Source organism: Salvelinus namaycush, chromosome 26, assembly GCF_016432855.1.
Source record: "Salvelinus namaycush isolate Seneca chromosome 26, SaNama_1.0, whole genome shotgun sequence".
Lineage (NCBI taxonomy): Eukaryota > Metazoa > Chordata > Actinopteri > Salmoniformes > Salmonidae > Salvelinus > Salvelinus namaycush.
The window spans coordinates 13,133,270-13,277,448 of record NC_052332.1 but is presented as its reverse complement, the minus strand read 5'-3'; the positions used below and the strand labels follow the sequence as shown (position 1 = coordinate 13,277,448).

The window sequence follows — 144,179 nt, the reverse complement described above, 5'->3', positions numbered from 1 at the left end:
ATGGTACGAAAAGTAACTGATACAGATCGTTCTGCACTGACTGAACACACGAGGTAATTCCTCTCAATTCATTTGGATGAGTTTATGCCAACGTCCCTCCAGAATGAACCTAAATCATGCGTGTCCCTGTGACAGCAGGATGTATCTGTTAGCTATCACAATCGCTGACACCATGTGACCCGCGGTTGTCTTGCTAAAGTTGAGATGGCTTTGTTCCATCAAATTAAAATGTCACTGCAGCATCGGACTGTCTCGCCCCAGGGACTATTTTGTTGCACAATTTTTATATATGAAAACACAACATCCTTCTCATAATCCTATTCCATTCTATTGGCAGATCCTGTTAGGGCTGCCCATCTCTGAGCCGTATATGATGTATCTAATGTCTATCTTTATAAAGTGCTTTGGCCCATGGATCTCGTGCTGAAATATGAATATTCAGAGGAGAATATAAATGATCAGAATCATTAGAACACACACAAATACTTCTCGAAAGGGTCATTGGAGTGCTAAGTTCTAATTTGAGAAGTTCAGCAAGGTGTCTGGCAGCATTTTGGTGTGAGAGACAATGTAATGTGAGCAGATTGAGAGACGTCAAAAGCATAACTTATTCGTGTTTTAGGAGGAGGTTGACTTGGTCTGTTTTGATTCAGTTTGGGAGATTATTGGAATGTGTGATAATGATGATGATTTGTGCTGAATAATTAACATTTTCCCTACTCTCACTATTGTTATTGTACAGCAATGATGTTAGAAGGCAATTCCTCAAGCTATCCTCTACGTTTTGTATTCAAACATCTGTTTCCCAGTGGATTCTGGTTGTTATTCATTACAAGGCAGATTTCCTACCAAGAGCTGGATTTTGCATCAATTCTGTAAAATATTCCAGAGCTTACCGCGAAATATGGCAATTAACGCAATCATTTTTATGCATTCTATCCACAGTACTTCCTTGTTATTCACTAGTTGAATAATCAGTGGTGCGTGGTATTGGCTTTCAATAGGTTATATTCCTTCTCGATTGTTGTCTGGGGACGTCAGACTCAAAAGCTTTTGATTTTGACCAATCCCATCGGATCTTTTTTCATCAGATCTTTTGCAGAGCTGATCTAATTGGTCAAAAGACCAATCAGTGAAAATAATATCAGAATTGGGCTGCCTGTCTAAACGCAGCCTAAGTCGTCATGTTCTTAAAGCCACACTAGAATTTTGGCCCCTACTCTCAAAGTCTGGCCCATCCTCATCACCTTCCACCCCCCCAGTGCCAGCGCAACGACTTATCTCCCTCTATCAACCATGCCATGCTCCCTGCCTTGCAGGTCGGCTGTTATTGCTTTCTCTCTTTTCTCCTCCTTCACGCTTTTCTGTCATGCCCCCCGGGTGTGCGGGTCTCTTTCCCTTTTCGCATGGCACATCTCTTTTGACTATGATTAGGTTTGACAGGAAATCAATACGTTTGTCCTGGCCTGATTGTAAGATTGTCATAATCCTGATGTTGTGGCTTTGTGGACTCGAATTCCCCTTCTTTATTGTAGTCACTGATGTCCTTTGGAGATAGCGTTTCTCTCGTTTCAGCTGCATTGGGTCTGCAGAGGTGATGTCAGTGCTGAGGTTAGACAGATTGGACGGCAGGAGAGTCCAAGGTGTGCTTTGTTTAGTGTTTGTGTACATGCTTTCCATTATACTGGTTCCCACTTCTGACACCAACTGTACTCACTTTTAGCCAGACAGCGAGGAATAATGCCAATGTGAAGGAACACAGTACTAGCGTGTTTTTCATAGTTCCTCTGCAGTAAAAGTAAGCACTATGAACCATGTTCATATTCACGTCGAGTGCAGCTACCTGTGTGTTTTTGAATGCTTGTATACATATATCCTTCCATGTCCTTTTAGTCCTATTCTCAAGATCACCTTCCAAGGTCGTATCAAGCCAATGATCTCACATATCCAGTAATCTTAGATGCATTACTATCATGCGACATGTTACTGTGTGCGCACACATGCACAGAGGCGCGGTGTAAATGAAAAACTGTCAGTCTTGATGAAGTGGCTGGAGTTGAGATCAGATTCCTGTCAAACTGCTGGGTATGACATTTCTCTGTTTAGGGATTCTAATATAATATTAAGCCACAATGTGACATTGTGTCCCTTTGTGAAAGAATATGAAATGAAAAGACGGGCATCACAGTCTGTAGGTGACTCCTGGAGGATTCCCTGGCGGACTCAAACTGACAGTCTGTTTCATATGTGAATGCATTTATCAAAGAACATAACATGGACCTCCTGGTTTCAACTTCTGACACCAACCGATGTACTTTTAGCCAGAAAGCGTAATACAGAACAAGAAGTTGTTGTCTATGATTTATTTCAACCTTGAGGTGCTTTGTGTGAATATGTTTGTGTACCACATTGTTAAAATTAGAAGAAACCTGTTTATTAAGCTGACGCCTTGGCCTTTCAATACTCTAATGAAGGTCAAAAGACTGAAATGCAAAATAAATGCCGGAATTAACCTGGTAAACATCTCACAGCCCTCACAAAACGAATACCCGCCAAATCAGTTCTAATCGTAAAATATAAAAATACAGATGCGTTAATTAGAAACAACAACAGGAATAATGACAATTTGAAAAGCTTAATTAAAAATGTATATAAATCCAAATTAAAACAGCACCACGAAAACAGGAAATAATACTTTTTATACAAATATTATATACATTTCCTAAAGAAAGGGGCACAAGTTTGGAATGTCCTCTCTCCCCCCTCCTATTTGCACTGGCAATTGAACCGCTTGCAGAAATAATTAGTCAGGACCCAAACGTAACGGGTGTCATTGTTTGCAGATCTCCTGATATACCTGACCAATATTGAAAACCCCCAGTGCAAAAAAACAAAAAAAAACAGAAGTATAAAATCTTAGTAAAAAGAAAAATAATAACTCATGATCTACAGCAATCCTTTAAGTGTACTACAAAAAAAGATCATACTTAGGATGCTTAAGTGACAACAAAAAAGGAATATGTAAAGATAACTTTATCCGATTACTCAACAGTATGAAAGCAGACCTAATTAAATGGAACAATATTGCCATAAATGTAACAGGTAGAATTAACCTCTTCAGAATGGCATGGCTGCTAAAGTTGTTATACTTATTCTCTGTAATAACAATTACCCCACAAAGACATTCTTTAAAAAAGTATACTCTGCCCTAAGACTTTATATGGGCAAATAAAACTCAGAAACCCAATGGGTTGGACAATACTTTTCTCGTCAATCGTCTAAAAAAAAAAGTATACTTTAAAAACTGGAAATCAACCAATCCTCTGCCGTTAACACAATGGCAAGGTCAAATGGTTTATTATCTAAATGTTGAAAGTGCATTGGCAATGGACAAAATGGTGCTGTTTGAGGCCATGTGGCAGAGAATCAAATCAAATTGTATTTGTCACATGCGCTGAATACAACAGGTGTATGTATCCCTTACAGTGAAATGATTACTTACAGGTCCTTAACCAACAATGCAGTTAAGAAAATACCCCCCAAAAATTGATAGATAAAAAAAACAAATAATTAAGAGCAGCAGTAAATAACAATAGTGGGGATATATATAAGGGGTACCGGTTCAGAGTCAATGTGTGGGGGCACTAGACTTGAGGTAGTTGAGGTAATTATGTACATGTAGGTAGGGTTATTAAAGTGGCTATGCATAGATGATAAGAGAGTAGCAGCAGTGTAGGGGGTGCAAATAGTCTGGGTAGCCATTTGATTAGCTTTTCAGGAGTCTTATGGCTTGGGGGTAGAAGCTGTTTAGAAGCTTCTTGGACCTAGACTTGGCGCTCCGGTACCGCTTGCCGTGCGGTAGCAGAGGGAACAGGAGCTGATGCAGGAGCTGGAGATGGGGGTGTGAGCATGTGGGTCTGGGCAGGGTTGATGTTTGTGTGATGCTGTCGTTTGTATGTGTATGTTTTGTATTGTTTAAAAAAATATATATATGAAAAAAAGCCCAAAATGCAATCACAATAAACAAACAATACTTTCCAAGCACAGTGTGGGAGTTTTATTTAATCTTAACAATTATTTCTTGAACATCTCAGACGCACCTGCAAAGCAACCTCTACTGTAGATGAATGCAAATGCATTTCACTTTCTTGCGTCTTTCATATTCAAATCAAATCTAATTGTATTTGTTACATGCACCGAATACAACAGGTATAGATAGACCTTACCGTGAAATGCTTACTTACAAGCCCTTAACCCACAATGCAGTTTTAAGAAAAAATAAGAAAAAATAAGAGTTAAGAAAAGTAATTACTATATTAACTAAAGTAAAAAATAAGAGCAACAATAAAATAATGAGGCTGGGTAACAGTACCGAGTCAATGTGCGGGGGCATAGGCTAGTTGAGGTAATATGTACATGTAGGTAGGGATAAAGTGACTATGCATAAATAAACTGTGAGTTGTGTTAAGAAAAAAAAAAAGGGGGGGTCAATGCAAATAGTCCAGGCAACCATTTGATTAGCTGATTTTAGTTCAGCAGTCTTATGGCTTGGGAGTAAAAGCTGTTAAGAAGCCTTTTGGACCTAGACTTGGCGCTCCGGTACCGCTTGCTATGCGGTAGCAGAGAGAACAGTCTATGACTAGGTTGACTGTAATCTTTTAGGGCCTTCCTCTGACACCGCCTTGTATAGAGGGGCCAAGCTTCCTGCCATCCTGGACAAGTGATGGACTGTGCCGTACGCACCACCCTCTGTAGTGCCTTGCGGTCGGAGTCCGAGCAGTTGCCATACCCGGCGGTGATGCAACCAGTCAGGATGCTCTCGATGGTGCAGCTGTAGAACCTTTTGAGGAACAGAGTACCCATGCCAAATCTTTTCAGTCTCCTAAGGGGGAATAGGCTTTGTCATGCCCTCTTCATGACTGTCTTGGTGTGTTTGGACCATGATAGTTTGGTGATGTGGACTCCAAGGAACTTGAAGCTCTCAACCTGCTCCAATACAGCCCCGTCGATGAGAATGGGAGAGTGCTTGGCCCTCCTTTTCCTGTAGTCCACTATCATCTCCTTTGTCTTGATCACGTTGAGGGAGAGGTTGTTGTCCTGGCACCACACTTCCAGGTTTCTGACCTCCTCCCTATAGGCTGTCTCATCGTTGGTGTTGGAGTCATGCTTGGCCGTGCAGTCATGAGTGAACAGGAAATACAGGAGAGGACTAAGCACGCACCCCTGAGGGGTCCCGGTGTTGAGGATCAGCGTGGCAGATGTGGTGTTGCCTATCCTTACCACCTGGGGGCGACCTGTCAGGAAGTCCAGGATCCAGAGGATCCCCCAGGTGTTATTGGAGGGATTGGTGAGGGATTGGTTCCATTGTGAGGGATTGGTTCCATTGTGAGGGATTGGTTCTTTAAGGTCATAAAGTCTGCTTTTCTTTCCCACTGAGGAATTGACCCCAAAGGCCTGGATGTATACACAGATAATGTCCGGCTAAGCTTTCACTGTAAATGATCTGTATTAGGGTCTCCTTCTCCCACTCTCGCTATACTCCTCTCTCCATCTCCACAGGCCATGGCCCTCCTGTCTTAGCTTAGATCGGCAGGCCTCCTCTCGCTGCGATAAATCCAGGCAGGGCAGAGGGGTAACACAGACCTTGGGTCCCTCAATCAGTTCTCACTGCTGGCTCTAAGGGTGTACTCCCACCAAAACCCCTCTCCTCTCCCTTCTCCACTTTTCTACGTTCTCGCCTCCTCGCCGCTCGAGGAAACGGGCTTAGCTGCCCACCTGCCAGGAGGAAATTAGATACAGAAACTCCCAAGGACTTCCTGTTGAGGTAAGCCTGTGGCCAAGGGCCCATTTCTCCCAGAGCCAGTGGCAGTGGCATCCCCACACAATGCCCGCCATGCTCACTTCCCCCCATAGGGCTCTACTCTGGCTGATTTATTATATGGGTCCTCTGAGTGGCCGGGAAGTTAGTTGTTGCTTCCGCTGTAGCCTTTTGCGTTTTTGTCAATTAAGTAATTTCCAGACAATTGCATTTGAATCCATCTTCTGTGGAGGTTTGAACGGTTTAAGAATGAATATAAAAACAGGTCAGATTACTCCAGTGCCGGCTGCCCTTTTCAATTCTCTGTTCCTCATCAGCGACAGCACAAATTACTGGCCATCCAGCTTCAGTGAAACACTGCTCTGTTCAACAGACAGTCAGAGAAAGGGAAAGTTTACATGGCAGTCACCTGTCTGACCTTTCACACTATTTTCTTTCTCTCTCCTCAGCCATAGGTAGCCAACTAGCCATCACTCATCCATGCTCAATAACAGAAATAATTTCAGCTTGGTTGGAGACTGGGAGAGTGTATGGGGTGCTACTTAATATTCACAGAGTAGAGTCACAGCAAATGGAAATGAGGAAGGGGGGGAGAGAGAAGAGAGGTGGAGAAGCAAAAACAAAAAAACACAGGACTGAAACTGTGAAATTGACGGATGGAATTGGCATGATGGCAATCGTAAACCAACCTATTGATCTAAATGCTAATAATTCAGAGCGGGGCGACTGTGGTGTTGCGACGGCGGCGAGGTATAGCATTGGAGAAGAGGCTCGGTCGGTTACTTGCTGAGTACCTAGGAGTTTATATAACTTATAACAGAGACAGCCAGCAAAGAGAAGACGGAAATGCATGAAATCACTGGAAATTGACAGTGGAAATGCACTTACAGTATGTGCTGCTTACAACTGGTTGTAGAGGAGTTGACTGAAGCAGTGGAGTTGTTTTTGATAGCAGCACGGTAATAATCAGTGCTGTTGTTTTGGAGGAAAGCCCCACAATAGCCACCTGCAGTATTATATCACTATGAGGGACGGAGTCCTGGGGCAGCTGTAGCAGCAGTGCCTCACCACTATTATTGTAAATCTCTCTTTTTTTTTTACACTTTCTTGCTCACCCCACCTTCTTGTCCCCTATCTCTCTTCTACACCCCCCCCCCCTCTCGCTCTCTCCCTTTCTCTCTCCCCATCACCCTCTGTCCCCCTCTCTTTCAATCTCCATCTCTCTCCATCTCTCTCTCTTTCTCTCTCCCCATCACCCTCTGTCCCCCTCTCTTTCTTTCAATCTCCATCTCTCTCCATCTCTCTCTCTTTCTCTCTCCCCATCACCCTCTGTCCCCCTCTCTTTCTTTCAATCTCCATCTCTCTCTCTCTCTTTTTCCTTCCATCTCTCTCTATGACCTTCAGATATATTTTGCCCAGGAGAGAAAAACTGGAGGAATAATTACTAATTTAAAAGCCGTTGAACAGTAGAGGCCACTTAGCGTTTAGCCCTGGCTGCTCTCTGCCGATGGACAGGCGGTCAGGACAGGATGCCAACTGTATTGTTTGAATAGAGAGGAGGAGAGCAATTCGGGGCAGGATATCCTCTACTTACGTTTCATGGTGACTTAGGGCGCCACAAAAACGTGGCTGCTCCGCTCGGGTGGAAATGACTGAGGCACAGCTAGGGCACCCAGTCGCCCCTCAGTCCCAATGCTGAATTAGTCCTGCCTCCCTTGCTCCCTCTCTCTCTCTTCCCTTCTCTCCCCCTCCCTCTCTCTCACGTACTGACTCACTCACATTCACACACACACTCCCTCTCCCCCACACACTTATTCATATTCACTCACACTGCTTCTCTCTGTCTCTTTCTCTCTCTCTCTCTCTCTCTCTCTCTCTCACACACACACACACACACACACACACACACACACACACACACTGTCCTGAAGTTAGAGGGGCGAGAAGAGGAACAAGAGAGGGAGGTGTCAGCTGACTGCCCCCCTCCAATCAGATAAGTTCTGATGTTGGTGTTTAGCAGCTGCTAAGATCAGAGTTGGCGTGAGGGAAGGAGGGAGCAGGAGAGAGAGACCGAGAGAGAGACTGCTATAGGCAGCCAGTCAGTCAGTGCAGCATGGCTATGCGCCGGTAGGGAGGCATGACAAGCCGGAGCTCTGTAGCATGGACGAGTCCAGCATTCTGAGGAGACGAGGGCTACAGGTAGGAAAATGGAAACTGGTGTGTGTGTGGAGAAGCGGTGCTGTAGTAGTGTTTGTATGTGGGGCAGTGCTCTGACAGGGAATGTTGCTTCTGTACAGCAGAGCACAGTTAGGAGTTTCCTACATTTTGTGTTAGTGATGCTCCAGAGCTTTTGTATAATTTCGGGCAGTAGTTTTGAAAGTAGTGCTCACTAACTGAAACCTGTCTCTGAAGATTGTGCACAATCCTGTACTACGTTATCCATTTCGCATGATACGTTACGTCCTGCAAATAAAAGAAAGATGTGTGTGTATATATAATTTTGCAGTTTGTGTGATGTGTTAGGAATTCCAATTCGTACAATATGTTACGAATTTGTAAGTGCTTAAGATCCCGGAAGGCACTTGGCAGTACGGGGTATTTGTGTGCGTCTCTCTCTGTGTGGGAGCTGTGTTTATGGTCTTGCGTTGTCTAAAGATGATTCTGTTCTTAGGTAAATGTTCTACAGCGGAACATTGATTTACATCATGATTGACTACGTATTTTTACCACAGCATATCCACTCTTTCAGTTTATGTATTCTCAAACTTCTGTCTTGATTAGTCTATATCTCTGCACACATTGTAAGAACAATGGACAGAAAGAAATGTGATTTCTTCTGAATCATTTTGATTTCTCTATTGCCTTAGATTTGATGTCTGATGCATGACATTAGTGGTATAACCTGCCTGGGCTGCGGAGGCTGTATTTTCCGACCTTTCAACCCATAATAAAAAGAATTATGAAAATCAAATATGAATCTTGTATGGCATAAAATATTATTTTAGTTTGTATATATTTCAGTGATTTATTTGTGTATGTGTTTACTTAAACTTAACTTAAATGCCTGATGACATACACAATTGAATACATGATTGTGGTGAATATCCTAAATGGAAATGCTTTCCTTATAGATCAATAAAAAAAAAAAAAACATGACAATTACTATCAGAAATACACAATATTTGTATATACATTTTCAGGTATGAGTTTCCATGGTTAAGGCTGGGCAGCACCTCCTACTGGATTGATCTACTTCTTATCTTTGGTCTTCCATCCAGGGTTTTAATGTGCTATCATGAGAATGATTGTTGATCTCCACTAACTAAATAGATTTAGTGGAGATTAGTTGTTCCCCCTCCTGCTTTCCTCCTCCTCTTCCTGTCCCTCTTCTCCTCTCCTTCATTCTGCTTTCCCCATTCCTCCTCCTCCTCCTGCTTCTTTCTTCAATAAGTGTGACGTTGCGTGCGTCAATGACTTCCGACGGTGGTATGCAATTGCTTTGAAATATGTATATCCCATGTATGAGACCTTCGAAGGCTTAGCTTACATGTCTCGTATGTCTTTTTAACATGTTTTATACAATACATGCAACAGCTTGCTATTACTATGATCCAAGTACTTTGAAATTTGTATGTCCCATGTATGTGAGACCTTAAAATGTTTAACTTACATGTCTTGTATGCTTTTTATACAATACATGCAACATTTCTGTTATGTCTAAATGTTACCCACCCAAGTCCGATATTACAAGAATCTTCTCTGAACCTTGTAAGTGTATTTGCTGCCAAATACATATTTTCCATATGAGGAGGCTGATTGATCCTGTTGTCTGAAGAGCTGTCAACCAGCCTCTTATTGACTTCTTTATGATAATGGAACAGATATCGAAGCTTGTGCTTTGTGGACGGATGCCTTGACAAAGTATTGGATGTGTGCAGAGTTGCCCTCGTCCAGTGTGTGTACTTTAGGAATGCATGATTGCACTTATCCTTTAACGGAGAGATTTGAATGGACAAATGGTGCCATAATGGGGTACGGTCACCTTACGCAAGCACACATTTTGTTTATTCAAACTGTAGATTTACTTTGTGTTGTACACAACAGCAATACTCCGTTATCACAGAGCAATACTTGGTGAATAGCTCAGTGATTCCAAATGAGAGTTCCAGGGTAAAAGGGGATCCAAAATGACTCTGAACTGTTGACTAGGATGTGAGAACCAGATTTTTTATTTTAAATAAATGCCAAAATCCCAGTGAGTAATTTTATGTGCCATTATTTTTAATTGGTCTGCACTCCACAGATGAATCAAAGCCGTTAAGTAGCTTTTATGCTCCGACATTAATTTCACTATAACAATTTTTATTTGTGCTCGTTAGAGATTACATTTTCCCCCTGTGCTTTTGTTTTAATTCTTTTAAATGATCAATAAAAGCCGTGGACGAAATGTAGATTACCAAATTGTTGTTTGTATGTTTCACAATTTAAAATACGAAGGTGTTTATTCACTTAGGAAAACCTAACAGCAGAAATGCAGACATTTCAACATTTCATTCCAATAGTTATTTTTTATAGTCTTAATGACTTTCTCTGTATTAGCCATGGAAATGTAGTGTAATTGCCACGTGCGTTTTATCAGGCGCTCCCAAAGCTGTAATTATCCTCACAGTTGCCCGCTTATCTTCCTCTTGCTCTTTGTTGCCGCCATTAACTTTAAAGGACACGCTACCTCCGTCCTTGTTCATTGTTTCACACAGGAGACATTACGCCCAACGCTCTTAGAGAACCCTGTTAGACGTCAGCTAAACTAAACAGAAAGACCTCTGTGGTGCAGGGAGGAAGCTCCATAGAGCACCAGTGTTATGGTTCAAATGGCAACAGGGAAGTTAGTTTGTCAGGCAAATGAATGAGACTGGCTCTCTGACTCCGAGCCTTGGAGCAGGAAGGAATACGGGGTGCCGTCATTTCACTGAGACTAGATGACGTTTACATTTTGGTGAATGAGAAATGCGTGGCCTTGTGCTATATAAATGCTGATTTGTGTATATACCGTATACAGTAAGTGGGGCTTTAAAGTAAAAAGCGCTAAGTAAAATTATGACTCATATCTGTGTATACAGTATTGAATATGCCACAATTAAATGTTGTCTTTACTTTATTTTTATTTTATTTTTTACATGTGTCAATTGACTGGTATGGCAAAGAGTGTGGCATGAATAATTAAGGTGGCTCCTGGAAATGACTTGGTTTGATTGTCAACATCTCAACAGAATCTCCTCCCAATGGTTCAATGTTTCTTCATCCTTCTGAGGATAAGAAAAACGCACGCCTGATTAAGTGAACTGCAGGTTGGTGGAACGCACACGTTAGTCCACACTCCCTTCTTCAGATGAGAAATAACAGTCACCAACGTTTAGCCACCAACATTTGACCTCCCTTTTGGGTTGATGTAAATGTTTAAGGACTGCACATGGTATGTAAAGTAGTGTAACTTCCTCCCTGCATTTGTCTATTTCTGTCCTTGGACCTGACCCAACAAACAGACAGACACATCCGCAACAGTGTTCACTTAGTGTAAACCCTACTGTCAGACTTACAAAGTGTGTACTTATGCCCTGCTGTCAGTGAGAAACTACACATTCATCAGTTATTTATGATGTATATCATGATTGTCAAATATTTACACTTCAAGACATGTTTTCTTGTCTACATTATTGATCAGGTGTCTTGGAAGTAGCGCGTGTGTGTGTGTGCATGCGTGTATGCACGGTTATACAGTAAGAAATGCCCTGTGAGGAGCTGAACACTTGAATGACAAGCACACATTCATCCAGCCTATCAATGCCCTGTGTACATAGTAACTGCCTGTTGAGTTTGCTAGTCTAGTGTGAGGCTGTGAGATTGAGGCATTGCCACATAAGTGTCATAATGCTAAACTTGGATGGGTCTGCAACGGCACGTGTTCTGGAGACAATGTGATCAATTTAATCCATTGAAGTCTGAATAACTGCAGTTTTTAAGGTCAAGGCTATTGTCTCGCACAGAGTGCTGGCGATTAAAAGCAATTGGGATGTAATACTCAAAGCCTAAGTCTAGCATTTTTATAGAGCATAGCGAAATAAAAATGGTCAAAGTGCCCTCAATTTCAAAATAGACTCAAATACCTGCGTGCCAAGAATAGTATTAGGCTAGTTTGAATGTATACAGTAAGAAAAGGCTTTAAGAATATATATTTCTGGACTTTTCGGTTATGGGAAATTATGAGGAATGCCACCCTACATTTCAGGAAAAGTTTCCCTCTCACTGAATCCCCTAGTGAATGCCCTACATACATTGTCCACAGAAGGTGGCCATATTTATATAGTACAGAGGGCTAAGACACCAAGGTTTTCCTCTCTCTCTCTCTCGCTCTCGCTCTCTCGCTCTCTCTCTGCCCTAAGAAGCTCTGCAGTCAGACTACAAAGTGAATAATAAAAACAGTAGCACCTTGTTGCATATGTAAACCATTTGTTGGAGAGTTCTTGACTGTAATTGAAATAAATAGGCAGTTGAGTTGTGTATTGGCTTTATAATTACATCCATAGGACCAGGCATGGTGCGTGAGTCTCTAGAGGTTTTTCCTGCATTTGTATCTTTCATTTAGCTCTGTTTTCACATGTATGCTTAATAAGAACGAATGGGGACCGGGCATTTCTGATGAGATGTTCTCTCATGTAATTGCTTTTTAGATTGAAGATCATAATTTTTTTGCTTGCTACAGAATGCATTATGTTGTCTATTAGGATTTCACAGCGAAACTATTTTTATTATAATTTTTTATTTGACATGGTCAAATAACTCAATCATAGATTGGTAAATTTTGAAACACTTCTTCTCATGAACAATAAGTCCAAATAAGACCATTCGGTATGTAGGCCCATGGTACATCTCTTAACCAATTCCTTAGCTTTTCTCAAACTATGTTAATTAAGAGATGGCTGGGTTATTGATAATTCAGAAATTCAAATTTGACTTGTCCAATTTAGATAGGCCACTCCACAATGGCCTATCAACTTGACACTTTTTGGGGTCATCGAAGCCATTACCACGATGAAGCATGTTAAGTTTGGCATTGATATCTTACAAAATAAGGAAACTATCAACTTTTCACTTTTAACGCTAATGCATAAAATTTGCAACAAAATATCTTCTCATGGACTAAAAGTAAGATTCGCTCCAAATTTGGTATATGCACTCATCAGTGGGGGAAAAGTACCCAATTGTCATACTTGAGTAAAAGTAAAGATGCCTTGATAGAAAATGACTCGAGTGAAAGTCACCCAGTAACAAAGCGTTTGTGTAGTGAGTCACCAGATCATAGGCAGTAGGGATGACCAGGGATGTTCTCTTGATAAGTGTGTGAATTGGAAAATGTTTCTGTCCTGCTAAGTATTTGAATTGTAACTAGTACTTTTGGGTGTTAGGGAAAATGTATGGAGTAAAAAGTACATTATTTTCTTTAGGAATGTAGTGAAGTAAAAGTTGTCAAAAATATGAATAGAAAAGTACATATACCCCAAAAAATGATTTAAGTAGTACTTTAAAGTATTTTTACATAAATACTTTACACCACTGGCAGTCGTCATCACAATAGTCCCTAAAGCGTTTGAGAAAATAACATTGCATTCAAAGATGGCCACACTATACCAGTAGATCCATATGCTTCAATATGCTAAAAATACTTCAGAAATCTTCTCATTAACCATAAGACCAAATGACACCACATTTGGAATGGTGGTCCATGGTACATGTCTTAACTTAGACTAATCAAAAATCTGATTTTACGTGTCAATTTAAACCACTCTACAGTGGCCTATAAACTTGAAACTTGTCATCGCTATAATGGATGTCCTTAAGATGACCCACACTGAATTTTGTATTGATATCTCAAAAAAACAAATAACTCATGAACAACTCATTCTTGGCATATGTAATGCTAATGCTCAGAGTCAACTGAATCTGTCAGATTCACTCCATATTTTGTATTTAGACTCATTACATCAGTTTTTAATGGTTTTGAGAGAGAATAGTTTCTGCGTTCAAATATGGCCTCATTATAGCTATAGATGGACATTAGCACATATGCTAATGCAAAAAATACTCTCGTACAGTAAATCAGATTGACTCCACATTTAGTATATAGACTCAATTAATTAGCCTCTAATGATTTTGAAAATTATTTAGTTGCTCCATTGAAATGTGGGATCCGTCCCAGTCGGATCTCGGGTAATCGGGTTCGGGTAGATCCTTGAAGACCTCTACTCTGCTGTCTTCGCTTCAGGAGGAAGTTTTCTCCACCATTGGGGTGCCGGGACAGAGAAGAGCTTTTGCTGGGCTGAGCGGGAGCTGCCATCCCATGGGGGTGGGAGGACCAAGAGTCCAGAGGTAGCAGAACGGAGTACTTGGGTTGGGATGTAGGGTTTGAGCAGAGCCTGAAGGTAAGGAGGGGCAGTTCCTCTTGCTGCTCCATAGGCAAGTACCATGGTCTTGTAATCGCTTCAACTGGAAGCCAGTGGAGTGTGTGGAGAAGTGGGGTGACTTGGGAAGGTTGAACAACAGGTGGGCTGCAGCGTTCTGGATAAGTTGCAAGGGTTTGATGGCAGAAGCAGGGAGCCCAGCCAACAGAGAGTTGCAGTAGTCCAGACGGGAGATGTCAAGTGCCTGGATTAAGACCTGCACTGCTTCTTGTGTGAGGTAGGGTCATACTCTATGGATGTTGTAAAAAATCATACAATGATGGAAAGACCTGTGTGTTGTCCTTGTTAATGCAGACAGAGAAGAGCTCCAACTTCTTAATCATAGCCTCAATTTTGTTCCGCACATTGAATATAGTTGCGGAGAGTCCCTGTAATCCTAGATTCAGATCATTCAGGCGAGAAAAAAATGTCACCCAGATCGTCCAGTCATGTGAGAAACTCGTCATCATGCAAGCGGTCAGACAAGTGAAAATTATGGTCAGTAAAGAAAACTTTAAGCTCGTCTCTCAATTTAAAAAAAACAGGTCAATACTTTTCCTCTTGATAACCAGTGCAATTCTGTATGTTGTAAAAGCGTTACATGGTCGCTGCCCATGTCATTACACGGTGCAGAAAATACATGAGAGTTCAGGGGCCTTGCATTTTCACTGTAGTGTCTAAAACATCTTTCAAGGTGTCAGGCATTCCATCGGCAGCAAGAGCTGTACATATTCCATCGGCAGCAAGAGCTGTACATAGTCAATCGGTATATAGCCCACCCAATTTACCTACCTCACCCCCCATACTGCTTTTATTTATTTACTTTTCTGCTCTTTTGCACACCAGTATCTCTACTTGCACATGATCATCTGATGATTTATTACTCCAGTGTTAATCTGCTAAATTGTAATTATTTGATTTCTTGCCTACCTCATGCCTTTTGCACACATTGTATATAGATTCTCTTTTTTTTCTACCATGTTATTGACTTGTTTATTGTTTACTCCATGTGTAACTCTGTGTTGTTGTCTGTTCACACTGCTATGCTTTATCTTGGCCAGGTCGCAGTTGCAAATGAGAACTTGTTCTCAACTAGCCTACCTGGTTAAATAAAGGTGAAATAAAATTTAAAAAAATCTTGGTGGAAGCTGCAGTCTACCCAAGTGATGTCGAGAGCAACTGCTTGCACGTGCGTTACCACTCCACTATGTCTCCCTGTCATGGCTTTTGCGCTGTTAGGTTCTGTTAGGTTCTCAGAGTAAATAACTCACGGACACTAGAGAAGCTTTAACCAAGTTTAATCTTTCCCAAAGGTTCTGTACAGCTGAAAACAGACAGCTAAAGATTTCAGACTTAACAGTTTATATGCATCCTACTTAAGACACTCCCCTTTCTCTCCAATCCTTACATTTTATGTCTCTACAGGAAGCTAATAGAGGGTAACAGGATTCCAAACATTTACTACTCTCTTAAGAGAATCTGACCTCAACCCCTCTTTCATCTAATACACAGATGTCCGTCTGTCTCCCCTGTATCAACACATTGCTCTCCTCTCCTCCATCAAACACATTCTAAAGCCTTCTTCTTTCTTCTGAGAACCATTAACTTCTAACATAACCCAGTCTCTTTCATTTCCTATCATTCATTTAATATCTCAATGTTCAAAGTTTAGCTGATTCCAACAGCGCCATCAGTACAGATACCAACACATCTTAACCACCGAAGTCCATTTGATGTCACAAAGCTGTCCAGTACTTTAAAAATATCCTCTCCTGCTGTCCTGGTTTCCAGTGGTTTGCAGAAAAGGATGTATTCCTTAATTGAACCCCCGTGAACGTAACGGACATATACCAGGAGCTGTGCCAGGCCAGCCACGTCTATTGACTTATCCAGCTGTAACGCATAGAATTCACTGGCTTGTATGGGAAGCAGTAATTGTTTCAAAACATCTCCTGCCATGTCAGTTATGTGTCGTGAAACAGTGTTGTTTTATGAAGGCATTGTCTGTATAGTTCTTTTGGCCTTTTCCCCCAGCATTGTCCCAGCCATGTCCGCGGCAGCAGGAATAATTAAGTCCTCCACAATACTATGGGGCTTGCCTGTCCTAGCCACTCGGTAGCTCACCATATAAGACGCTTCTAGCACCTTCTTATTAATGGTATCTGTTGCTTTTATACATGTCTTACTACTCGAAAGGCGTCTTAATTTTCGCTCAAAAAACTCCTGTGGCTTATTTTTCAAATTGGCATGTTTTGTTTCTAAATATCTGCACAAGAGTGGTTTCATCGAGTGGTGAGAACTTTTGCACATATACACACTGTGGCTGAGGAAAGGCACTACTCCCAATATAAGTGAACCCCAAATCAATGTAGTTCTCATCATATTCGCGCCTCTTCGATGGTCCAACGTCCCTGTCTGTTCGGTGTTTTTCCCGGGTAAGGGGGCAGTAGCTATTCAGCTGCGTCAGATGCATAATTGTCAATGTCCATGCTACCTGGGCAACAACAAATGTAGAATTACTGATGCTATCACTGGATGTGCTCGTGGAAGCAGAACAACTTGTCGTCAACAGGTTTTACATTCCTAACTCCAAACCTCATGCAACCGCAAAATGTCAGATAAAGCATATACTGTACAGTATTTGTTCATCAACATCTTTATGCTTTCATTAAAAAATAATGATAAAGACTCTTTCAAAATGCAGATATTTATTTCAACTGCTGTACATCTCAGCTACATTTTAGTTGCACTTCCATGACCACGGGTAAAACCTTTTTATTTTATTTGTTGCATCGTCAATTTCTCAAGCCAAAACGTCTTGATGGCCTTCACCAGTTCATCTTTGCTTGTAGGCTTGGCAGAGTTACGGATGAATGTTTTCAGTTGATGCCAAACAAGTTAGATCGGGTTTAAATCAGGAGACATGCATGTAGAGATGATTTTTTATATTTTTTATATACTGTAGGCGTGGTGAGTCTCACTAGTGTTGAGTAATGTGTTGTAGGTCTAGTTACTCTGCTGGCGTCTTGACCCAGTTTATGCCCTCATTCGCAATGCAAACCCGGGCGGCAGTGTGTTTTGGGTTACATTTTGCATTTGGAGAAAAAAAAATGACATTAGCGTAACAGCCAACATTAGGTAAAATAATAGAAATATACATGTAAATAGGCCCAAACATAACAAAATATTGCTATAATCCTACCTTGAAAGAAACGATGTGGTCCCGGAAACACCTCTGACAGGGTCCAGCATATCCCTTGATTTCTTCCACGAACTCTCGAGCCATGATACCTGAATAAGGAGACAAGTTAATTATTGTGGAACACATAGTAGTCCATGAAGTGTAGGCTACAACATTTGATGTACCTTACCATCAAAAATAGGGCTCTTAAATTTCTTCAACTGTCTTCTGACTGGAGCGTTGTTGTGCCGTGATCCCGGCAGATTCCCAATGGCCTTTGCCGATCGCTCATCATCTTCATCCATCAGTGAGTCGTTGGCTTGAATAGTCTCGCTGGAAATGGAATACAATGTAAAAATGTGCAGCAGACCGTAAAGACCAACATTATTTTTAGAATTATTAGGCCTACTGTACAGTATTTTAGCCTACTGTACCTGTTAATTTTCCTGGGATTTTGTGTTCGTTGTAACACAGGCATCTGATGATAGTGTTTGCGAATAGCACTGTCCGTGACTGTAATCCTCAAGTCCAACAGTATTTTTGAAATGTCTCCAGTAGATTTTCCCTTCCTCCTGAAAGCCCTAATCTGCTCACTTAACTGAATAGAGATCCTGGTCATGGTGCTACAGTATGTTGCTACAGCATAATCAAAGTGAGGACAGTGGGAGGTCTGCTGTATACTTAATGGCTATTGTAACCTGGAGTCACACCTTTCAAGTACTCTTCACCCCGCCCCAAACCCCCCACTTAACAGAGCTACCATTTAAAAATTATCTGTTTATCTAAAAAAAAAAAAAAAATCTTTGACCAAAGAGAACAGACAGAATGGACATAGTTTTCACCAAGCCATCTTCTTTCTATGGTGCTACCCATTCCAGGGACTGTAACCACCGGAGGACTTGAACCGGAGGTGAGAGGATCACCAAAAAAATGCATTTTCGTTTTTCTTGGAATAGTAACACCATAATATTAATTAAGCTACATTTCTAAAAATCTATCCCCCCCATATAGTCTGTTCAAACAAAAAAAGGTTTTAAAGTCTCTAGTACAGCCAATATGTTATCCGACATTGCGGTTTATTCATTATTATTTTTTCACCCCCGTTTTTTTCTCCCCAATTTCTTGGTATCCAATTGGTAGTTAGTCTTGTCTCATCGCTGCAACTCCCGTACGGACTCAGGAGAGGCGAAGGTCGAGAGCTGTGCGTCCTCCGAAACCCAACCAAGCCGCACTGCTTCTTGCCACAATGCCAACTTAACCCGGAAGCCAGCCGCACCAATGTGTCGGAGGAAACACTGTACACCTGGCGACCGTGTCAGCGTGCACTTCGGCCATCCCGCCACAGGAGTCACTAGTGCGCGATGGGACAAGGACATCCCTGCCGGCCAAACCCTCCCCTAACCCAGACGACGCTTGGCCAATTGTGCGCCGCCCCATGGGTCTCCCGGTCGCGGCCGGCTGCGAACCTCTAGTGGCACAGCTAGCACTGCGATGCAGTGCCTTAGACCACTGCGCCACTCGGGAAGCCCAGTTTTTATTGATTGTTTAATGACTTGCCTCGTTAAATAAATGAAAAATATTCAAGACTCCCTTTGTTAGCTTGTTTTATAACAAAAATGCTTGACTGTATTTAAAGACAAGGATGACGTTGCCAATAGGTAAGTTATGCAAAAACAGCTGCAGTAAACAGGACTTTCTTAGACCAACAGCTCCATGTCATTTCAATAACTTAGCTTCTCAAAGATGTCCTCTGGTTGTCAAACTAGCAGTAACTAGCATTGATGGCAACAATGGCTGACAGTTAAATAACGTGACATAGAATTATGCGGCACCGCGCAAGCTGCGCTGTAGTACGACGCAACTTTTAAAGGAAGAACCACTGTACTATAGATTTAGTATTGTGCATCAAAGCAACTAAAATGTGTTCCCTTGGGCTTGTCTAGCACTTTACTGTACAGGAGTAGCCAGAATATTCCGACCTGTGTGTATTCATTAGTAAGTACATCTGAAGAAGCCTACAGGTCGGAACGAACTGATGCCATCAGGGAAACACGGAGCCGGTGTGGGATATGGCTTGAAAACATACCTCATTCCAGGGATGCAAGAATTTGCTGTACTTTGAATTACCCCAACTGACAAATCGAGAAAATTTAAATTCAGCTAATTTTTAATTAAACTGCCTTTTTCGTCCTCTTGCTAGGCATGTAAAACATTGTGTTGAGTAACAAAGGAACCTGATTGGATCACTATCCTGTTGTTCATTGCGATGTGCCATCCCAAAATGGCTGCTCTGGCTTTTGCTACCTAGCATGAGGACAAAAAATCTGTATTCCGCGCCGGCTCCACGTTTCCCTGATGAGGGCATCAGTGAGTTCTGACCCATTGGGTTCTTCAGATGTACTTACCGCTGAATACAAACAGGTTGGAATATTCTGGCTAGGACAGGCGTAGCCTACGGCACAAGCAGTCCTATCTCCACTTCATAATGCTTTCTCTGAGTAGCGCTGAGTTGGTCTGATCATGTGACCTGCCAAGAGCTGAAGATATGTTTACCCTGACGCCATCCAAGCCAAGCTTAGGACAGTTCTTCTCCCTATATTCCCTTTCCCCTCCATGTCTCATTACCTCAATTGCGTTTCCGACCGCTCCCTACACACACCGGTGCTATGTGCAGCACACAAGCTCCCGTTAGGCCTACAATAATAAATGGCTATAAAAATGTAACTAAATGTTAGGGATACCAAGCTACATTCCTTGCTAAATGATGACAGTTTTACCAGTAATTCAAAATTGACTGGTTGATTGAAGTAGGAAAAATGTGTTCTAACAACGAGCTGCAGTTTTTTAATAATTGCGCCCCATCTATTTTCCACTTAATCATATTTTAGAAAATTGCTAGTGCCATTTAGAATTGGCTAGGCTATAACCCCCCGAAACATACAGGTTCCACACCAAAAATACGTAAGAACATGAGTTTGATTCAGACAGAGCATATTTTCATCAGAATCATTAAGCATAGGCCTACTCTCCAAACAGATGTCATGGCTGTAACTCATCACCGTGCAGTGTTCAATGCGGAATTGTGAATCGATTTTGGAAAATTCCGAAGAACAGGCAGAATAAACTAAATTGAACGACTGTATATAAAATAAGACATTTTGGTTTGTAACCTGAAAATGTTTTCTTTCAACTCTCCAAATTGATCCCCGTTTCAAATGATCATGACCTGTTGACCTGTTGTAAGGCAGGTCCTCACCAGACATTACCGGCAACAACGTTGTCTATGGGCACAAACCCACCGTCGCTGGACCAGACAGGACTGGCAAAAAGTGCTCTTCACTGACGAGTCGTGGTTTTGTCTCACCAGGGGTGATGGTCGGATTTGCGTTTATCGTCGAAGGAATGAGCGTTACACCGAGGCCTGTACTCTGGAGCGGGAACGATTTGGAGGTGGAAGGTCCGTCATGGGCTGGGGCGGTGTATCACAGCATCATCGGACTGAGCTTGTTGTCATTGCAGGTAATCTCAACACTGTGCGTTACAGGGAAGACCTCCTCCCTCATGTGGTACCCTTCCTGCAGGCTCATCCTGACATGACCCTCCAGCATGACAATGCCACCAGCCATTCTGCTCGTTCTGTGAGTGACTTCCTGCAAGACAGGAATGTCTGTGTTCTGCCATGGCCAGCGAAGAGCCCGGATCTCAATCCCATTGAGCACATCTGGGACCTGTTGGATCGGAGGGTGAGGGCTAGGGCCATTCCCCCCAGAAATGTCCGGGAACTTGCAGGTGCCTTGGTGGAAGAGTAGGGTAACATCTCACAGCAAGAAATGCCAAATCTGGTGCAGCCCATGAGGAGGAGATGCACTGCAGTACTTAGTATCTGGTGTGGCCACCAGCTGCATTGACCGTTACTTTTGATTTTGACCCCTTTGTTCAGGGACACATTACTCCATTTCTGTTAGTCACATGTCTGTGGAACTTGTTCAGTTTATGTCTGTTGTTGAATCTTATGTTCATACAAATATTTACACATGTTAAGTTTGCTGAAAAAAGACGCAGTTGACAGTGAGAGGACGTACATTTTTTTGATGAGTTTACAAGCAAGTGCCAATTCTGAGGTTACTGCCTTTTTTAAGATTGTGTTCCACGATATAATATAACCTGATGACAAATTAGGCATTGTTTCACCCTGTTGCACAGGCCTATAGATAAACCCGATGCAATTTAATTTTTTTCAGTGCGGGCCTTGTGTTCTAAAAATATATTTTTTTTTCCCCCAATGGAGTGTACTCCCCCAAAAATTATGCGGATACTCAAACAGTAAAATAAAAAAAATGATTTGACTGGTCCAATCTTCTGGTAGGATGTTATCTGATAATATCAGTGTATTTGTATTCACAACGTGACATTTGCTCACACAATCTGTTTGGGCTAGATTAAGTGGTAATCTGCTGGTGTGAGACTGAGTTCCTCCCGGCCAGCCAACTTCTTTTTATTTCATCCACACCGTCGGGTAATTTGCCTTTGGAAAGTATTCAGACCCCTTGACTTTTTCCACATTTTGTTAGGTTACAGCCTTATTCTAGAATGAATAATAAAACAGTAAATGTCCTCATCAATCTACACACAATAGCCCATAATGACAAAGCAAAAACAGTTTTTAGACATTTTTGTTAGTTAAAAAACACAACTCACATTTACATAACTATTCAGATCCTTTACTCAGTACTTTGTTGAAGCACCTTTGGCAGCGATTATAGCCTTGAGTCTTCTTGGGTATGATGCTACAAGCTTGGCACTCCTGTATTTGGGGAGTTTCTCCTATTCTTCTCTGCAGATTCTCTCAAGCTCTGTCAGGTTGGATGGTGAGCGTCGCTGCACAGCTATTTTCAGGTCTCTCCAGAGATGTTTGATTGGGTTCACGTCCTGGCTTTGGCTAGGTCACTCAAGGACATTCAGAGACTTGTCCCGAAGCCACTCCTGCGTTGTCTTGGCTGTGTGCTTAGGATAATTGTCCTGTTGGAAGGTGAACCTTCGCCCCAGTCTGAGTTCTTGAGCGCTCTGGAACAGGTTTTCATCAAGGATCACTCTGTACTTTGCTCCGTTCATCTTTGCCTCGATCCTGACTAGTCTCTGAGTCCCTGACGCTGAAAAACATCCCCACTGTATGATGCTGCCACCACCATGCTTCACCATAGGGATGGTGTCAGGTTTACTCCAGACGGGACACTTGACATTCAGGCCAAAGAGTTCAATCTTAGTTTCATCAGACCAGATAATCTTGTTTCTCATGGTCTGAGAGTCTTTAGGTGTCTTTTGGCAAACTGCAAAAGGGCTGTCATGTGCCTTTTACTGAAGAGTGGCTTCCGTCTGGCAACTCTACAGCGAAGTCCTAATTGGTGGAGTGCTGTAGAGATGGTTGTCCTTCTGGAAGGTTCTCCCATCTTTTTTTAGACATCACAGGGTAAGAGCTCAATACCCCTGCTCAGTTGACTCAAGCACCATGCCTGTTCCTACAACTGTAATTCTAAAGCCAATACACAACTCAACTGCTCAACTAAATCTATTTATTTGGATCCCCACTTTTGCAGAAGCAGCAGCTACTATTCCTGGGTCCACAAAAAAACACAACATGACAAGTAACAAAACGCTGATAGACAAGGACAGTCACATTTAAAATACAATGATATACAAACAATATAACAACAACAATTATGTGTGTGTCCCACAGCAGTCCTTGCAAATGGTCACTTTTTCTGGACAATGTATGTAGTGCATTTGCTATGGGATTTGGTTACAGGGAAACAATGACTGAAATATAGGGCGACCTTTTTGCAAAACCTCACAGTCCACATCCTTTCCCATAACCTAAAAGTCCAGAAATATATTCTTACAGCCTTTCCTACTGTATAAATTCAAACGTACCTGCATGCCAAGAATAGTTTTAGGTATTTGAGTCTATTTTTAATCTGAGGTCACATTGAGACTTTCGCCTTTTACTATGCTCTAAAAATGCTCTGAAATTGCTAACAATTGCTGTAGTCTTGGGCTTGAAGGAGTATTCCATCCCAATTGCTCTTAATTGCCTGCACTCTGTGCGAGACAATTGCCTTGTGACAAACTTACAGTATGTGGAAATGCCTGAATGTCACAGCCTCACACTAGACTAGTTAACTCAATAGGCAGTTATATGTATAAAGGACATTGATAGGCTGGATGAATGTGTGCTTGTCTTTCAAGTGTTCTGCTCCTCACAGGGCTTTCTTTTTTTACTGTATACACGTGCATACATGCATGCACACAAGCTATTTCAGGAAACCTGATCAATAATGTAGACAAGTAAACATTCAGTGACGTGTAAATATTTGAACATTTCTGAAATGTTTTATGAGATTAGAGAACCCACCACTGGCGTAATTTGACTTTGCCACTGGTTCCAATCCAAGTGCCAATGCCGTTGAACGAACTACAGGGGTCTACATTTGTTGGATGAGATAAAAATATAGCTTTCTGGCCATGCATACCAGTGGTGGGTTTGTGTCGAAAGAAAGATGCATATGCAGAAAATAACCCCATACCCACTGTAAAATATGGTGATGTTATGGGGCTATTTTGCTTCCACTGGTCCTGGGGCCCTTGTTAAGGTCAACGGCATCATGAAATTTACCCAGTAACAGGACTTTAGCCAAAAAACCTGGTTGCCTCTGCCAGGAGCCTGAAAGCCACCAATGGATCTCCCAGCAAGATAATATCCCCAAGCATACATCAAAATCCACAAATAAATGATTAATTGACTACAAAATCTAGATTTTTGCAATGGCCATCTCAGTCTCCGGATTTGAACCCCATTGAAAACCTGTGGTTTATTACTGTGTTGTCTATGGAGAGACAGAGGGGGGGGCAATCACGATGGCAAATCTCAAAATTATTTTGGGATATTTGACTAATCTGTTTGTTGATATCTCAGCACTTCACCTGATAAGGGGGATGTGGTCTGTCAGTGTGATTAGGTTTCATTTCTCAGCACTTGACCTGATAAGGGGGATGTGGTCTGTCAGTGTGATTAGGTTTCATTTCTCAGGACAGGAATAGAACCACGTCTACCCTTTCACACTATGGAGGTGTGGCTTTAATAATAACATACATTTCACCCGATGTGCTCAAACTAAGGATAGAAACTTGAAAAAGTCCAAAAACACCAGCTCTTTCCTCTGCTCCACTCAAAGGACAACCTAAGTGACAATGATAGACCCAGGCCTTGTCCATTACTGTCTCTAATAGGTTCCTTAGAAATGACTTGAGGAAGTTACTGGATGTCAGAGTCAGGGGAGAGAGTCCAGTTGCTTTCCTTTGAGTGAAGCCGAGGACACTACTAGGGTTTTTGGACTGGGCAGAAGTCTTTACATTAGAACTGGTAAAGCAGACATTTGGACTGCTCATGAATAATAAAAAAAAGATTACTCTACCATCTTTAAAGTCATTCCTCCTCTGTCCTTGACTTTTCCTACGTAAGTATATATAACACACTGTCTTTGTTCGCATCTTAATATCACAAACAGAGCTGGAGTTAGAACCACTTTTAGGAGGGCATGCCATTTTTGTAATGGTTTTCCCCCGTTGCCCCTCCTCCTCCTGACAGTCGTACCCAGTTGATAATCACCCTGATAATTGCCTCGAAACATAACTGAAACTATACCGAAACTTATTTCATACATATAACAACAGATGAAATACATTAAGTAAAGTATGATGGGGGAGGATAGGTGAGTGGATGAACGAGGGGAAGCGAACTACGCATAATTATGTTATCACCAATTGTGAATGAAGAACAGGCTGGGACATTGTATTGATCTATTCTAATTATAATCTCAAAATGGTATGTACCTTATATCAGTCCACCAAATCCAAACTACTCTGGGATACTTGGAGTACACAGTGAGAGCGTGCGTAATTTACAACGGCAACAAGACCAAGACGAATGGATACACATGCTGTGTCAGTGCTTCTACAAGATCTGAATGAAAACGACTGACGGCAGGGAAGAAATAAATCATGACATTCTGATTCTTCTTCTAATTCTGAGCCTCAGCCTGAATAACCTACACCTCCGGGACCTTAGCCCAAAAAAGCCAGAACGGTGCACATTGTGCAGGTGCCCGCACCACCACCAAATGAAACGGTGAGACAGGAGAGTGGAAAGAGGAAGGGATAACCACTGAGAGAGCAGGCTCTACATCTCAAGTAAAAAAACATCAGAAACGCACTCTCCAGCTTTCGTTGTTTGTGACATGGACATGCTCCAACTGATGCCATTGCTGACGACACTGCTTTGGTCAGTCTCTTCGAAGTGGATGAGACGGAGCACGGACCGGCTCTGAATGATTTTACTGCCTGGTGTGAGTCATCCTATCTAAAAAATAAATGCATAAAAAAACAAAGGACATGGTGATTTGCCTTTCGAAGGAACACTACCATGCACACACAACAACTGATGAAATGTGAGCCCATCGAAATAGTGGAGGAGTACAAATACCGTGGGCTATTCATTGACAACAAGCTGTCCTGGGATCAGTGTACTGACGCTATAAAAAACAAAGGCCAACAGACTTGTTTTCCCCTGCGGAAACTGCACTTTTTTAATGTTGATCTAACCATCATGGTTCTCTTTTCTAAATAATTTGTTTAGAGCATTCTGTCCTACTGCTTGACATGCTGGTTTGGGAATATCAAGGTTGCACAGAAAGATAGGTTGCGCACGATAGTCAGGACTTGTGGAAAAATCATGGGGCAGCAAGAACTGTCATCTCTCTACCTGGGCAGAGCCCTCCAGACAGCAAGTAAGATAGCGGTTGACTCTTCCCACCCACTCCTCTGAAATCTAGCTCCTTCCCTCTGGCCGCAGGTTAAAAGAAATGGGACCAAGTACTCTTTTGTTCCGAATGCAATTCTGCAACTTAAAAAAATGCTGCAAAATGAATTGCCTCCCCGAGGACATTAAAGTTTTCTGAATTGTGTGAAGACGCACACCATGTAAGCACGAGATGACAATAATTGACTATTTTTGACTACTGTCATATCAAAATGTACACTACATGACCAAAAGTATGTGGACACCTGCTCGTCGAACATCTCATTCCAAAGTCATTGGCATTACTATGGAGTTGGTCCTCCCTTTGCTGCTATAGCCTCCACTCTTCTGGGAAGGCTTTCCACTAGATATCGGAACATTGCTGCGGGGACTTGTTTCCCATCTGCCACAAGAACGTTAGTGAGGTCGGGCACTGATGTTGGGCAGTTAGGCCTGGCTTGCGGTCAGCGTTCCAATTCAATATGCCTCAGCTAACCCTCTTGTCCCACCTCCCACACATGCAGTGACCTCACCTGGTTTCATTGATGTCTCTAGAGACAATACCTCCTTCATCGTCACTCAATGCCTAGGTTTACCTCAACTGTATTCACATCCTACCATACCTTTGTCTTTACATTATCCATTGAATCTATTCTACCGAGCACAGAAACCTGCTCCTTTACTCTCTGTTCTGAACGTACTAGACAACCAGTTCTTATAGCCCTTAGCCGTACCCTTATCCTACTCCTCCTCTGCTCCTCTGGTGATGTAGAGGTTAATCCAGGCCGTGCAGTGCCTAGCTCCACTCCCATTCCTCAGGCGCTCTCATTTGTTGACTTCTGTAACCGTAAAAGCCTTGGTTTCATGCATGTTAACCTTAGAAGCTTCCTCCCTAAGTTTGTTTTATTCACTGCTTTAGCACACTCTGCCAACCCGGATGTCCTAGCCGTGTCTGAATCCTGGCTTCGGAAGGCCACCAAAAACCCTGAAATTTCCATCACTAACTATAACATTTCCGACAAGATAGAACTGCCAAAGGGGGCGGAGTTGCAATCTACTGCAGAGAGAGCCTGCAGAGTTCTGTCTTACTATCTAGGTCTGTGCCCAAACGATTTGAGCTTCTACTCTTAAAAATCCACCTTTCCAGATACAAGTCTCTCACCGTTGTCACTTGCTATAGACCACCTTCTGCCCTCAGCTGTGCCCTGGACACCATATGTGAATTGATTGCCCCCCATCTATCTTCAGAGTTCGTACTGTTAGGTGACCCAAACTGGGACATGCTTAACTCCCCAGCCATCCTACAATCTAAGTTTGATGCCCTCAATCTCACACAAATTATCAAGGAACCTACCAGGTACAAACCCAAATCTGTAAACACAGGCACCCTCGTAGATATCATCCTAACCAACCTGCCCTCCAAATACACCTCTGCTGTCTTCAACCAGGATCTCAGCAATCACTGCCTCATTGCTTGCGTCCGTAATGGGTCTGCGGTCAAACGACCACCCCTCATCACTGTCAAACGCTTCCTAAAATCACAGAGAGCAGGCCTTTAATCGACCTGGCCCGGGTATTCTGGAAGGATATGGACCTCATTATGTCAGTAGAAGATGCCTGGTTATTCTTTTAAAGTGCTTTCCTCACAATCTTAAATAAGCATGCCCCATTCAAAAAAATTGGAACCAGGAACAGATATAGCCTGTAGTTCACTCCAGACCTGACTGCCCTTGATCAACACAAAAACATCCTGTGGCGTTCTGCATTAGCATCGAATAGTCCCCGCGATATGCAATTTTTCAGGGAAGTTAGGAACCAATATATACAGGCAGTTAGGAAAGCAAAGGCTAGCTTTTTCAAACAGAAATTTGCATCCTGCAGCACAAAGTCCCAAAAGTTCTAGGACCCTGTAAAGTCCATAGAGAATAAGAACACCTCCTCCCAGCTTCCCACTGCACCGAGGCTAGGAAACACTGTCACCACCAATAAATCCACAATAATTGAGAATTTCAATAAGCATATTTCTACGGCTGGCCATGCTTTCCACCTGGCCACCCCTACCCTGGTCTACAGTCCTGCACCCCCCACAGCAACTTGCCCAAGCCACCCCCATTTCTACTTCACCCAAATCCAGATAGCTGATGTTCTGAAAGAGCTGCAAAATCTGGACCCCTACAAATCAGCCGAGCTAGACAATCTGGACCCTCTTTAAAATTATCAGCCGAAATTGTTGCAACCCCTATCACTAGCCTGTTCAACCTCTCTTTCGTATTGTCTGAGATCCCCAAAGATTGGAAAGCTGCCGCGGTCATCCCCCTCTTCAAAGGGGGAGACACTCTAGACCCTAACTGCTACAGACCTATATCTATCCTACCCTGCCTTTCTAAGGTCTTCGAAAGCCAAGTTAACAAACAGATCACCGACCATTTCGAATCCCACCGTACCTTCTCCGCTACGCAATCTGGTTTCCGAGCTGGTCATGGGTGCACCTCAGCCACGGTCAAGGTCCTAAACAATATCATAACCGACATCGATAAGAGACAATACTGTGCAGCTGTAGTCATCGACCTGGCCAAGGCTTTCGACTCTGTCAATCACCACATTCTTATCGGCAGACTCAACAGCCTTGGTTTCTCAAATGACTGCCTCGCGTAGTTCACCAACTACTTCTCAGAGTTCAGTGTGTCAAATCGGAGGGCCTGTTGTCCGGACCTCTGGCAGTCTCTAAATCAAATCAAATCAAATGTTAGCAGATGTTAATGTGAGTGTAGCGAAATGCTTGTGCTTCAAGTTCCGACCATGCAGTACTTTCTAACAAGTAATCTAACAATTTCACAACTACCTTATACACACAAGTGTAAAGGAATGAATATGTACATAAAATATATGGATGAGTGATGGCCGAACGGCATTGGCAAGATGCAGTAGATGGTATAGAGTACAGTATATAATGTAGGGTATGTAAACATTATATAAAGTGTCATTGTTTAAAACTTCTTAAGACTAGGGTGTGATATTTAAGTTTTTGGCTAAAAACACGTACCCATTTGAAACTGCCTATTTCTCAGCTTTCTTTGTCAGATTAGGATAGAAAACACTCTGAAGTTTCCAAAACTGTAAATTTTTTGTCTGTGAGTTAAACAGAACTGATATTGCAGGCTAAAACCTGAGGAAAATCCAATCAGGAAGTGCCCCTGTTCTTGAAACCTCTCTGTTCCTATGCATCCCTATTGCCCATATAAAGGGATATCAACCAGACCTCTTTTTCTATGGCTTCCCTAAGGTGTCAATAGCCTTTAGACATAGTTTCAGGCTTTTATTTTGAAGAATGAGCGTGAACGACCACATTGCGTAAGTGGATAGGTGGGGGCTCTCAGAGTGACTTGTGCGCAAAAGAGAAAGGCAGCCATTGTTACTCCTGGTCTTAGTGAAAAGCTAACTGTCCCGGTTGATATATTATCGAATAGATATTTGAAAAACACCCTGAGGATGGATTATAAAAAAACGTTTGACATGTTTCTGTGGACATTATGGATATAATTTGGAATTTTTGTCGGCGTTGTCGCGACCGCTCTTTCCGGTGTATTCCTGGGCATAACGCATCAAACTAACGGAGGTATTTGGATATAAAAAATATCTTTATGGAACAAAAGGAACATTTGTTGTCTAACTGGGAGTCTCGTGAGTGAAAACATCCGAAGATCATCAAAGGTAAACGATTAATCTGATTGCTTTTCTGATTTTCGTGACCAAGTTACCTGATGCTAGGTGTACTTATTGTTTTGTCGAGCGATCGATAAACTTACACAAACGCTTGTATTGCTTTCGCTGTAAAGCATAATTTCAAAATCTGAGACGACAGATGGATTAACAAAAGGCTAAGCTGTGTTTTGCAATATTTCAATTCTCGGGCCGTTTCTTTTTTCTGTATGCATCAATGATGTCGCTATGCAGACAAGACCATTCTGTATACTTCCGGCCCTTCTTTGGTGTAAAACTAAATGCATGCTCTTCAACCGATCGCTGCCCGCACCTGCCCGCCCGTCCATCACTACTCTGGACGGTTCTGACTTAGAATATGTGGACAACGACAAATACCTAGGTGTCTGGTTCGACTGTAAACTCTCCTTCCAGACTCACATTAAGGTGCTCAAATCCAAAATTAAATCTAGAATAGGCTTCCTATTTCACAACAACGCATCCTTCACTCATGCTGCCAAACATACCCTCGTAAAACTGACTATCCTGCCGATCCTTGACTTCGGCGATGTCATTTACAAAATTGCCTCCAACACTCTACTCAGCAAATTGGATGCAGTCTATCACAGTGCCATCCGTTTTGTCACCATATACCACCCACCACTGCGACCTGTATGCTCTCGTTGGCTGGCCCTCGCTTTATATTCGTCGCCAAATCCACTCGCTTTATATTCAAATCCAAATCCATACTTTCCAAATGCATTTGGAAAGTATTCAAACCCCTTGACTTTTTCCACATTTTGTTATGTTACAGCTTTATTCTAAAATGGATTTAGTACAAATGTTTACTCGTCAATCACCACACAATACCACATAATGACAAAGTGAAAAGTTTTTTTTGAAATGTGTGAATTTATACAAAAATAAACAGGTACCTTATTTACATAAGTATTCAGACCCTTTGCTATGAGACTAGAAATTGAGCTCCGTTGCTTCCTGTTTCACTTGACCATCCTTGAGATGTTTCTACAACTTCATTGAAGTCCACCTGTGGTAAATTCCATTTGATTTTAGATATGATTTGGAAATGCACACACTTGTCTATATAAGGTCCCACAGTTGACAGTGCATGTCAGAGCAAAATCCAAGCCATGGAGTTGTCTGTAGTGCTCCGAGACAGGATTGTGTCGAGGCACAGATCTGGGGAAGGGTATCAAAAAATGTCTGCAGCATTAAAGGTCCCCAAGAACACAGTGGCCTCCATCATTCTTAAATAGAAGAAGTTTGGAACCACCAAGACTCTTCCTAGAGCTGGTCGCCTGACCAAACTAAGCAATAGGAGAAGGTTCTTGGTAAGGGAGGTGACCAAGAACCCAATGGTCACTCTGACAGAGCTCCAGAGTTCTTCTGTGGAGATGGGAGAACCTTCCAGAAGGACAATCATCTCTGCAGCACTCCACCAATCAGGCCTTTATGGTTGAGTGGCTATTCGGAAGCTACTCCTCAGTAAAAGGCACATGACAGGCCGCTTAGTTTGCCAAAAGGCACCTAAAGGACTCTCAGACCATGATAAACAAGATTATCTGGTCTGAAACCAACATTAAACTCGTCTGGGGCAAACCAGGCACCGCTTGTCACCTGGCCAATACCATCCCTACTGTGAAGCATGGTGGTGGCAGCATCATGCTGTGGGGATGTTTTTCAGTGGCAGGGACTGGGAGACTAGTCCGTATCGAGGGAAAGATGAACGCAGCAAAGTACAGCGAGATCTTTGATGAAAACCTGCTCCAGACTCTCAGGACCTCAGACTGGGACATACAGTAGGTTCACCTTTAAACAAGACAATGACCCTAAGCACACAGCCAAGACAACGCAGAAGTGGCTTCGGGACAAGTCCCTGAATGTCCTTGAGTGGCCCCGCCAGAGCCCGGACTTGAATCTCTGGAGAGATTTGAAAATAGCTGTGCAGCGATGCTCCCCATCCAACCTTACAGAGCTTGAGAGGATCTGCAGAGAAGAATGGAAGAAACTCCCAAAATACAGGTGTGCCAAGCTTGTAGCGTCATACCCAAGAAGACTCGAGGCTGTAATCGCTGCCAAAGGAGATTCAACAAAGTACTTTATTATGACACTTTAAACATATAAGAAATCATAAAAAAATGTAAAATATTCCTTACTTTATTCCTTACTCATTATTCCTTCATCTAAGTGTGAGAGAGAGAATCTTTACAATTGGGAGCCCATCTCTCATCTCGCTCAGATCAATGAGCAATTTCTGATACTGTATGTATGAAAAATGGTGTGATTCTTTTTTTTTTATTTTTTTTTTAAGAAATAGGATGTCACATTTTCCTTTTGAACACGATGGCTTTATTCTTGTCTGGAAATATTAGATGCTGGAATCACCAGTGTTTTATTCCCAGTGTTTACTCATCCCAACCAAAGAGAGCCCTGTCAGGCTGTCTGGGAGCAGACCCATCAATCAAACTTCAGGTTATGTTTGACATCCACACAGAAAGCCTTTGAATCGTTCTATATTTTTTCATGTCATTAATTATGTGTGGGTGGATGTAACTGCATTGCTCATTGAGTAATTGTGGGACTGACAGCCGAGAGTGGAAAAAAATAAATACCAAAATAAAAAACCTTTCTAAAACCGAGAAATGTATCCAAACTCGACGGTACCCCAGGGAACTCATGCAGATCGCTTTGATGTCAGCCTTCTCGTCTGCACCCCCAAAATGTCCCGTTTTCAATCCCCCCCACCCCAAAAAACAAGGCTTCGGATTCTTTTTTCCCTCTTTTCTTTTTATGTGATATTCTTTTAGAGTAGTGGTCTTTTAGTGTTGTGCTGTGATTACCTCAGTTTTGATGTGAAATACTTGGCACACTAATACAGTTTGAGACATGCAGGCTGTCATAGCGTAGTTAATATGTTTGGATTGACAACATGTTACTACCTCCGTCTCTCAAGAATCTAGTATTTGAGACACATCTCCTTGTGTATAATGCATTATGCTGTGATCATAACGCATTGTATTTCTTATTGTTATGTGCATGTACAATTCCCTTAAAGTATAGTTGTTACAGAAGTTTCTTATTGTCGTGAAATCTAAATTATGAATACTTTCGACATCGGTTATACACAATCATATGAACTGGTTGTTGTGAAAGCGCAAACCCTGGAGGTTGTGTCACTAGTATTATTGTGTCGAGGTCGACCGATTATGATTTTTCAACACCGATACAGATTAGTGGAGGACCAAAAAAAGCCGAGACCAATTAATCGGTCGATTTAAAAAATATATATATTTTATTTGTTTTTTATATATATATTTGTAATAATGACAATTACAACAATACTGAATGAACACTTTTATTTTAACTTAATATAATACATAAATACAATCAATTTAGTCTCAAGTAAATAATGAAACCTGTTCAATTTGGTTTAAATAATGCAAAAACAGTGTTGGAGAAGAAAGTAAAAGTGCCATGTAATAAAAGCTAACGTTTAAGTTCCTTGCTCAGAACATGTGAAAGCTGGTGGTTCCTTTTAACATGAGTCTTCAATATTCCCAGTTAAAAAGTTTTAGGTTGTAGTTATTATAGGACTATTTCTCTCTATACCATTTGTATTACATATACCTTTGACTATTGGATGTTCTTATAGGCACTATAGTATTGCCAGCCTAATCTCGGGAGTTGATAGGCTTGAAGTCATAAACAGTGCTGTGCTTCAAGCATTGCTAAGAGCTGCTGGCAAATACAGGAAAGTGCTGTTGTAATGAATGCTTATGAGCCTGCTGCTGCCTACCACCGCTCAGTCAGACTGCTCTATCAAATATCAAATCATAAACTTAATTATAATATTATAAACACACAAATACGAGCCTTAGTTTCTGGATTTGACCATATTAATGACCTATCATTTCGAAAACAAAGCGTTTATTCTTTCAGTGAAATACCGAACCGTTCCGTATTTTATCTAATGGGTGGCATCCCTAAGTCTAAATATTGCTGTTACATTGTACAACCTTCAATGTTATGTCATAATTATGTAAAATTCTGGCAAATTAATTTCGGTCTTTGTTAGGAAGAAATGGTCTTCACACAGTTCGCAACGAGCCAGGGGGCCCAAACTGCTGACTCTGCTTGCAGTGAACGCAAGAGAAGTGACACAATTTCCCTAGTTAATATTGCCTTGCTAACATGAATTTCTTAACTAAATATGCAGGTTTAAAAAATATATACTTGTGTATTCATTTAAAGAAGGGCATTGATGTTTATAGTTAGGTACATTGGTGCAACGATTGTGCTTTTTTCGCGAATGCGCTTTTGTTTAATCATTACCCGTTTGGCGAAGTTGAAGTAGGCTGTGATTCGATGATAAATTAACAGGCACCACATTGATTATATGCAACGCAGGACAAGCTAGTTAAACCTGTAATATCAGCAACCATGTGTAGTTAACTGGTGATAATGTTAAGATTGATTGTTTTTTATAAAATACGTTTAATGCTAGCTAGCAACTTACCTTGGCTCCTTGCAGCCACAAGGTCCTTTTCATGCTGCACTCGCGTAACATGTGGTCAGCCTGCCACGCAGTCTCCTCCAAAAATGCAGATTACCGATTTGTTATGAAAACTTGAAATCGGCAGGTAGCCAGGTGGTTAGAGCGTTGGGCCAGTAACCAAAAGGTTGCTAGATTGAATCCCCGAGCTGATAAGGTACAAATCTGTCGTTCTGCCCCTGAACAAGGCAGTTAACCCACTGTTCCTAGGCCGTCATTGTAAATAAGAATTTGTTCTTAACTGACTTGCCTAATAAAATAAAATAAATTAATTGATTAATTAATCAACCTCTTATTGTGACGTCGTATCTCCACTCCAGTCATACAACCCTACTATCTGTGTTTAATGCTGCGTTCCTAACCAAGTCAGAAGGTGGTATTTACCACATACGACTGGGAAAAATCCACTTGAACCCCCCTACAACTTGCAATTACTAGTAGAAAACTTGTCTATCATCCTTGAGCTCTGACTTGTCCAACAGTTTGACCTCTGACGTCAACTACAAAGGAAATTACCTTGATAACAGTATTTTCGGCAGTTAAATGTAACAAAACATTATTTATAAAAAGCAATCTATTAATATTGTTTATGAACACTGTAATTTGTTTAGAAGCACGATAGCTGTACTTTTAGTTTTATGGTTGACACAGCTTGTTGGCATTTGTCAATGAGTTCAAAGCACTTGAATGCATCCAACTGGTATTTACGACTTCACAACTGGTCATTTCCACCTTCCCACTTGGTTATGAATGCAGCATAAGGAACTGAGGTTTTCCCCTCTTAGTATCCTGCAATTCAGCAGTTTACCATGGCCAAGCAAGTGCACTTTTGAGCTTGAGAAAACCGAAATCAAAGGGAATTATTAATAAAGCATCACAAGGTCTTTAAAGCGGCACCGCCTGCTTTGATGTCACGTCTCGCAGTTGAAGAGGTTCCCGCCAGCGGTCATCCCATGACATTGGGCCCTGTGGAGCAGAGTAGTCATCTGCGTTACCATCAATTGTCAACCGCATTACTATTCTCCTATCTACTGTCATATCCAGGCATGACTGGAGGGAGAATGGATTTTTCTATACAGCACTCGGCTGTACTTTCATGAGATCGTTTTGTGGCACGGTTCTGACAGTTTTAGGAGAGATTTCGTTGATAAAAGCTTTTGTCTACTCAGTGCCTCCGGTCTCTCTGAAGTCTTCTGTCAATACCAACTAGCCTCATACATCAGAGCATCCTCCTATACTCCACCTTTTGGCAACCACTTTTTGCACTAACTGCTAAGGTCTGAGGACTCAGTCAAACATGAACTCCTCTGTTTTCCTTTTTACTGTGACTAGAATGGCTTTATCATATTTTATCATAATTTGTTTCACTGTATGGCAGCTGAAAATGGCAATATGAACACAAATGAACATGTTTGTCATCGAAACGCTTGTCTTTTTTGAGCTAGAAGCAGTTTTATGTTGAGAATTAAGTCATGCACATGACATTCTTAAGAAGTACCCCTGAACGTGGTACAGTGTAGTCAATGGTGAACTGTCAAGGCCTTTTACGCCTCAGAGAAGGCCCAGGATGGATAAAATAATTGTTGAAAATATATATATTTTCAATTTAATCTTTTCAATAATATTTCAATGATATTCTGATTTATGTTCTTCTATTGAATGACATTCTTATTTAATATCTTCAGTTTGTGTTGGAAAGGGTTAAAACTGAGGAGAAAAAATATCCAATCATGTTTTTTTTCTTTGAACTGCAATTTTTAAAGGAACCGGTTGACTTTGTCTTTTAGTTAGATAGGTATTTTTAATTTGTCTGGATAGGCCCTCAGAAGCGTGATAGAAGGCATCTGCCATTCTGTATTAGATAGAATTTTGGAGAGACAGTGGGATCAACCAATCACATTTTGTCTTGTAATGGGTGGGACCATTTTTGCAAAAATGTATGGAAACTTCTGCCTTCTCGAAGGCAGACCGGTCACTGTGCAATAGCGAGCACTAGGTTTCCCACGGTCTAAGCTAGCTAGTTTTTGTTGTAGTCTAGTGTTCCACGGCAGCTGGGGAAGCAGGTGTTACCGAAGAAGATGTTGATGGTAATTTGTTGGCTTTTCAAGATTAACTTTCAACAAGAAGTTCGGTTTCAAGTTTCAGCACCCTGCTCCAGCTCTTGTGGTTCCGCACCCTGCTCCAGTGGTTGTGCACCCTGCTCCAGTTCCTGTGGTTCTGCATCCAGCTGCACCACATCCTGTTCCAGGATCGACCACCATGCCCACTTCCAGTAGCACCCTACTTCCCTCCGGGTTTCCCCGTTCCAGGAGAACACTACTTCCCTCAGAGTTTAGGCGTGCCATATCCCAATCCAGCAGCACTTTACCCTGCTTCCGGACCAGATTGCACCCTGTCCTGCACCTGCTCCACCACCTGACGCGGAACAGCTGATTGCCTCATCATATGGCATCCCAAAGCCATCGTTGCTCCATTTCAAGAGCGGCAAAGAGAGGGACTTTTCCATCCTCTAAATGGCCCTGGACAACTTGATGAACAGTCAGACACCTGAATGAGAGGTACAAGTATTATGTGCTTCCTGGACACCTGAAACTTCCAAGTACATTCCAGCTCGCTAAGGCCTACATGCATGACCTCAGACTTTATGCTGCTGCCTTAAAAGCCCTGCAGGATAAGTACGGTCAGCCCCGCCAACTCGTCCAGTGTGAGCTAGCCACCATTCTAAACTCCCCTGCATCTTGCCACAGCCTGTGCAACATCTCAACCTCACTACTGAGTCTGAGACGCTCACCCTCAAAAATGTTGTACAACTTCAAGGTGCCTCAGTTACCTCTTGATGTTCCACCTCTGTTCGAACCCTCCAAGAAATACCGGATATATCAGACATTCACCACCAACAACTTAGGCCATTCCAAACACTCCTCTCCAGTCGCAACTCTCCAAAGGCAACACGACCACCTCCGCAACATGCCTTCCCCAACTGTGGACCATGCCCAACCTCTGCTGCTGATCGGTTCGGACATGCCTCACCTACTGATACCCCTACAGCCAGTATGTACAAGCCCATCAGGTGGACCCATCGCAGACCTTACAAGACTTGGCTGTTCCCTTCAAGGCCCCACTACTGTCTTGCCTAATCCCGAGCGCTTCAGAAATGTAGAATTCCTCCAACAATCGTTCCTCCAACAATCCTGGCAACAGCGAACTGTAGAAAATAACTTTGTGGGACCTGTGTCCGTTCATTCCAGTCCTTAGCACCCAGACATCAGCAGGCCCGCCACATGGAAAGTCCTTCAAATCAAATTTGTCACATACACATGGTTAGCAGATGTTAATGCGAGTGTAGCGAAATGCTTGTGCTTCTAGTTCCGACAATGCAGTAATAACCAACAAGTAATCTAACCTAACAATTCCACAACTACTACCTTATACACACAAGTGTAAAGGGATAAAGAATATGTACATAAAGATATATGAATGAGTGATGGTACAGAACGGCATAGGCAAGATGCAGTAGATGGTATAGTGTACAGTCTATACATATGAGATGAGTAATGTAGGGTATGTAAACATTATATTAAGTGGCATTGTTTAAAGTGGCTAGTGATACATTTTTACATAATTTCCATCAATTCCCATTATTAAAGTGGCTGGAGTTGAGTCAGTATGTTGGCAGCGGCCACTAAATGTTAGTGGTGGCTGTTTAACAGTCTGATGGCCTTGAGAGAGAAGCTGTTTTTCAGTCTCTCGGTCCCTGCTTTGATGCACCTGTACTGACCTCGCCTTCTGGATGATAGCGGGGTGGACAGGCAGTGGCTCGGGTGGTTGTTGTCCTTGATGATCTTTATGGCCTTCCTGTGACATCGGGTGGTGTAGGTGTCCTGGAGGGCAGGTAGTTTGCCCCCGGTGATGCGTTGTGCAGACCTCACTACCCTCTGGAGAGCCTTACGGTTGTGGGCGGAGCAGTTGCCGTACCAGGCGGTGATACAGCCCGACAGGATGCTCTCGATTGTGCATCTGTAGAAGTTTGTGAGTGCTTTTGGTGACAAGCCGAATTTCTTCAGCCTCCTGAGGTTGCTGCTGCGCCTTCTTCACAACGCTGTCTGTGTGGGTGGACCAATTCAGTTTGTCCGTGATGTGTACACCGAGGAACTTTCCACCTTCTCCACTACTGTCCCGTCGATGTGGATAGGGGGGTGCTTCCTCTGCTGTTTCCTGAAGTCCACAATCATCTCCTTTTGTTTTGTTGATGTTTAGTGTGAGGTTATTTTCCTGACACCACACTCCGAGGGCCCTCACCTCCTCCCTGTAGGCCGTCTCGTCGTTGTTGGTAATCAAGCCTACCACTGTAGTGTCGTCCGCAAACTTGATGATTGAGTTGGAGGCGTGCATGGCCACGCAGTCATGGGTGAACAGGGAGTACAGGAGAGGGCTCAGAACGCACCCTTGTGGGGCCCCAGTGTTGAGGATCAGCGGGGTGGAGATGTTGTTACTTAACCTCACCACCTTGGGGCGGCCCGTCAGGAAGTCCAGGACCCAGTTGCACAGGGCGGGGTCGAGACCCAGGGTCTCGAGCTTGATGACGAGTTTAGAGGGTACTATGGTGTTAAATGCTGAGCTGTAGTTGATGAACAGCATTCTCACATAGGTATTCCTCTTGTCCAGATGGGTTAGGGCAGTGTGCAGTGTGGTTGCGATTGCGTCGTCTGTGGACCTATTGGGTCGGTAAGGAAATTGGAGTGGGTCTAGGGTGTCAGGTAGGGTGGAGGTGATATGGACCTTGACTAGTCTCTCAAAGCACTTCATGATGACGGAAGTGAGTGCTACGGGGCGGTAGTCGTTTAGCTCAGTTACCTTAGCTTTCTTGGGAACAGGAACAATGGTGGCCCTCTTGAAGCATGTGGGAACAGCAGACTGGGATAAGGATTGTTTGAATATGTCCTTAAACACACCAGCCAGCTGGTCTGCGCATGCTCTGAGGACGCGGCTGGGAATGCCGTCTGGGCCTGCAGCCTTGCGAGGGTTAACACGTTTAAATGTTTTACTCACCTCGGCTGCAGTGAAGGAGAGCCCGCAGGTTTTGGTAGCGGGCCGTGTCAGTGGCACTGTATTGTCGTCAAAGCGAGCAAAAAAGTTATTTAGTCTGTCTGGGAGCAAGACATCCTGGTCCGCGACGGGGCTGGTTTTCTTTTTGTAATCCGTGATTGACTGTAGACCCTGCCACATACCTCTTGTGTCTGAGCTGTTGAATTGCGGCTCTACTTTGTCCCTATACTGGCACTTAGCTTGTTTGATTGCCTTGCGGAGGGAATAGCTACACTGTTTGTATTCGGTCATGTTTCCGGTCACCTTGCCCTGGTTAAAAGCAGTGGTTCGCGCTTTCAGTTTCACGCGAATGCTGCCATCAATCCACGGTTTCTGGTTTGGGAATGTTTTAATCGTTGCTGTGGGTACGACATCGTCAATGCACTTTCTAATGAACTCGCTCACCGAATCAGCGTATTCGTCAATGTTGTTGTTGGACGCAATGCGGAACATATCCCAATCCACGTGATCGAAGCAGTCTTGAAGCGTGGAATCAGATTGGTTGGACCAGCGTTGAACAGACCTGAGCGCGGGAGCTTGCTGTTTTAGTTTCTATTTGTAGGCTGGAAGCAACAAAATGGAGTCGTGGTCAGCTTTTCCGAAAGGAGGGCGGGGGAGGGCCTTATATGCGTCGCGGAAGTTAGTATAACAATGATCCAAGGTTTTACCAGCCCTGGTAGCACAATCGATATGCTGATAGAATTTAGGGAGTTTTGTTTTCAGATTAGCCTTGTTAAAATCCCCAGCTACGATGAATGCAGCCTCAGGGTGTGTGGTTTCCAGTTTACAAAGAGTCAGATAAAGTTCGTTCAGGGCCAATGATGTGTCTGCTTGGGGGGGAATATATACGGCTGTGATTATAATCGAAGAGAATTCCCTTGGTAGATAATGCGGTCGACATTTGATTGTGAGGAATTCTAAATCAGGTGAACAGAATGACTTGAGTTTCTGTATGTTGTTATGATCACACCACGTCTCGTTAATCATAAGGCATACACCCGAATGCAGGTCTCTAAACGTGGTGGCTGATTATTGTCCAGTTCACCCAGCAAAGCGGTCCTCATCGTAGACAATGGTGGGAAGGTGACGCATACCTACCCTGGAGCTGATGAATTCAAATGTAGTGTCATTTCTACTTTAAGTTATTTTCAGTTGGAGATTACATTAAGTACCGAACAGACAGTTTGATACCACATCTTTAGTTGAGATGCAAATGAAAAATTGCCTGCGCTACAGATGGCTATGCGTCTGCTAATACAGGACTAGTAAAGGCCCAGTGCACTACTTTTGTGAAAACAATTTCCTTTTCAATGTATTTTATTTGTATTCAGGTTTTTCAGGGGGTGCTGCAGCAACCTCAGCACCCCTGCTTCCGACGGCTATGCGTGTGGGGTATGTATGGGGTATTTTTTATTATTATTATTTTTTTCATTTTTATTTATTTCACCTTTTATTTAACCAGGTAGGCAAGTTGAGAACAAGTTCTCATTTACAATTGCGACCTGGCCAAGATAAAGCAAAGCAGTTCGACACATACAATAACACAGAGTTACACATGGAGTAAAACAAACATACAGTCAATAATACAGTAGAAAAATAAGTCTATATACAATGTGAGCAAATGAGGTGAGATAAGGGAGGTAAAGGCAAAAAAAAGGCCATGGTGGCAAAGTAAATACAATATAGCAAGTAAAACACTGGAATGGTAGATTTGCAGTGGAAGAATGTGCAAAGTAGAGATAGAAATATTGGGGTGCAAAGTAAATAAATAAATAAATACAGTAGGGGGAGAGGTAGTTGTTTGGGCTAAATTATAGATGGGCTATGTACAGGTGCAGTAATCTGTGAGCTGCTCTGACAGCTGGTGCTTAAAGCTAGTGAGGGAGATAAGTGTTTCCAGTTTCAGAGATTTTTGTAGTTCATTCCAGTCATTGGCAGCAGAGAACTGGAAGGAGAGGCGGCCAAAGGAGGAATTGGTTTTGGGGGTGACCAGAGAGATATACCTGCTGGAGCGCATGCTACAGGTGGGTGCTGCTATGGTGACCAGCGAGCTGAGATAAGGGGGGACTTTACCTAGCAGGGTCTTGTAGATGACCTGGAGCCAGTGGGTTTGGGGACGAGTATGAAGCGAGGGCCAGACAACGAGAGCGTACAGGTCGCAGTGGTGGGTAGTACATGGGGCTTTGGTGACAAAACTGATGGCACTATGATAGACTGCATCCAATTTATTGAGTAGGTTATTGGAGGCTATTTTGTAAATGACATCGCCGAAGTCGAGGATCGGTAGGATTGTCAGTTTTACGAGGGTATGTTTGGCAGCATGAGTGAAGGATGCTTTGTTGCGAAATAGGAAGCCAATTCTAGATTTAACTTTGGATTGGAGATGTTTAATGTGAGTCTGGAAGGAGAGTTTACAGTCTAACCAGACCTAGGTATTTGTAGTTGTCCACATATTCTAAGTCAGAACCGTCCAGAGTAGTGATGTTGGACGGGCGGGCAGGTGCAGGCAGCGATCGGTTGAAGAGCATGCATTTAGTTTTACTTGTATTTAAGAGCAATTGGAGGCCACGGAAGGAGAGTTGTATGGCATTGAAGCTCACCATCATTAAGAGCGACATCATTGATATATACAGAGAAAAGAGTCGGCCCGAGAATTGAACCCTGTGGCACCCCCATAGAGACTGCCAGCGGCCCGGACAACAGGCCCTCCGATTTGACACACTGAACTCTGTCAGAGAAGTAGTTGGTGAACCAGGCGAGGCAGTCATTTGAGAAACCAAGGCTATCGAGTCTGCCGATGAGGATGTGGTGATTGACAGAGTCGAAAGCCTTGGCCAGGTCATTGAATACGGCTGAACAGTATTGTTTCTTATCGATGGTGGTTATGATATCGTTTAGGACCTTGAGCGTGGCTGAGGTTCACCCATGACCAGCTCTGAAACCAGATTGCATAGCGGAGAAGGTATGGTGGGATTTGAAATGGTCGGTAATCCTGCCTTTCTAAAACCTTAGAAAGGCAGGGTAGGATATAGGTCTGTAGCAGTTTGAGTCAAGAGTGTCCCCCCCTTTGAAGAGGGGATGACCGCAGCTGCTTTCCAATCTTTGGGAATCTCAGACGACACGAAAGAGAGGTTGAACAGGCTAGTAATAGAGGTTGCAACAATTTCGGCAGATAATTTTAGAAAGAAAGGGCCCAGATTGTCTAGCCCGGCTGATTTGTAGGGGTCCAGATTTTGCAGCTCTTTCAGAACATCAGCTGACTGGATTTGGGAGAAGGAGAAATGGAGAAGGCTTGGGCGAGTTGCTGTGGGGGGTGCAGTGCTGTTGACCGGGGTAGGGGTAGCCAGGCGGAAAGCATGGCCAGCCGTAGAAAAATGCTTATTGAAATTCTCAATTATAGTGGATTTATCGGTGGTGACAGTGTTCCCTGTCCTCAGCGCAGTGGGCAGCTGGGAGGAGGTGTTCTTATTCTCCATGGACTTTACAGTGTCCCAGAACTTTTTTGAGTTTGTGTTGCAGGAAGCAAATTTCTGCTTGAAAAAGCTAGCCTTGGCTTTTCTAACTGCCTGTGTATATTGGTTTCTAGCTTCCCTGAAAAGTTGCATATCACGGGGGCTGTTCGATGCTAATTCAGAAAGCCATAGGATGTTTTTGTGTTGGTTAAGGGCAGTCAGGTCTGGAGAGAACCAAGAGCTATATCTGTTCCTGGTTCTAAATTTCTTGAATGGGGCATGCTTATTTAAGATGCTGAGGAAGGCATTTAAAAAAAAAAAACAGGCATCCTCTAATGACGGGATGAGATCAATATCCTTCCAGGATACCTCGGCCAGGTCGATTAGAAAGGCCTGCTCGCTGAAGTGTTTCAGGGAGCGTTTGACAGTGATGAGTGGAAGTCGTTTGACCGCTGACCCATTACGGATGCAGGCAATGAGGCAGTGATCGCTGAGATCTTGGTTGAAAACAGCAGAGGTGTATTTAGAGGGCAAGTTGGATTGGATGATATCTATGAGGGTGCCCGTGTTTACGGCTTTGGGGTGGTATCTGGTAGGTTCATTAATAGTTTGTGTGAGATTGAGGGCATCAAGCTTAGATTGTAGGATGGCTGGGGTGTTAAGCATGTTCCAGTTTAGGTCGCCTAGCAGCACGAGCTCTGAAGATAGATGGGGGGCAATCGGTTCACATATGGTGTCCAGACCACAGCTGGGGGCAGAGGGTGGTCTATAGCAGGCGGCAATGGTGAGAGACTTGTTTTTAGACAGGTGTATTTTTAAAAGTATAAGTTCAAATTGCTTGGGTACAGACCTGGATAGTAGAACAGAACTCTGCAGGCTATCTTTGCAGTAGATTGCAACACCGCCCCCTTTGGCCGTTCTATCTTGTCTGAAAATGTTGTAGTTAGGAATGGAGATTTCAGAATTTTTGGTGGTCTTCCTAAACCAGGATTCAGACACGGCTAGAACATCCGGGTTGGCAGAGTGTGCTAAAGCAGTGAATAAAACAAACTTAGGGAGGAGGCTTCTAATGTTAACATGCATGAAATCAAGGCTATTACGGTTACAGAAGTCATCAAAAGAGAGCGCCTGGGAATAGGAGTGGAGCTAGGCACTGCAGGGCCTGGATTCACCTCTACATCACCAGAGGAACAGAGGAGGAGTAGGATAAGGGTATGGCTAAAAGCTATGAGAATTGGTTGTCTAGAACGTCCGGAACAGAGAGTAAAAGGAGGTTTCTGGGGGCGATAAAATAGCTTCAAGGTATAATGTACAGACAAAGGTGTGGTAGGATGTGAATACACTGGAGGTAAACCTAGGTATTGAGTGATGATGAGAGAGATATTGTCTCTAGAAACATCATTGAAACCAGGTGATGTCATCGCATGTGTGGGTGGTGGAACTGAAAGGTTGGATAAGGTATAATGAGCAGGGCTAGAGGCTCTACAGTGAAATAAGCCAATAAACACTAACCAGAACAGCAATGGACAAGGCATATTAACATTAAGGAGAGGCATGCTTAGTCGAGTGATCATAAGGGTCCAGTGTGTAGTGAGGTTGGTTGGGGTAACGGCGAATTCAGACAGCTAGCCGGGCCATCGGTAGCAAGCTAGCATAGGATGGAGGTCTGTTTTTAGCCACCTCGTGCGTTTCCGACGGTAGATTAGTGGAGTTCCGTGTGGTAGAGGCAAAATAGATATAGTAATAGTGACCCAAGAAAAATTGTCCGATAGACCTATTCAGATAGCAGCTGATAAGACAGCTAACGATTAACGGGCCGCCGATGGGCGTTCAGGTAACGTCGCGACGGAGGGGCCAGTTGGATAACTCCCTCGGGCAGATAATGTCGGTAGTCCAGTCGTGAAGGCCCGGTGGGGCGCCGCATCGGCAGTAAAACGGGTCCGGATAGGTGATTGAAGCCCAGGAGTGGCTGATGAAACTCTTCAGCTGGCTAGCTCCGGAATAATGGATGTTTGCTCCGGGATCGACGTAAGCCAATAGTCACACGGATAGCAGCTAGCTACCTGCGAGATCCAGGTGTAAATGTCCAGAGCTTGCGGTTGAAATCCGGGGATATGGAGAGAAAAATAGGTCCGGTATGTTCTGGTCTAAGTCGCATTGTACAAAACTGGCGATAGCTTTTCGAGCTAAAGGATAGCTGATGACCACAAACCGTGGATAGCTGAATAATAACGTTAGCCAGTAAATTGGCTAGCTTCTGGCTAGCTTCTGGCTAGCTTCTGGTTAGCTTCTGGTTAGCTTCTGGCTAGCTTCTATTGTGGATTTCAGAGGTAAATAATATATATATATATTTTTTTTTAAATTGGTGAGGTGGGTTGCAGGAGAGTGTTTTGAAGTTGAGTTTTTGGAAAGAAAATATGTAAAACATTTATGGATGGGGTAGGTATGGGTGTCTGAGCTGAATGCTATCTGATTATGCAGACAATCTGGAATTTTCATCATAGTAATATTTATCATAAAAACTAGAAGAGAAGCAGTCTCGTCAACCCTCACCCAGGAAAGACCGGCATGCATGTTGATGTTAGCTCTGTTAAGGGCAAGGGTGCTGCTCTGTCTTGAGCCAGCTGCCGCTTTGGTGCTGCACTTGACCATATTACTGGACAGTAATCAAGATAGGACAAGACCAGAGCATTAACAACTAGTACAGTTCATTGTTTGGGTCAAAAACACAGAGCATCTTTTTATAACAGACATACCCCTCCCAATCTTCACAACAACTTTGTCAATATGACTTGTCCATGATCATTAACCATCCAATGTTATACTTAAGAGTGTAGCTTCCTCAACTTGCTAAATGGTCGTACCCTTTATGCACAACTCCAGTTGAGGTTCAGGTCTTAGAGAATGTTCTGAAACAAATACAATGCTTTTAGTTTTTTATGTTTTTAAGACCCGTTTATTATTAATCACCCATCCTGATACTGACACTATTACTTATTTTCTACATTTACATATTAGTATTTTAGCAGACACTCTCATCCAGAGCAACTTACAGTAGTGAGTGCATATGTTTTCGTACTGGTCCCCCGTAGGAATCGAATCCACAACCCTGGCGTTGCAAGCGCCATGCTTTACCAACTGAGCCACACGGCACCACTTATTTACAATTTCAGTGAGCTCACTGGCTTTGGGTGCTGACATGTAGAGTGTGGAATCATGTGCATATGTAGTCATTCTAGCTTTGTGTAAGACCAGTGGCAAATCATTTGTAAAAACAGAAGAGTAACAGACCAAAGGTACCGGCCCTGAGTGACACCGCATTGTACACGTCTAATGTTAGAGACGCTTCGATTGAAGAACACTCTCTGGGTTCTGTTGGATACATAACTCTCCAACCATGTGATGGCAGGTAATGTAAAGCCATAGCAAGTGAGTTTCTTCAATAACAATGTATGATCAATAACATCAAAGGCTGCACTGAAATACAATAATACAGCTCCAACTATCATGTTATTATCCATTTATTTGAACCAATAGCCTGTAATCAGTGCAATACAAGTTGAGTGCCCTTCTCCATATGCATAGCTGAAAGTCAGTACTTAACTTGTTCTCTGGAAAATAGCATTGTATTTGGTCAAACACAATTCTCTCCATCAGTTTACTAAGAACATGCAGCAAACTGATTGTGCGGCTGTTAGGGCCAGCTTCCTTCCACGCCTGTGGAGGCACACACTCATTTAGGCTTTGGTAAAGATATACCAAATAGCGGTGGCAATACAGTCTGCTACCATTCTCAATAGTTTCCCATTGAGTTTGTCTATACCTGGTGGCTCATCATTATTGATGGATAACAATAGTTTTTCGACACCTCCCACACTAAATTGACCAAATTCAAAACAGCAGTCCTTCTCTTTCATTATTAGATTTTGTATACAGAAATGTTATGATTCACTGTTCAATTTCACTTCTGAGTTTTTCCACTTTTACTAGTGAAATAGTCATTGAATTGATTGGCAATATTAAAAGGTTTTGTTATAAATGACCCATCAACTTCAATGCACAATAGAGATGGATTGTGTTTTTTGTCCATGATATTAGTTAAGGTACTTCAAAGCCTTTTTCCATTGTGTTTTATGTAATTTATCTTGGTTTTGTAATACAATTTCTTCTTCTTTTTGTTAAGTTTAGTCACAACATTTCTCAATTTACAGTGTGTCAACCAATCAGCTGAGGAGCCTGACTTGTTTTCCACCTCTTTTGCATAATTTCTTTGACCCATACAATTTTTTAATTCATCATCTATCCAGGGGACTCTTAACAGTTCTCACAGTTAATTTCTTAACCGGTGTATGCTTGTCAACAACTGGCATGAATAGTTATACATATACTTCCAGTGCTGCACCTGGATTCACTTCCTCATACACATCAGACCAACATACATGTTTTACATATTCAACAAAAGAGTCCTGAGAGGACATTTTGTATGATCTCTTGTAAACTACTTTCGGCCGACACTTTGGCTTTCCTTATTATTGTCACAATGTTACGGTCACTACAGCCAATGGGAACTGATATTGTTTTGGAGCAAAGCTCTGCGGTATTAGTGAACATATGATCAATATAAGTGGATGTCACAGGTCCAACACTTGGTAGACACTCTAGTTGGTTCAGTGATAACTTGGGTTATATTACAGGCATTAGTCACAGTTACAAGTTTCCTCTTGAGAGGACAGCTAGTTTCTAACCAGTCTATGTTCAGGTCACCAGGAAAATAGACCTCTATTAACATCACACTCACTTTCAAGCATTGCACATACATTATCCAAATGCTGTCTCTTAGCACTTGGTGGCCTATAGCAGCACCCCGAAAGGAGAGGCTGTAGATGAAGCAGGTGAACTTGCAACCACAACACTTCAACATTTAACATGAGATCCTCTCTAAGCTTCACAGGAACATGGCTCTGAACATATACAGCAACACCTCCCCCATGGGCATTCCTGTTTTTTCTATAGATGTTATATCTTTGTATTGCTACTGCTATAACATCAAAGGGATTATCTAAGTGAGTTTCAGCGATGGTCAGTTTATGTATGTTATCCGATGTTCGCAAGTTATTGATTTCATTAACCTTATTTCTAAGGCTACATGTATTAATAATGGCTATTCTTAGCCCTTTCCTGGGTAGCTTATCGGAGATAGGCATAATATAAAATAAAACAAGTAAATAACAATATTGACTATTAGCTAAACAATCAGGCACTTGTTGGGGTATGTGTGTGATGACCACTCCCAGACAGTCCTACTGTAGCAACATTTTTGCTTGAGAAATGTCTTTGCTAAGACGCTGTTATTGTTTTACCATTTTAATTGAACACAATCACAGTAAGGTAATTAATTGTTAGAAATGATTTGACATTGAAAACGGCTACACTGGACCTTTAACATCATGCTGTGTGACTGCTGTTTTTCTCTCGGCCTGTGTTTTACAAAAATGCGCAGGTATTACGGTTGCTGTCCTTTCAGCACCGCAAGAGTGTAAAACTCACATCCTTTGTGGCACTGTTGTCACTTTTGGTGAGAGTGTGATGGTGTTAGGCTACCATAGATTGTGTAAGCAGTGTGGCTGTTGTTGCTGGTAACGTTAGTGCGGTCACCCACTGAAGTCCCCCACTGCAGGCCTAGGTTCAGTAGTGACGGTTCGCCACTGAGTGTAGTCCATTACAGAGACAATAATAGGTCTTAATGCTCGATGAGACACGGTGGCACAAGTGTATTGGCACAAGTATACTGAACAAAAATATAAACGCAACATGCAACAATTTCATTGATTTTACTGAGTTACAGTTCATATGAGGAAATCAGTCAATTTTAATAAATTCATTAGGCCCTAATCTATGGATTTCACGTGACTGGAAATACAGATATTTATCTGTTGGTCACAGATAACTTTCAAAAATGGGCCTTAAAATGGACCTCAGGATCTGGTCACGATATTTTTGTGTATTCAAATTGCCATCGATAAAATGCTGTTGTGTTCGTTGTCCGTAGCTTATGCCTGCCCATATTTCTAAAACTAAAAGTATTGTATTTGGGACAAGTCATTCACTAAACCCTAAACCTCAACTAAATCTTGTAATAAATAATGTGGAAATTGACAGCACTGTCAACAAGGCAGCTCCTACAGGCCCTAGTTTTGTCGCACCTGGACAACTGTTCAGCCGTGTGGTCAGGTGCCACAAAACAGGGCAGCACGACTGGCCTTTGGATGTACACAGAGAGCTAATATTAATAATATGCATGTCTATCTCTCCTGGCTGAAAGTGGAGGAGAGATTGACTTCATCACTGCTTGTATTTATGAGAGGTATTGACATGTCGAATGCACCGAGCTGTCTGTTTTGAACTACTGGCGCACAGCTCGGACACCCATGCATACCCCACAAGACATGCCACAAGAGGTCTCTTCACAGTCCCCAAGTCCAGAACAGACTAGGGAAGGCGCACAGTACTACATAGAGCCATGACTACATGTAACTCCATTCCACATCAAGTAACTGATGCAAGCAATACAATTTTTTTTGATTTTTAAACGGATACAAAAAACACCTTATGGAACAGCGGGGACTGTGCAGCAACACAAACATAGGCACAGACACATGCATACACACACACGATAACATACGCACTATACACACACGTACACATGGATTTTGTACTGTATATACAGTTGGGCAAAAAAGTATTTAGTCAGCCACCAATTGTGCAAGTTCTCCCACTTAAAAAGATGAGAGAGGCCTGTAATTTTCATCATAGGTACACTTCAACTATGACAGACAAAATGAGAAGAAAAGAATCCAGAAAATCACATTGTAGGATTTTTAATGAATTTATTTGCAAATTATGGTGGAAAATAAGTATTTGGTCAATAACAAAAGTCAAATAACAAAAGTCAAATAACAAAAAAATTCCCAATGGGAATTCTGCAATCCAAACACCAGAGCCCTAAACTGCCCTAGCGGCTCCAGGAAATCAAGATGCAAGGTATTTTGTAGGTTATTCCTAAAACTAAAGGAGGATTTACCTAAATTGGTCGAGACCAAGAGTTAACCAATCCTGTGAGCAGGTTAGGTAGCTTATTCTTTTGTACGTTAGCAACGAAGTTATGTAAGTTGGAAGCTTGTGTAGTAGGGCTTTGTAAACGAAAAGGGAGTAATGAATTGGTCTACGGGACTTTAATGAGGACAGGATGCAGTGGTGAATATTAAAACTGTCGCCAGTGATAAAACGAATGGCATTATGGTAGACGGCATCCAAATGTTTAAGAGTAGTGGCTGCTGCAATCTTATGAATGGTGTCACCATAATCAAGAACTGTCAGGAAAGTTGATTACACAATCTGCTTCCTGCTATTTAGGGAGTGGCAAGATCTATTTCTAAAAAAGAAGCCCACTTTTTAAATTGTAGCTTTTTTAAGTAGCTCATCCATATGCTTAAAAACAATTAAGTCTTTGTCAATCCAAATACCCATATTTGTAGGCATTATTCCTCCTCCACTAAACTTTACAGTTGGCACTATGCATTGGCGCAGGTAGCATTCTCCCGTCAGGCTGCCAGATGTTGACTCCAGAGAATGCGTTTCCACTGCTCCAGAGGTCCAATGGCAGAGAGCTTTACACCACTCCAGCTACCCTTTTTCTTCCCAAATTTGATCTTGTCTCATCGCTGCAACTCCCCAACGGGTTCGGGAGACCAAATCACGCTTCTTAACACCCGCCTGGGCGGGTTAAACTGGAAGCCAACCACACCAATGTGACGGACGAAACGCCATTCCACTGACAACAGAAGTCAGCCCGCAGCCGCGCGACCCGCCATAAGGAGTCGCTAGAGCGTGATCAACCAAATAAAGCACCCCTGGCCAAACCCTCCCCTGACCCGGACGACGCTGGGACTCCCGATCACGACCGGTTGTGACACAGCCTGGGATTGAACCCGGGTCTGTATTGACGCCTCAAGCACTGCTCAAGCACTGCTGCGCCACTCGGGAGGCCCCTCGACGAACAGTTCTTGTGCTGACGTTGCTTCCAGAGGCAGTTTGGAACTGGGTAGTGAGTTGCAACCGAGGACAGACGATTGTTATGCGCTACGCTTCACAGTTCAACCTTTGTTGCTCCTAGACGTTTCCACTTCGCAATAACAGCACTTACAGTTGACCGGAGCAGCTGAAGCAGGGCAGAAATTTGACGAATTGACTTATTGGAAAGGTGGCATCCTATGACAGTGCCACGTTGAAAGTAATTTGAGCTCTTCAGTACGGGCCATTCTACTGTCAATGTTTGTTTATGCAGATTGCATGGCTGTGTGCTAAAAAAAATGTATACACCTGTCAGCAACGGGTGTGGCTGAAATAGCCAAATCAACTAATTTAAAGGGATGTAGTGCCGTCAACATAGAGATTAATATTAAAAGTTAACAGACCAATATTATTTACATAAATAGTAAAGAGAACAGGTCCCATTATCGACCACTGCTGTACACGTTTTGTAATGTCCAGGAAACTAGATTTAACACCATCAGAAATCACACAATCAGTCCTGTCTGACAGAACATTTTCAAACCACTTGCAAGAAGCCTGATCACGGCCTATTTCAGTAAAAAATAAATCCTCGTCAATCTACACACAATACTCCATATTGACAAAGCAAAAACTGTTTTTTTGAAATTGTTGCAAATGTATTAAAACAAAACAAAAAAACGTATACTTTAAGTATTCAGAGCCTTTGTTATGAGACTCGAAATTGAGCTCAGATACATCCTGTTTCCATTGAGCATCCTTGATGTTTCTGTAACTTAATTGGAGTCCATCTGTGGTAAATTTAAATTGATTTGACATGATTTGGAAAGGCCTGTCTATATAAGGTCCCACAGTTCACAGTGTATGTAGAGCATAAACCAAGCCATGAGGTCAAAGAAATTGTCCATAGCGCTCCAAGACAGGATTGTGTCGAGGCACAGATCTGGGGAAGTGCACCAAAACATTTCTGCAGCATTGCATGTTCCCAAGAACACAGTGGCCTCCATCAGTTTGGAACCACCAAGAGTCTTCCTAGAGCTGGCCGCCTGGCCAAACTGAGCAATCGGGGTACAAGGGCCTTGATCAGGGAGGTGACCAAGAACCCAATGGTCACACTGACAGAGCGCCAGAGTTCCTCTGTAGAGATGGGAGAACCTTCCACAAGGACAACCATCTCTGCAGCACTCCACCAATCAGGCCTTTATGGTAGAGTGGCCAGACGGAACCCACTCCTCAGTAAAATGCACACGACAGCCCGCTTGGAGTTTGCCAAAAGGCACCTAAAGGACTCACAGACCATGAGAAACAAGATTCTCTGGTCTGATGAAACCAAAATTTAACTCTTTGACCTGAATGCCATATGTCATGGGACAAGTCTCTGAATGTCCTTGAGTGGCCTAGCCAGAGCCCGGAATTGAACCCGATCTAACATCTCTGGAGAGACCTGAAAATAGCTGTGTGGCGATGCTCCCCATCCAGCCAGACCGAGCTTGAGAGGATCTGCAGAGAAGAATGGGAGAAACTCCCCAAATACAGGTGTGCCAAGCTTGCAGCGTCATATCCAAGAAGATTGAAGGCTGTAGTCGCTGCCAAAGGTGCTTCAACAAAGTGCTGAATAAATGGTCTGAACACAGTTTCAGTTTATTTTTAATACATTTGTAAACATTTCAAAAAATGATATCTATTTTTGCTTTGTTGTTATGGGGTATTGTGTGTAGATTGATGTGGGGGGAAAAAACACTAATCTATTTTAGAATACGGCTGTAACCTAACAAAATGTGGAAATCACAGAATAATTCTCCCTAATCTAGAATTTTTCAAATATCTGAGTGAATGCCAATCGGATGTAGAATCATTCCGTCTGACCTTAGCCCAAGGAACATTTATTCCCTGTAATTTCTCAGACAATTCATGTGTAAACTAAAGATTACATCAGTCTTTTACCCTTAGCTTTTTGTACACTTGTATCAACAGTGGACTAATTAATGTGTAACATTGAGGGTTCACTTTGAATGTTACTCACTGTTGCCGTCTAGCATTTTCCAATAAAGTATGCCTTCTCAATGGAGAATGTTGACAGTTTATTTGTACTCATTTATGCTCAACTTTGAAGGTTCACTTTGAATGTCGTCCACTGCAATTGTCTAGTATCAGATCAAGTTTTTTATTTCCAATGGAAAATATGTATTGTTTTTCTGAGCCTGGAAGTTTGTCTGACTGCTGTTCAGTGTGGTGGTCTGGGAGTTCAGAGTCATGACAAACTCAGACGAGGTGCGCCCTCTCGGGCACATTGTTTCCTCTCTCAACCCAGCCACTTTCATCCACCACCACCACCACTCTCCGTTTGTGCTCAATGTCACAGTGGTTCCATGCACTTTGATGTGTCTTCACACCATATGGGGAAGACTAGCTCTCTGGGTTGTGTATAGGGTTTCTCACAGTAGAAGTGTTTGTCAGTGGATCAACTTCTTATCCACTGTGAGAGATATAGTCATGACCAATGTTCCCTCAATTTTTGGGGGGGCACTGAGCAAATGTTAGGTCTGCTGAGCGTAAACTTGAACGTTGTGTAAATTCTGGGCAACTGCCAGCGTGTGTTTACTGTGAACACTGAGGCTGTACCTGCTTTAAGTTACAGTTTTAACAGTGGCCAAGTAGACTACTGTGGCTATTTGATCATAATGTGGGCCTACCAGAGTGGCCTACCATCAAAATAATTGAGAAAATGCATCCCATAACATTTTAACATGGAAATAGCTGTTCTATCATTCAGCCTACAGTAGCGGCCAATGTGGGGTGTTCAATGTAAGCCTACATTCTGAGACTTTTGAAAACAACATGCAGGGCTTGACATTAACTTGTTTATCCACTTGGAGGTGACAAGGAGGTGACTGAAAATGTGTTGTTTGGTACATGAAAACCACTTTACAAAATAAAATGCATTATTATTCCCATACCATTTATTACAAAGAATCAGACAAATGATGCTACCCTCTGCCTATTGGCAACTCTCAAAATACATCACTGTCCCTTTAAGACAAAAAAAATTGCTTTTTTTACTTGACTCACTTTTCAAGGATGTCTATAAATGTACACATTGTGTGCTCTTGTTGGAAGCAATCCCTCCCCCATTGCTGACTACAAATGATCTATAACTGGGCTAATAACTCAATAACTAGCAAAGGATATGAACCAAATGTGCACACGTGGCAACATGCAGCTCACGCTTTGATCTCAACACAAGCGCATTACTCTCGACCACAGCTGTAAACACAATCCAGTTCAAAGTAAATTTCACTGATCCATATATGGCAATGGTCGATTCGCATATAGGCCTACTGCAGTTCTGATTGGTAATGCTTCACCGTCTGTGTAGCGAACGGGCTGAGTCGTGCACAATAAAATCCTATTCCGATGCTTTCTGCCTACAACAAAATACCTTGAATAGTTCATTTTGTTTCAGTATGCTGTGTTGAAAGTGGCTAATATTGCGTTGATTTGATCTCAATTGTCACAGTAAAGGGAAACATTAATAGTGTTAACTCAGCTTTCTAGGATTTACCCTATTAAGTTCAGTCTTGTGCTTCTCTCCATGGGCAAGATATTTCTACTCTGCCGGCAGTCATGACTCATGACACATGTTTTAATCTTAAAAGTAATCGCCACAGGTTTTACCAGGATTTTTCGTTGCCTTGTGTGCCATTGAACCAGCTAGACCAGACAGTAGACACCCACAATGACTTGCTATGCTGTCATTGGTTAGAATTCACAATAGCTTAACTTATTCCCTTCTGGTACTTTGCCATTGAACCACAGTCACGTTAGCCTATGAAATGCTGGTTTGGATCCACAGGAGCCATCAAGCTCTAATTGATGGCCACTGGGAGAGGGGCTTAGTTAATTTTCTACTGACTAGAAGACCCTTTATTAAACACCTCCCTCTTTAAACTCTCTGCTGTCTCATTGCTAAGACAAAAGGACCTCACCCTTACCGTGCTGTTTATGTATTTGTTCAACCATAGTTAATTTAGGTATCTTGACTATGGCAGTTTAGTGCAATGACATACTGCTGAAAGGATTAGGAATGAAACACGTTGCAAATGGAATTGTGTGGGTTTTAGTCCTGTAATCTCCGTGTGTGGAAGTGGAATTCTTGTTTCTCCACGGAATCTGAATGCAATTTAATGGAAAATTCCAATCGAGTTGACACCACCACGTAAGTGCATTTGAGATGTGTTCAAATGTGCAAAAGGTCCTTTTATGTTCACTTCAGTGCAGTTCCATAGTCCCAGTTCAAATATATTCTGTTCACTTGCTCTGTGTAGCTGCAGGCTGTGGTTTAGTCAGTACACACATTCACAGCAGCAGTCCCCAGACAGCCAGTGCATACATCAGAAAATGACAGTACTACTTTATTGTAAATGCTCCCCTCTACTGGTATATTAATACTATTACATTTTCCCCAAGTGCAGACTGAAGAGCTACTGTGGATGTGCATTATTGGGAAGTCTCTTATTTTATTCACTTTTGATGCATTTTCAACACGTGTTGTACACAATAGAGGCCTGCTTTTTAAAGGTGCAGTGTTTCATCTGTGTATAATGATGAACACATTACTTGTATGATATGCTGACTTGAATCTTTATTGGGAATAGAGCTACTCTGTCCAATATATGATATCTATGAATTCAACAGCCTGTAATTAAACATATTGAGATCCATTACAATTGATGGAATAAAAACAATCAAGAAAAACATTTAAGCAAATGCTTATGACATTTTTCACGTTCATTAACGGGTACAGTAAGTACAGAGCTGGCACGGATCAAAGTGCCTAATCCACTCCCCTGGGCAATCAATTAAAGTATTGTTGATGTTTTCCCCCACTGCAGGGACTGCTGCAATACAGTACAACCTCTGGGGGAGCGTACTGTAGCTTGTGTAATTGTTTTCCTGAGAAAAGCTTTATTTTCTATGATTGTAATGGTCAAGCAATAGACATTTTTCCTCTTCTAGGGCTCAAAATGGTGACCAAAAACAGTCGCAGTACAACAACAACAAAATATTAGTTGCTAGGGTGCCAGTGATTTTTTTCCTTTTTTTCTTTACCTGGTCACGTGTTTAAAAAAAAAAAAAAAATGCTACATTTATTCAAGCAACAATGGGTAGGCAGACCAGGTATTCAAAAGGTTTGGTCCGAAGTCTTGGTTGAATCTTTGCGATATGCAATTCAGTCATCATGAGCTGTTTGAACGATTGCTTCTGAAGGCTTTCCCCAAAAACCTTTGCAATTAAATGTTGACTCTAAAGTAGGCCTACCTGGTAGAATGATTTCATGATGATTTGTGTTGCGGGGCATTTGTTTAGCAAACTCTGTCATCACATGTAGCCTACATTGTACAGTACAAAAACACCACTACTAGGAAAACTCCGAAACTGAGATAAATAAAACCTGGAAAACTGAATTTACCAAAAGATAACATTTATTTAATAGGACCCTACAACTGTAGTGACTGTTCAAAATCGCAAAAAATAACACCCTTTTTGAGATTGTGCAAAGGTTATATTTTTAAATATAACCTAATATAAACTAGGGCTGGAAATTTCCAGGTACCTCACGATACTATCACAATACTTAAGTGCCGATACGATATGTATTGTGATTCTCAAGGTTCTATATGTATTGCGATTTGATACTGTGATTTTATTGCAATTCGATGTTCCAAACATATTGCTCACCATGTCTGCTGCAGAGGAACAAGAGAGCCATGAGAAAATGAGTTTTGAACATTCATGGGGGGAAAAAAGTGCTGAAAACAAATTCTCTATTTAAAAAGATGGAGAACAAGCTATAAGGCAAAAATACTGGAGTTTTGATGCGGGTACAGCAAACAAGCGCAAAAATAGTATTGCGATACTATCAACTATACGATATGATATACTGTCAGAAATAATATCTCGACATGTAACTGTATCAATGTTTTCCCCCATCACTATTATAAAGATAACATTTAAATTATGTGTGCATCATCTGCTTTCCCTGGATAGCTGGCAAATTTACCTGAATGTCAAGGGCATCCTAATTTAAAAGATTGCTATTCATTATTAGCCTGGTTCTGTATGGAATGCAGATACATTATAGGACACAGGTCAGGTCACTGTCACCGCGCAGCTGTGAAGAGTTGGTGTGACCAAATCATGCGCTGCTGCAATCAACTCAGGAAGTTGGTCTAGAGCCTTGTCTTTTGAGGCACAATTATTCTGTGATTTACATATGGCCTTTGAGAGTGTGAATTGCGTGCTCTTTGAATTGTTTCATTATTAACTGTGTGACTCAGTGCTTTTTTGTCTTGAGGGACTCAAACTGGGTCAGCCAAGAAAGTGGTCATGTTTTGGGAGTGGATAAATGGACACTCAGACAGGGGGGGGTGTGTGCGTGCAAGCATGCAAGTGAGTGTGCAAGTCATCTCTTTTATTTATTTGTTATTTAATTGACAATGACAAATAATGCACATCCTTTTTAAGTGGCAAGTATACAGCAGCTATGTAGCTAATTCAAACAAAGGTCATCCATTATCCCGGGACAGGCTAGTCAGACAGTCAGCACTGTCTGATGAATATCAATATATGACCTGATTTTTAACATCCAGTTAACTTTTTAAACATGTTTTCTTCAGGTTTTATGTCATGCTGTTTAACAACGATTCTGTGTCACTGTGTAAACATTTTATTTATTTTGTCCTAATCTTTTTCCTATTTATTTTTATTTTTAGAAGGAGCTGAGTCTTCCAAGAAGAGGAAGTTTGTGAGTAAATCTGTTTCTTATATTAAACAACCACATGTGTAAACAATTGGCATTTTGTGCCTCCACAGATGCATATTGCATGATGTGTTTGTGTAGCTCTTGCAGGCTACTTACTGTAGTTGTGTTATACATAGAGCTAAACAAAGGAGTTGTGTACTTTCAACAATGGCTGACGGATCAAGGAGTGCATGTCGCCATCTTTTGAGTCCATAGTTCCATTTTTCGTTCTCATGCTCCTATTTGCTGATACTCAAGAAATTAAAAGATATCAGCCAAGAAGCTGTAAATTCATTTGAAAATAGTCTCAATTAGAAGCAAACCATTTCGTTTTGAATTTATATAGCTGCCTAAGCTAACGTCATTAGGCACTTGAGAAGAAATGTACATTTTAAGTGTCAATGTTTGTAACCTAACAAACCAGTGCAAAATTGGTATCGGTACTAGTGTCTAATATCTATACTGCCCTCCATTGCCCCTAGTGAATTGATACAAATAAAATAAGACACATGCTTATCACTGAATGCCAGGCAACTTAATTGTTGAAGAAATCATCTGAGGAAACGTGAAGAAAATCATGTACAGAATGTGAAGAAAAGACTGACGTTATCTCCACTATAGGTTTATAGATACTATAGGATTTATAGACACTAGGTTTATAGATACTATAGGATTTATAGACACTAGGTTTATAGATACTATAGGATTTATAGACACTGTAGGTTTATAGATACTATACTATAGGATTTATAGCCACTAAAAAAAAAAAAAATACTAAATTGTAAAAATGTGCTTTTTTTGTCATCGTTTAAGGTTAGGGTTAGGCATAAGGTTAGCAGTGTGGTTAGGGTTAGGCTCAAAATCAGATTTTTAAGAAGAGAAATTGTAGAAAGAGTTGAGGTTTATGACAAATATGTCATAAACCCTCTGGCATCAATGGTGATGGCATCGTGACATCATTGGGGTCTTTTTCCTGAATGTTGTTTTGAAGAATATGTCAGTGTTGACCTAATTTATGGAACAGATAACATTTGTTGGGTAATAAAATGTAGGTACTGAACAAGATGTTCTTGTTGACATTCCCAAACAAAGCTAGGACTAAATCTACAGCTTTTACAATGAAAAGGGAACAAGGGCAGTTCAAGACAATTTGTTGTGTGTACACTCAAAATAGATCAGAGGTTTGATTTCCAGTCATCTACGTTTAGTGTTTATTGTCTTCTATTTATAGGGCGACCTTAATGACTTACAGGCTTGTGCGTGGTACAATGAAATAACTAGAAATAGATCACACGTAAGTGTTGGAACCACTCGGCACATCTCAATGATCCTAATGCATATGCTGTGCAATTGGAGCGCTAGCCAAGCTCACAACGCTTACTTGCTGTGGTGGTTTAGATTTCTAGGGTTGAATCCTAACAGGGACATTAATGTCTCACCTTTTATTTGTGATGTGCTTGGATTTCAAGTTGAGGTTAAGTCCACAGAGAGTAGTGAGCTGTATAGTTTTATGGCCATTGGCCCTGGTTTGCTTCTGGGTCTAGAGTTTTGGGAAAACACTTCAATAGTGTCATTTGACAACTGGCTACTTCACAATCGCTTGGGTCACCTAAAGCCCCTTCTAGCCTCCTCTCCCATTCTTTGTGTTCATAGGCAGCCATTTCCCGTGTTTGTTCTGTACCGCAAATACAGGCCAGCTGCACTTTATTTGTAAAAGGTACAATGGAGAGAAAGTAGGGTACAGCAACACAGAAAATCTGAGGGGTGAGATCATTTTCACTGTACTCTTTCTGAGTTGGTTGCAAATGAGAGATTATAATTGGAATAATGCCTTATTGATGCATATCTCCAGCATTGTCAAATAATATTTCAATAAGTCTCGTTGGGCAGCGTGTTGGTGATGTATGACATGTCCGATATGACAAATCCACCATATATATGATTAATGTCTGTCTCCAGTTGTCGGTTGTGTTGACGGTGTATCTGTGGGGGCCAGAACACAGCTGAGAATGAACACCCAACAAATAGTTCATCAACTCAGCAGGACAGTCAGATGACGTTTTGACAATAGCAAAGACTAATAATGTTCAAAAAAATCTTAGTCAGATTGGGTATTCAAGGTTTCTCAAAAAACAAGGTTTCTTAACAATGTGCTTGGATATGTCCAAGGGTGCTTATATATACACCTTACAGTGGGTGAGACGTACACTAATAGCACAAATTTCATTGTAAAGAGGTATCCTTGAGCATGGAAGAGATTTGGTGGAAGAGATTTGCCAGGCAACTTAATTGTTGAAGAAATCATCTGAGGAAACGTGAAGAAAATCATGTACAGAATGTGAAGAAAAGACTGACGTTATCTCCACTATAGGTTTATAGATACTATAGGATTTATAGACACTATAGGTTTATAGATGCTATAGGATTTATAGACACTATAGGTTTATAGATACTATGCTATAGGATTTATAGACACTATAGGTTTATAGATATACTATAGGATTTATAGACACTAGGTTTATAGATATGCTATAGGATTTATAGACACTATAGGTTTTCAGATACTATACTATAGGATTTATAGACACTATAGGTCTATAGATACTATAGGATTTATAGACACTAGGTTTATAGATACTATAGGATTTATAGACACTATAGATTTATAGATACTATACTATAGGATTTATAGACACTATAGGTTTATAGATACTATACTATAGGATTTATAGATACTATAGGTTTATGATCACTAGGGTTTATGGTGTCTGTTGTGGGAATGCATGTGCCTTGGATGGCACATGTTTAATGAACTACTGAAAAGACTGTGACCTTATGCTTGAGTGGCAGGTTGCCAGCCTTAAACACTGCTGTTTACCACCTGGTATATGGAGTAGGATGAACCTGCCCCTTAGAGGCTGACCTTCAGATCAGTTTTGTGTTTCCTCCCTCAAATGTAAGGAGTTACGCAGTATAAGCTCATCCTAGATCTGTGCCTGAGGGCAACTTGTACCTGGAAACTGGCCCTGAAAGGGATCCAGATTGGATTAAGTCAGTTGCCACGTCTGTCTGCAGGCTAGGGCAAAGTAACACCAGGAGCACGAGGATTATAGGTGAATGGCGTCAACTGTATTTGCACCAACAGTACCTTTTTTAAGGCAGCCCCCCCCCCCCCCCACACCGCTCTGATTCAGAGGTGTTGGGTTAAATGCGGAAGACGCATTTCAGCAGCTGAAGGCATTCGGTTGTACAACTGACTAGGTATCCCCCTTTCCCTTATCTGTTTATGAATGCAGGAAAATCCTCAATATAAAGTGTGATTTGAAAACACAAAAGGAATCACCCAGCTATTTGTTTCATGTGAGAGTGTCATGGTCCGACATGTTTGGTCCTCTTCAGCTTTGGGCATCAATCTCCTGTGTATTTCATGTCTATTCTGATGGGTCTGTGTGGCATGCTTTATTAAGGGGGAAGGATTTGACACCATGCTGCTCTACCTGCCAGTGCAGTAGAAGGGAGCCACAAAGAGATCACCCACTAATACAGCATTTCCCAAACTAGGGGTCGTGACCCCACATGGGGTTGCCTGATTTGAAAATGGGGTTGCGAGAGAAACTATGAAAAAAAATACAAATACAAATTGTGCTTGGTTCATAGAACCTCCTCCAGTAGCCACTAGATGAGGATGTAAAAAATCAGAGCGGTGTGTTTTCTTCCTACAAATGTGGCTCTATCTTTTTGAACGGTTTAAGTTACAAAATATTATGACCCCATCACTCAAAGTTAAGGCTCTCAGGAACACATATTTGTCTTCTGTTTCTATTTGACCAAGAAGGAGAGTGGTGGAGTGCTGCATCAGATGACCAAATTGAGATGGTTTGGAATGAGTTGGACCGCAGAGTGAAGGAAAAGCAGCCAACAAGGGAGTAGCATATGTGGGAATTCCTTCAAGACTGTTGGAAAAGCATTCCAGGTGAAGCTGCTATAGAGAATGCTAAGAGTGTTCAAACTGTCATCAAGGCAAATGGTGGCTACTTTGAAGAATCTCAAATATAAAATATATTTTGATTTGTTTAACACTTTTTTTGGTTACTACATGACTCCATATGTGTTATTTCATAGTTTTGATGTCTTCACTATTATTATACTATGTAGAAAATAGTAAAAATAATGAAAAACACTTGAATGCACTTGAATGCACACAGCCATGCAATCTCCATAGACAAACAATGTCAGTAAAATGGCCTTACTGAAGAGCTCGTACTTTCACCGTGGCACCGCCATAGGATGCCACCTTTCAAACAAGTCAGTTCGTCAAATTTCTGCCTTGCTAGAGCTGCCCCGGTCAACTGCCCCGGTCAACTGTAAGTGCTGTTATTGTGAAGTGGAAACGTCTGAGAGCAATAATGGCTCAGCCGTGAAGTGGTAGACCACACAAGCTCACAGAAGTGGACCGCCAAGCGTCATCTGTCTTCGGTTGCAACACTCACGACTGAGTTCCAAACTGCCTCTGGAAGCAACGCCAGCACAAGAACTGTTCGTCGGGAGTTTCGTGAAATGGGTTTCCATGGCCGAGCAGCCGCACACTCACCATGCACAATGCCAAGCATTGGCTGAAGTGATGAAAAGCTTGCCACGATTGGACTCTGGAGCATTGGAAACGCGTTCTCTGATGAATCACGCTTCACCATCTGGCAGTCCGACAAACGAAAATGGGTTTTGCGGATGCCAGGAGAACGCTACCTGCCCGAATGTGTAGTGCTAACTAAAGTTTGGCAGAGGAGGAATAAAGGTCTGGGGCTGTTTTTCATGGCTCGGGCTGGGCCCCTTAGTTTCAGTGAAGGAAAATCTTAACGCTACAGCATTGACATTCTAGATGATTCTGTGCTTCCAACTTTGTGGCAACAGTTTGGGGAAGGCTCTTTCCTGTTTCAGCATGACAATGCCCTGAGCACAAAACGAGGTCCATACAGAAATGGTTGTCGAGATTGGTGGGGATGAACTTGACAGGCCTGCACAGAGCCCTGACCTCAACCCCCGCTAACACCCCCACTAATGCTCTTGTGGCTGAATGGAAGCAAGTCCCCGCAGCAATGCTCCAACATCTAGGGGAAAGCCTTACCAGAAGAGTGGAGGCTGTTATAGCAGAAAAGGGGAGACCAACTCCATATTTATGTCCATGATTTTGGAATGAGATGTTCGACTTGCAGGTGTCCACTTACTTTTGGTCATATAGTGTATGAGGCCTGCATTGCCCGTGTTCTGCAGAAGTAGAGGTACATAACTGGTTCCTCATCACACCCCAGTTGAACTACTGCCTGTCCGCCTGCCTGTGCTACCGGTTGAGCTGAAGCTGATGCAATGCTCTCTGTCATCTGCAGTAGTGCTTAGTTCCTAGAACCTGGCTCCCGGTAATAAACCATTGATAGGTTTGCTGAAGGGCGGCATTAGTGCATTTTCTGTCTGGTGCACTGTGCACTCTGTGATAGGCTGTTTGGTAGGCTGTTAGTCCTGGAAACAGTGGACTGTACTGTTGGCCGGCGCTTTCTCTCCGTCTTTCTCATCATTCTATAAAAATGTGCTTCCAGAGAAAGGTTTGAGACTACAGACATCTTGACGGCACAGCTTGTAGCCAATAATCACAATATGAAGTGTGTTTTGATGTGACTGATATTCTCTCCCTGGGGGTTTTCTGAATGATCCTCCAGTATATCATCATCATGACAGACTATCAATAATGTAGTTATTGAATCAGTATATGTTACATACAGTACATCATGTTTATTTCACAATACATATTGTACAACAGTAGCGTATGATACACGTCAGGGTGTGTGTTATCGGTGAATAAGCACTTGCCCCAGGGGTGTACTAAAGCACTACAGGGGTGGAGGGAGGTAGGGGGATCTTCCCGCTTATTTACCTCTCTGAGGTATGCACTTGGACTCCCCGAAAATGACTGCTTCTCATCCATTGCTTTATTCTGAATATCTATTGGAAATAAACAGTTTGAAATGACTTACGTAGGGTGCACATTTTCTAGTATGACATCACTCTGAGTGCATTGAATGTGGTGGTTTTGAATGGAGGAGATATGGAAATGAATGCAGCCCTGCAGTGACATTGTGTGCTGAGAGGGCACCCTGTGGTGTCAGGACCAGTCATGATGACGTGATGGAAAGGATAGACCGCATAGAGGATGAGAAGAGGGATAGACAGCATATAGGATGAATATATTCTGAGTTCTGCTGTTGCTGTAGTGAATCACCAGTCAGTGGAGGAGGGGACGCGAATGAGCGAGCCCGAGTGTGTGTGTTTGCCAAGTGGAGGGGGGAGTGTGTGTGTGAGGGGAGGGGGAAAGGGGGTATTGTCCTGCCTCCGTACCCTCCTTTCCTCTCTCCCACCTCAGGCTGGCGATCTCCTCTGACAGCCTCAAGGTGGAATGTGGTGGAAGGACCTGAAACAAGCTGCGGTGTTGTCGTTGCCCCTTTTCTTTCCCCTCCCCCCCTCTTTTTGTCGGAGGAGAGAGTTAGGCTAGCCCCATTCCTCTATGGTGGTGGCTGGCTCTGGCTCTTTGTCGGCTCAGTGTAGGGTAGAGGATAAGGGGGGGGTGGCTATGTGGCTGAGGCTGAGCGGTGTGAATATAGCATGTGCACCATAGAGCACGCGAGCACAGTTCAGCCATGAAAGCCCAGCGGGAGAGGCTGAGGATTCCGGGACTGACGTTGGAGTGAGTATTTTCCCTATCTTCTTCTTGTGGTGGTGACCGCACCACTGCTCCACACTGCAGCAGACGGCTTCATTGGTCTTTGCCGTTGCTGCTGCACCTCCTGGTTTTCTTTTCTCTCTAGCTAGTAGCATTGTGGAGCGTTTAGCATTATGCAGCATTGCCACATACAGCAGCAGCACTGTAGCAGTGTACACGGTAGGATGTGTCACGTAAAATCCTCTGTAGTGATAGTGACGGGGACAGTGTGTGTTGCTGTGTGTGTCAAGCAGAGGACTGCCACACAACCTCTGTTTGGTTGTGATGAAACCCACTGACACACACAGACACACCCACACACATGTACACACAATACAGTGATGATTAAATGGCAGGCTTTTGTGACGCATGATCAATAAGTTGATGGGCAGTGGAGTGGCCTTATACCCAAGGCCTTGTTTTTATGTTGGATAACAGATCCTGCCTGCTACCAGTGACAGAAATCTGCTGGGCCAGAGACCCAAACAACAAACACTCCGTTATGGCCCTGTTGTGTTCCTGTTGCACATCACACAGATTAGTTCTTTGTGTAATGACTTGCGAAGGCAGTCGATTGGGTTCTCTCGGGTCACCAAGGCACATGTTTGTTTGCGTCCTCCGAGACTTTTGCTAGCGCAAGTTTAGGTATTGCTAAGTCGGCATATACGTAGCCTACGCATCTAATTTAGATCCAGTTCAGTGTCGTTACTGACAGGAAGGTAAATTCTGTAGCTCTATGGAACAATACTAGTGTTTAATCGTGGACTACTGATACTGTTGAGATGCACTGTGCTGTAATTTGCTAATACATTTTGATTGTGTCTACCATGTGCCATGATAGCAGGAAAAAGTCTGACTTTTTTTCTACTTGAATTACACAAAGTTAACAGGCAGTGGTTTGGAGGGCTGAAAGACATCCTTCACATCTAAAGTAAACATCTTTTAAGAAGTGAGCTTTCTTTCCTTGCCAGTGAAGTTACTATAGAGAGGTTTCTTCTGCTTTCTCATAGCCTTGGGTAATCCTTCAGATTTCAAGTAGGATTTGGTTGCACTGTGCGCCTGTTTCAGGTTTCACTCTCCACCTCCTGTGTGTGTGTGTTTGTGTGTGTGTGCATAGTATGGATGCTTTTTATGATAATCGCTTAAGCCTAGCAAGCCTCAAGGACCAAACAAAGTCTCTAATCCTCAAAGATGCTAAACCTGTGTTGCGTGAACAGACAAGTGCCTTGGTAACCTATTTCCAAAACACAATTTAGTTTCATTTCAAAGCTGTGCTGCTGCTGCTGCTCTGTGGTTAATGTATGTCAGCTATCTAGCAGAACAGGGTATGTGACTGCATACATCAGCCCAAATCACTTCACAGGGCTTCTAAGTGAAAGTAGCCATTGTCCGTCCTGTGCAAACGTAGCGTGCTAAAGGAATCACTATTTACAAAACTTACTTTTAACTTCCAGCCTCACTCCCCGAAGCTTGAGCCCGACACCCACAAGTCCTTGCAGCCCTCTCAGCCCGTTGCACGCATTTCATTTTTGGAGGTAAGCGTCACGAGCTTCTTTGACCATCATGTTAATTTTGTATTTGTGGGTTGAGGAAAATCCATGCTGGACTGTGAAAGGTTGAGTCGATATTCCATGCGATCATTAGTTTGTCATAACAGAAAGGTGTTTTTTTCTAACTGAAATCGGTTTCCTTTGGTGCAGCTTTGATGGAAGAGGATAGAGTGCTTATATAATGTTCTTAGTGTCACCTCCTTCCCCTTACTCCTTTTCTATAGTCTGGTTTTGAGGCTTCTCTTTCAAGTGCAAAGAAGGACTTGTGGCGTTTTGCGATTCTTCAAAGTGGGGAATGGTCAGAATCCCCATGCCTGATTGATTTATTAGAAAATGCACTTGAAAGAAAGGGGTCATACAGTGATTTTAGGTCACAATGTTGCATACCTTTTTTCCATTACTGTTGTTTGCTCTACACCTCTTGTTTTAGCTGTCAACCATATGACCTTGACCTTCCAACCATCCAAGTAAGTTAAGTCCTTTCAACCTTGGAGCCAACTGAAACCTTAGATCAACACTCCCCCACCCTTTCCCCAAAATTAGGTGCGCTACCGCCCAAGTTGGCCAATAGCAAAATAGATTTAATGGAACATACTGTATCTGGTCAAATGGGCCTTTGCGTCTTGCTACTGTGGTTGATGCATGTCAAGACTTCAAATGGAGTCTGTATCATCTGGAGGAGTGACAGAGGAGGGGGCGGGGTGGTATGGCTGTCTCCCCGAGTGTTTCCTTCACTTCTCTCTCTCTCCCTAAATCCTCTCCTCTCTGCGTAGCACACTAATGATGTCGGAGATAGCAGGTCACACGGTCCTCTTCACTGTCTCTTGATGTGTCGCATGGCGAGCCGCCGTGAATCAGCCTTTTGTTCCTGGAGTAGGTTCATCTGGTTTAGCATATTCAATTGGGTCATTGAGCCCGAACCCTACTTTTGTTGTATTAGCCATTTTGGCTCGTAAATGTTTACATGACCCCTAATTTTCTCCCCTCCTACACCAGGTTCTTTGGTTGTAATGAGAAGGACAGAACAAAAAGAAATGGAATTCATCCTTTCTGGAAAACATGCTGTTTTTCTTGTGTGATTGATCGGCTACAGATGACTTGAATTAGTTAAGTTCAAGAGAACACGGTAGAGGCAGTATCCATTCTAAATTCCGGAAATTATTCATATTTATATATTTATTCACATGTGTGCATTAGTTTCATGCTCATGTTTTATTGATAACAACCTTTGTAGTATAAATGCTGTCGCGGTTACTGTTTTGTGATGTTTGGAGCGGACTCATGTCGTCATTAATATTTTACGGACATTAATATTCTTTATATAGTATGCTATACTTTTTTATATATCCATTGGCGACGCATGTGTTGACGCCAGACACATTTTCAACTGTGAATATACAAACAGTATGAAAGACAGAATTGTCTATCAATAAGTAGCAGGATGCCCCCTCGTGTCACCTCTGACCATATATTGTGCTGCTAGCTACACTCTTACAGTTCCATTGAGAAGAGCAGTAGCTTAACATTCAAGTTATTCACTTCCACAAAGATTGCAACATTTATGCTGTACAGTAGTAGCATACTGTTCATAGTTGAAACTAGAAAATATCTTAATTGAGAATTTTGTAGGAAAGTGGCTAATCTCCAAAAACAACATCACATCTTTGATGCTACTCTTTCCTCCTATCTGCATTTTGTAAAATGTTGGCATATTTGTTTATATGAAATTTCACTCTGTAGTTGATGACCTGAACTGTAATGTGTATTTGAATTATGCCTTGTGTTGTCTCCTGGTTACTGTTAGTGTCACACTGTGAGTAACCAATGGGAAGGTCTACACACTGACTAGTGAACCCCTCAGACATGAGCATGCTTGTCAGAGCTATCTTAGCGTTAGCTGCTACTGCTAGCTAGTTTTTTTCCAGTTTGACTTTGTACATTTATTCTATAATATTGCCCTGTTAGAATTATTTTTTACTTGCTACAACAAGTTTTCAACAGTTTTGGTAGTCAGGTCATGTCTACCCGTTAAGAAACAAAAGGCAAATCACAGTTGATATAGTAGCTTGCTAATGCTAACCAGTCAATGAGAATAGGATATAATTACTGGCTAGGCTAACCAGCAAGGGCAGGCTGGGTATACATCAGCTAATCCAGCTTCAGAATAAAGCCTTTGAAGTGAAGTATCTGGTGTCAGTCAGAATTCCCCCATGTGTAATATCAGCCATCAGGACAATAATGTTTCACAGTGATTCCAGAGAACATGGTGAACTTTAATCAGGATTAATGAATTAGGGGAGATTACTCGACTCGGCTAATTGCTGTGCTGCACAGAATGTATAATTTCCCACCAAATATTTGAAACCCATTGCTGTAAGTTATGGGCAAGAGTTAGCACATCAAACCAGAACACTTCTTCTTATTAGTCCTTCCTTTTAGTCTAATGTACTGACACCATGTTTCTATTATGTGCATATTCAAATATATTTAATTGAGTCAGTTTTGTAGTAAACTGTAGTTTGAGGTCAACACCAGTCAGAATGTAGCAGCTTTCCCATATAGTTTATTTATCAATAAAATATATTTATTCACATTTTAATAACATTGTGTATATTATATTGTTTAACCAACAGAATATCTGTTGATGTCTGACGGACTGCAGAAACATCAATGTTTTAAAAATCTATAAACCACCAGTTTTAAAGTGCACCTCTACAGACATCATTTAAATGCGGTTCCAATAAAGTTTAACCTCAAATTGATCTTCTGACTAGTCTGCACATCTCTATCTAATAACTGAACCAGTTTACCATTAACGGTGGTTGTGCCTTTGAAATCACCCTCTTTTATCTGGAGCACAGAAGCAGAGCAGGGCCATAATTAGTGCTGGGCTGGGCCTGTCACATCACTCTACCGGGACACAGAGCTCTGAGGGGGGCTGGGAGGCCTGCATGATTACCTGACGTCAGCATCACTGCATCACATTTTAGAAAGGTGTTCTATCACAGGTCCTGACGAGGGACTCTGGGGTTTTACAGAGCATGTGACCTTGTTATCAGCAATGCTTATGACTATTGGCTAGAGCTCTCTGAAAGCACATGGTCTGACCAGAGCGCAGAGTTTTTCTTGGTCAGGTAATTTGATTGAACCTGATTGTATGATCGAAAGATGATCTTTTTGTGTTCATTGCAGGGACTTGCTACAGTGTCTATAGCTAGGGCCAGGTGTACTTCCTGGCCAGGTCACGTGGTTCCAGGAAAAACTGTCTGGACGTTGGACTTTGGCCACTGTTTGGAGCACTGCATCAGTTGTCAATCAATGCCTGTGTCCTGTGATTGGATCCCATTCTGTGTCCCTGACTGGGTGTCAATGGGTGTCACTATTTCCCCTCAGGGAGTGTTCTGTATCTCCCAAGGCTCTTCAGGTGGAGCATACACAGTGTAACATGAACCTGGCTGAGATCACTGTTGACTCCCGTCATGCCATGCTATCTGCTGTGGAGTGTGTGGCTGCATGCCTCTCCTCCTACCCAACTGCCTGCCTGCCTAGCCCCCCTTCTCACAAACAAACGTGCAAGCTGATCTCAGCCAACTGCCAAGACTGTGTGTATGTGTGTGAGTCTGTGTGAGTGCTTGCGCGTGTGTGTGTGCGCCCGTGTCTGTGTGTACGTGTATGTCTGTGCATGTGTGTCTTATCTGACTCATTTGTTTATCTATAGTCCCCTGTATTTGGCCTGTTATCTTCCTTTAAGATAGTCCAGTGGGCATGAGATAATGGGATCAAAGGGTGGCAGGAGTTAAGATGAGATTGTCTGTCATGAAGTGAGTCAGCCTCCGTCTCACTGCCTGCTTTAAGAACAAACTGTAGGAAGGAGTAACTATGGAAGAGAGGGGGAAAGCCTGGCTGCCTTAATAGAGGACACCCGTGGAAAAGCACAACATTTCCATTTCAAACAGGACCTGCTTAAGATCGGCCAGCCCATGAGGCATTTTGGAGGGGAGCCAGATTGCGAAAGCTGTGAATGTACCGCAATGTCTGCTGGTGATGCAGCACTGCTCTGACTCACCCCCCCCCCCCCCCCCCCCCCCCCACTCGGGACGCGGAGTGGTAGATGCCGCTTGTTACATGATACGGAGCATGTTGAGCTGGTAGAGAGAGAGAGAGAGCAGGGTGAGTGTATGGGATCTGATCTGGAAACAAACGCACAGAGAAAGGAAAAGCAAAAGTCAGTTTTTATAAGGTGTTATATCCCGGTCGTAGAGGCTTATAAGCTGAACTTAATCAAACAGTGTTCCCTGGAGTACTTTTTTTATTTTTCGTTTTTTGGAACTGCACTTAAAGGACGCTGCAGTGTCCACTCTGCCAGTGTGTGTGTATGCCGCAGCTGGCTGCAGATGTGTCCGAGCAGCAGAGTAAGTTTGGAGCCTTGGAGGAGGATGGGGGCTGTTCGAGTATTGGCGCTTGTCGCCGGGACTGTTGTTGTAGGGGACGGGTCGCCCCCCATGTCCATGACACCCGGCGCTTCTCATCTCCGGGTCTTTTGAGACCCGCAGTCCACGTCCCGCTTCCTGGAAGGGGCTGGCATGACTTTGGCACAATGTCGGACTCCAGTCTGTGGACGGTTCTCTCCAATTTTACCATGCCACACTTTCTCAGCAGGGCCAGGCTCAGACGATCCAAAAGGTAACCTTGATGACAAACACTGTGTTTTGTTCAGTGAGTGTAGGTTTGGTTCTTCTATCTGTCATATGTAGGCTACTTGGGACTTTGTAGCCAGAGTTGTTTGAAGAATTCAGAGATGGGTAGAAGAGCAAGCCTATTCTTCTACCTTTTGAATTGGACAGACCACTGAGTGACCAGTAGCGAATGTGTTGTTGCCTTGTTGGGGTCATCTGAGATGTTTTATGCTGACGTTAACCCGGGACAATAAGTTGGGTGTTACTGCCTACGTATTGTGTGTGTGTGATTGAGCCTTGTGGCTTGTGGCACTGTAACGCCAGTTGAATGTTTGATTGCTTTCAAGGCAGTATCTCGTGGGCCTTGCACTCTATATAAAGGAGTATGATTACCCTGTCTCCTTAAGATGGAACAGGGGAGTGTTGACTTTTAGGAATATTATCTGAAATGTGATATCTGTTAACTCATTAGAACAGAAGCCACAATTTAATTGTTTTTTCAAACTCTTCCCATGAAGATTATCGGTGGAGTTTGAGCTTCATACAATGACCTTTCATTAAATTCTTATCTGTAGCACTGCATCGTCCAGAGGTTTGTAAGTTACATCGCGCTCTTCCTCACATGCCAGTTTTTTGTGTAAACTGGTGCATTTGGTCCAGTCCCTCTGAAACTCTATATTATTTATATTCCACGGGTTGACCTATTTTATACTAAAGAACAGCTTCATATCAAATGGATGTCCTCACTACTCTGCATATTCAGGACATGCTGTACTGCACTGTGTAATCTATTCCTTTCATCAGAAAATCACCAGGGGGCTTTTTTTCAGTATAAAGACAGATTTATGGGAGTAACTGAAACAAATTGAGATAAGACGCTGTTTAGTTTATTAGGATCCCCATTAGCTACTTCACATACAGCAGCTACTCTTCCTGGGTTCCACATAAAATGTAGAAATACATGACAAAGTTCAGAACAGTTGTAGACAAGAACATCATAAGGTATTACGTTGAATTCAAAATACAAGATAAAATAAGAGTTATATACTCAACAAAAATATAAATGCAACATGCAACAATTTAATATTTTACTGAGTTACAATTCATATAAGGAAATTAGTCAATTCAAAAAAATTAGTTAGGCTGTAATCTATGGATTTTACATGACTGGGAATACAGATATGCATCTGTTGGTCACAGATACCTTAAAATAAGGTAGGGGCATGGATCAGAAAACCAGTCAGTATCTGGTGTGACCACCATTTGCCCCATGCAGCACGACACATCTCCTTTGCATAGAGTTGATCAGGCTGTTGATTGTGGCCTGTGGAATGTTGTCCCACTCCTCTTTAATGGCTGTGCGAATTTGCTGGATATTGGCGGGAACTGAAACACGCTGTCATACAGGTCGATCCAGAGCATCCCATACGTGCTCAATGGATGACTTGTCTGATGAGTATGCAGACCATGGAAGAACTGGGACATTTTCAGCTTCCGGGAATTGTGCACAGATTCTTGCGACATAGGGCCGTGCATTATGCTGTAACATGAGGTGATGGCGGCGGATGAATGGCACGACAACGGGCCTCCAGGTCTTGTTACAGTATCTCTGCATTCAAATTACCGTTGATAAAATGCAATTGTGTTTGTGGTTTCTAGCTTATGCCTGCCCATACCATAACCCCACCGCCACCATGGGGCACTGCTTGCAATGTTGACATCAGCAAACCCCTCGCTCACACGACGCCATTCACGTATTCTGCCGTTGTGAGGCCTGTTGGACGTACTGCCAAATTCTGTAAAATAACGTTGGAGGCGACTTATGGTAGAGACGTGAACATGAAATTCTCTAGCAACAGCTCTGGTGGACATTCCTACAGCCATCTTGCCAATTGCACGCTCCCTCAACTTGAGACATGTGGCATTGTGTGTTGTGTGACAAAACTGCACATTTTAGTGTCCTGATCACCTGTGTAATGATCATGCTGTTTAATCAGCTTCTTCATATGCCACACTTGTCAAGTGGATGGATTGTCTCACTAACTATATGCTCTCTTACAGGGATATAAACAAATTTGTCTACAAAATTTGAGAGAAATTAGCTTTTTGTGCGAATGGAACATATCTGGGATCTTTTATTTCAGCTCATGAAACATGGGACCAACACTTTACATGTTGCGTTTTATATATTTTTCCAGTGTATATTGGAAAGACACCAAGAGACAACTAAAATACTATTTACCTTCAATTCATACAGTATATACTGTACATATTTACGTTCTTATATACAGTACAGTTTAATTAGATCTTTAGAGAGAGTACAGGTGCTGTGATACAATGTCTTTTTTAAACTTGCTTTTTGCCTGAGTAAGCTGGCAGAGCATTCCATGATGACATGGCTCTATACATAACTGAGCGACGAGTTAAATTTGTTTTTGGTTTGGGTACTGTGAAGAAACCCATAGTGGAATGTCGGGTGGGGTATGTATGTCTGTTTTGAAGTGAACGCAACTAGATTATACACGTGGTTAGGCATTTTTTAACAGAAATGTTTCTTAAAAAGAGAAGTAGTACATTTCTCCTCAACCATGAATGTTGTTAATGTTTGTTCTGTGCAGTTAATAGCAAGGTGTGCTGCTTTGTTTTTGTAGCCAGCTGCAGCTTTGCTAGGTCTTTCGTTGCTGCACCTGTAGTGGATTAGAGCCAAAATGTGCAGGGTCAAAGTTAACTGAACTAGAGGGATTGCTGTGAGTGAATAGGCATGTTTATATCAGTAATAAGTGATTTGATTATGTGAGGATCAGAGCTTTCTCGGTTGAGATCAGATGGGAGGGATGTTGTCCCATGTAAGGAGACCACAGAACAGTGCACAGAACTACTGTATGGTCATGTCCTGAACTGGGATGAACTTGAGTGGGTTTATTCCCAGTTGTGTAATACGAATAGAAGTGTACCATATAGAAATGATTGTTCTCTAACTCCACGTTATTATGAAAAAAACATTCTCTGTTTTGTTATTTTTATCTGTGATGAACCATTGAGCCATCTGAAGTGCCGTGCTGGGTATTTGTGTTGTGGCATTATCCACTCGTCCTAATAGAAAAATGTGATTCTTTCTTTTTACTCTTTGGGTTTTGTTTTGTATTGCTAGGTATTACTGCACTGTTGGAGCTAGAAACACAAGCATTTCGCTGCACCTGCGATAACATCTTAAAAATCTGTGTACGCGACCAATAAACTTTGATTTGATGAGCATTTTTAAAGTAGGATCTTTGAGATGAAAAGGACATGCAATATGGGAATATATTTGTTAAGTAATAAATCTTAAATTTCAACAAACATTTCTGTAAAAGCAGTATTCCCAATGACCCAAATTGTGGTAACGTACAGGAACTCAAGTCCTTTTGTTCATCCGATCTGAAATACCTCACCATCAAATGCCAACCGCATTACCTCCCAAGATGATAATTTTATTCGATCATCGTCACGGCCGTGTATATTCCCGCCGACGCCGCGACGGCTGTCAACTACATTAGACTTTGTGCAAACTGGAAACCTTACTGAATATTTTGTGTAGGTTGTTGACAAAAATTACAATTACATCCATTTTAATCCCACTTTGTAATACAATAAAATGTGGAAAAAGTCCAGGGGTGGGAATACTTTCTGAAGGCACGGTACATACAGTTGAAGTCGGACCATTACATACACTTAGGTTGGAGTCATTAAAACTTGTTTTTCAACCACTCCACAAATTTCTTGTTAACAAACTATAGTTTTGGCAAGTCGGTTAGGACATCTACTTAGTGCACGACACAAGTAATTTTTCCAACAATTGTTTACAGACAGATTATTTCACTTATTACTCACTATCACAATTCCAGTGGGTCAGAAGTTGACTGTGCCTTTAACTTCTTTGGGGTAACCCCCCCCCCCCCCCCTTCTTCTCAATTTCCGCCTAAAGACATACCCTAATTTAACTAACTGTAGCTCAGGCCCAGAGGCAAGGATATGCATATTCTTGGTATCATTTGAAAGGAAACACTCTGAATTTTGTGGAAATATGAATTGAATGTAGGACAATATAACACAATAGATTTGGTAGAAGAAAATACAAGGAAATAAACATAAGTTTTCTGTTTTTTATTGTTGCTGCATCATCTTTCAAATGACCAAGAACAGCCAAACATACAGATAGGATGCTGTGGATGATTTGAATGAAGAACATAAGATGGCACCAATAGCTGAGCAAAGTTTTAGACAGATAACTTCAAAAATGAGCGAGCTACATGACATTGAGCATGAAGTCACCCAGGTGTCCCACACAAATGTACCCAAATGTACCCAAGTGGCCGAATTGGTACAGTGATACATTTTGAAGGAAAGAACTATATACAAAATACATATGCTATTCTAACACACCCCCAAAAAATAAATGTATATATATATGAAGAAAAAATAAATAATAATAAACAAACAAATAACAAGGGTAACTATTTACACATTTTCTATTTACAATATTGTATATTTTATAAATAAATTGATAAATATTGTGAAGACCCTCAGCCCTCACTCCTGGTGCCATGGCCCATAGCAGTCTCTTTCTGCTGTAAAGCAGAGGCTTACTGAACAGGTGGTGCAGGTGATGGGGCATTTCCTGTGACAAAGGGCACAATGTCGCCTCCCCACTGTGCCCTTTTTGCCCTGAGGCACATTCATGCCTGCAGAGATGAATCTGGGCAGGTGAACACCACTGGTTGACGGAGCAGAAGGTGCTGCAGTGGACTTGCTGTAGCTCCTGGATGAGCAGCTCCCTGAAGGCTAGCTGTGAGATGGGGGGCTGTCTCTATCAATTTCCTCTATAATTTGGGTTAAATCTGTATACCTAGACTTTATTTTAGATTTTTAGCTGATTTATTCGCCATAATTTAAATATATAAACTTGTTGAAAATGCTATTGAATATGTACTGCTATGCGTAACACTCGTAGCTCCATCAAGTAGGATTTGCAATGGCGAATGAACCTCTTTTACGCCAGAGTTTACGACAAAGGCTGGTCTTCAAACGTATAACCATTACATATTGCCGTTTACCTCAGCTCATTGGCTATCTTCCAAGCTAGATTTCAAGATGATCAGTGGTCATTGGGCCAAAATACAGTCAATCCACGATAGACCGGTCCTACCATTGGTGCGCAATGAGGTCATTGATTGGTGTCTTCAAATCGGTTTGTTTCGGTCAATACGTCCCGGGAAAAGAGCCATCATGTATGGTTGTGTTAGTAACAACCAGAGGATTGCAATGAAACCAGCCATGACTGGATAAACGTTTGTTTAGTGTGTGTAATTACCACGAACGCTTCGTCCAAAGTTGAATGAGACGGAAATCACGACGCAACCGGTTTACAAATGTTTCGTGTTAGGCTATAAAAATTGATTTTATCAAACAAAACAAACATTCACTGTGTAGTTAGGACACTTGGCATTGCCACCAGAGGAAGATCTTCAATGGTAAGCGATTTATTTTATTGTTATTTCTGACTTCCGTGAAGCTAATGCTTGGTTGGAAAATGCTAGTAATACTTGTGTGTGTGGGGCGCCGTCCTCAGAAAATCGCATGTTTGCTTTTGCAGTAAACCTTTTTGAAATCTGACACAGCGGCTGGATTAATAAGACGTTCATCTTTTAAATGATGTAAGATACATGTATTTACAAGAATGTTTAATACAACGAATGGTGTATTTAAAATGTTAGCTCTCTGCAGTTTCACCGGATGTTGGCCTGGTGGGACGTTAGCGTCTCACCTACCCTAGAGAAGTTAAACAGCTTGGAAAATTCCAGAAAATTATGTCGTGGCTTTAGGCACTGAAAGGCTAATTGACATAATTTGAGTCAATTGGAGGTGTACCTGTGCATGTATTTCAAGGCCTACCTTCAAACTCAGTGCCTCTTTGCTTGACATCATGGGAAAATCCAAAAAAAGACCTCCGAAAAACATTTGTAGACCTCTACAAGTCTGGTTCATCCTTGGGAGCAATTTCCAAACGCCTGAAGGTACCACGTTCATCTGTACAAACAATAGTACGCAAGTATAAACACCATGGGACCACGCAGCCGTCATACCGCTCAGGAAGGAGACACATTCTGTCTCCTAGAGATGAACGTGCTTTGGTTTGAAAAGTCAAATCAATCCCAGAACAATAGCAAAGGACCTTGTGAAGATTCTGGAGGAAACGGGTACAAAAGTATCTATATCCACAGTAAAACGAGTCCTATATCGACATAACCTGAAAGGCCGCTCAGCAAGGAAGAAGCCACTGCTTCAAAACCGCCATAAAAAAGTCAGACTACGGTTTGCAACTGCACAACTGGGAATCAAAGATCGTACTTTTTGGAAAAATGTCCTCTGGTCTGATGAAACAAAAATAGAACTATTTGGCCATAATGACTATCGTTATGTTTGGAGGGAAAAGGGGGATGCTTGAAAGCTGAAGAACACCATCCCCACCGTGAAGTACGGGGGTGGCAGCATCATGTTGTGGGGGTGCTTTGCTGCAGGAGGGGCTGGTGCACTTCACAAAATAGATGGCATCATGAGGGAGGAAAATTATGTGGATATATTGGAACAACATCTCAAGACATCAGTTAGGAAGTTAAAGCGTGGTCGCAAATGGGTCTTCCAAATGAACAATGACCCCCAAGCATACTTCCAAAGTTGTGGCAAAATGGCTTAAGGACAACAAAGTCAAGGTATTGGAGTGGCCATCACAAATCCCTGACCTCAATTCTATAGAACATTTGTGGGCAGAACTGAAAAAGCGTGTGCGAGCAAGGAGGCTTAAAAACATGACTCAGTTACAACAGCTCTGTCAGGAGGAATGGGACAAAATTCACCCAACTTATTGTGGGAAGCTTGTGTAAGGCTACCCGAAACGTTTGACCCAAGTTCAACAATTTAAAGGCAATGCTACCAAATACTAATTGAGTGTATGTAAACTTCTGACCCATTGGGAATGTGATGAAAGAAATAAAAGCTGAAATAAATCACACTACTATTATTCTGACATTTCACATTCTTAAAATAAAGTGGTGATCCTAACTGACCTAAAACAGGGGATTTTTACTAGGATTAAATGTCAGGAATTGTGAAAAACTGAGTTTAAATGTATTTGGCTAAGGTGTATGTAAACTTCCAACTTCAACTGTAATCACTGAACAATGGTCACTTTTTAATGTTTACATACTATTTCACCCTCTTCGTATGTACACTACAAGACCAAAAGTATGTGGACACCTGCTCGTAGAACATCTCATTCCAAAATCATGGGCATTAATATGGAGTTGGTCCCCCCCCTTTGCTGCTACAATAGCCTCCACTCTTCTGGGAAGGATTTCCATTGAATGTTGGAACATTGCTGCGGGAACTTGCTTCCATTCATCTACAAGAGCATTAGTGAGGTCGGGCACGGATGATGGGCGAATAGACCTGGCTTGCGTTCCAATTCATCCCAAAGGGGTTCGATGGGGTTGAGGTCAGGGCTCTGTGCAGGCTAGTCAAGTAATTCGACACAGATCTCGACAAACTATTTCTGTATGGGTGCATTGCTTTGTGCATGGGCGCATTGTCATTCTGAAACAGGAAAGGGCCTTCCCCAAACTGTTGCCACAACGTTGGAAGAATCATCTAGAATGTCATTGTTTGCTGTAGTGTTAAGATTTCCCTTCACTGGAACTAAGGGGCCTAGCCCGAACCATGAAAAAAAACATCTCCAGACCATTATTCCTCTACCTCCACCAAACTTTACAATTGGCACTATGCATTCGGGCAGGTAGCGTTCTCCTTGCGTCCGTCAAACGCAGATTTGTCCGTCGGACTGCCAAATGGTGAAGCCTTACTCATCACTCCAGAGACCGCATTTCCACTGCTCTAGAGTTCAATTGCGGCGAGCTTTACACCACTTAAACCGATGCTTGGCATTGCGCATGGTGATCTTAGGCTTGTGTGCGGCTGCTTGTCCATGAAAACCCATTTCATGAAGCTCCCAACAAACAGTTCTTGTGCTGATGTTCCTTCCAGAGGCAGTTGGGAATTCAGTAGTGAGTGTTTCAACCGCGCTTCAGCACTCAGCGGTTGAGAGCTTGTGTGGCCTACCACTTTGCAATGTTTGTCTATGGAGATCGCATGGCTGTGTGCTCAATTTTTATATACCTGTCGGAAACGGGTGTGGCTGAAATGGCCAAATCCACTATTTTGAAGAGGTGTCCACACACTTTTGTGTATATGGTGTATATATCTTATTCTAGTTAAGGCTGATGCTATTTAACTACTGCTATACACACCTTTTCTATACTGTGTTTCACACCATTTTATATATATATGACATTGCTCATTCTGATATTTCTTAATTTCTAAACATTTTTGGGGATGTGTGTATTGTTAGGTATTACTGCACTGTTGGAGCTAGAAACAAAAGAAAATTGCTGCACCTGCGATAACATCTGCAAAATATGTGTACGCAACCAATTTTTTATTCATTTGATGCCCCATAGTGCATTAGCGACAAATAGCTGGAAAGGGAGAGCACGCCAACTCTCTCTCCCTCTCTCTTTGTGTCTGTTTCCCTCTTGCTCTTTCTTTCTGTGTGTGTGCCTGTCTGTTGTATATTGGGCTGATGTCAGCTCACTTGACAAGGAAGCAAAGCACGAAGACGTAAAAAAAACTAGATGAATCATGACTTCTTGTTGTTGACATGGGGTCAAGATAAGAAAGACTTTGGATATTCTTGGATTGGAAAGCAAAGCAGTGTTCTAAACTAAGGGAAGGAATTTTAAAGCCTTGCTGAACTAAAAGCTAGTGAATGCAGGTAATTCATGTAATAGAGTGCACGAACAGCACAACAACTTTCAAGACAAATGCAGAGCGATTTCCACACAATTTATCTCTCAGCAGTGTTCCTTTGTTGCCTCTCTCTCGAAGAAGACTAAATATGTGATGGTGTTTTTTTTAATATATATATATTTTTTTACATTGGATAAAAGTAGTGACTCGGAAATAGAAAATGGTATATCATACACTGAAGTTGAGGAACAATAGAAAGTAATTATACTTTGAAAGTTGATAAACTTGAGAAAATGGCCCTTGATTGTTTTGGTACACGTACTCGAGAGCTCTTCTTTGTCTACACCCATTCAGCATCGTTCACACCCTCTTAAACCTTAGCCCCAAGCATCTCTTTAAGGATTCACATGTTAGGCCTTGTGCTAAACAGAGTGAGTAGTGTAGTAAACAACCAAAGATTCAAGACTAAAAGTAATAAAAGTAGTAGCCTACAGTAAGGTAAAACTTCAGGTAAAAATACACTATCTAGTCCTTGGCCTACAGTGGATCCTCCTTTAGAAGTTGCGAGCTTACACCACGGGACTTAGAGGTATTTTGTGGGTTAGTATGGTACCCTGCGTCACCACTTCATTGCTCCAGACCAGCGCAAGGGGGAGTTAGAGCACTGATTATGCTTTTGGGTCCTACTGTGTGTCTAACTGACATTGAATGGGTGACATAAACCTAAATAGAAACTGATAATTGTTCACGACTTCGGTGTTACAGTAAGGTTTTTATTATTATATTTTGTTAGGATTATTTTGCTCTTACTGTAGTACTTTAGGCCACTCCCGACCGGTCACATTGTACAGTATCTGAGTTGTGCAACGGTCTAAGACACTGTGTTGCTACAGATGCTGTTTCAATACCCGTGCCGCCCTCGACTGGGAGACCCATGACTAGGTTTTTCTCCCTCTAAAAACAGAAATAGATCATTCTAAATAACAAACTGGCTTTATTTACAAATTAGTAACAATGTTTCACCCCATGTTCAATAATGGCCTTTTCTCGCTCATTTGACATTATTTGAAAACAAAATCATCTCCAATATTACTAATAATGGCGCTGACTAGGGAAACGTTCCTGCTGTTCTTAGTGCCAGTCTGCACGTTCAAACTAAAACAATGTAACTAATAATGGCATCTTTATGCTTTCGATAATAAAATAATGATAAAAAAATACTCTTTCAAAATGCCAACGTTTATTTAGTTATGGATCCATAACGAATTACTATGGGAATAAATATCACTGAATTACAGAAATATCCTCTATGTAATTATTGGGGGAGAGTCACGGCATATGTTTCGATATAGTGTAGGTGACATAAGTCTCACTAGTGTTGAGTAATGTGCTGTTAAAAGTGGTGTAGGACTTATTTATTTAAAGAGCATATTGTAGTTAGAAGCAATAGGATTTGAAGCAAAAGCCTACAACTATTTTAGCACCATTTCGCGCTGCTCTGAGACAGGCATGGGGACTGGTCTTGATAAATCAATGACGTTTTTATTTTCACTGAATCTCAGTTTGGGTATTGGTTAGACTATATTTAGAAAATGAGGGTGCAGAAATGTTATGCTCTTTGTGTAACCTTTATTTAACTAGTCAGTTAAGAATACATTTGTATTTACAACGACAGCCTACTCTTTAATCCCCGTCGGGGAATTGAACCCCGGTCTGGTCTCTCATGTGCCCTGCCCGCAAGACATGGGGATTCTTTAGCTAAATAGCCCAGTACTGTACTGCCGACCGTCACGTTGTACGGCGCCATATTGTCCGTTCCATCCTAACGGAAACCCAGAGGGTTTTTCTTGGAATGGAAACACCATAATATTAATTAAGCAAGTACCAATCAAAAGTTTGGAGACACATACTCATTCCAGGATTTTTCTTTATTTTTACTATTTTCTAATAACACATATGGAATCAGTTAAGAGCAAATTCTTATTTACAAGGACAGCCTACTCCTTCCTCCCCGTTGGGGAATTGAACCCCGGTCTCCCGCGTTTCTGCATTCTCTAGTACAGCCATTATTGAAGGTACTTGAGGTCACCGAGAAAGTCTGGACATGGCCTGCTCTCTCTTATGTAAGGAATTAGGCACTTTCCCATGTTTACTACAGTATGTATTTTAGGCTATGTTTACTTGTCAGACTGCACAGTAGCCTAATAAACAAATGCAGGTGGCTTATCTTCAAAATGCTTTATTATCCAAATGTAAAAGCATGTACTGTATTTCTTCATCAGCATCTTTATGCTTTTGTTAATAAAATTATAAAAATACTCTTTCAAAATGCAGATGTTGATTTAGTTATGGATCCATAACAAATAATTATGGGAATAAGTATCACTGAAAACAGAAATATTAGAACAAAGTTGTCTAATGAAGGCAAACAAAATTGTTTCTTACTGGAAAATACTATTTCAAACACATGGTCACGTTGTACAGCATCATTATGGCTATTAGCGGGTCTATATTTTGGCCTTTATAAATATTATTTTGGCCTTTATTCAGATTACAATCGTTAACTGTCGTTATTTTTAAGACAAAATAATCTCCCAAATATCGTTATATATAGCCTTCCCGCTGTGGATGTCTATTTCAGCAACGTTTCGCGCTGCTCTGAGACAAGCATGGAGAAACGTAAATGTTCAATTATATTCCATGATATTCTTAAAATATGTGTTGACTGAATATAAGCAAGTGATGTCTGCTAAATAATCAAGTTGGGTTTCTCCAGAAAAAATTAATTCTAGATAACAAACTGGCTTTATTTACAAATTAGTGAGTATGTGTCACCCCATGTTCAAGAATTGCCTTTTTCTCGCTAACCCTAGGTTAAATGAAAACGTAATCTCCAAAATATCGTTACTTTTTAAACAAAGTGATTATTAATTAATTTAGAATTATATAAAAGCCCCTTAGATATTCTCACAGTACCTAACGAAAATGCCCCTTAGATATTCATTTAGAGTCCTCCAATCCTCTAAATGTACTTATTGATTTTTTTTTTTTAGATATACTGCAGGCCTACCATAGGCAAAATGAGTATTGGTTACACTACAATTAGGGTGTGGAAATGTTATGCCCCTTAGATATTAATTTAGAATCCTCCAATCCTCTTATGCTGTAGCCTACTCCCGACCGTCACATTGTACGGCGCAATATTTTCCATTCCATCCCCGAGGGTTTTGTTTCTCGTTTTTCTCGGAATAGAAACACCATAATGTTAATCAAATGAATTAAGCCAAATTTCTTAAAATCAATCCAATGAACCATGTTATTACAAAAAAGGTTTTAAATTCTCTGTTAATGTCAATATGGGAGACTATCAAATGCTTCTCAAAGTTGCCCTCTGATGGTCAAACTAGCACTAACTTGCATTAACATAAAAAATGGCTGACAATTAAATAACGTGCCATAGAATGCTGCAGCAGCCCGCAAGGTGTGCTGCAGTATGACACAACTTTTAAAGGAGGAACCACTGTATATCCTAATCTGACTTTGGTACAGGTCATATTGTTCTTCACGTTACCGTCTCTGGTAAAACCACTATATCAAATAAAATCGAAGTGTATTTGTCACGTGCACAGGATACAGAATGTGTAAATGGTAAACTGAAATGGTTACTTGCATAGTAGCAATATCAAAAACAGAAAGTGGCCAGATGATTAACATATTATAACTATTTTATAATTATTAGATGACGCTTACCCAGACACACTTGTCTAAATTGATGGGTCATGTGAAAGAAATACTATAACCACCCCCCAGCTACATCTAGGTAAGTGGATATGTCACTATTGTCTAGACATGTAGACATGTTCATGAAATACAATAGATGTATTCACCCCCAGACACACCTAGCTAACTTGATGGGTCATGTAATCATCTGACAAAGTGGAGTCTTTTGTTTAGACATGTAGCTAGCTAAACAATGAACCGGCATAATCCCAACTCATACTACTACCAATACTCCCGAGTGGGCTCCCGAGGGGCGCAGCGGTCTAAAACACTGCAGCTCAGTGCTAGAGTCGTCACTACAGACTCCTTGGTTCGAATCCAGGCTGTATCATTATTGGCCGTGATTGGGAGTCCCATTTGGCCGGTGTAGGCCATCATTGTAAATAAGAATTTGTTCTTAACTGACTTGCCTAGTTAAATAAAGGGTAAATAAAAAATACAAACATTGCCATAGCTGTAGTATGAATATGCAGGTAGCTAAAACTAACCAACTAGGTTCAATGTTAGCTAGCTAACATGAGGCTATAACTAGCAATGCAAATGGATTTCTGATTTGAATAGTATTACTACACAGATCATATACGTAACGTTTGCTAGCGAGCCAGCAAGCTAACATTCGCTAGCTAACAGTATGCTTTAACTTGCAATGAAAATGACTTTCTGACCAAATTTGAAACTTATAATATCTGAAAATGTAGCAAGACATACCTGTATACATGGATGAAAGCTTTACGGCAGACTGGAACCATTTAACTATGTTTTGTTTGTAGCTACATCGTGTTTGACCAGCGTTGTCAAGTCACTCTGGTTCACACTGACCGTGGCGTGTGCAGAAAGTAGCCCATCACAACTTTTTCCAAATGATCTGTCGATAGCGCCTGCTAAATTCAGGGCATCAATGTTGTTGAGAAAAGTAGCAAAACTGTTGTAGTTCTCAATGACTAATGTTATGTCTTTCAAAAACTCTGTGGTAGAAAGGAATATCAACACATACTGAGCAGTTCACGTTATATACAGAATCATGCTACATAGCAGACCAATCCAAACTCATCTCCCATCCATTAACTCAGCCAATCATGGCTAGCGGGAAGGTTCCTGACTTTTTCCCTGGCTAAACCAACTTGGCTCGTAATTTAACCATTTTCTTATTCATATTTACAGATGGAATACAAGTTTGTTATTAAGGCATAAGCAATATCACATGTTCCAGAAGGCATTTCTGCCAAGACACGCATTTTGATAAAAAACATATTTAAAAAATACATTAAAATGCCTCTCCTTTTGAAGTAGTGACGTGCGACATACGCCTTGCTTTCTGAAACGGGTCACATGTTGTCACAGCTCCTAAACCTGGCATTACCTTTTTCACGCAACAACAAACTGGGGTTTGTTTAATAAAAACGCTAAGTTCCATTGCGGGAAGAGACCGATGGCTGGCTAGCTAGCGAAGTGCCGATTTCACATGGAGAACAACAATGGCAGTGAATGAGGCTACGATGGACAGGTTTATCACTGAGACTTGCAAACCTAGCATGGAGCTGTTCCAGGAATCTCATACATCTGCAGCACACAGCTTAGTCAGCACTGGCCTACTTTCTCTCTATCATCTTTGCCCAGGGCTCCTTTATCCCCAGTTTGAAGCATCATTAGACAATCATGTTTTTTACTTTTTCTCTCCCCCTTTCAAATCTGTCATTCTGAGTTGTATACCATGTCAAAGGAAAAGAACACTCATGAAGGCTGTCATGCTAAAATGGGTGTTGGTTTTCAACATTAGAAGCCTTTGTCAACATCCATTTGTACTCCAAGAGTGGCACAATATCTCTAATATAGCCTGTACTGTGTAGTGGCAAAGCATACCACCATCCAACTGACATAAAACAATAAGCTAGCTAGCTAGCTGTTGCCGTTGCCTGGCCCTGTAACTGCCACTCCAGTTAAACAGACTGTTGTGATTGCTTTGTGGGGGTAAACTGTCTCTATGAGAATGGGGACATAGAGTGGGGGACTTCGGGAGTAGATTGAGCAGATGTTTAATCACAATACTTTAGGGGTGTGGGTGTGTGTGCAGAGATGGGCCGTTGTGGGTGTGTCCACTGGGCAGAAGTGTGGCACTCTCTTGGTATAAATAGACTGGGTTAAACCTGATCCTCGTTGACTGAGCACATGGGAACCGGATATTATTCAGTTGGCTATCCAGATGAATGTTTCATGGCTGGGAGCCACATCCTGGGTCTTATTAATTTGGCACCAAATGGAAGAACCTACCCGAAATAGGGAGGATTTACTTGAATTTGTCCAATAAGAAACGCTTGTTTTTGTTTTCTGTTGAAATAGGTTTGCTACGTTGTTCCTTAAAAAATACGACCCTGATGACAGCAGTTATCTCTGTCCCCACCAAGAAAGAGCCAAGATAGGCCTTGCTTTTAGTTTTCTGATGGTTCTTTGGCTTTGGTCTAGGCTACCCTGATTGACATTTCACAATGGGCCGGGCCACATGACTGACCACGAGTTTCCAAAGGTGAAATCCCTTAATGAGTTTGACATAAGGGTAATGCCAACTAATTTCACTGTTTTATCCATAGACATAATATGTGACATCATATTTTGATCTTCTCTCTCAAACCCTCTCTCTCTCTCTCTCAAGACTGATGGCCTTGAGATAGAAGCTGTTTTTCAATCTCTTGGTCCCAGCTTTGATGCACATGTACTGACCTCGCCTTCTGGATGATAGTGGTGTAAACAGGCAGTGGCTCGGATGGTTATTGTCCTTGATCATCTTTTTGGCCGCATCACAGTTTGTCTGTGATGTGTACGCCGAGGAACTTAAAACTTTCCACCTTCTCCACTGCTGTCCCTTCGATATGGATTGGGGGTGCTCCCTCTTCTGTTTCCTGAAGTCCACGATCATCTCCATTGTTTTGTTGATGTTGAGTGAGAGGTTGTTTTCCTGACACCACACTCCGAGGGCCCTCACCTCCTCCCTGTAGGCTGTCTCGTCGTTGTTGGTAATCAAGCCTACTACTGTTGTGTCGTCTGCAAACTTGATGATTGAGTTGGAGGCGTGCATGGCCATGCAGTCGTGGGTGAACAGGAAGTACAGGAGAGGGCTGAGCACACACCCTTTTGGGGCCCCAGTGTTGAGGGTCAACGAAGTGGAGATGTTGTTTCCTACCTTCACCACCAGGGGGCAGCCCGTCAAAGTTCAGGACCCAGTTGCACAGGGCGGGGTTGAGACCCAGGGCCTCCAGCTTGACGATGAGCTTGGAGGGTACTATGGTGTTGAATGCTGAGCTGTAGTCAATGAAAAGCATTCTTTCATAGGTATTATTTTTGTCCAGATGGGATAGGGCAGTGTGATGGCGATTGCATCATCTGTGGACCTGTATGGTCGGTATGCAAACTGAAGTGGGTCTAGGGTGGCCGGTAAGGTGACGGTGATATGATCCTTGACTCTCTAAGCACATCATGATGACAGAAGTGCTACGAGGCGGTAGTCATTTAGTTCAGTTATCTTTGCCTACTTGGGTACAGGAACGATGGTAGCCATTGTGGAAATATGGCTGAATTTAAACAATGTAGTTATTCTCTCACCTAGTCTATCGGAGTGCAAGATTGAGATTTATTGATTCTACAAAGCCTTTCACATCTATGTGAAGTGTCAAGGATAGGGGCCAAGGGTAGATATGGAATTGAGCCATTATGTTGAAAATTCTACAGCAGAAAAATGGCTAGTGTTCTGAGGAGAATGCCTGAAGCACATCTAATGCAATCCTCTCACATGGCAGTGACTCCTCACTGAGAGAGCATTAAGATCGGAGCACCCCTTGGTGCAATGTCAACTGTAGCAGCTGCCTCGCCACAGACCTGACAGACAGCGTGCGTGTGTGTGACACACCGAGTATACTCCTGTATATCCTTGTCTGTGAAATGACACTGTCCTCTAGCCATGATGCGGCACACTACTGCGCCGTACTCTCACTCGCGCTCTATCAAAGCCTCAGCTCCTATCCTAAAATACTGAAATGGACAAGATGTCTAGTTATATTTACACTGTATGAAATGTGCTTCAATGTCAGCTTAATACTCTGAAATGACATGTCTCTCTGCTGAGCTGGAGGTTGCGCAATCACAGTCTCATTGAGGTCTGACCTTGCAGTGAATTGTCCCATGTTTTAAGGAATGGGGTATTTTCTCATTCTGTGTCATCTGGGAAGGCTATATACTGCAGTGTGATGTGGGTATTGATGTCTGTAGTGAAAATACATTGAGTATACAAAACATTAAGAACACCTGCTCTTTCCATGACATCGACTGACCAGATGAATCAAATCAAATTGTATTTGTCACTTGCGCCAAATACAACAGGTATAGATAGACCTTACAGTGAAATGCTTACTTACAAGCCCTTAACCAACAATGCAGTTTTAAGAAAATACCTTTTAAAAAAGAAAGAGATAAGAAAATGAAATAATTAAGGAGCAGCAGTAAATAACAATAGCGGGGCTATATACCAAGGGTACCGGTTCAGAGTCAATGTGTCAATGTGCAGGGGCACCGGTGTCGAGGTAATTGAGGTGAAAGCTATGATTGATCTCTTATTGATGTCACTTGTTAAATCCACTTCAATCAGTGTAGATGAAGGGGAGGAGATGGGCTAAATAAGGATTTTTAAGCCTTGAGACAATTGAGACATGCGTTGTATATGTATGCCATTCAGAGGGTGAATGAGCAAGACAAAATATTTAAGTGCCTATGGTAGTAGGTGCCAGGCGCACCGGTTTGTGCATTTACCCCTAAGATTGAAACATTTCCACGAGTCATGTTTCTCCAAACCTTTTCTTGTGTACATTACTGAAGTCCCCTGTTGGGATTCAAAATACCCCACCCTTATGAGTCAGAATAAAAACATGAATGAATGACAGGGTAATATCAAAGTCATCAGATGTTTTACATTTACAAAATACACAGTAGGCTTCCCAATTCTTCCGCACTGTGGCAGTAGGCTAGAGTGCTTCGTCAGACTGGATACTAGTGTTACATCTTCGCTAGCTAAGCCCGGCTAAATAAGAGGATATGATTCGTTAGCAGTTAGCATGACATTTATAGAGCTACTGTACCCGGCACCTGTCAGTTCTTAATTTCCTCCTGAGGCAACCCAGCCAGCATGCTCTTTAAAGGACCCTCGTTGTTTTTATAGATATGATTTATACATTTTTCTCATATTTTCACTTGTCTTATTGATGTACAGTATGTAAAGGGATTTTAACATCTTCAAAACTACTGTATAAGTACAATGTTTTATTAGTAGTAGACCTACATTGACTGTGATGCTGGATGCTGGCAACCATTAGTCGTACAGATTGTGGAAACGGTGCAGAGGATGGTATGCCAGACAATGTACTAACAGTTGTTTATGAAATGATAGTAGGCCTATATTGTTTACTGTCAAGCAATTGAAGAGCAGTTTTTGGCTGTTCAATATTTATTCGGTGAGCAATAGGCATATTAGTCGGACAAATCAAACTGGCCATCTAATGATTCAGGGAGTGGCTACAGTAGTTTGCATCTGCCTTTGTTTTCATTGAGTAAGTACAGTAGACCTGTCCATCTTTTAAAACTATTTTTAACTAGACCTAGGGCTGTGACGTCATGGGAAAAAAATACAAAAACACATATATAAAAAAAATTATAATATATATAGATTTTTTATACACATTTTCTCCTTTCATCCGCCCTGTTTCCACTGGCACTTAAAATTAAGGCCAAATTTGAGCTGGCTCGAATGGAATTCTCAAATTCGAACTGGGTCAAGGGAAACCCGGGCTAGTGCAGTTTCACAGCTGCTGCCAGCTCGATTAGAATTTGGGTTAGTGACACCGTTACTATGCAACCACCAAGCTGATCACTGCTGGATGTTGACAACGTTTAGCTAGCTCGTCTGGGCTTGTTGCTGTTAGCTAGCACATGGACAAGCAGTAGTCAGACATGACACAACATAACCGTCAGTTACACAGGTATACGGTAATTGTGCCAGCCCTGACTAGACCTATATTTTATGTGTTCACTGAATATGCTAATTGACTTTCCCCAATAGAATCATCACTTACCTCTTTCTACATGAAAGTCACTGTTAACTGAATTTGCTCACTACCAGCTGTGCAGTATTTTTAGCTTCCTCCGGGTGTAGAATCAGGTCTGCAGCGTTTAATAATCCACAGACAAGGCCCATCTTCGACTAACCAGAGGCACTAACGAGGACTTTTTTCATTATGAATCCGTTACTCATGTTGCTGTGACTGCCTGGTCATGTAGTGCTCGGGGGGTTATATGATGTTTAATGGATCCTGCTGGTTGGGGCCTGCTAGGACAGGATTGGCCTATAGGAGATATCTGGTTGGTCACATTGGTTTATATGAGAGACATGGGCTGAGTTTAGACAGGCAGCCTAATTATGATAGTCTTTTTCACTAATTAGTCTTTTGAGCAGCATTGAAAAAGATCTGATGTGAAAAGATCTGATGTGATTGGTCAAAATACCAATTAGTGGAAAAATATCAGAATTGGGCTGCGTGTGTTAACACAGCCATGGTGGGTCACATTGGCCTATAGGAGATTATCTGGTGGTACCTTCTGTGGCAGATTGGCCTATAGGGGAAGATCTGGTGGGTCACATTGACCTATAGGAGAGATCTGGGCCTCTAGAATTGGGTTATGTGGACTTGCAAAGCTCTAGGTAGAAGTTCCCCACAGATGTAGGGTCACCTTATTCTGCTCCAGCCCTAGCCTTCCCTTAGGGGGAAATGGCATCTAGGGCAACTTCATCATAGTCCAAGTGCTAACCTATATCAATCTAAGAACGAGGGAAAAAAGTGTTGAAGAGTTTCCATGTCTTTAATGTTTTTCTTTTAGTGTGTACTGGAAGTCTTTTTTGTGGATGTGAGTGATGTATTAGTGCAGTGAAATGTCAAGTGCATCTTAAGTAGCTACGATTACATCTGGCATGTTTCCTTAGACAATAAAGCACTCTGACTGACTCGCTGGCTGACAAAGAGGCTTTGTTGCCTCTTTCTCGCCAGTTTAGCTGTCTAACCTCTTACTGTCTGTGTTTTCATAGCTGCAGGACGAGCAACAGAAAAAGCCTGATAGGAAGTGGTCAGTCTTCGGCGCTTCCGCGACCTCACTCCCCCCTCTCATCGCATACAGGTAAGGCTTGTCTATGTGTGAATAATTGTTGTACTGTACAGTACAGGCATCTGTTTTGATGGGTGTGTGTGAAGTGCCCGATTGAGTAAAAGACAGAATGAATGTTGTTGTGCTTGCAAAGAGGCTTTGGTTGGCCAGTGTGTTCTACCCCTGAATGAAGGCCATTGTCTGTGGGTAAATGCAGAAGCAGTCTGGAAAAGCCACTCTTCAGAAGTGCAATCTATTTCTGATTCATTAGCCACCCACAAGATCCTCCTCTGTCTCGCTCTCTCTGTAGACCTTTACCACAACACACTGTCTGAAATGTTAGCAACCTGTCTTCTACAACAAAAGTGACAAACTAGCTGTTTCTGCAAGAAATCTTTTCCAATTATTTTTTATTAGAATTGCAAATGCTTTCACTGAAACCGATTTCAAAGGAGGATGGGATCTGAAAATAATGTAAGACGATGTGAAATACAGCACATCTCTCTGATGGTACAACTATTTTAGTAAAATTTTGGTTGTAGCCTGGTGTCCAGATGCAAGTGAGTCTAGGCTACTTTGGTCCAATCTGTAAACTGAAGGCAGTCTAACTGCATTATTTCAGAATCATACTTAAAAACATTCTGACAGTGTAGTGAAAAATAAAAAATCAGCACATTATAGTTGGGTTGCACATAAGGCAAAAGCAGGCTGAGTAAATGATAGGCTTTTCGTGGTACAGCCGAAGACAAGTCTCTGATGCCAGTGGTTAAAAAGGGTGAGTGCTCTGTGCTATCGGAGCGCTGGCATTGGAACCAGCAGGGATTGTGATTGTAATGGTTCAAGAAGTGGCGGGCCTCGTGAAGGAAATGCACAGGGAGGAGAGGGTGGACTTAATCTATTCCAGCCTGGGTGTTTTATTTCCTGACAGGCCAAACACTGATAACGGCCCTCTGTTTGCGTAGTCAGACATTCTTGCCTTGCTAGAGAGCTCATTCCTTAAGATGAACTATGTGAGAATTAGTGACGGTAATGACAGGGCTGAACTATGGGAGAATTTCACTGGCTGCCACGGACGTATTGCAAGTACATGTACATTTGGTAAGAGCGTTGTTTCCAGTTGTCATGTTAGTTGCAGTGGTTGTCACCGTTTTGGCATTTAGGTGATGGCTGGAGTGTGTGCCTACAGTACCCATTTTACTTTGACATATTGTTCACTGCGCTTTTCTTCAGTAAAATAAACTCAGCAAAAAAAGAAACGTCCTCTCACTGTCAACTGCGTTTATTTTCAGCAAACTTAACATGTGTAAATATTTGTATGAACATAACAAGATTCGACAACTGAGACATAAACTGAACAAGTTCCACAGACATGTGACTAACAGAAATTGAATAATATGTCCCTGAACAAAGGGGGGGTCAAAATCAAAAGTAACAGTCAGTATCTGCTGTGGCCACCAGCTGCATTAAGTACTGCAGTGCAACTCCTCCTCATGGACTGCACCAGATTTGCCAGTTCTTGCTGTGAGATGTTACCCCACTCTTCCACCAAGGCACCTGCAAGTTCCCATACATTTATGGGGGGAATGGCCCTAGCCCTTATCCTCCGATCCAACAAGTCCCAGACGTGCTCAATGGGATTGAGATCCGGTCTCTTCGCTAGCCATGGCAGAACACTGACATTCCTGTCTTGCAGGAAATCACGAGCAGTATGACTGGTGGCATTGTCATGCTGGAGGGTCATGTCAAGATGAGCCTGCAGGAAGGGTACCACATGAGGGAGGAGGATGTCTTCCCTGTAACACACAGTGTTGAGATTGCCTGCAATGACAACAAGCTCAGTCCGATGATGCTGTGACACACTGCCGCAGACCATGACGGACCCTCCACCTCCAAATCGATCTCGCTCCAGAGTACAGGCCTTGGTGTAACGCTCATTCCTTCAACGATAAACGTGAATCCGAACATCACCCCTGGTGAGACAAAACCACGACTCGTCAGAGAAGAGCACTTTTGCCAGTCCTGTCTGGTCCAGCAACGGTTGGTTTGTGCCCGTAGGCAACGTTGTTACCGGTGATGTCTGGTGGGGACCTGCCTTACAACAGGCCTACAAGCGCTCAGTCCAGCCTCTCTCATTCTATTGCGGACAGTCTGATCACTGATGGAGGGATTGTGCGTTCCTGGTGTAACTCGGGCAGTTGTTGTTGCCATCCTGTACCTGTCCCGCAGGTGTGATGTTCGGATGTACCGATCCTGTGCAGGTGTTGTTACACGTGGTCTGCCACTGCGAGGACAATCAGCTCTCCGTCCTGTCTCCCTGTAGCGCTGTCTTAGGCGTCTCACAATACGTACATTGCAATTTATTGCCCTGTCCACATCTGCAATCCTCATGCCTGCTTGCAGCATGCCTAAGGCACGTTCACACAGATGAGCAGGGACCCTGGGAATATTTATTTCAGCAGAAAGGCCTATTTAGTGTCCTAAGTTTTCATAACTGTGACCTTAATTGCCTACCGTCTGTAAGCTGTTAGTGTCTTGACCATTCCACATGTTCATGACTTGTTTATGGTTCATTGAACAAGCATGGGAAACAGTGTTTAAACCCTTTACAATGAGGATCTGTGAAGTTATTTGGATTTTTGCGAATTATCTTTGAAAGACAGGGTCCTGAAAAGGGGACGTTTCTTTTTTTGCTGAGTTTAGCTATTAAGAATTCTGGATCGTTAGTGAACGCTTTTTTACGTATGAATTAAAAACAGTATTTGGTTTAGATTAAGTCTGCTCAGCATACTCTATTACGACTGCTACTGTTTAAATAAGCAATCCTGGTATCTTTTCTCTAAACACATCAAATTCATCTATATTATTCTGTGTCTACATTGCTATTAGAATTTGATTATACAGGATTAATCTCAAATAATGGATTTGACCTCCATCTGGATTGGGTTAAGTGTTCCTTTTCCTCAGGTGTATTCTATCCCATTCTGGTGATTATTTATTAATGCTCATCAGCTGTGATTAAATTACACCACAATTAAACAGGTGACATTCATCACCATCTAACTAGCCTCGCTCTGTTCCCCTGTACCACCATTGTTACCCCAGTACCGCAAAGCCCTTTTGCTATCGTCAGACTCGTCACAGGGGTTGGACATCTTTGGCCTTAGTTAATTAACTGTTTACTCCCCCCTTCGGCTACAGAGTTAATTATGTCTAATTAACGTTGAACCGATGGTTGGTTCTTAACCTTATCGGTGAGTGAACACAAAGCCTAATTGCTGTCGTTGGGGTAAGCCCCGCAGTTTGATGTGTTGAATAGCCTGAGGCAGTAGCCACAAAACTGTAGGACTGTGGGTAATAAGTGCATGCTGTCCATATGGATGGTGGGTTGGAGGGATAGAGGAATAATTTGAAGGGCTACCCTGGTAGAGGACGCTTCAGGCTCCACTATGGGACATTAAGGTCTGCAATAAAACCCCAAGACCCCGAATATTCGCGTCTGTTAGCTAAGGGCTATAACTATCACCTTATGGATGGCAGAAAATGTGTATTTTATAGCCAGATGTCTTCACCCAGACTGTCTTTGTTTGTAAGCGCCATTTCATTTACATAGCTATTTAGAATACGGTATTAGCCTATAGGCTACTCTTACAGTAGATTGTATTGTCCCTGTACACATGTAGCCCACAGGTCTTTATTCCACATTCAATCCATACATTTTTTATAATTAGTTTTAATCAGCATCCTAGTGCTAGGCAGGTAGTGTACCTTTCATAGAGTACAGTACCTGTCATGCATTTGTGGTGCCTTACAACTAGCACATTTGTAAAACAAATCAGAAGTCCATTCTTCCCCTAGCTCCTTGAGCTGAACGTACTGTACGCTGCTGCCTCGTAGCTTTCAGATGTTTGATATTCAGCTATTTTGTGTGTGCTGCTTTTACAACACATGAAAATCAGCTGCCATTGAAATAAATTGTGTTTGTCTGTTGAGATATTCCTCTGTCTACAAAGACCTTTTTTTTTTCTTTTTTTTTTTAAGATGGGTAATTTCACATTTCTTTTTGCTTTTTGACTGACACCTGGTGGGGGGGGGGGAATTATTCATTGGTTGGGACAATTGCACGTAAACATTTTATTGTAATTTTAAATAAGTAAACGTTTTTTTTGTGTGTGGCATTTCTTGTGTGTCTCCTGATGAATCGAAGCCGATGTAGATTGTTAATATTATGTAGTTACTGATTCAAGCAGAGCAGTCCCATTTGAGAGGCTTTCAGTCTTCCTAGATTAAGCTCCATCAGATAAGAGACAAGGAAGCACAATAAAATCTAAAATGTAGTATAAAGAGACAATAGCTAGTAAATTGATGAAAAAATGTAATTTATCTATGCTGGTTTATTAGACTTTCTATGGTTTTTTATATCAATGAATCAATGTAACACAGTGCTTAGACCAACTCCCAATTTGGTATAGATTTGATTCTATGCTCTAGGCTTATTATTATTATTATTAACTTCATTAATTTCAAATGCTTTTATTTCAGGTTTATGATTTTTTTATTTTTTTTTACTTCTAATCTTCCCTTGTTTCTCTGCTTTTCCTCTGAACAACAGGAACGAGTCCTCAAGACAGCCCCAGAAACTTCTCTCCTAGTGCCTCAGCCCACTTCTCCTTTGCACGAAGGTAATAAGGAAATGCATGTTCTTTGAGTACCTCTGCTCAACTAGCATGCTTGCAAAAAAATGTTTTTTTTGTTTTGTTTAACAATTTCCTGAAAGTAATTCATACTTCAACTCAGTCATAATGTTGCTTTCTCTTGGTAATTATCTGACAGATGGCATAAGAAATGTGGGATACAAAGGAAATACGAATCTTGATAGAAACTGTTTCTAATTATTTTTTTTACAACAAAACCAAATTGTGGTGCTATTATAGTCTGATGCAGACAGTTAACGGTTCTTTTGAGAAGCGAAGGCAGGATCTCACTGTCTTCTGACTGGCTCTTTATACAGAGATATAAATCACAGGCAGGTTCAAGGGTTCAGTCTTTCACAAATAGCCTGAAAGATTTTTTTGTTCTACCCTCACTCAACACATTTTATTTTTATGATTCACAGTCTTTGCCACAGACCAGGCAGGTAACGTCATGTTAGGCCTCAGTTTGCCTTTCCCAACAATGCAGAGAGGAAGAAAATAGAGGAATAATAGAAAAGTAATAACACGTAATAATAAATACACAATGAGTAACGATAACTTGGCTATATACACGGGGTACCAGTACCGAGTCGATATGCGTGGATACGAGGTTGTTTTGGTATACTGTATACAGTGCCTTCGGAAACTATTCAGACCACTTGACTTTTTCAACATTTTGTTACGTTACAGCCTTATTGTAAAATTGATTAAAAAAAAAAAAGTTTTACTCATCAAATCTACACACAATACCCAATAATGACAAACCAAAACTGTTTTTTAGACATTTTTGCAAATTTATTACAAATAAAAAACAGAAATCCCTTAAGTAAGTATTCTGACCCTTTGCTATGAGACTCAAAATTAAGGTCAGGTGCATCTTGTTTCCATTTATCGTCCTTGAGATGTCTCTATAACTTGATTGGAGTCCACCTGAGGTAAATTCAATTGATTGGACATGATTTGGAACGACACACACCTGTCTATATAAGGTTCCACAGTTGACACTCCATGTCGGAGCAAAAACCCATCCATGAGGTCGAAGGAATTGTCCATAGAGTAAAGGGTCTGAAAACTTATTTTTATTTTTTTTTGCAAAAATGTCAAACTGTTTTTGCTTTGTCATTATGGGGTATTGTGTGTAGATTGATGAGGGGGGAAAAAACATTTAGTCCATTTTAGAATAAGGCTGTAACATAACAAAATGTGGAAAAAGTCAAGGGGTCTGATTACTTTCTGAATGCACTGTACCTAGCCATTATACCTGAATCATGAAAATCCCTTTTGATTTGTTTCTATCTGTCCCTACATGTAATCTCATGTATTATTCCTTTGAGAGTTTGTCTTCTTGTTCAGTGTTATTGGTTAGTGCAAAAATAAGGCATCTTATTACTAGGCGTTGGTTACAGGTAGTAGAGGTCAAGGACACTGCTTCAGTAGGCTATTGAAAAGCTGAATATTTTCTACCTTTTCCATCAGATAAGTGAAGGTTGCATATGACATGCCTCTGATCATTACTGCACATAGATCAAAGGTCACCCAGAACCTTTGATTTTTAGGCCTTTGCAAATTTTACTTTGTATATTTTAATCATAAGCTCAGTCAAATAAGGGCAGTTATGTTATGTACAATCCTGGATATTTGAGTATTCTTGTTTTGAATATCATTCATAGGTATTGTAATATACTGTTCATAACTACAGTTCTCATTCCTGATTAGTAATGGATGGGTTTAGGGATGGGTTCAAAGTTAATGGTGACATCTGCCTCGTTCTATCTCTGTTTGTGTGTTTGAGAAGGACTGATGGACGACGCTGGTCTTTGGCATCTCTGCCCTCATCTGGCTATGGCACCAATACACCCAGCTCCACTGTTTCTGTACGTACCATACCTTACCACTCACTTTGCTACAAACACTTAAGAATCAACTCAATGAGTTATTACATGTGTTAGCTAGATTTTAAAAAAGCAATGACAAAAAGGTTGTTAAACCTAAACCCCTTCACATATAATATACCGATGGAAAACCGTTTCCATCCCGCCCCCAAAAAATACAGATACCAAATCACTGGAAATGTAAGAATTCATTTGAATAAAGATGTTTCAATGTGAAATGATAATTTGATAGACTGCCTCTAGTCTGTTCTTCAGTGACCGGTGCTGTACTGTAGGCTATTGGAAGTCAGATGAGGGGTGAACAGATACTCCTGCTAGTGTCTCCCAGGTTGACTCATACCACCAGAAATGTGTTTAGGGCCAGCAGATTTTTTTTAGGGAGTAAACATGGCCCTGACACAAAGCCAACAGCTATGCCCCACACATAAACAAACACACACACGGCAACGTGTCCGTGGCCACGCACTCTTGCACACACATACAGAAACACACGCACATAACCACCCACACCTCTGATCTGTTTACTGACAAAGTCAAATCACACAGGCAGGAAATGGTCAACTCTGAAACCTATGCATCACACTCACACGCAGGATTGACCACACACACAAGCCAAGTAAGCACGCCTCCACACACAAAGTAATGGGTTGTTTGTTTACGGCCATGTTTTATGAGGACATTCATTTAGAGTTGATAAATACTTGATGTTTTGTTGGAGGCTGGTGAGGATTACTGTTAGAGAATTTACTATAGAGAAGGATTGACTGGCAACTGTGTTTGTCCAGGCTATGTTTACACATCTGGTTGCTAAGGGTCTTTGCAGCTCACTTGAAGATGAATCCTTTTTGGATTTTATTTCAGAACAATGTGTTGAGAAGAAAAGGGAAAGTTCACAGTAATTTGTTAGCTTTCATGTACCGTCACAACTATTTCAGCACCCATACGTTTCAGTCCTTCGTTTTCAAGACACTGTAAAAGTGAATAGGTACCGTAATGAACATGTGCCCAATCAAATGAACACAGCAGTCAGAAAAAGCACAAACTCTCCTGGTAACTGCCATTCTCTCGTGCAACGACGTCAAACAAAGCGTTAGCCTCTCGTTCTTCTTTTTATCTTTTCTCGTTCAATGTATATTCATTTCATTTCCAGTCGTCCTGTTCATCACAGGAGAAGCTTCACCAGCTGCCCTTCCAGCCCACGCCGGACGAGCTGCACTTCCTCTCCAAGCACTTCTGCACCGAGAGCATCGCTGGGGATGACCGACGGAGGGGGACCGCGCCCATGCGACCCCGCTCGCGCAGTCTCAGGTACGTACGAAGGCCCGGCAAGGTCACACACCTTTATAGATGCCGAGGATAACGGCCGCTGAAAAGTATCCTCCTTTTATATACTTTTATGTGAATAGTTTTCAAATGAGATTTGATTCAAACTATATCAATGTATTTGTGCTGTAAGATATGTGTTGTAATATAATTACTGATCATTCCTTTGTATTTCTATGTGTTTGCAGCCCTGGAAGATCCCCATCCTGTTGTGATCATGAGATTATTATGATGAACCATGTCTACAAGGAACGCTTTCCTAAGGTGAGGAGCCAACTGAGTTAGATCTATAATGTCGTATTGCCTTCAAGCTAGAATCCTTAATTGAAACAATAACGAATTGAACCCCCCCCCCGCCTGTTTCGCTAAAAACGCTAAGGGATGGGGCTGAAGAAATGTAACCACTCTCAAATTCATAGACAGAGCTATGAATGCAAGTACTGACCTTCCATAATATCAAATGTATAGTTTTAACCATGTTTTGAGGCTATACAGTGTTTGTTTACATTTACCTTGTTTACCTAGTTTTCAATCTTATATTTGGGGATCTAATGGTATACGACAGTTGAACTAAGCGCATGAGGCATTTATAAGTTATATTATTCAAGAATCAATGGGTATATATCATTAATTTATAGGTCCAAAAATGGATGTAACATCTAAGGATTCTAGCATTAGCAATGGTTATTTGTTATCAAAACAAATGCTAATGTCTTAACAGTTGTTGCTGAGAGTTGGTCTTTTTCACCCACAGTTCTTTTCCACCTTTGAACCTTTTCACCCTCTCTCAACACATTCTCTACTTGTAACCCTTTCCACCCCTCTGTGTCTCTCCAGGCCACAGCCCAGATGGAGGAGAGGATCCAGGAGATCATCCGGACGAGCTCCCCGGAGAGCGTGCTGCCACTGGCGGACGGTGTGCTGGGGTTCGCCCACCACCAGATCATCGAGCTGGTCCGCGACTGCCTGGAGAAGAGCCGCCTGGGCCACATCACATCACGCTACTTTTGTGAGCTCACCGACAAGCTGGAGAGGCTCTTCCAGGAGGTGGGTGACATTTTGGGTACATCTCAATAGTGTAATAATAATGAATGTAATGCAAAGTTGTTTGTTTCCCCTTGTGTCCTCTACTCTACAATACAAAACCTGGATTAATGAAGGAAAGGAGATGAGGAAAGTGTGTAGTGTAGAGTGTGGTGCCACCTGCTATCCATGGGGGATATCACTGGTTAACTTTAGCAGCCACTTTAAAAGACATCAATCTTTTACCGTAGTAATAAGTACACTGTAAGTACAATGTCGGTGTACATTACAGCACAGGACTTTGAAACTATCAAACAGATTCTTTCACCAAAATAATTTGGTTTACAGTGCTCCCTTACTTCTGGTATTGTCATTTTCGTAGCACTATTTCTATTCTGTAACTATTAAAAACTTGTTTATAGATGTTTTGTATTTCTCAACGTCCTCTCGCCTCATGCCTGCTTCCTATTATACTCCCTCCCTTTCACTTAATGGTGCTTACAGTCCCGAGCACTGAGCAGCTCACAGGTCCGTGTGAAATGTTGAACGAGTGTGTTCTGTTCTCTGTATCTATAGTCCACGTCTCGGTCGGAGAGCCAGGAGGTGAACTTCATCAAAGAGCTGGTAAAGAAGATCCTCATCGTCATCGCCAGGCCGGCGCGCCTGCTGGAATGCCTGGTATGTCTCGCCTAATTGTCGCTAGCTAGCTACCAAGCACATGGCCATGACTTCACAAATTAAACAGCAACTAGGGACAGGAGTTTTTCCAAGGGACCAAAGTTTTTCCTGACCATGTGGTGTGACTAGGCAAACCACTGAGTCCTAATACTAAGTACGAGTTCTTTCTGGTGGTGACAAAAGTCATATAGATGCAATCCATCCTCCTCTTGCTCCTGCTAGTCCTCATTGTCACAATAACATCACCATCAACTCAGAGAAAAGCCAACAGCACACGGACGATGCCCATTGGAACTAAGAGTTCCCGAAGTGAAACCCGTGTCCCTGTGTTGTCCTCTCCTCAGGAGTTTGATCCAGAGGAGTTCTACCATCTGTTGGAGGCTGCCGAGGGTCACGCCAAAGAGGGCCAGGGCATCAAGACTGACATCCCCCGCTACATCATCAGCCAGCTGGGTCTCACACGGGACCCCCTGGAAGGTACGTCAAGTTTGACTTTTTACCTTTTAGGGAGTAGGTCGGCCGTGCCTAAACCAGGGCTGTAGGTTTTTAACTCCAACCCTGTTCCTGGAGAACTACCGTCCTGTAGGTTTTTAACTCCAACCCTGTTCCTGGAGATCTACCGTCCTGTAGGTTTTACCTCCAACCCTGTTCCTGGAGAGCTACCATCCTGTAGGTTTTCACTCCAACCCTGTTCCTGGAGAACTACCGTCCTGTAGGTTTTTAACTCCAACCCTGTTCCTGGAGAACTACCGTCCTGTAGGTTTTTAACTCCAACCCTGTTCCTGGAGAACTACCGTCCTGTAGGTTTTTAACTCCAACCCTGTTCCTGGAGAACTACCGTCCTGTAGGTTTTCACTCCAACCCTGTTCCTGGAGAACTACCGTCCTGTAGGTTTTTAACTCCAACCCTGTTCCTGGAGAACTACCGTCCTGTAGGTTTTTAACTCCAACCCTGTTCCTGGTGAACTACCGTCCTGTAGGTTTTTAACTCCAACCCTGTTCCTGGAGAACTACCATCCTGTAGGTTTTACCTCCAACCCTGTTCCTGGAGAGCTACCATCCTGTAGGTTTTCACTCCAACCCTGTTCCTGGAGAACTACCGTCCTGTAGGTTTTTAACTCCAACCCTGTTCCTGGAGAACTACCGTCCTGTAGGTTTTTAACTCCAACCCTGTTCCTGGAGAACTACCGTCCTGTAGGTTTTTAACTCCAACCCTGTTCCTGGAGATCTACCGTCCTGTAGGTTTTTAACTCCAACCATGTTCCTGGAGAACTACCATCCTGTAGGTTTTACCTCCAACCCTGTTCCTGGAGAACTACCGTCCTGTAGGTTTTACCTCCAACCCTGTTCCTGGAGAACTACCGTCCTGTAGGTTTTTAACTCCAACCCTGTTCCTGGAGAACTACCATCCTGTAGGTTTTTAACTCCAACCCTGTTCCTGGAGAACTACCATCCTGTAGGTTTTTAACTCCAACCCTGTTCCTGGAGAACTACCGTCCTGTAGGTTTTACCTCCAACCCTGTTCCTGGAGAACTACCGTCCTGTAGGTTTTTACCTCCAACCCTGTTCCTGGAGAACTACCGTCCTGTAGTTTTTTAACTCCAACCCTGTTCCTGGAGAACTACCGTCCTGTAGGTTTTACCTCCAACCCTGTTCCTGGAGAACTACCGTCCTGTAGGTTTTTAACTCCAACCCTGTTCCTGGAGATCTACCGTCCTGTAGGTTTTCACTCCAACCCTGTTCCTGGAGAACTACCGTCCTGTAGGTTTTACCTCCAACCCTGTTCCTGGAGAACTACCGTCCTGTAGGTTTTTAACTCCAACCCTGTTCCTGGAGAACTACCATCCTGTAGGTTTTTAACTCCAACCCTGTTCCTGGAGAACTACCGTCCTGTAGGTTTTTAACTCCAACCCTGTTCCTGGAGAACTACCATCCTGTAGGTTTTTAACTCCAATCCTGTTCCTGGAGAACTACCATCCTGTAGGTTTTTAACTCCAACCCTGTTCCTGGAGAACTACCATCCTGTAGGTTTTTAACTCCAACCCTGTTCCTGGAGAACTACCATCCTGTAGGTTTTTAACTCCAACCCTGTTCCTGGAGAACTACCGTCCTGTAGGTTTTTAACTCCAACCCTGTTCCTGGAGAACTACCATCCTGTAGGTTTTTAACTCCAACCCTGTTCCTGGAGAACTACCGTCCTGTAGGTTTTACCTCCAACTCTAATCTAGCTCACTTGATTAATAATTAGCTGGTTAATTAGCTGAATCCGGTTAATTACAACTTGGGTTGGAGCGAAAACTGACGTGAGGATAGTTGTCCAGGAACACGGTTGGAGAGCCCTGGCCTTAACCAAAGTTAGTAGAGGTGCAGCCAAACATCACACGTTCAGAAATGAAAAGAGTGCTTTCTGATGAAAGCTGCAAGGGCTGTGAACTCATTCCAGTGGTGGGCTGCATTGATAAAGGAAGTAATCAAGATGTACATTCCAATTCTTCACCCTTTTCCCGAAGTGTACCCCCTCATGGATTTCAAAGGAATGGAGTGAGGAATATGGTGGAAACTCCCTCCAGCCATGCTTGCACCAATCCAATGATTTTTAAATGCATGAGTGGGGATTGAACGAGTGCAATCTTCTGGAGAAAGGTATAGAATCGTAACGCAGCCATTGTATTGTGGATCATCCAATCACTTGTCATGCTTTGTGTTCTCGAAGTCCCAGCTACATTGATGACCTGATGAAAATATGATAAATATAATTCTATGATAAGAGTATGATCCTGACACAGAATCTAGTTAACCCCAACCAGCTTCATCAGAACACTAAAGCCTACATTTTGAGAAAAGTAATTTCTCATTTTTATTAACTTGCACGTTCTGTTCCTCGTAAAACTCCCTCTGTAATGTACTGTGATAAAATACTACGATAAATAAAAAAAATCGTAATTATGTTGTGGATATTGGGGTCTTAATGTTTTGGAAGCACTGCTGGAGCAGAACATCTTATCAGTTTTTAGAGAAGAATTACTTGTTTTACTGCAGTATAACTACTACAAAAGAACTAGTACTAGAAGTACTAGCTACCATTTCAGTATCCACAATGACCAAATTATTGCATCAGCATTACAGTAAATATTTTTTGCAAGGCTAATATAACCTGTCAGGCTAGTATTAAACACCAATGAAGAAGGTCTAAGACAAAGGTGATGTAGAGTAACATGTGTCCTGTACCGAACAGACTGCCATCCTAATGACTCTCTCTCTCAATTTAAACCCCAACGTTCATTCTGACTAATTAGAAACGAATGGTCTCCCTATAGAGCTGAAACAGTTCTACACACAGACTGGCTCACTAACCTCCGTCCTCATTTGCCAATGTCTCTCCACTCATTTCCCCTGGGCTTATACCGTGTGTTTTCCTTGCCCAGTAGCCTGGAGTGTTGGAAGCAGCCTTCTAGGCAGGGACAGATGTTAAGTGGCATTGGAAATGGGTTTAGGGTCTCTGTGGGGACGACCGAACGACCCCCCCCCCCCCCCCCCCCCCGATTCGCTACCTCCTGCTGTTCATACATCACTGATGGGAAGGGATGCACACACACGTGCATGTATATATGCACATACACATGCAAGACGCACACACATACGCAAAACACGAACGCACACACATACACTTGAGTGTTCTGGAGTTGTGGTTTTCTTAATGGATGTCTGACATGTGTTGCTGCCACTTCTGGTTTCCACCTCATTTCCTCTCGTTTAGGATTTCTCAGACTCAGCTTATTAGGTGGACAAAGTCAACAGATTGCTCTTTCTTAACTGCCATAAAAAAGAAAGTGTGTTAATATATAGTAATGTCAACTCCCTATAGGCTTTGACTAAATGTTGAGGTGTGTATATATAAGACATCTGGATTTAAAGGTCACTGTTTGGTGTTTGAAGGTGAAAATGCTGAAATTGCAAAGTCGAATGAAATGCTGACATGTTTTTTCTTTCTCTCTCTCTCCTACAGAAATTGCTCAGATGACCAGTTATGACAGTGGGATAGCGGAAACACCAGAGACAGATGACTCTGTGAGTATTCAGTATATTTTATTCAAGTTTTTAATTACAGGTTTGATGTATTTCCGTAGAATAAAGTTTCTCTACTCTCGTCCTCCCAGTCCCAGAGTCTGAGCGTGGCCCTACGATCCCGACGAAAGCCCTGCGAGATGGACTTTGAGATGACCAAACTCATCAGCAACGGAGCCTACGGGTGAGAGAAACTTCTCTGGTGTTAGTCAGGACGGTTATGATGGAATCCAAACCTGTTTCAGCTGTCATTTAGGATTTGAATTGGATATGTGATTTGGATTTACTCACATTTTGTACTCATATTTTCAACCTTCAATTCATGGCCCTGTCCTTTTCTGTTCCTAAACCACAAATAAGTATATACCGCGGCACTTACATCATGTATTCCCTCTCCTACAGAGCTATGAATGTGTGATTTCAAGCCATCTTTACCACGTTTATGACTAACCGTGTCATTCTTTGTCTGACAGAGTAATGTATGGTTGATTTAACTTAGCCTTTGCTACTTTGTCGGACATATTGTCTCCTCTCTCTCTCTCTGACAGGGCTGTGTATCTGGTGCGCCATAAGGAGACCAAGCAGCGTTTTGCCATGAAGAAGATCAACAAACAGAACCTGATGCTGAGGAACCAGATCCAGCAGGCCTTCGTGGAGAGAGACATCCTGACCTTCGCTGAGAACCCCTTCGTGGTCTCCATGTACTGTTCCTTCCAGACGCGACGACACCTCTGCATGGTCATGGAGTATGTGGAAGGTAGCTAGCCTTTTCTTATTGTTTATTTTATTTTTTACGGACCCAAAACAGTGGAAGACAGAAAGCTGACACCAGGGGGGGGGGGATACACTGCTTTAGAAATACTGGTTCATGTTAATGTCCATCCCTATTCTTTATCAAATGCACTTTTTGGGTTGGGATTAATCATTAATAATTAAACATATGTTGAATGTACTTCATTGTAGTATATTTCAATGTCAGAATTAACTCAATAAACCAAGTATCTGTGTCTGTGTGCCATTAGGAGGTGACTGTGCCAACCTGCTGAAGAACATGGGTCCCCTGCCTGTGGACATGGCCAGGATGTACTTTGCTGAGACGGTCCTGGCTCTGGAGTACCTCCACAACTATGGCATCGTCCACAGGGATCTCAAACCAGACAAGTCAGTCTCTAATATCTCTATAGTAAAGTCAGCTAATGTCACGAGAAGGTAGATAGATATAGCCTGGTCTCAGATCTGTTAGTGCTGACTTGTGATTTAAAAAATGAATATCTTCTTTCCAACATGTCACACTAACCAAGCAACAACAAATAAAACACCACATGTAAATACACATTGTTCTCTCTCCTCCTATTTTGTCACATTTCTATACTTTTCTTTGCATATCACAATTTAATCCTAACAAGAAATTGAAATACAAATGTTGCGTGTATGGGAGGGCTACAACGAAATTTATAGAACAAGAAATAAATAGGTAATTAATATTCTGAAATGGTTAAGTTAGTCATAATATAGTTGCCAGCAATTTTTCATTATGTACATTATTTGTATAAATGTACATATTATTGATTTGTATATTGGTTTTGTATAAATCATTTTGTATCCATACCCATGATTATTATTGACATATTATAAATAAAATCTTCCACCATTTTCATTCACACCGAGACAACTTCAAACTTGGCCCATTTGTTTTCATATTCCTTTATCTTTCCTTTTTTATTTACAAAAAAAAGATCACGTTTGACAGTGTTCATTGACAGTTTGAGCCGTTCTGCAAATAAGGGTGACTGCTCCTCTTTCCAGTGCCTTAAAATGACCATTTTAACAGAGTTAGTGACCTGAGCATGGAAGCGTTTGGTGTATTTTGACTGATGATCTTACCCTTTTTAAAATCGCCAGTCACTTGAGTGATCGATGTTATTGTGCCAATTGAGCGAGATTTTGTAGATTAGAGAGTTGTACAGTCACATAGTCACATGTAGAGGGTTGCAGATGTAATTGCAGGGTACAGTACGTTTCCTGAACTCCAACAATGCCGGACGCTATCTTCTGCCATTGGCATCCATGTTATGGATTTCTCTCATTCTCTCCCTTCCCCAGTCTGCTGGTGACCTCCATGGGCCACATCAAGTTGACAGACTTTGGGCTGTCCAAGGTGGGCCTGATGAACATGACCACTAACCTGTACGAGGGACACATAGAGAAGGACGCCCGGGAGTTCTCTGATAAACAGGTACATTGTGTGGAGATGATTGACATTCTACCTACAGTATAAGCCAATCTTTCTTGCTCATTTATTTATTTTGGTAATTAAAACAAGACAGCAGAGAGAACCTGACATCTATGGTATCCAGTCTGAACACGGTTCGAAGTGTTCAGAAATTGGATACCAACAGCTTTCAGGTTATTCTTTTTCCAATGTGACAATGTCCAGCCTCAACCTTTCACTAAAATATACTACTATTATAATGTGCCTATACCTGTTGCCTTCTGTCTGTGTCTGCAGGTGTGTGGGACCCCAGAGTACATTGCTCCAGAGGTGATCCTGAGACAGGGCTATGGGAAGCCTGTGGACTGGTGGGCTATGGGCATCATCCTCTATGAGTTCCTGGTCGGCTGCGTACCCTTCTTTGGAGACACACCAGAAGAACTGTTTGGGCAGGTCATCAGCGGTCAGTCTAACTCTCTTCTCTCCTTTTGATTTGACTTATGGGGCGAATCCTAAGTTCCAATGGAGTTGAATTTGCACTTAACATTGACATCAATGCATAACTAAGTAGGACAAAAATATGCAGGCCTTAATGGTATTATCTAATTATTCCGTATGGAATTAGATGGTGCCAATCTTTCCGATTCATTTGGGATTAAGGCATGTAATGCACAAAACAGATGGTGTGTGAGGGGTGTGGATTCAGCTTGACATGAGACATACATTTTTTCTAGTTTTTGATAACTTTATGATAGTTTACAGAGAACCCAAGTGTTCCCTCTATCCTATGTTAATGAATGTGGTGCCATGACAGATTTGGTGTGCTCTCCATCATGGCAGGCCAGAGGGACGCAGTGTTAATTAAAGGGCTCTGAACACACTGAGCTGAATGCCACGCTGCTCAGGCCTGAGGGCCACCATGCATATTCATGCTTCACTCCCAAATTTGATGGAAATGGGAGGGAAATGGCGCCAAAGAGACATCCGTGGAATGGCGCAGTCTATACTGGTGTGGCGTATGCTGCTATTTTTCAACTTTTGCGAACAGGCTACACTTCAAACACACATGAACACACAGACACATGGAGATACACACACAAAACTGGAAAACACAGATGTTTTGATCACATACAGTACCTTCAGAAAATAGTCATACCCCTTGACTTATTTTACATTTTATTGCATTACAGCCTGAATTCAAAAGGGATTAAATTGCTTGTTTTTTCTCACACACAGTACCCCATAATGACAAAGTGAGATGTTTTTAGACATTTTTGCTAAATTATTGAAAATGAAATATTTCATTTAAATAAGTATTCCCACCCTTTGCTATGACACTCCAAATTGAGCTCAGGTGCATCCAATTTCCTTTGATCATCCTTGAGATGTCACTAAAACTTGATTGGAGTCCACCTGTGGCCAATTCAATTTTTTGGACTCGATTTAAAAAGAAACACACCTGTCTATATAATGTCCCACAGTTGACAGTTCATGTAAAAGCAGAAACTATACTATGAAGTCCAAGGATCCAGTGGTGGAAGTACTCAATTGTCATACTGGAGTAAAAGTAAAGATACCTTAATCGACAATGACTCAAGTAAAAGTGAAAGTCACCCAGTAAAATACTACTCGAGTAAAAGTCTAAAAGTATTTGGTTTTAAATATACTTAAGTATCAAAAGTAAATGGAATTGCTAAAATGTACTTAAGTATCAAAAGTCAAAGTAAAACTATTTCAAATTCCTTATATTAAGCAAACAATACGGCACGATTTTCTTTTTTTCTCTTTTTATTGACTGATATCCAGGGGCACACACCAACACTCAGACATAATTTACAAACAAAACATTTGTGTTTAGTTATTCCGCCAGATCAGAGGCAGTAGGGATGACGTAGGGATGACCAGGGATGTTCTCATGATAAGTGTGTGAATTCAACCGTTTTCCTGTCAAAATATAACACGTACTTTTCGGTGTCAGGGAAAATGTATGGAGTAAAAAGTAAATTATTTTCTTTAGGAATGAAGAAAAGTAAAGTACAGATACCCCAAAAAACTACTTAAGTACAGTAGTACTTTAAAGTATTTTTACTTAAGTACTTTACACTACTGCATATATATGGGGAAGGGTATACAACAATTTCTAGAGTGTTGAAAGTTTCCAAGACCACAGTGGTCATTGGGAAATGGAAAAGATATGGAACTACCCAGACTCTACCCCGACCCTGACCAAACGGGCAAGAAGGACCTTGGTCAGGGAGGTGACCAAGAATCCAATGACCAATCTGACAGAGCTACAGAGTTCCTTGGCTGAGATGGGAGAACCTGCCAGAAGGACAACAGTCTCTACAGCACTTCACCAATCTGGGCTTTATGGGAGAGTGGCCAGACGGAAGTCACTCCTCAGATAAAGGGCACATGACAAAAAGGAACGTGAGAGACTGAGAGCATAAGGCAAAAGATGTTGTGGTCTGATGAGACAAAAATGTAACTCTTTGGCCTGAATGCAAAGCCCTGTCTGGAGAAAACCAGACACACCTCATCACCTGTCTAACACCATCCCTGCCGTGAAGCATGGTGGTGGCAGCATCATGCTATGAGGATGGGATGTTTTTCAGCGGCAAGGACTGGGAGACTGGTAAGGATAGAGGAAACGATCAATGGAGTCAAATACAGCAAAATCCTTGATGAAAACCTGCTTCAGAGTGCAAACAACCTTAGACTGGGGCGAAGACTTACATTTCAACAGGACAATGACCCCAACCATACAGCCAAGGCAACGCTGGAATGGCTTCAGAACAAAAATGTGAAAGTCCTCGAGTGGCTCAGCCAAAGCCCAGACTTGAATCCCATTTGAAGGTCTGTGGAAAGACTTGAAGATTGCTGTTTACCACCGCTCCCCACCTAACTTAACAGAGCTTGAGAAAATCCGCAAGGAAGGATGAATGGGAGAAAATCCCCAAATGCAGATGTGCAACGCTGATACAAACATACCCAATGCGACTTAAAGCTGTAATCGCTGCCAAAGATGCTTCTTGACTCAGGGGTGTGAATACTTCCATAAATTCGATATTACGTTTTCAATGAATTTGCTAAAATGTATAAAAACATGTTTTCACTTTGACATTATGGGGTGTGTACATGGGTGAGAATTAAAAAAAATATTGAATCAATTTTGAATTCAGCCTGTAACACAATAAAATGTGACCGACAGGCTCGATTCGGTCTTTTGTAGCAAAATTTGAAATGGTGTTCTTTACATCGGACAAATGTTTATGTTAAAATGTTATGTCATACACTACCGTTGAGGAACAATGGGAAAGTAATTCTGCTTTGAAAGTTGATAAACTTGTAACCACACTTTTGAGAAAATGGCCCTCGAATGTTTTGGTACCTACTGGAGAGCTCTTCTTTATCTACACCCATTCAGCATCGTTCACAACTTAGGTTTCAGCCCCACCCATCTCTTTAAGGATTCACATGTGAGGCTATGTACTAAACAACTAGATATTTCAAGACTAAAGGCTGGCTTATACTACGGGTGTATTCGTTAATTTAATCAGTGTGCTCTGGGCGTTCGTATACTCAGAGCGTTGTCAGATTGTCCTAAATTCAGAGCGTTTCGCTCTCGGAGCGTTCGAAGCGCACACTGGATGCTCTGGCCGAGGAGAAGGGTTGATCCGAGGGTTCTGACTAACAGCAGTCAAGCACCCAAGCTAACTGGCTAACGTTGGCTGACTTGCTAGCTACTTCCAGACACAAATGAGAGAACTCTCTGACCATTTTACTCACTCTAGCAGAACTTGTTAGGCTGTTTTTATGTTATGTAGAGCGTTGGTGACTGCAACTGTGTTGCTGGCAACAAATTAATGACATTTTTATGCCAACGATTAGTGACACCGGCCATATTCAGTGGGTGTTGAGCGTTCGTAAGTTATTCTGCGCTCTGGCACACTGACGGGAGTGCTCTGAAATCGGAGTAGATGGCCAGAGTGAATTTACCAGCTACGTCTATCGACAGTTGTTGCAGTGACATCATGAACATTCTATAATCCCATCTCATAACGTTACAACCCTGCATGAATCTGCAGGTAGATAACCAACCAGGTTCAATTTTAGCTAGCTTACATTAGGCTATAACTAGTAATGCAAATGGCTCAGAGATATGAATAATATTATTACACAGATCATACACGTAACATTAGCTAGCTAGCCAGCCAGCTAACGTTAGCTAGCTAGATAACAGTACACTTTAACTTGAAATAAAAATGACTTTCTGACAAAATGAGAAATGTGTAATATCTGAAAATGTAGCTAGCTAGACTATCTTACCCGTAAACATGGATGAACGCTTCTCCCTCTCTCTCACGGATGCCATGGTTACCCTTAGTTTGAAGTCGTAATCCGGAGACAGGTATTTTATACAACAGTTCTCTTTTTGACTCCGTCTGCATATTTGCAATCAAACGCCAGAATTATCTCCATCTTCTTAGCTATCATACTCTAATTCCACTGCCTTCAAAACTTGGTCCTCCAGAAAGTGGAGAGCAACACTTATGCAGTTCTACTACGTGATGTCTTTCAAAAAATTTGAAAGGATTACCTACACGTACTGACCAGCTCATGTTATAGACAGCAGCGAGCTACATGGCAGACCAATTAGAACTCATCACTCGGCATGTCGAGCCTACACATTATCTCAGCCGATCATGGCTGGCGAGATGGTTGTTGTCTTTTTCTGTGGCTAAACCAACTAGTCTCGTAATTTAATTAATATTCACAGATGGCATACAAGTTTATTATTAAGGCACATGAAGTTCACATGTTCCAGAAGGCATTTTTGCCTAAAAACGCATTTTGATAATACATTTTTCTTTTTTAATGGCGCTCCTGTGAAGTAGTGATTTGCGACATACGCCTAGTTTCCTGAAACGAGTCACGTGGATAAGTCGAAGGGTATGAATAATTTCTGAAGGCATTGTAATTATAAAAATGTTTCAGACCTGGATAATACATATTATTCCAGTACTGGAGAACAGACAATCATGAATTTCATATCTCATCCTTGAGGGAGTGAAGATCGCCAATTTCCACATTCAATGGTGTGAATAACAATATGCCCTTTTGTCTGAGGAAACGCTCAATGACATGCATTAATCAGATTGACTGTGGGACTGTTAACTGTGGCTAACTGCTAACTCAGTATGTGTTGTCTATGGGGTGCTGTTAATAACTTCTTGCTAACTCTGTTGCTAATGGCTAGCTAACTCGGTGTGTGTTTCTATGGGATATTGCTAACGGCTAGTCAACTCAGTTTGTTTTTTTGTGTGGGATATTGTTGCTAACTTCTAGCTAACTCTGTATGTGTTGTCTGTGGGATATTGCTAAGTACTAACTAACTAACTGAGTGTGTTGTCGTTTCCAAGATGAGATCAACTGGCCGGAAGGAGAAGATGCTCCCCCTGCCGACTCCCAGGAACTCATCACCCTGCTACTCAGACAGAACCCTCTGGAGAGGATGGGAACAGGTAGGCACAAGTTGTGCACAACACATGCCACATACAAATACCTTTTTCACTCTACCAAACCAAGCCAAGCTGTACTGGGCTGGCCTGGTTTCACATCCACCAAGCAGATTACGGTTCGGGTCGGCCCCATATTTATGTGAGTCAGGCAAAAGATTGGATTTATTGGGGCTACGTTTAGTTTGTTGAAACTCAGCACAGGGTACAGGAAAGGAAAGGTTTTCTATTATTAGAGGTTGAAGGTGTTCAAAGGTTTACTAACAGTTATGACCTACCAGGGAGCATTCTCTTCCCCTCAGTTAAAACTGTCCAGGTACAGACAGTGGTTTTTGTCATAACTCTCTTGGTGCCTTCTCAGCACAGCCCATTATTTAAAGATACAAGGCTGGACAAATGGGATCAAACAAATGGGCGGAACAGTTTATCACATTACCCCGCTGCCTCACCTTTTCCTTTCCCCAATTACAATAATTCCTCCCGGGCCGCCTCGAATGTCGACCCGGGCAAGGTCACGCATCTTCAGCGTCTGCGAATCATAAACGTTGCCCTGACCTGAGATGAAGCCACGGGCTCCCCATCGTGTCTTAAATGGCACCCTATTTGCTATATAGGGCTCTGGTCAAAAGTAGTGCACCATGAAGGGAATAGGGTGCCATTTGGGACGTAGTCTTTGTCTCCTGCACAGCAGGCTATACAGGACTGTATTCATCAGATCCAGAGGTTGGGGTCAAACTATTCATCGGCGGCCCTCCGTCTCTTCCACAAAGGTCACCGGCAGGAAATTGCACTGCATAATTAATGGCCGGTGATGTCACTTTTGGGTGCTGGCCAATAAAAAAGAGAGGATGAAATGTTAGCGTCTGCATTTCCTTTTGTGTTGGGGCAGTGGCACCTCTGTCCAATGTCAACTTTTGTCTTGAATGGAGCGGAAGTGTGTATGTTGGTACTTGCAGGAGGCCTATGTGTGCAAGATATCTGTCCATCTCTGTGAGTCTGTTTGTGTATGCAGAGGTGGAAAAAGTACCCCATTGTCATACTTGAGTAAAAGTAAAGATACCTTAATAGAAAATGACTCGAGTGAGAGTCACTTAGTAAAATACTACTTGAGTAAAAGTCTAAAAGTATTTTGTTTTAAATATACTTAAGTATCAAAAGTAAAAGTACAAATCATTTAAAATTCCTTATTAAGCAAACCAGATGGCGCCTTTTTCTTGTTTTTTGTATTTTCCGGAAAGCCAGGGGCATACTCCAACACTCAGACATCATTTGTGTGTTTAGTGAGACCGCCAGATCAAAGGCAGTAGAGATGCCAGAGATGTTCTCTTGATAAGCGTGTGAATTGAACACTTTTCCTGTTCTGCTCAGCATTCAAAATGTAACAAATATTTTTGGGTGTCAGGGAAAATGTATGGTGTAAAAAGTAAATTATTTTCATTAGGAATGTAGTTAAGTAAAAGTAGAAATTGTCAAAAATATACATAGTAAAGTACAGATACAACACAAAACTACTTAAGTCGTACTTTAAAGTATTTTTATTAAGTACTTTACACCACTGTGTGTATGCGTGTGTTTACAGTGCATTCAGAAAGTATTCAGACCCCTTGACTTTTTCCACATTTTGTTACGTTACAAGCTTATTCTAAAATGGATTCAAAAAAAAAATCCCCCTCATCAATACGCCATAATGACAAAGCTAAAAACAAAAAAACATAGCACATTTACATAACTATTCAGACCCTTTACTCAGTACTTTGTTGAAGCACCTTTGGCAACGATTACAGTCTCGAGTCTTCTTGGGTATGACGCTACAAGCTTGGCACACCTGTATTTGGGGAGTTTCTCCCATTTTCTCTGCAGATCCTCTCAAGCTCTGTCAGGTTATATGTGTCTGTTCATAATGTGTTTGTGCATCCTTCCTTAGGCGGTGCGTATGAGGTGAAGCACCACAAGTTCTTCCACACTCTGGACTGGGACAGTCTGCTGAGACAGAAGGCTGAGTTCATCCCTCAGCTGGAGTCAGAGGACGACACCAGCTACTTCGACAGTGAGTCCAGTCTACTTCCTGCACTTAAAAAGTACAGTTATCTATACTAGAGAATACAGCTGCTTCGAAAGTGAAAGTGAAAGTTTTTTCCCCCCCACAGCTCGATCAGATAGGTACCATCACCTGGAGACGGAGGAGGAGGAGGATACGAATGATGAAGACTTCAATGTGGAGCTACGACAGTTCTCCTCCTGCTCTCACAGGTTCTCCAAGGTGTGTTCTCTTTCTTTCTCTTTCTTTCTCTCGCTCTATTTCGCTCTTTCTCTCACTCGATAAGTTACAAAGCATTCACTCAAGGCATCACTGCTCACACACTTCCATATCACTCCTTATGATGGAAAGCCAATTGTGGATCAATGAGGTCGTTACCTTAAACAGAAAATGATTGTAGTTCAAACCAACATCTGGAAAGCTTTCAGTGTTAACTCAACATGTAAGATTTCATATGGAACAGACTTTGTTTGCTCCATAAAACATACTATGCATCTTTACCCCAACCCCCTACAGCATGTAATGTAAATCTCAGCTTTGCATAAATGTTCTGCTGCAAATCAGATCTATTTTGGGAGAACGTAGAACACAATGCCAACACGTGCGCGTTGTTGTGCTGCATTGCAGTATGCTCTGCCTCTGAAAACAATGTGCCTTCGAAGGCAGGAGAATGGCAGTTTTTGTTCCGTGATCCACCGCGACCCACCAGTTTGTAGTGCACAGCCTAGCAGTCTAAGCAGTGGCTGCTGCCGCTATTTTGGAATCACTGCCTGTTTTCTATAGTATCAAGGTCTGTCCCAACTTTTTCATACTATGAATGGATATATTTATGAGTGATGTGTTTAGGTGTACAGTAGTTTCTTTCCAGTCTGTAAGGTCTCTGTCTGTGTGTCTGTCCCTGCATGTGTTGGTCTCTCGGTCTGTGTGGTGTGTAGGTGTACAGCAGCTTGGACCTGTCCCGTGGCCAGCTGGAGGAGAAGGGCGAGACGGAGGAGAAGAAGAGTGAGAGCTCTCTGACTGTGGACTCTCTGAGCTGGACACCGGAGTTCACTGAAATGTACGCTCCACAATATCCCTTCTGTTACACTCAAACTCTGATTAATGACCATCTATTGTTTTCACACACCTTTTGGTTCACCATTCATTCAGTTCTCATCACCATTACACTTGCAATGCAAAACCCAATTAGTCAGTACAACAATTATAATACAGTAAGCTAGTATGTTTTGAATGTTTATTTTCTGAGGGTGGTTGATATTTACCCATTTCCATTTTCTCCCCTCAGGCACTCCCTGTCCCGATCCTCGGACACAGAGAGCACTAGCATGGGCCTTCGCCCCCCCGGCCTGCTCCCCAAGTTTGCTATCTCGGCCGAGGACGGAGATGAGGAGTCCCTGATCCTGGGGGACCCCAGCAAGGTGGCCTTCTCCATCGGAGAGGACGAGGCTGACGCAACCACCCCCGGGAGCACCCACAGCGGGGCTACTCTCTCTGGTATGGAGGCCTGGGCCTAGAGCACTGGTTAGAGCTGGTAGAATATGTAGGGATAATGCTAGATATGGGCATCATGTTGGGTGTTTAAGACTGTGGGTTCAAATGGTATTCAAAAGCAAAAAAAGTTATAATATGGTTCAATGTTTTTAATGTGCTTGATTGTAACAAAAACATGTATGGAACATTTTGGACATAATTGTACCCTGTTCTTCTTTGGTCTGTAGGTAGTTTCTCAGAGCACCTGGACCCGCTTCCTTCCAGGGGTGAGGGCGTAGACAGCCCTGACTCCTCCTCCAAGACTCCCATGGACCTGGGAGGGCAGCATGGCGGCCTGCAGCCCGATGGACATGGGGATAAGCATGGTGGTGTTGCCAAAGTTTCCAAGTCTGTCTCAGCTAGTGCCCTCTCCCTCATGATCCCTGGAGGTGAGAGGATACACACACACACACACACACACACACACACACACAACCCCTGTGATCTCTAGCATTTCGATTTAGAGGAGGTTAGAGGACAGGATGAGGAGTAAGCGCGAGCACATAATTAGAATTAGAGCGATGGATTTCGAGAGAGGAGTGTGAAAGAGATGAAAGATGCCGAGATGAAAGATCTATGTGAAATTGGCACAGCTCCTGCTGGGATGAGGCTCCAGTTTATGGAGTGGCTGTGTGCGCAGTAGCCCAGAAGAGGAGCTACTAACTCGGGTGGTGAGCTGAGAGGCCCTTCCACTGTTGGGAGGGGAGTAAATCCCTTAAGTCTCACTCCCAGCAGGGACACAGTGATTCATGGCTCCCAGGCTTTATAGGAACAGCTGGGTACTGAGGGGAGAGCCACTGGAAAACAGGTCAATAGAAATGACAGTAGCGGTCTTTGTATGTGCGTCTGTGTTTTCACCTTTAAATGAACCTCCACTGGGTTTTTGGTTTGAAGAATTTTTAGAATTCACTCTATGAAATTAGGATAAAAATGGATGGTGTGCTATTCAAAAAACTTATATGGCAACACTTATTTTGCTTTCACACTATCTGGCTGATTCCCAGATTAGTCTCTTGATTGTATCACAATGGCCACATTATTTCCCCTAGTAAAATGCCCTTCATTAATGTGTGTCTCATATTGGTACAGATATCATTAGAAATGTCTTTCTCATTCTTCCAGATATCTTTGTAAGTCCAATTTGTAAGTCGCTCTGGATAAGAGCGTCTGCTAAATGACTTAAATGTAAATGTATCTTAAATGCCTGCTTTGTGATATTTCCAACCATTTTTAATCATTCAAAATAATGACATTTATTTGTCCATCTTATTGTTCCAGATATCTTCGGGGTGTCCCCTCTGGCCAGCCCCATATCCCCCTACTCCCTCTCCTCGGACCCATCTTCTCGTGACTCCTCCCCCAGCCGAGACTCCTCCCTCTGCGTCATCTGCCCTCGGCAGCCAATCATCATCCACAGCTCGGGGAAGAAGTTTGGCTTCACGCTGCGGGCCATCCCGGTGTACGCCTGCGACCGTGATGTCTACACTGTCTACCACACGGTCTTAGTAAGAACAGCCTTGTTTCACCATGTTGGGACAAACACAGTCAAATAGCTAATGAAGTACCGGTAATAAAGTACATTTCTGTTGATGGGCACTTTCATCTATGTCATTGGATATTGAATAATATGTTTAGTGGCTGTATTCAAATAAACCTGTACCATGGGAAACAATGTTTTGTTTTTGTACTGCAATATGAGCTCATTATTGAGTGATGATAGATACAAGTAGCTAACTGTGTTTCTGTGTGTTTAGAATGTGGAGGACCTGGGTCCGGCCCAGAAGGCGGGGCTGAAAGCTGGTGACCTCATCACTCATGTGAATGGAGAGCCGGTCCACGGCCTGGTCCACACTGAGGTGGTGGAACTGCTGCTCAAGGTCAGAGAACCATTGGATATAAAGCTTTCATCACATGTACTGTAACTGCTAGTAACAATTGTCCACAAATGGTAGTGACGTAATCGTATAAGCATAAGGTATGTTTTAAAGGTATTTCTAGTTTGTAACTTGATATTCTCATGATGGAGCTCGTATATCTCACTGTTTATCTACCGGTAATTTCATTTACAGTAGTCCAGCCAACTATTTTTTATTTCCAACCCTGTTTCTAACTTAACACTCTCACAATGGAGCAAATTCATTTTGGGCCAGTTTATCTTATGTATGTGCTTCCTTTCCAGAGTGGCAGTAAGGTGGCAATCTCCACCACACCGTTTGAGAACACCTCCATCAAAACAGGGCCTGCCAGGAGGAACAGCTGCAGGAGCAAGATGATCCGACGCACCAAGAAGCCCAAGAAGGAGAAGACACAAGAAAGGCAAGAATTTCATGTTTGGTTTTGTTGTTTTCGATATGAGAAACCATTTCATTATTAGATATGAACCAATTAACTAGAGCTAGGTCTCTATGCAGTGTGCTCTGTAGAGGTCACTAGTAAGCTTGTACAGCAAGCGTTTTCAGGTTTTGTCATATACAGTATAACCACAGGGTGTAGCTGTGGCTCCTTGCAACAGTGCTAAAACTCCCTCTGCCACTACTAGACAACGACAACTCTCATCACTACTGTCAGTCAACCGTTTCATTCCAAAGAGCTCACTGTGGCTTTCATTTTTGATTGACTGAATGGTTTTATTGGTTACTCAAGAATATAAACATTGTTATACCACCATTTAAGAACAATGATCATCAACTCAGCAAAAAAAAGAAACGTCCTCTCACTCTCAACTGCATTTATTTTCAGCAAACTTAACATGTGTAAATATTTGTATGAACATAACAAGATTCAACAACTGAGACATAAACTGAACAAGTTCTACAGACATGTGACTAACAGAAATGGAATAATGTGCCCCTGAACAAAGGGGGGGTCAATATCAAAAGTGACAGTCAGTATCTGGTGTGGCCACCAGCTGCATTAAGTACTGCAGTGCATCTCCTCCTCATGGACTGCACCAGATTTGCCAGTTCTTGCTGTGATATGTTACCCCACTCTTACACCAAGGCACTTGCAAGTTCCCGGACATTTCTGGGGGGAATTATTTACACATGTTAAGTTTGCAGAAAATAAATGCAGTTGACAGTGAGAGGATGTTTATTTTTTTGCTGAGTTAAGTTATAACACATTTTTAAGGATAGTTTTCTTAGATTAGACGCTCTCTGGAAATATATTCTAGTGAGTGTCTGGGCCTCATACTGGTAGACTGACGTTGTCATCTCTCCTCTCTCTCCAGGCGGCGGTCTGTGTTCAGGCGTTTTGCCATGCAGCCCTCCCCTCTGCTGCAGACCAGCCGTAGTTTCTCCTCTCTCAACCGCTCCCTGTCCTCTGGGGAGAGTCTCCCAGGGTCTCCTACCCACAACCTGTCCCCTCGCTCCCCCACCGCAGCCTTCCGACCCACCCCCGACTTCAACCAGTCAGGTGAGATAGACTGTCAATCGTTCACATTTTATGGAATAACTGTAAATGTACACAATAAAATACATTTTAGAATTGAGCAGTGTTTATCAGTAAAACAATCAATGTTTCTTGAAATTAGGTTGTACAATATTTACCACTATAAAATATTATTTGTTGAATAACGTCAATCCCTCTGTGTTTCCAGGTGGCAACTCCTCTCAGAGTAGCTCCCCGAGCTCCAGCGCTCCAAACTCCCCCGCAGGCTCCTGCCACATTCGTCCCAGCACCCTCCACGGCCTGGGCCCCAAACTGACTGGCCAGAGGCTCCGACAGGGCCGTCGCAAGTCCGCCGGCAGCATTCCCCTCTCCCCACTGGCCCGCACCCCATCTCCGACCCCCCAGCCCACCTCCCCGCAGCGCTCACCATCTCCCTTACTCAGCCATGGGTCCATGGGGATCTCCAAGACCAACCAGGCCTTCCCAGTCAAGATGCACTCGCCCCCCACCATTGTCCGCCACATGGTACGGCCCAAGAGTGCGGAGCCGCCCCGCTCGCCACTCCTCCAGCGGGTGCAGTCGGAGGAGAAGCTGTCACCCTCCTACACGGGTGACAAGAAGCACCTGTGTTCCAGGAAGCACAGCCTGGAGGTGACCCAGGAAGAGGCCCTGGGAGAGGAGGTGCGTCCTGGGGACATGGACCACAACACCCTGCAGAGTGTGGAGGAGACGCCCAGCGAGCCTCCGACCATCACCCGGGTCCGGCCGGCTGAGCAGGGCTGCCTCAAGAGGCCCGTTGGCCGCAAGATGGGTCGGCAGGAGTCTATGGAGGAGCTGGACAAGGAGAAACTGAAAGCCAAGGGGGTGATGAAGAAACAGGACTGGTCAGAGAGGCGAGAATCCCTGCAGAAGCAGGACGCTCTACAGGAGTCTGATACATCTGGTGCTGAAGGAGGAAGAAGCCAGGGCAGAAGCCAAGGCTCAGAGACAGTCTCACTGGAAGGCAAAGCTGCCAGCTTCACCCTAAAAGATGTCCTGTATAAGAAGCTGAACACACGTGCCTGTGAGGGCACCCCCGAACCACTAGGGGGCAATAGCGCTGACTCGTCTCTGTGCTCTATCCATCCTGACTGGAGCTCCCAGAAGCCTGAGTGGCAGCTGTCCAGGCAGAGCAAAGAGGGCGGTAAGCCAGACAGGCTTGATTTCAAGGCCCCCAACATGGAATTTGCCCGAAAGAGGCAGTCGTTCGAGGAGCGAGAAGACGGCGGCATGTGTCGGCTCTCTCCCGGCATTCATGAGAGCCTCCATTTTGGCTCCATCCGTTCCAAGAGTCTGCAGCTGGACTCAGCGCTGGCTCTAGACCACATCAAAAGTACAATGAGCAGCGTCCACACCAGCCCTGAGGGCCTGAACCCCAAGATGTTTTCTGGGAGGGGGGAGGGAAGCGCCGTGGAGAAACTCCAGCTCATCTCCTCCAATGAATGCTCCCTCAGGAAGACCTCCTCGGAATACAAGCTGGAGGGGCGTCTGGTCTCCTCCCTCAAACCCCTGGAGGGCACCCTGGACATTGGCCTTCTTTCCGGGCCAAGGGTGTCTAAAACAGACACCTGCCTCTCCAAGATGGCCGACAGTGATGGCGGCTCAATAGGGATACCCACGTGGCTGCAAAGCCCAGTTGAGCGGCAGGTGTTGATTCCCCTGCTCAAACCCTCTGACAAGCAGAAGAGCCCCCCCACCAGTATACTAAGCCCTGCAGCTGTTGTGGCCCTCAGCAGCCCAGTTCCCGCCAAAGAGGCTAGTATTTCCAACACTGGGTTTAAATGCAGTAGCAGTGGTGAGACGCCACACGACAGACCTAGTCACAGTGAACCCCCTTCCTCCAAGGCAGAGGTCTCCGACTTTGGTGGGAAACAAGAGAGCAGGTCCAGTATGATAGCTCATGATCATAGGACATCCCGCCACAGCGCCCACTTTTCCCACTGCGGGAAGACGCCCTCCATACGGGAGGTCAGCAACGAAGACCAGGAGGAGGAGGTAGAACCACCTCAAGAGACTTCAGCTCCTGCACAGCAAAACAACATTGATATCTCCAAGACATCCGATACAGTTGTCGCCGCAAAGCCAGGGAATCCCAGGAAGACTGCACCATCCGTCCCTGCCCCAAAGGTGGAGGTTCATACAACTTCCCCTCATGTAGCTGTACCAGTGAAGCAAAGTTCAGATTGTCAGTCAGGGCCCAGTTACCTGCAGAGCAATGAGAAACAAGGACCAGCTGAGAATACAGGTAGCATCACTACATTTGTACAATATATTTTAGAGCAGACTCCATACCTGTCAAAGCAGCAGATGGTATGCAGCAGTCCCTCGACAGGGACCACAATGCAAACGTCCATCCCTGCTCCAATCTCTAGTCTTGGAGATAAGAACCGAACAAGTGGTCAAGCTTCTCAAAAACAGCATGGCACGGAGAAAACCCAAAATCCGGACAAGGTTCAAAGCAACAGGCCAGTTCCAAACAATGCCAATGAACCTGCCATTGTGTCTGCTGTTGAGGAGCTCAAAACTGCAAACGCAGGAAGGGATAAAATGACCGAAGTCAGAGAGACAAGTCCTAAAGTGGATGTAAAATGTGTTTTGTCTAAAGAAATGTTGTACAATGCAACTGGTAAAACAGAAGCAACACAAAGGTGTGATCAAAGAAAATATGCTTGTACCATTAGCAGTCAGGTAGCAAATAGTAGTGTAGCAAAGCAAAGTAGAGAAGATCCCACTTCACCAAAGATGAAGGGTAGCAATGCAAAGACTGGAGAGCGAGAGCAGGTATCTTTAACAAATCGACCTGCTGAAAAGGATTGGGTCAAAGGGGCTCTTGAGACAGAAATACCCATCACTAAAAAGCAAACTGTTGATGTAAATATCAAAGAGACAAGTCCTGTGCGGACAGTGAAACAGTCACCACCAAGTCCCGCTTCAACAAAACAAACAATCTTCAATCCCGAAACTAAGCCAAGATCTGACTCACCTCTCCCTTCACAAACTTTTGGGAAGAGAGAGGAGGAGAGGGGGAGGTATGAAGCAAAAACTCCTGCCCCAGTCGTCAAAGGAAGCCTGGGTTCAAAACCACAAGAGTCATCTCAGAAAACCCCGGTCTCAATGGTCAAAGAAATCCCAGACTCAAAACAGAAAGATCCCCTACTCAAAACCTCAGTTCAAAGCCATGTGAAAGAAAGTTCAGTCTCCAAACTAAAGGAATCTTTGTCCCAAATTCCTGCCCTAACTCCAGTTGTCAGACAAATCTCTGACCCCAAAAAGAAACAGAAAGAACCCGAACCCCACACCTTTGCCCCAACCCCAGCCCAAGTCATCAAAGATAACCTGGACTCAAAACAGAAATCAGCCCCTCAGAAAACCTCTATCTCAATCTCAATCAACTCAAAACAAAAGGAAATCACTACTTCAACAGTTGTCAGACAAATCGTAGATTCAAAACATAAATCACCCCCTCACAAAACTCTTGCCCCAAACGCAACCACTGTCATGAAAGAGCCAGCCTTTGCTGCAACTCGACAAGCCCAGAAAGAGCCTCCGACCTGGGCCAATGCTCCCTCCCAGTCCGCCCCTGTACCAGTGGTTCCAGCCCCAGCAGTGAGAAGAGAAGCACACCCACCCAACGGTGGAACTCTCTCAAGCAGGGCCAGCGGCAGCACCGGACAGGAGGCTGTGGTCCAGACCTCCAGGGAGGACCAGGGGAAACCGAGGGAAGAGGCCCCTAGGTCGGAAGGCCTTAGGTTGGACTCTTATAGAGGCCTGGGTGGGATGGATGCCACAGGGCCAGCAGCCACCATCCCCAGCAACAGTACCCCCCAGGCCAAACCCAGCACAGCTGAACCCAGGGTCTCTAACTCTGACAAGCAGGTAACCTCCAGCCGAAAAGAACAGGCTGACAAGAAGAAAGGGGAATCTGCTCAAGAGGTAGCGTCTGCACAGAAAAACACCAAGAGAGAGACTTCAAGAGTGGCTGCTATGGTGAAAGAAGCCACAGGTTCAGACAAAGACTTGGCCCGACACAAGCAATCGAAGGATTTGCCACGTGGCCCCGCAAACAGAAAGTAAATGCGGGATTAAAAAAATACGATGGCAGCCACCTTTGCTTTTGCGATATGTCAGAAATAAAACATTTTTGTTTTTGTTAGTAGTGTCATCATGCCTTATTTTTTTGAGAACCGGGGAAGCTGTTACTTCAGTGTTTATATTGCGTGAGAGAGACAGATTTTTGTGTGTGTGGTGGTGATTGTGAATGCTTGGTCGATACAATAAATGTCTAATGTTTTTGGACTGAATGTAGACTGATTTGCTGCTCATTTGTGGTTCTCTGCTGTGTGTAACAAAGGTGTCAAATTTGTATCTGGTGATAGTTTGGGGGCTTTATTTTTAATTGACAGCAAGCAGAGTGCAATGTGCAATCAATATGTCAGGGGGCAGGTTGAATTGAATTGCACTGGGTTTAGCGGTCTGGGTTTAGAGCACCTGACATTGAAGGTAGCAGACTTTCAATGCGTGTAGACTGAACTATGTCCATTTCACTCCCACTCAGTCGTGTGAGCTGAAAACACAGTGGTCATGGCACATCATCCAGTCAACCATTTAAGTGGTGTGATATTGATGCAGATCATTCACTCGTTATACCGAAGTCAAATATCACCAAGTTTGTTTAGATACTTTATCTTATGTCGCTTTTTCTTTCTTTTTTATTACCGAGAAGTGAAGTTAGCTTTTTTTGGATTTGGGTAGCGGTGCACAGAAGAAACGCACTATGTTCTGTACTTCTTACCTATAACTATTTAATATGGAATCATCTTACGGTTCTGGAATCATATTTAGTGGAAGAGGCCTTAGGGTTATGGGGAATAAAAAAAAACTTGCTGTTCTTAGTAGGTTATGTTGTAATTCACATTCCTTTCACATCTCTACATTTCTTAACCTTTGATTTGTATGCAATATCTTGTAAGTAATTATGTCAACACTAACTGTAAAAATTGGGATACATGGGCTTAAGTAAATATAAGTGTGTTTTATATGTATATATTTTGCAATGTCATGTTTGTATACTCAGTGATGTCATTTCAGAATCATGTTCTGCTTGATAATTCTGTGGTCTAGAATAAGCTAACATAATGTCTATCTACCTATCCAAAAGACATCCTCTCTAACATAGTAATTTTAACAGTTCTGATATGTTCTGAATTTTACTTGAATAGAAATAAAGCATAAATGGGCAATTGTGCTTTTCCTCAAAAATGTAGTGTTGAAAATAAACAAATAAAAAACTGAGAGGCAAGTGGTTCCCAAGAATGTGTTCAATCTCAATTTTGCCATAATGTATGAAGAATTGTAATACACTGGAATATTTCACTGAGCCCAATAAATTTGAATATTTCACTGAGAAAATATGTATGTTATTATGACAATGTGTAGAATGCAAGCTCAATGAGTTGATGGAATGAACCAACAATTCTAAGTACGTTTGCCACACTGTGGAAGAGATTTCTGAAAGTCCGTTTTTAAGGAGTAATCTGCATCTTATTGGGTGTTGTTTTCCAGGTTTGTTTATTTGTGCGATTAGATATTCATACAATGGGAAATGCATTTTTGGGTATGGTAAATTAAAAAGGGCTCAAATTCAAGGAAACGTCTAGAAAATATATTGGGAATGTCAGGGTTGCAAGAGATTAGATTTCAGATAAACTTCTGAAGTTGTGTTCTATTGTTTGTATTGTTTTTTTCATTTTCATTCAACTCATGTTTTTTCTTTTCTTTTTCCGTAAGCAATGCAGTAGCCTACATTTATGTACCAGATCAGCCAGATGAAAACAGTATTCAGTTAAATGTCTAGCTAACAATAGGCTTGAAATTACTGATTTTCTAAGAACAAAATGCACCAATATACAAATCTTATATACATAAGTCATTATTCTAGACAGCTGATGTTTAGGGGATTATACTGGCTTTGTGTATCAAAAAACAGTGGACTTCTTTTACGCTGACGTGGGCATATCCTGTAGTTTAGCTGCCAGGCCTTTTGATTGCATACCCTAAATATCCAACACAAAATAGATTTCGAAATATGCTATACAATATTTACTCTATAAGGTAGGCTATGTCATAACAATTAACAATCTACTTTATCTTAGGGAGGCAAACAAAAACTAAACGGGACGCTATATATTTACATAAATGGTCAACTGTACCCACGAATGCACATTGTAGAAAATAACAAATGAGATTGATTGTAAAGATTTTTTTTTAAATAAGATTCTGAAGTTTTACTATTCTCATTTAGTTATTGTAAATGTATTGTCAAATGTTTGGAGGGAGAGAAAAAGGTCACCTTAATATTAGGCACCTTTCCCCTTCCTTCTAGTTGTACTAGTTAGTAGAAAGAATGATTGAGATGAGAATGTTGTTCCCTATCAAACAGGCTCTTCCCACTGGGCAAAAGCTGGTTGAGTCAACCTTGTTTGCACGTCATTTCAACCAAAAAGATTCAATGGGATGACGTTGAATGAACGTGAAAAACTGATTGGATTTGAAGAAAGTCATCAATGTAAGAGAATTTCATTTATTTTTTTTGCACCTAACTTTAACCAAAATTCAATGACATGGTGACATGTTTTGTTGATTTCACGTTGAATTTACATTAGATGACAACTCAACCAAATGTAAATCAAAACAAGACGTTGAACTGACGTCTGTGCCCAGTAGGTGGATACAGATGGAAATGAATCAGAAAACACTCTTTGAATGATGGAGAGTCTATTTGTCCCCATGCCTTTTTTTTCTGATTAGATGTTTAAATCCTTTAAAAAAAGCACATTCAGTGTTTGTTTACAAATACTTCATGGATGTATATTTTGTATATTGTGTTAATGATTTGCCAAATCTATACGCTACGTCACAGGAAATATGTTCGTGTTGGTAGTGTCTGTGACTTCCTCACCTACCCAGCCACCCAGTTGTGTTAGACTGTCTTATCTGTGTGGTGGTCAATGTCTCTGTTTCAACATCTGTCGGGTCCCACATTGTCCTGCTTGTTTTTGGAGTTTCCTTTTTTCCTTTATGTGTGAAACTAGTATTAGATGAATTTGCTCACTATGGTTTGTCTTTTAGGATTTGTACAATAAAGATGTTTGAGTTTTTGTATTTCGCCCAAGGAAATCTCTATGGATGTCATAGATGTATATTAAAACAGATATTTATACTTCTAAAGTTGCATAACACTGAAAATAAAAAGGCATGATAAAAGTCAGTTTCTTTTCTTTATTGATTTAATGAAATGATCATGAAAAATCGGAATATGCATTATTATTTGTGTCATTGTGATATAAAGATTATGAAGCGATATACTAAACCTGCATGCCTGGCCTTGTATTTATCCTTGTTCAGTTCTAATAGATATGGAAGAACTACCCTGATTTGTTTTAGTCAATGAACTAAACTTAGTTCTGACCCACTTTCTTATATAGTCCCATTAAGATGCTCAAACTGTCATCTGCAACTGTTGATATGCAACAGCTTGCTTTTGTTTTAAGTTAAGTTTAGGGTTGGGCTATGGTTAGTGGATAGTTAGCTGAACAGTTTGTTGATAGCATGTTGAACATTATTCTTTACCATCTGCAGGGGACTATTTCCAAATAAAGTGTTACCCTTCAAAGCATTTCATATCCTCTGTATTTCTTTCTTAGTTTTTTTATTATGACACATGCAATTGCTAAAATTGCCATTGACATAACATGTCCAAATTGTAACATGCCAGCAAATGCACATCTGATAACCTTTCCTTTGAACCAACACATGTCGAAGTAAATCACTTTATTGGTATTGCTCTGAATCCAACCAATTAATTCAATGTTGGAACAGTTGCATGCCAAAGGGTTGTCACTCAGGTCAATTTAGCTATTTTCTCTTTTGACAGAGTCTACTTAAACAATTTCTATCTGATTTAATGGCCAAATTGAGCAGGACATTATTCAGTGAGTTGAATGGATTCGTATTGGCAACAACTAGTTTATTACCACTAAGATCGGCATACGTCAGGTTGGTGAGGTAGTGAAATGCGTTCTTCTCAAGAGATGAAAAAATCCCCATCAAAATCCTATAGTTAAATTCAGAGATCAGTTTTTTGGCCTGGGCTGTCAATCCAGCGCACCCACCTATGTCACAATTCTGCATCTGCGTTGGAAAGCGGCAGAACTGCAGTGCTGTTTGTCAGACCAGCAGAAATCCCCAAAATCGTTCTTCTCATGAAAACATTTTGTCTCACCAGGGGTGATGGTCGGATTCGCGTTTATCGTCGAAGGAATGAGCGTTACACTGAGGCCTGTACTCTGGAGCGAGATCGATTTGGAGGTGGAGGGTCCGTCATGGTCTGGGGCGGTGTATCACAGCATCATTGGACTGAGCTTGTTGTCATTGCAGGCAATCTCAACGCTGTGTGTTACATGGAAGACATCTTCCTCCCTCATGTGTTACCCTTCCTGCAGGCTCATCCTGACATGACCCTCCAGCATGACAATGCCACCAGCCATACTGCTCGTTCTGTGCGTGATTTCCTGCAAGAGAGGAATGTCAGTGTTCTGCCATGGCCAGCGAAGAGCCCGGATCTCAATCCCATTGAGCACATCTGAGACCTGTTGGATCGGAGGGTGAGGGCTAGGGCCGTTCACCCCAGAAATGTCTGGGAACTTGCAGGTGCCTTGGTGGAAGAGTGGGGTAACATCTCACAGCAAGAACTGGCCAATCTGGTGCACTCCATGAGGAGATGCACTGCAGTACTTAATGCAGCTGGTGGCTACACCAGCTACTGACTGTTACTTTTGATTTTGACCCACCAGCTTTGTTCAGGGACACATTATTCCATTTCTGTTAGTCACATGTCTGTGGAACTTGTTCAGTTTATGTCTCAGTTGTTGGATCAAGTTATGTTCATACAGTACAAATATTTACACATGTTAAGTTTGCTGAAAATAAACGCAGTTGACAGTGAGAGGACGTTTCTTTTTTTGGTGAGTTTATATTTCAGGATGTTTTGTATCCCTGGAAATTATCAGAATTCATGTAAACATTACGGTTGTGAAAACACACACTACATAACCTAAAGTATGTGGACATACGCCTCATCGAACATCTCATTCCAAAATAAAGGGCATTACTATGGAGTCGGTCCCCCCTTTGCTGCTATAACAGCCTCCACTCTTTTGGTAGGCTTTCCACTAGATTGTTGCAGGGACTTGCTTCCATTCAGCCACAAGAGCATTAGTGAGATTGGGCACTGATGTTGGGTGAATTCATTTCAAAGGCGTTCGATGGGGTTAAGGTCAGGGCTCTGTGCAGGCCAGTCAAATTCTTCCAGACCGATCTCGACAAACCATTTCTGCATGGACCTCGCTTTGTGCACGGAGGCTCTGTCATGCTGAAACAGGAAAGGGCCTTCCCTAAACTGTTACCACAAAGTGGAAGAACAGAATCGTCTAGAATGTCATTGTATGCTGTAGCGTTAACATTTCCCTTCACTGGAACTAAGGGGCCTAGTCAGAACCATGAAAAACAGCCCAAGACCATTATTCCCCCTCCACCGAACTTTACAGTTGGCACTATGCATTGTGGCAGGTAGCGTTCTCCTGGCATCCGCCAAACCCAGATTTGTTAGTCGGACTGCCAGATGGTGAAGCGTGATTCATCACTCCAGAGAACGCGTTTCCACTGCTCCAGAGTCAAATGGCGGCGAACTTTACACCACTCCAGCCAACACTTCGCATTGTGCATAGTTATGTTAGGCTTGTGTGCTGCTGCTCGGCTATGGAAACCCATTTCATGAAGCTCCTGACAAACAGACGTTGCAGGCAGTTTTGAACTCAGTAGTGAGTGTTGCAACCGAGGACAGACGATTTTTACGAGCTAAGCGCTTCAGCACTCAGCAGTCCCGTTCTGTGAGCTTGTTTGGCCTACCACTTCATGGCTGAGCCGTTGTTGCTCTTAGATGTTTCCACTTCACAATAACAGCACTTACAGTTGACCGGGGCAGCTCTAGCAGGGCAGAAATTTTATGAACTGACTTGTTGGAAAGGTGGCATCCTATGATGGTGCCACGTTGAAAGTCTCTGAGCTCTTCAGTAATGCCATTCTACTGCTAATGTTTGTCTATGGAGATTGCATGGCAGTGTGCTTGATTTTATACACCTGTTAGCAACGGGTGTGGTGTTGAATAGCCGAATCCACTCATTTGATTGGATGTCCACATACTTTTGTATATATAGTGTAGCTTGTCCTAAAAAGTGGTCTCTTGGCACAACTTACCCTGGGTATGGGGTAAGTTGAGCGGTAGGACAGGGAACGTTAAGCCGCCAACACATTTCTGTACTGAATGAAATATTAACTCTACCTTTTATTTCCCAAACACAATTCAATACAATCACAATTGCTCTTTTGTCTATTAATCATTTTAAACATCTTTTAACACAAGCTTAACACCTAAAAACATTTTTAAAACACTTTTAACATAGGCCAGGCCTGGTTGTTACTTCATATCCCAGCGATAATGCCTTACATTAAGGCTGGGAATGAAACACTTCAATTTGCTCAACTTGCCATTGGATCAACCATTGGCTCAACTTATCCCATGACCATTGTCTCAACTTACCCCGAGGCAAACATTTTGACTATATTAGCCCACACAGCTACAAGGATGCACTTTCATGCTAAGTTCAGGACCTTATATTAAAGCTGAGTAGAGACCCCAACTGATGTATAGAACAATCTTACAATGATCTACTTTGGTTTATATACAAGCATCATGAAACCTCTTACACAATAAATTAATTTGACTTGGTGAAAATACATTTTTGGGACCTAACTTGCTTTCCACTTTTTTCTTCCTTCACAGACCTCGATGAAGTGATGACCTCTTCCTTAACATTAGGTAAAATTATACATTTTTTGTATGGTTTCTTGGAAACAAGGGTGGCTCAACTTACACCACTCTCCCCTACGACTAATTCAACTTGAAACTTGTCAAATGCAGACAACAACCTTACAAATTACACAGACATAGGCATATAGCCTTGCAAAGGGAAGCTGTAAATGCACCACTGTGGTAGGATTACAATTCCAGTGATGTCTCCATTGTCTGGGACAAAAGCCTTGTTTTTTCCTCAAGGCTGTCTGTGTGTGTATCCTGTCACTCCTAGGGATATGATCTGTGCATGTGCCCAGAGCACTCAGCACACAGTGTAACTGGAACTCAGCCTGCACCAAGGGATTGGGAAGAACAAATCCTTTGAGTTTGTCATCTCTCACTAACAATGGGTGTTCTGTCACACGTGAGTGACAGTTGATGAGAGTCGCCCATGTGTTTTAATGGCTCTGCCATTAGGGATGGACACCAGATATACTGTATCTGAAAGATACAGTAAGATAGGGTTCCTAGCTGTTTCAAACTGAGAAAACAGAGAGACCTATAGTATAAGCCTACATTCAGTCATACTGTATCTATTAATGTCATGCTTGCATACATACTGTATATATCAGTTTACATATGACGTTTCATTCCAAAATGCTATATATCCATTTTTAGAAGTGTTGGTATATTAGCTAATATTGTTTAAATAAATTATGAAAGAGATTGGTGGGTTTATTCGCTATATGGGGTAATTCAATGACAGTCATGTATTTGTTTAAAATCTATCACTTGAAGGTTGCATTTCAGAGAGACAATCATGTTTTTTGTCAATATGCTATATGTATATGCCTCACTCTCAGAGAAAAAAGTAGTGCTGCCACTTTTTACAATCAAATGTAACAAACAACAACATTTTTAAAAGAACTGTACAAATGATACATTTGGGACATCTATATATATATATATATATACAGTATATATATATATATATTAAGTATTCAATACAGCAACATGAGATCTGTACGTTAAACATTTCTGTCATTTAGAAGATGCTCTTATCCAGAGCGACTTACAGTAAGTGCATTTCTCTTAAAGATACAGTAGCTAGGTTAAACAACCACATGTTGCAGTCAAATATACAAGGATATGAACATTCCATTCGAGCTAAACAATGGATATATCATTTTTAGCCACAACAAAAAAAACATTTTCTAATGCAAAAACTCAAATGTATAAATTGGTGAATATAGTGTTTTGGAAATCAACTCGTTCTATACATAGAAGTCATTTATGTCAGATAGGGGAGAGGAGTAGTGTCATAAGCTTCAAGCAGACCACATTGTTCTGGTCAGTTGGAAATGAATATGCGATCACTAACACATGCACCTAATGCTCCTGTAGAAGAAAGTAAGAGACATGTTTTCCATTTGAATGATGTAGTCCCTCTATACAATGAAATAGGCAGAAATTAGGTATTATGATGAAAAAAGAATAGGCCAATCTGTATCATAATCTGTTTTTATGTGATTTACTCAACTGTAAGTTTTGTATTTTTTATATGTCTAGTAAAATATGTCTAGTAAAATATTTATTTAATCTAATAGCAGTGTGACTACAGTAGGCCTACCTGTGAGTTGACAGAGTCATAGTTAGTTTGAAACCAAAATGGCTGCCATCCCATCTGCAGACCACAGAGGACAGACTTGCTCTACCACATGAGTATCTCACTTTACAATAGGTCAACATATCTACATAATAAATTCATGTTTTGGTCAGGCATAACTACAGTCCGTAGTTTACCATTGTCTGTAATGTGTCATACGATTTGATAATAATGTCAGATATTTGAAAAGAATAATGTGCAGTGTGGATGTGGTATACATCCCTGAACAACTACGATGTAGATTTGCAATTAAATTAATGGTCATCTGTTACGCAACAACTCTAGCCAATTAAGAGATAAATAATTGCTGATTACAACATCTTTAGGTGTGATGGACTGAATAGGGATTATGGGTGGCTATATATGTGAAATTGTCTCTTGAGGCATCATGCTCTATAAGTGTCACTATTCCCAAAAGTTTGAGTTTTTGGCAAATATACACTGCTCAATAAAATAAAGAGAACACTAAAATAACACATCCTAGATCTGAATGAATGAAATATTCTTATTAAATACTTTTTTCTTTACATAGTTGAATGTGCTGACAACAAAATCACACAAAAATGATCAATGTAAGTCAAATTTATCAACCCATGGAGGTCTGGATTTGGAGTCACACTCAAAATTAAAGTGGAAAACCACACTACAGGCTGATCCAACTTTGATGTAATGTCCTTAAAACATGTCAAAATGAGGCTCAGTAGTGTGTGTGGCCTCCACGTATGACCTCCCTACAACGCCTGGGCATGCTCCTGATGAGGTGGCGGATGGTCTCCTGAGGGATCTCCTCCCAGACCTGGACTAAAGCATCCGCCAACTCCTGGACAGTCTGTGGTGCAACGTGGCGTTGGTGGATGGAGCGAGACATGATGTCCCAGATGTGCTCAATTGGATTCAGGTCTGGGGAACGGGCGGGCCAGTCCATAGCATTAATGCCTTCCTCTTGCAGGAACTGCTGACACACTCCAGCTACATGAGGTCTAGCATTGTCTTGCATTAGGAGGAACCCAGGGCCAACCGCACCAGCATATGGTCTCACAAAGGGTCTGAGGATCTCATCTCGGTACCTAATGGCAGGCAGGCTACCTCTGGCGAGCACATGGAGGGCTGTGCGGCCCCCCAAAGAAATGCCACCCCACACCATGACTGACCCACCGCCAAACCGGTCATGCTGGAGGATGTTGCAGGCAGCAGAACGTTCTCCACGGCGTCTCCAGACTCTGTCACGTCTGTCACATGTGCTCATGTGCTCAGTGTGAACCTGCGAAGAGCACAGGGCGCCAGTGGCGAATTTGCCAATCTTGGTGTTCTCTGGCAAATGCCAAACGTCCTGCACGGTGTTGGGCTGTAAGCACAACCCCCACCTGTGGACGTCGGGCCCTCATACCACCCTCATGGAGTCTGTTTCTGACCGTTTGAGCAGACACATGCACATTTGTGGCCTGCTGGAGGTCATTTTGCAGGGCTCTGGCAGTGCTCCACCTGCTCCTCCTTGCACAAAGGCGGAGGTAGCGGTCCTGCTGCTGGGTTGTTGCCCTCCTACGGCCTCCTCCACGTCTCCTGATGTACTGGCCTGTCTCCTGGTAGCGCCTCCATGCTCTGGACACTACGCTGACAGACACAGCAAACCTTCTTGTCACAGCTCGCATTGATGTGCCATCTTGGATGAGCTGCACTACCTGAGCCACTTGTGTGGGTTGTAGACTCCGTCTCATGCTACCACTAGAGTGAAAGCACCGCCAGCATTCAAAAGTGACCAAAACATCAGCCAGGAAGCATAGGAACTGAGAAGTGGTCTGTGGTCACCACCTGCAGAACCACTCCTTTATTGGGGGTGTCTTGCTAATTGCCTATAATTTCCACCTTTTGTCTATTCCATTTGCACAACAGCATGTGAAATGTATTGTCAATCAGTGTTGCTTCCTAAGTGGACAGTTTGATTTCACAGAAGTGTGATTGACTTGGAGTTACATTGTGTTGTTTAAGTGTTCCCTTTATTTTTTTAAGCAGTGTATATAAAAAAACACAAATAGCTTATTTACAGGGTATTCAGACCCTTTTGCTATGCGACTCAAAATTGATCTCAGGTACATCCTGTTTGCATTGATTATCCTTGAGATGTTTCTATAACTTGATTGGAGTTCACCTGTGGTAAATTCAATTGATTGGACATGATTTGGAAAGGCATAGACCTGTCAATATAAGGTCCCACAGTTGACAGTGCATGTAAGAGCAAAAACCAAGCTATGAGGTCGAAGGACTTGTCCATAAAGCTCAAAGACAGGATTGTGTCGAGGCACAGATCTGGGGAAGGTTACCAAAAGATTATGCGGCATTGAAGATCCCCAAGAACACAGTGGACTCCATCATTCTTAAATGGAAGAAGTTTGGAACCACCAATACCCTTCCTAGAGTTGGCGCCCAGCCAAACTGAGCAATCGGGGGAGAAGGGCTTTGGTCAGGGAGATGACCAAGAACCCAATGGTCACTCTGACAGAGCACTAGAGTTCCTTTGCGGAGATGGGAGAACCTTCCAGAAAGACAACCATCTCTGCAGCACTCCACCAATCAGGCCTTTATGGTAGAATTGCCAGACGGATGCCACTCCTCAGTAAAAGGCCCATGACAGCCCGCTTAGAGTTTTGCAAAAGGCACCTAAAGACTTTCAGACCATGAGAAAAAAGATTCTCTGGTCTGATGAAAGCAAGATTGAACTCTTTGGCCTGAATGCCAAGCGTCCCGTCTGGAGGAAACCTGGCACCATCCCTACCCCATCCAACCTGACAGAGCTTGAGAGGATTTGCAGAGAAAAATGGGAGAAACTCCCCAAATACAGGTGTGCCAAGCTTGTAGCGTCATACCCAAGAAGACTTGATACTGTAAAGTTGCTTCAACAATGTACTGAGTAAAGGGTCTGAATACTTATGTAAATGAGATATTTTTGTGTTTTATTTTTTGTAAATGAGCAAAAATGTCTAAACCTGTTATTACTTTGTCATTATGGGGTATTGTGTGTAGATTTAGGGGGCGAAAATGATTTAATCAATTTTAGAATAAGGCTGTAACGTAATAAAATGTGGAAAAAGTCAAGGGGTCTGAATACTTTCCGAAGGCACTTTACATAAGTATTCTCACCCCTGAGTCAATAAATGTTAGAATCACCTTTGGCAGCGATTACACTGTGAGTCTTTCTGGATTGTGCCGTATTTGCACATTATTTTCCTTTTTATTCTACAAGCTCTGTCAAGTTGGTGGTTGATCATTGCTAGAGAGCCATTTTCAAATCTTGCCATAGATTTCAAGACGATTTAAGTCAAGACTGTAACTAGGCCCCTCAGGAACATAAAATATAATATTGGTAAGCAACTCCAGTATACAATTGGCCATTTCCCTGGTCTTTGTGGTTGAATCTGTGTTTGAAATTCACTGCTTGACTGAGGGACCTTTTTTACAGATAATTGTATGTGTGTGGTACAGAGATGAGGTAGCCTTTCAAAGATTATATTAAACACTATTATTGCACACAGAGTGAGTCCATGCAACTTCTTACATGACTAATTAAGTACATTTTTAATCTATTTAATTTATTTAGGCTTGCCACAGCAAAAAGGTTGAATACTTATAGACTTATAGACATTTCAGCTTTTCATTTTTAGTTCATTTGTAAATATTTCGATAAACATGATTCCACTTTGACATTATGGTATATTGTGTGTAGGCCAGTGACACATCTCAATTGAATATATTATAAATGCAGGCTATAAAACAACAAAATGTGGAAAAAGTCAAAAGGTGTGAATACTTTCTGAATGCACTGTATGTCCAGCAGCAAGGCTTGATCCGCAGCACTAGGCCTTGTTAAAATATTGCCATCTCTTTGTGCAGCAGAAGTAGGCCCAGTATGGAAACGCATTACGCCCACTCCTGATGACATACAAACACTATAAAATCCTGTGACCTGCACCCTTGCTGCATCATCTGTGCGATTACAGCACAGTCGTAATCAGGCAGATGTAGCCGACTGGCACCCACCCACACTGAGTCATTACCAAGCATCAAAAAAAAGAAGCCAGACAGGAACAGAAAATAAATCCTCTTTAGGATATAACAGAAATGGGATCTGATGAAATAGGGCAGAAAAAAATATATTTGGTGTGGTTATTGAGGACAGTCAGCCTGCCAGCCAGCCGGCCAACCAGCCACGGTACAACAACTGTCACGGCAGTGGGGATGTCGGGCGATGGTGGGGAAGTCAAAGGTCTCCCATGGCAGGGTTTAGCACAAAGCACAGACAGCAGGGCTGTTCTGACCTACATCGCTCAATTAGACATCAATGGATGCTGGCTGCTGTACGTGGAATAGCCAGGTCCTAATCTCCCCAAATGTAAATAATCTTCACAGCCCCTCTGACTAAAACAGTGAAAGATGGGTAGGGAGGTGGGAAGGGGGGCTGGTGTATGAGAATACAAAAGAGTAGGTTGTTTCTCTTTCTTTTCCTTTTACAGAAAATACAATTACAAAGTGATGTTTCTTGTTAGCCAACAAGCAAGGCAGCAGCATGAAATAAGAGCTGTTCCCCAATTTACACAAAAAACAAGTCTGCTCTACTCCTCCACATCTGATCCTCCCATTTAATCCTGCTATCAATACCACACTTTATACTGTACAGGCAGTTTTAGATTAAACCCCCATCCCTCCCAACCCCGCACCCCGCTCCACAGCTGCCATCTTTCATTACTGTGAATCTGCAAACCATACCATGGCTGGGAGACTCTCTCTCTCTCTCTCACACACACACACACTTTCACTCTTATAAGGCGCTATCTCACCCTGTCCATAACCCTGACCAAACATTACCGTTGTAATTTTACTTCAAAATGAAATCAGTTATGAATAATGCATTGAGGGGTTCATAAAACAAGGGGAACAAATCTGAGCGTGCAGACAGAGGGCGATAGGTTATGGATGGTATGGGAGAGTCTGGAAGGTGAATCATGGACAGTATCTTGATAGGACGTCTTGTTGATGTCACTCAAAGCCGCACGGCTAGCGTGACGGCAGGCGGTGGGGGCAGGAGTGGAGGGAACAGGCGTGATGTACTGAGGCTTGTTTATGTAATCCATTTTACAAAGAGGTTAGATCAATTCTAACCATGTGACCCACAGTGCGACTCGTTATCAGTAAAGTATAGACAACGTGCACGCACACATACGCACATGCACGCAAGCATACACACACGCACACACACACACACACACACACACACACACACACAAACACTTAGTATTAACAGTATCCCACAAAGGTCAAAGAAAGAAAAAATTCTGAGCACTGTAACCTTCTCTTTATTTACAGTTTTTCCCAGTTGTTAATACACATTTGCTGAAACTACATCTCAGGTACTCAAAACTCAAACACAAAACAGAAAACAGTTAGCCAATTTCCCCAAACCCCACAGACATCTTGCAAAATGGAACACAGTAATCAGAATAATGTACTCCCTACTCAAAACTCTGCCTCCATTCATTAACCCTTGCTGCATCATCTGTGCGATTACAGCACAGTCGTAATCAGGCAGATGTAGCCGACTGGCACCCACCCACACTGAGTCATTACCAAGCAAAAAAAAAAGAAAAAAGAAGCCAGACAGGAACAGAATATAAATCCTCTTTAGGATATAACAGAAATGGGATCTGATGAAATAGGCAGAAAAATATATTTGGTGTGGTTATTGAGGACAGTCAGCCTGCCAGCCAGCCGGCCAACCAGCCACGGTACAACAACTGTCACGGTAGTGGGGATGTCGGGCGATGGTGGGGAAGTCAAAGGTCTCCCATGGCAGGGTTTAGCACAAAGCATAGACAGCAGGGCTGTTCTGACCTACATCGCTCAATTAGACATCAATGGATGCTGGCCGCTGTACGTGGAATAGCCAGGTCCTAATCTCCCCAAATGTAAATAATCTTCACAGCCCCTCTGACTAAAACAGTGAAAGATGGGTAGGGAGGTGGGAAGGGGGGCTGGTGTATGAGAATACAAAAGAGTAGGTTGTTTCTCTTTCTTTTCCTTTTACAGAAAATACAATTACAAAGTGATGTTTCTTGTTAGCCAACAAGCAAGGCAGCAGCATGAAATAAGAGCTGTTCCCCAATTTACACAAAAAACAAGTCTGCTCTACTCCTCCACATCTGATCCTCCCATTTAATCCTGCTATCAATACCACACTTTATACTGTACAGGCAGTTTTAGATTAAACCCCCATCCCTTCCAACCCCGCACCCCGCTCCACAGCTGCCATCTTTCATTACTGTGAATCTGCAAACCATACCATGGCTGGGAGCCTCTCTCTCTCACACACACTATCTCATATCACTCTTATAAGGCGCTATCTCACCCTGTCCATAACCCTGACCAAACATTACCGTCATCATTTTACTTCAAAATGAAAACAGTTATGAATAATGCATTTTTTTTCATTTGAACCCCTAACTATTGACGGGTTCATAAAAAAGGGGAACAAATCTGAGCGTGCAGACGGAGGGCGATAGGTTATGGATGGTATGGGAGAGTCTGGAAGGTGAATCGTGGACAGTATCTTGATAGGGCGTCTCATTGATGCCACTCAAAGCCGCACGGCTAGCGTGACGGCAGGCGGTGGAGGCAGGAGTGGAGGGAACAGGCGTGATGTACTGAGGCTTGTTTATGTAATCCATTTCACAAAGAGGTAGATCAATTCTAGCCATGTGATCACAGTGCGTCTCGTTATCAGTAAAGTGTAGACAACGTGCACGCACGCACACACTTAGTATTAACAGTATCCCACTAAGGTCAAAGAAAGAAAAGTTTCTGAGCACTAACCTTCATTTACAGCTTTTCCCAATTGTTATCACACGTTTGCTGAAACTACATCTCTGGTACTCAAAACTCTAAACACAAAACAGAAAACAGTTAGCCAATTTCCCCAAACCCCACAGACATCTTGCAAAATGGAACAAAGTAATTAGAATAATGTACTCCCTGCTCAAAATGAAACTCGGCAGACAAATGAGACAAACACACACCTCAAATTAATCTAACTTAGTGACAACCGAGATCACACTAATGTGACATATTCAAAACACTACTCTCAGAACCTATTTCAGTGTAAAGACTAAGATTGTTATATTGTTTGTGTGTACAGTCGTGGCCAAAAGTTTTGAGAATGACACATATATAAATTTTCACAAAGTTTGCTGCTTCAGTGTCTTTAGATATTTTTGTCAGATGTTACTATGGAATACTGAAGTATAATTATAAGCATTTCATAAGTGTCAAATGCTTTTATTGACAATTACATGAAGTTGTTGCAGAGTCAATATTTGCAGTGTTGACCCTTCTTTTTCAAGACCTCTGCAATCTGCCCTGGCATGCTGTCAATCAACTTCTGGGCCACATCCTGACTGATGGCAGCCCATTCTTGCATAATCAATGCTTGGAGTTTGTCAGAATTTGTGAGTTTTTGTTTGTCCACCCGCTTCTTGAGGATTGACCAGAAGTTCTCAATGGGATTAAGGACTGGGGAGGTTCCTGGCCATGGACCCAAAATATCGATGTTTTGTTCCCCGAGCCACTAAGTTATCATTTTTGCCTTATGGCAAGGAGCTCCATCATGCTGGAAAAGGCATTGTTCGTCACCAAACTGTTCCTGGATGGTTGGGAGAAGTTGCTCTCGGGGGATGTGTTGGTACCATTCTTTATTCATGGCTGTGTTCTTAGGCAAAATTCTGTGAGCTCACTCCCTTGGCTGAGAAGCAACCCCACACATGAATGGTCTAAGGGTGCTTTACTGTTGGCATGACACAGGACTGATGGTAGCGCTCACCTTGTCTTCTCCGGACAAGCTTTTTTCCGGATGCTCTAAACAATCGGAAAGGGGATTCATCAGAGAAAATGACTTTACCACAGTCCTCAGCAGTCCAATCCCTGTACCTTTTGCAGAATATCAGTCTGTCCCTGATGTTTTTCCTGGAGAGAAGTAGCTTCCTTGCTGCCCTTCTTGACACCAGGCCATCCTCCTAAAGTCTTCGCCTCACTGTGCGTGCAGATGCACTCACACCTGCCTGCTGCCATTCCTGAGCAAGCTCTGTACTGGTGGTACCCCGATCCCGCAGCTGAATCAACTTTAGGAGATGGTCCTGGCGCTTGCTGGACTTTCTTGGGCGCCCTGAAGCCTTCTTTACAACAATTGAACCCCTCTCCTTGAAGTTCTTGATGATCCGATAAATGGCTGATTTAGGTGCAATCTTACTGGCAGCAATATCCTTTCCTGTGAAGCCCTTTTTGTGCAAAGCAATGATGACGGCAAGTGTTTCCTTGCAGGTAACCATGTTTGACAGTTTAAGAACAATGATTCCAAGCACCACCCTCCTTTTGAAGCTTCCAGTCTGTTGTTCAAACTCAATCAGCATGACAGAGTGATCTCCAGCCTTGTCCTCGTCAACACTCACACCTGTGTTAACAAGAGAATCACTGACATGATGTCAGCTGGTCCTTTTGTGGCAGGGCTGAAATGCAGTGGAAATGTTTTTGGTAATTCAGTTCATTTGCATGGCAAAGGGGGACTTTGCAATTAATTGCAACTCATCTGATCACTCTTCATTACATTCTGGAGTATATGCAAATTGCCATCATACAAACTGAGGCAGCAGACTTTGTGAAAATTAATATTTGTGTCATTCTCAAAACGTTTGGCCACGACTGTACTCAAACAAGCAAGGAATTAACACAAATGCAAAAATGTGTGTTTTGTATTTCAACATGACTCAATATATGTAAAACAGCATACTGTAAGCACACATACAGTAAATATATTTTGCATATGCAAAGGAAGAAACATTTTCCTATTTGCACTACTGTATGTTAGATCAATTGTCCAGAATAAATAAAGAAACTGTCAAATCTAAATCAAGAAATAAATACTCAGTTGAGAAAACAAAATAAGTCATGTCTGTTGTTTTGGTCTGGCCACAGATTTTCATCAACATCACACGCAATATTCTCCTTGGCCAGACAGCGGGGTAATATCTTCTGGCATGACGCATCCACCCCTGACAGGACTCTGCTGGAATGTCACCACAGGCCTCCTCCATTTCCTGGAAAAGGGCCATACATTCATGGGGTTTGTGATCATACACCTTCCACTGCCATGCTGAAAACAACTCCTCAATGGGGTTGAGAAATGGGGAATATGGTGGGAGATAGAGAATTGTAAACCTGGGAGGGTCATGGAACCAGAGCAGCCCGATGGAAACACACGTTGTCCCAAATTAGAACATACATTTGTTGCTCAGGATCTCCTGGCCCTCTCTGCTCTGGCTGAAAAAGATTGTCTTGTAAGGTGTTCAGGAAATGAAGGAGATGGGCAAGGTTGTATGGTCCAGGGGTGACATGGCGTTGGATTACCCCATTGTGGCTCATAGCTGCGCATATGGTGACATTTCCCCCACGCTGGCCAGGTACCTCAATGATGGCACGTTGACCAATGATGTTCCTTCCTCTCCTTCTCGTCTTCGCTGAATTGAATCCAGCCTCATCTATGAATATGAGTTCCTGGGGGATGGGACTTGCATCCAACTCCGTGATTCTCTGAAATGACAGTAAATAGTGTAATTGCTGTATAGTAAAGTTCACTGGCAACATCAATGAGTCTCTACTGTTTCAAGAGTGTAATACCAGTACATTACAGGCACATATTCAATCCTTCACTCTTTGGGAATTCCTTTCAAATGGGACTCGGTAGATTTGCTTCATCCGAAGATGGTGTTTCTTAAAGATGCGGGCTGTGGTTGATAAGCTCACTCAGATGTTATGGGAGATGGCAGGGTTTTCAATAATCTTTTGTTGGATTTCCCGCAGTCTTACGGCATTATTTTCAACTATCATTTGAACAATGGCCGCCTGCTGTTCGTCTGTAAATAGATGCTTTCTACCACCAAATGGTGGTCATCTTTCAGTTCTACAAAAACAAAATAGCATACAGTACAGTAATACAGTATACAAGATAAACATGTTACAAAGTTGTATAGCTCCCAATTTCATATGTACAGTAATACATGAAACATCTACTTTGTTTCCCATTACAGTATGTATTGGAACCTACAGTCTTTACTGTGCTTTATGTTGTACTACTGTCAAGTAGTAAAAGTAGTAGATAGGTCCAATGTCTGCAGTACTTACTGTACCTATTCTCATTTTAGAACGTCCGGATGATGGATGCTGCGGTGAAGCAGCTCAGATTGAGAGAGGCTGGGCAGAGAGTGCAGCCCAATGTCAAACCACGGTTGACCACATGGTCCACCGCAGTGGCCCAAATTTCATCAGATCTTCTTCTTCCTCCTCCTCTCTCTGCCAAGTTTACTTCCATTGTTCTCCAAACACAGGAGTACTCACCTGTTGACTCCATACCACAGGTCTGATTGCAAAGTGAACATTTACACAATTAGTGTTTGCAGATGTGGAGAGTGAAATTGATCAACTGGTAATTGAGCTTAGCTTGTTGAACCGTGTTGCTTTTCAGTTGCACACAATATATTTTAGTTGTGCCAAAGGTAGAGAATTGTGTGTTGTGTTTTGCCAAATGTTTGTTATAGAATTGCAATTTTAGTGTAAAGCAAAACATGTGCCAATAGTATTGCAGGTTTGGTGTCTAGTTCTGCTAAATGAGTCACAGGTTTGGGTAATTGTGCCTCATGGAACAACTTTAGTGTGATAACAATTGGGGAAAACTGTAATAATATTACAATATGTGATTTCTTGGGGTCCAGTTCAGTTGAGACATTTGAGAAACTATAATAAAGAATGTGTTTAACCATGTACTATTTATATATTATGTTGTCTACATATCTACATGCAGCACTGCAAATTGCCCTTTGGGGATCATAAAGACTACAAGATCGTACTCAATGTGAACATCACCATGTCATTGTTTACAATCTTAATTAATGATAATAAAACCATCAAAAGGCAGAAGTGGTTAATTATGCATTAAATAAATACTGCCCGACTGCCTAGGCCTTAGAATGAAAGAGACAGTCTGGCCGTTTACACTAAATAAGGAGAAACAATGTAGTATTATAGGAGTACATAGGAGTAAGCTTACTCTGTAAAATGAATAGTTTTATAAATAAACGGCGATGTTAAAAAATGTATTAGAGAAGAGTCTCTCAGCGAGACAGGCGTGTCCTACATTGCAGTTTGTGTGTGTTGTAAGTGTGAGTGTGTGCTATATGTGCGAGTGTGTGTGTGTGTGTGTGTGTGTGTGTGTATGTGCGTGCGTGCGTGCGTGCGTGCGTGCGTGCGTGCGTGCGTGCGTGCGTGCGTGCGTGCGTGCGTGCGTGCGTTGAAGGATTTCCTACTGCGCCATAACTGCTCAAGATGCTTACACAGCAATAACAGAGTCCAGAGGTTGGAGTTTACAATACATCCATTAGCTCTACAGTGTTTGTAGTGTTTGCTTAGGAATTTTGTACTGGCAGTCCATGTGCTCTGTACTTTCCCTCCCCCAGTAAAACTGAAAATGGTGGCTTTGAAAGAATAATTATGTTGAGGTCCACCATATTGTTGTCTCAAACGAATTGATTCATGAATAATTTGAAAAGTTTATTTCCAAAACACTATATCCAGCAATTTTTCCACATTTGTGCTTTTTTTTAAATCAGAAATGATTGCTTATGGGTAACTTCATGTGTATGTAAAATATTACTGTTCTCAGACTTGTTATTCATAGATTTTAGATCTGTATGAAAATGAGTTTTTTTGCAAAACGCTATATATCCGTTGTTTATCTGGAATGGAATGTTAGTATCCTGTATATTTGATTATGATATGTGGTTGTCTAGCCTAGCTATTTTAAGATGAATGCACTGACTGTAAGTCACTCTGGATAAGAGCATTTGATAAATTACTAAAATGTCAAAACAATGAAATAACACATATGGAATCATGTATTAACCAAAAAAGTGTTAAACAAATCAAAATATATTTTATATTTGAGATTCGTCAAGGTAGCCACCCTTCGCACAGTCGCGAACTGCCCAGTGACACGAGCATACCAGAAGAGCTAAATTACTTCTATGCTTGCTTCGAGGCAAGCAACCCTGAAGCATGCATGAGGGCATCAGCTGTTCCGGACGACTGTGTGATCACACTCTCCGTAGCCGATGTGAGTAAGACCTTTAAACAGGTCAACATTCACAAGGCCGCGGGGCCAGACTGATTACCAGGACGTGTATTCCAAGCATGTGTTGACCAACTGGAAAGTGTCTTCACTGACATTTTCAACCTCTCCCTGAGTCTGTAATACCAACATGTTTCAAGTAGACCACTATTGTCCCTGTGCCCAAGAACACTAAGGTAACCGCCCCCAGGTGGTAAGGG

The 144,179-nt window shown here is 42.3% G+C and overlaps 1 protein-coding gene across 1 annotated transcript; it reads left to right on the top strand.

Moving 5' to 3' along the window:
- Window positions 1-37,242: 37,242 nt before the first annotated feature.
- Window positions 37,243-126,348, top strand: LOC120021883 (microtubule-associated serine/threonine-protein kinase 1-like). The gene is made up of 27 exons (XM_038965724.1): window positions 37,243-37,668; window positions 57,998-58,029; window positions 90,733-90,821; window positions 95,398-95,467; window positions 97,275-97,353; window positions 98,522-98,679; window positions 98,883-98,958; window positions 99,532-99,741; window positions 100,294-100,395; window positions 100,740-100,872; window positions 104,401-104,462; window positions 104,552-104,643; window positions 105,008-105,216; window positions 105,482-105,620; window positions 106,563-106,695; window positions 106,969-107,134; window positions 112,095-112,196; window positions 114,115-114,237; window positions 114,338-114,450; window positions 115,164-115,285; window positions 115,514-115,722; window positions 115,947-116,147; window positions 117,037-117,263; window positions 117,513-117,635; window positions 117,938-118,074; window positions 118,988-119,172; window positions 119,357-126,348. Exons 1-27 carry the CDS (start codon window positions 37,243-37,245, stop codon window positions 123,259-123,261), a joined length of 7,623 nt encoding a protein of 2,540 aa, XP_038821652.1. The 3' UTR covers window positions 123,262-126,348.
- Window positions 126,349-144,179: the final 17,831 nt, after the last annotated feature.

Coding starts and splice junctions, on each gene's coding strand:
- LOC120021883 (XM_038965724.1), top strand. CDS start 37,243: ATGCATGACCTCAGACTTTATGCTGCTGCCTTAAAAGCCCTGCAGGAT. Junction 37,669..57,997: donor TACTGATACCCCTACAGCCA/GTATGTACAAGC, acceptor TTTTATTTTTAG/AAGGAGCTGAGTCTTCCAAG. Junction 119,173..119,356: donor CCCCGACTTCAACCAGTCAG/GTGAGATAGACT, acceptor CTGTGTTTCCAG/GTGGCAACTCCTCTCAGAGT.